The sequence below is a fragment of the Notamacropus eugenii genome, chromosome 4 (assembly GCF_028372415.1).
Source record: "Notamacropus eugenii isolate mMacEug1 chromosome 4, mMacEug1.pri_v2, whole genome shotgun sequence".
NCBI lineage: Eukaryota > Metazoa > Chordata > Mammalia > Diprotodontia > Macropodidae > Notamacropus > Notamacropus eugenii.
In genome coordinates, this window is record NC_092875.1 from 13,811,244 (window position 1) to 13,926,360 (window position 115,117).

Here is a 115,117-nt window from a genome sequence, read left to right on the forward strand (position 1 = left end):
TCCATTGGGGGATGGCTGAACAAGTTGTGCTATATGAATGTGATGGAATACTATCATTCTATAAGAATTAAGGAGCAGGCAAACTTCAGAGAAATCTGGAAAGACTTGTATGAACTGATGCAATGTGGAACACATAGAACCTGGAGATCATTGCACACAGTAACAATAATATTGTGTGATGATCAGCTGTGAATGACTTAGCTCTTCACAGCAGTGCATTGATCTAAGACAACTCTGAAGGACTTATGATGAAAATGCTCTCCATCGCCAGAGAAGGAACTGATGGAGTCCGAATACCGATGGAAGCATGTTTTTTTACTTTATTTTTCTTGACTTTCTTGATCTATATTTTCTTTTACAACATGACTACACGTGTATAACCCATATCAAATTGCCTGTCTTCTCAGTGAGGGGGGGAGGGAGAGAATGTGGAAATCAAAATTTAAAAACAAATGTTAAAAGTTGTTTTTACATGTAATTGGGGGAAAATAAAATATTAAATAAGTTTAAAAAGAAATTAAAAAAATAAATTATAAAGGATAAAAAAGACTTTTTAAACTCCGAGCCTAAATGTGTCTCTCCATTGCTCCTGGTTCGTCCCCCTGGACTCTGGTTGTACATTTAGAGCCCCTGCTCTCATCTAGGCAGCCTGGTGGCATGGTAGGTAGAGAACTGAATTGGGATTCAGGGTAGACCAAGATTCAAAGCCTGCCTCACCTACTAGCTGTGTGACCTTAGACAAGTCACTTTCCCCTTTCCACATTAACTTCCTCATCTGTGAAATGGGGATAATAACCGCACCTACCTCACAAGCTTGTTGTGAAAACCAAGGGGGATAATATATGTAAAGCACCATATAATGCCGGCTTTTATTTGGTTAAAACTCAAGGGATTCCCCCCCTTGTAAGGGAAGACATTCTGCTAATTATTCTGTCAATTAACATTAATTAAGGAGATCTAATAGAGTACTGGGTCCTGGACTAGACAATTTTGCTTAAACAACCATCACCCGCCTGTTCTCCACCTCCCAAATCCTGAATCTAATGAGAACTAGAGTCAAAATGATATTCTGCTAATCATTCTGTCAATTAATATTAATTAAGGAGCCCTAATAGAAAACAGGGCCCTGGACTAACTACCACCCCTGCTCCCACCCCAAGATCCTGGGTCTGTTGAGAGTTGGAGCCAAGTAAAAAATCATGTTGTCAACTCAATTTTCTGGAAGGGGAGAGACCTAGATCAGTTTTCCCAGAGGGCCCAGGGCTCAGGAATCTATTCTCCTTCCCTCTGTGTGAGCCCGTAGAGCAGAGGAGATTTGGGAGGCACGAGGTCTCTGTCCCCTTCCCAACAGGACTAGCATTTCTCTGGGTGACTTTGAGAGATCTCCCCATCCCTCAGAGCCCTCCTGTGTCCCAGGGAAAGACAGAAGCCCCAGCTGCCATCCCCATCTGGATGTCTGAGCTCCACTGAGCTCCATGCTCTTCCATATCATGGAAGGACAACTCTGGGCTGAGATCTAGACCCCTGGCTTCTCTGCCTCTTCATCAGTGCCAAGAGAGAGCTGGACCAAATGGCCCTTAAAGCCCCGTCCAGCTCTGTGAGGCCAATTCCTTGTTTTTCTTCTGTATATTGAAATGTTAGGGCTCACTGATGGCAGTCCAGTTTACAATAAAAAAAAGAACTCGTCATTTTTTAAAAGAAGGATTCAAAGGAATTGCAGAGCCCAGCCCAGAATTGGTAGGCAGAATGTTTCATAGGAAACAAAAAGGCAGCTCCTGTAATCCTCAGTGGCCAGGGAGTAGGGAGTCCTGAGGGAGACAGACAGCAAAGCCCCGCCTACAATGGAGAAGTCCAATGGGGACGTGGTCCTGGACCTGCGGGCCATACCAGCAGCTAGACGGGGCCAATGATCTGAGCAGCCCTCTTCCCGCACTGTTCACATTTGGGGGAGGAGTGGTAGAAATGGTCCTGGGCTTGGAATCTAGAGGACTGAGTCAGAATCTCATTTCTCACCCACTCTAGCTGCATGACCCGGAGCAAGTCACTTAAACTTTCTGGACCTCAGTTTCCTCCATTGTAAAATGAGGGAGATGATTCTTGCACCACAGGTCTGAGGTAATTATGAAAAGTGACCTGCAAACCGTGAAGCACTCTTAGCTATTATTATACATTATTAAATGGCAGCTCTTATTGATGTGACTGCAGTAAGTAGAGGGCTGGCTGAACCGAGAGGTATTGCAAGGTCAGTAATGGGATCTACAAAGAGTTAGAGAAGCCAATGGAGTGGGCGAAAGAACGCATAAAGCACAAGAAGAGATGGCCTGCCTCCCTAATCGATTTCCTCTCTCACTTGTCAGCTGCTGTTCCAAGCCTCTTCTCTCCTCCCTGGGATCTCCCTCCCCCACCCTCTTAGCCAATGCCCTCACCTCACTCCTACTCACTGAAGAAAACAATGGCTACCATTACCAAGACGTACCTGGTGCACATCACTCAGATGTCTTCCCCACTATTTCCTCCTTCACTCCAGTCTCATCTCTATCTGTTGGGCCACCAATGGGCCTTAACTAGGCAGTTTTTCTAATGACTGACACTGAACATGATCAAGTCCATTCTGGACAATTATGTAACTAAAGATAGCCTCTAAGGATCCAGGTTCAGTTCCAATTTAGTACAAAGCATTGACAGGTGCTTCAAGAATTATGAACATAATCATGTTCTTTGGCACCATAATCCCATTTTTGGAAGTATACCCTAAGGAAATATCAGCAAATACCAGCTGTCTGTCCAAAGACACTTAGAGCAATGTTAGTTGTAATTTCAAAAAGTCTAGAAGTCCCCTAGCTGCTTCTACTCCTACCCAGACATAATGGAACTCTGTAGGTGACAGAAAAAAATAGAAGATCTCTATGAAAATCTATTTTTTTAAAAGTATTACAGTCCTCCAGGCAAGTTCTTTGTAGTCCTTAAAACATCAAGAATATTACCATCATCACCATATTCATCATTAATATTAGCAAGAATAATGTGGAAATAAAGGCAGTCAGAAGGCCAGTAGAAACAATGAGTTGCACTACAGGTAAAGAAAGAGTGGGAGATGCATAGATGCAAGCATGAATGGAAGGGAGACATGGCCAAGGAGGAACTGATTAGAGAGGCCTGGAGATTGAAGGACTTTTCTCTTTTTTTAAAAACTATTTTTTCTCAATTACATGGGAAAAAATTAACATTCTTTTTGTTTGCTTTTTTTAAAGACTGTTTTTATTTTCTCAATTACATGTAAAACCAATTTTTAAAATTTTTATTACTAAAATTGAAATAGACACTAAGAAAAGAAAAAAACATATTATAAACTTAAATATTGATACTTAGGTGCAAAATAAGAAAAAAAGCATGTCATGTGCACAGTAAAATCCATTTTGAATATTAGTATTTATAATTTTTGAGTTCCAAGTTTCCTCCTGCCTGCCCCTTCTGTCTCATTGAGAAGGCAAGTTGTTTGATGTAGATTATACATGTGCAGTCATGCAAAACATCTTTCCATATTAATCATATTCTGAAAGAAAACACAAAAAAAACCCAAGAAAAAATAAAGTGAAAAAATATGCTTCACTCTGCATGTAGACTCCCTCAGTTCTTTCTCTGGAAGTGGAGAGCATTTTTCATCATGAGTCCCTTGGAATTGCCTTGGATCTTTGTATTGCTGAGAATGGCTGTATCGATCAGTTGATCACTGCACAGTATGGTTGTTACTGTGTACAATGTTCTCCCGGTTCTGCTCACTTCACTCTGCATCAGTTCACATAAGCCTTCCTGGATTTTTCTGAAACTATCTTGCTCTTCATGTCTTATAGCAAAATAGCATTCCATCACAACAATATACCACTCTTTGTTCAGTCATTTCCCAATTGATGGACATCCCCTCAATTTCTAATTCTTTACTACCACAAAAAGAGCTGCTATAAATAATTTTGTACAAATAGGTCCTCTTCCCTTTTCTTTAATCTCTTTGTGATATAGACCTAGTAGTGGTATTGCTGGGTCAAAGGATATATATAGTTTGGACATAGTTCCAAATTACTCTCCAGAATGGTTGGATCAGTTCACAACTCCATCAATGCTGTGTCATTGTCCCAATTTTTTCACATCCCCTCAATCATTTTTTTCCTTCTGTCATGTTTTCCTTTTCTGTCATATTAGTGAAACTGATAAGTATGAGGTGGTTTGAAGATCTTTTCTCAACATTGCAAATGCAAATACAACTGGTTTTGTCATTGTTTACCAGATATATCGGGCCTTTCTTGATCCCCTGAATTCTTATGTCCTTCTTGACCCTGGTGCAGTGGAAAGAGCTCTGAACTTGATCCATAGGCCCTGCAGCTGAATGTCAGCTCCTCCACTTAATGCCTGTATAACCTCGGGCATGCCACCTCTCTCTGGGCCTCAGTTTCCTCTGTAAAATGAGGGCCTCTGAACTCTCAGTTCTGAGTGTAGGATACTGTTTGACTTTGGGCAAATTACTTAATGTCTCTGGAGCTCTGTTTGCCTATCTATCAAAAGAGAGGCAATGGCCTCTGAGGTCCTTCTCAGGTCTAAATTTATGATCCTATGAGCCTATATTGTATTACCATATGTGTATCACATATGTGTGTATATACTTATACATATATATACACACACTGTATATGTGTGTGTATTTGTCTTGTATTATCTTGACCACACTTTGTATACTTACTCATGCCCTTGTTATAAAACATGAGCCTCTTGAGGGCAGTTACAGTTTCCTGCTTTTGCCTTTGTATCTCAAGTGCCGAGAAAAGTGCCTTGGACTTAATAGGCATTTCATACATATTTGTTGAATTGAACTGAAGGTTTATAATAACTTACCTGTAAAAATAAGAGAGGAGGGAGCCAACATTCTAACAATCAAAACGAGAATAATGCTAATATTTTGCCTTTCCGTAGACTCTTTATTTTGAAGACCATGTGTATCAGATGCCCATCATCAACACGTATCCATGTTATTTCCACAATGAGACAGTGAGCACTTGGGAAGCAGGGACTATTGTTTACCTTCCTTTGTAGCCTTAGCACAGTGTGTGGTGCATAGTAGGTTTTTTAATAAGAGTTTATTGACTAACTGATTGCCACAGAATAGCCCCTAAACCATACATTGTCATTCTCACTTGCTCATAAACTCTGGGCCAGGTTGTGTGGTTTGTCTATCATTCTTGAAGAGGACTATGACACCAGGAAGATGAGGCCATGACTTATAGGTGAATTGGATTTTAGTGAGGGAGGGCTGGGCAAGGTCACCAGGCTCACTTTCTCCAGAGCTATCTGGGTCCAGTGGTCAAATATAAATCAGAATGCCTGGAGGTGTTCCCGCCCTTGACCAGCTAACGAGGCAACAGAAAAATGCCTAACACACTGATACCTGGGCTCTGGGTCTCAATCCTCATAACCAAGGGGACAAGTACGGAGCCAAAGGCTCTGAGCCAGTTGTAGTCAAAGTCCTTTCAGGAATAGGAAGATACTCCTGAACACTGGATGAATCATCAAAGTGACAGAAGGTCAGGCTGGGCACAAAATCCTTGAGAGTAGGAAGGAAGACCTGCCCCTATGCCAGCCCCTGACTGGTGGCACTCAGGCAGAGTGTTTTCCTCTGACATCATGACAATCAGCTACTGCTGCTGGAAGCTTTTGAATGCTCATCTCTGATGGCTGATTTCTCGCAGAACCATTAATGATGACAAATATGGAAGGAAACTGTATGTGAAAATGGCCTCAGGATCTCTGAGGATCAGAGAAGGGTCATTAACTTTCCTTTCCCTGACTTGGGGTCTTGCCAAAGCATCTGAGTCCACTCTTGGTCCCTGCTCCCTGACATGGGCTGCTAATGCAGGGAGGGGGAGGCAACCAATTCCTTTATAGAGACCTCTTCCAGCCCCTATGATGCCATAGTCAGGAATTCTTTGAAGAATTGAATTTAAACAAATATGTTTTTCTGCATTTGGCTGGTAATAAACATTCCTCCCTCTCCGAATTTCTCCAAAGTCACCTCTGGTGAGGGCTTAGGTAGAGAAAGCTGGATGGAGAAAAGGAAATTTAAATGGGATTACAGAAGAGGAGAGGCCCTTTAGAGAAAGGAAAGTGATGGAAAAGGGTGGTGGTAGCCAGTGGACATTTGGGAATTCCCATAGCTGTCCTGCTATTTCCCACTCCTTGTCTCTAGGAAACAGCTCTCTGATTAAAAAGTAATTAACCTAGAATTGAATTACTCACATATTGTTCATATAAAGATCTGAAGGTCACCCAGCGGGCAATGGAAAGGTAAATGGTGGGCATGAATACGTAATATATTATAAATTCAAGGAAAAGCTAGGCAACTGAGTGGTGTACTGAGCCTAAAGTCAGGAAGATCTGAGTTCAGATCCAGCCTTAGATCCTAGCTGTGTGATCCTGGGCAAGACACTTAACTGCTTTTTGTCTCAGTTTCCTCATCTATACAATGGGGGTAATAGCATCTATCTCCCAGAAATGAGATAATAATTGGAAAGTGCTTAGCACAGTGCCTGAATTTTTTTTTTAATCCTTCCTCAGATACTAACTGAGTGACCTTGGGCAAGTCATTTAACTTCTGTGAAGCTCATCGGTAGAATGAGGAAGTAGAAGGGTTGCCTCTAAGGTCCCTTATAACTCTATATCTATAATCCTTTGAAGTGGCACAAAGAATTCCATCAGAGAGACTTATGACTGGACAAGATGTGAACAGGTCTTGTGGTAAGAGTGGATAATAATAATGCTTTAAGATTCACAAGGTGATTTATACATGTTATCTCATTTGATCTTCCCAACAATAAGGTGCTAATTATTATCCCCATTTTAGAGATGAGGAAACTGAGGCAAAAAGCAGTTAAGTGACTTGCCTAAGTCACTTAGATAGGTCACACAGATAGATAGTGTCTGAAGGAAGGATCATGTATGGGCAGCTCATGCATTCTGTTGGTATCCATGAAATGTCAGAGGATCTAGAGCAAGGGCCCCAGCCTGTTGGACATATTCTCTGCGGGACATTCCTGATGGGATGTAGACAAGAACTGTGTAAGATGAGAAGATACGGGTAGTTGTGATCTGCCTCACTGAAGGGAGCATCCACATCAATGAAAATGGAGAGCTATGGAAGCCTCACAGCATCTTGTCCATATTAAAAGTGTTAACTCCAAGGTTACACTTATTTTATTATTTTAAGGATTTTTATTTCATCAGTGTGGGCATTCCCTCTGCTAACTCAAATCCCATCCCCTCTATGTCTTAGTGAATGTTCTATGGGAGTTGCTGTGACCACAATAATTCCCGTCTTATGGCCAACTTTTTGCTAATGAACCTCTCTGGATTTAGCTAGACTGACTTTCAAATGGAAGCCAACCAAGTAATTATAATTATGTGCATAATGGAAATTAAAATTTATTTATTTAGGAACATGTGATTTCATTGGAAGAAGATATTCCAATGAGGAAACCCCCTCTGCCAGGCTGGATCAACACTAGCAACTTCTAGCCTTAAAAAATTACCTGGGGCTTATGGAGAATGGAGAAATTTGTGACCCAGCAAGAGAAAGAAAACATTATGAAGTGCAATATGGATAATTTTGACTACATTAAATTGAAAAGTCTTTGCACAAACAAACCCAATGTAACCAAGATTAGGAAGGAAGCAGAAAACTGGGTAAGAATTTTTGCAATCAGTTTCTGCGATGAAGACCTCATTTCTAAAAATAAATAGAGAACTGAGTCAAATGTGAAAGAATAGAAGTCATTCCCCAATTGATAAATGGTCAAAGGATATGAACAGGGACTTTTCAGAGAAAGAAATTAAGGCTATCTATAGTCATATGGAAAAATGCTCTAAATCACTTTTGATTAGAGAGATGCAAATCAAAATAATTCTGAGGTACCACATCACATCTATCAGATTGGCTAACATGACAAAACAGGAAGATGATAAATGTTGGAGAAGATGTGGGAGAGTTGGAACACTAATTCATTGTTGGTGGAGCTGTGAGCTGATCCAACCATTCTGGAGAGCAATTTGGAACTATGCCCAAAGGGCTACAGAAATGTGTATACCCTTTGACCCAGCAATACCACTTCTAGGACTCTATCCCAAAGAGATCATAGAAATGGGAAAGGGTCCCACATGTACAAAAATATTTATAGCAGCTCTCTTTGTGGTGGCCCAAAACTGGAAATCAAGGGGATGCCCATCAATTGAGAAAAGGCTGAACAAGTTGTGGTATGTGAATGTAATGGAATACTATTGTGCTATGAAAAATGATAAACAGGAAGACTTCAGAGAGGCCTGGAAAGACTTATATGAACTGATGCTGAATGAAAGGAGAAGAACCAGGAGAACTTTGTACACAACAACAACCACAGTATGTGAGAAATTTTTCTGATAGGCTCAGTACTTCATTGAAATGCATGGACTTAAAAAATTTCCAAAGGACTCTTGAGACAAAACGCCTTCCACATCCAGAAGAAGAACTATGGAATTGGACTGCAGATAGAAACAGATTATTTTCTTTTGTATTATGTTTTGTTTTGTTTTATGGTTTCTCCCATTCATTGTAATTCTTCTATGTAATATTATTAGGAATGTACTTGTAGAACCTATATAAGATTGTATACCATCTCAGGGAGGGAGTGGGAAGGGAGGGGGAAATGGAGGGAGGAGTAGAAAAAAATCTAAGATATGTGGAAGTGATTGTCGAACACTGAAAACAAAATAATTCAATTAAAAAAAATTACCCAGGGCACAGAGTGGGGGTTAAGTGGTTTTTCCAGGTTCTCACAGCTTATAAATGTATGAGGCTGGATTTGCACCCAGACCTTTCTGCCTTTGAGGCCAGTTCTGTGTTCATTATGCCACAATCTTTTTTATCAATTAAAATTTCTTTTTTATGTTTATTTATTTATTTTTAGTTTTCAATTTTCTCCCCATCTCTCCTCTCCCCCCACCCCATAATGCCTTGCATTCTGATTACCTCTTCCCTCAATATGCCCTCCCTTCTATCACACCCCTCCCTTCCCTTATCCCCATCTTTTTCTCTTTTCTTGTAGGGCAAGATAGGTTTCTATACCTCATTACCTGTATTTCTTATTTCCCAGTTGTATGCAAAAACAATTCTCAATATTCATTCCTATTACTTTGAATTCCAACTTCTCTCCTTTCCTCCCTCCCCTCCCATCCCCACTGGGAAGGCAAGCAATTCAATATAGGCTGTATATGTGTAGTCTAGCAAAAGATTTCCATAATAGTCATGTTGTGAAAGACTATATTTCCCTCCATCCTATCCTGCCCCCCCATTTATTCTGTTCTCTTTTTTGACCTTGTCCCTCCCCAAGGGTATTTACTTCTGATTACTCCCTTCTCCCATTTGCCCTCCCTTCTATCTTCCCCTTCACCCCACTTGTCCCCTTTTCCCCTACCCTTCTGTAGTACAAGATATACTTTCATACCAAACTGAGTGTGCAAATGTGAAGAGAGTAAGCTCTCTTTTTCCCTCTCATGTCCTCCCTTTTCTCTTCCACTGAAGAAACTTTTTCTTGCCTACTTGATGCATGATAATTTACCCCATTCTATTTCTCCCTTTCTCCTCCCAATATATTCCTCTCTCATCCCTCAATTTTATTTTATTTTTTTAAGTATTGTCCTTTCTTATTCAACTCACCCTGTGTTCTGTGTGTGTGTGTGTGTGTGTGTGTGTGTGTGTGTGTGTATAATCCCTCCAACTACCCAAGTACTGAAAAAAGTCTTGAGAGTTAAAAATATTATCTTTCCATGTAGGAATGTAAACATTCAGCTTTAGAAAGTCCTTTATGTTTTCTCTTTCCTGTTTACCTTTTCATGCTTCTCTTGATTCTTGTGTTTGAAAGTCAAATTTTCTATTCAATTCTGGTCTTTACATCATGAATGCTTAAAAGTCCTCTATATCATTGATGACCATTTTTTCCCCTGAAGTGTTATACTCAGTTTTGCTGGGTAGGTGATTCTTGGTTTTAATCCCAGTTCCTTTGACTTCTGAAATATCATATTCCAAGCCCTTTGATCCCTTAATATAGAAGCTGCCAGATCCTGTGTTATCCTGATTGTATTTCCACAATACCCAAACTTGTCTTTCTGGCTGCTTGCAATATTTTCTCCTTGACCTGGGAACTCTAGAATTTGGCTACAATATTCCTAGGAGTTTCTCTTTCAGATCTCTTTCAGGAGGTGATCTGTGGATTCTTTCAATACTTATTTTGCCCTCTGGTTCTAGAATATCAGGGCAGTTTTCCTTGATAATTTCATGAAAGATGATGTCTAGCCTCTTCTTTTGGTCATGACTTTCAGGTAGTCCTATAATTTTTAAATTGTCTCTCCTGAATCTATTTTCCAGGTCAGCTGTTTTTCCAATGACATATTTCACATTATCTTCTATTTTTTCATTCTTTTGGTTTTGTTTTGTAATTTATTGGTTTCTCATAAAGTCATTAGCTCCCATCTGTTCCATTCTAATTTTTAAAGAACTATTTTCTTCAGTGAACTTTTGAACCTCCTTTTCCATTTGGCTAATTATGCTTTTTAAAGCATTCTTCTCCTCATTGGCTTTTTGGATCTCTTTTGTCAATTGAGTTAGCCTATTTTTGAAGGTATTATTTTTTTCAGCATTTTTTGGGTCTCCTGTAGCAAGCTGTTGACTCGCTTTTCATGATTTTCTTGCATCACTCTCATTTCTCTTCCCAGTTTTTCCTCCACCTCTCTTACTTGATTTTCAAAATCCTTTTTGAGCTCTACCATGGCCTGAGACCATTGCATATTTATTTTGGAGTTTTTGGATGCAGAAACCTTGACTTCCTCTGATATTATGCTTTGTTCTTCCTCATCCAAAGGGATGGAAGAAAATACCTGTTCACCAAGAAAGTAACCTTCTATAGTCTCATTTTTTCTCCCTTTTTTGGGCATTTTCCCAGCCAGTTACTTGACTTTTGAGATGTTTGTCGAGAGGAGGGTATACTCTGGGGACCTGTAAGTTCTCAGTTCCTCCAAGGTGACACAATCAAGGGATAAGTGTTTACTCCTCTCCTGACCTGTGCACTGATCTGGGAGAAGTTCTAAACTTTTCTGCCCAGAATCTGCAATTGAATTCCCTCTCCTGAGCCTCCACCAGCTCCACCTCCAGTGTTCCTCCTCACTCCTGGGTGGAGCTCAGGGTTGAGATCTGATCAGTGGCTCAATTCCCCCAGGGGCTTTAGGTGGAGGGCTTCTAAAATGGCAGCTGCTGGAGCCCTCCCACTGACCTTTGAAGCTGTCTGTGGCGTTTGTGGGTTGAGGAATCTGGGAACTGCTGCCAGCGTCACCCTGAATCCTGTTCTGGGTTCTGTCCTGTCCCTGCTGCTCTGTGCTGGTCTGTGCTCCATGCTGGTCTGCTCTGCACTCCTTATCAATTAAAATTAATGAATTGATACAATTGTAACCCAACATGATATTCAGGCTTGACATTCTTGAAATCATAGCAGCTAACACTGATGTAGCACTTTAAGGTTAACAAAGATTTTCATAGCTCTAAAACAACCATTGAGAGATCAGGAAAGGTGACAGGTAAGAGGCCAACTCTATCCTATAAATACTTAAACAAAGATGGTAGAAGAGATGAAAAATTGAAGGAGAAACCTGATTGGGATTATTTTTCCAGCTTAAGTCAACATAGAGAGACTGGTAGAGGCTTGCATACCTTGGGGAAGTAGAAGGGCAAGGAGGCCACCCCTATGCAGAAGCTTCCAACCCAGGACTGGGGCTGGGGTGTGGAAAAAGGGTTTTGGCTTTGTACCAGAGCATAGAGTGGGCAGAGTATCTGGCACGGAGAACAGAAGGAACACAGAAGCCATCTGGTTCTAACTCCAGGATCAGAGTTGAGGATCTAGCTTGGATTGAGGTTTGCTGATGTCCTGGATCTCAGGGCAATAAGTAGCTCTTGGATCCAGGGATGGGGTCTAAGGTTCATAAAGGGCAGGGTATAGGAGCAAGTCATTCTGACCCCAGAGCTAGGCTTTTGATCTGGTGAGGGGGGACTGAGGGTGAGACCTATGGTTGTATAACAGGATAAGGAGCAGAGCCATGATCCAGGATGACAGAGGCCTAGGGCTGAGTCCTGGGCAAGAAGCAGTGGACAGAAGGGAGCCTGCACCTGTGTTGCTCTAAACTAGCATGTCCAAAACAAAACTACCCTACCTTCCCTATTACTATAGAGAGTAACACAACCTTCTCAGTCCCTCAGGTTCCCAACCTAGGAGTCATTCTGGATTCCTCATTATCTCTCACTACCACCACCCTCCCATATCCATTGTGGTGCCAAGGCCTGTCAATTTCACCTCTGGAGAATCTCTTGTCCATTTCACATCTCTTGTCCATTTCACCTGTGTTGCATCTCTCATCAATTTCACCTCTGGAGCATGTCTTGTCCATTTCACCTCTGTAGTATCGCTTGTCCATTTCACATCTCTGGTCCATTTCACATCTCTTGTTCATTTCGCCTCTGCATCATGTCTCATCAATTTTACCTCTGCTGTATCTCTCCAATACACCCCCTTCTTTGATACTGCCCCTACCCTGGTATAGACCCTCATCACCTTCTGCCTAGACTATTGCAAGAACTGCTGGGGGATCTGCTTGCCTCAGGTGCCCCCATGCCATTCCATCCACCACTCAGTTGCCACCTCCTACTCAATAGACCGCAGTGGCTCCATATTGCTTCTAGAGTCAATTATAAAATCCTCTGTTTGGCATTCAAGGAAGTTCATAATCTAGTACCTCCCCTCCCCCACCCCCAGTCTTCTTATATCCTACCACATATTCTGTTGTGATCCAATGACACTAGCCTCCTGGCCATTCCTTAAACAATACACCCTATCTTTGAACTCCAGGCATTTTCATTGGTTGTCCCCCATGGTGTGAATTCTCTCCCTTCTCATGTCTATCTCCTTGCTTTCCTGACTTCCTTCAAGTCCCTGCTTCTCAGCATGCCCTTCTAAATGTCCCTCTGCTTTCTTCTGCATATTTTTACAAGTTTCATTGATGTTCTTTCCTTTTCTTTTTCTAAAAAATTCATGGTTACTACTGTCCCCTCTCTATATCCATGGTCTACCTTGACCAAATCCCTCAGCTGTCCCCCCAGCCCCATTGGCCCTTTGCCAATGCCCCTAGACTCCAAAGCCAAATGGGTCTGGCAGACCTACGCCATCTGATTCCTCTTCCCTGTGCCCCAGTTCTGGAGGCTTGGTCTCGGTGCCTGACTGACTCAGTCATTCATTTTGCCATTGCTTCCTACTTCTGCCTGGTCTGAACTCCATGCATGGAGTGTAGTCTATACCTCACAACTTGCATGACCCCTTAGGGCATATGCCATAGGTGTTCTCCATAATTCCAAACACTGTACTTGGTGGTATGCTGGTAAATATTTAACAACCAGCTCTGCAGAGGGAAAAAATATACTTGAAGCTTAAACTGCATTGTTAACATTTTCTCCATCACTTTCTTAAGTCTAAATCAACCAGCCTTGATTTATAGCATTTCAAGATTTCTGAGGCATAAATACAGTGAAAATTTAACAATCAGCTCTTACAAGGCCAGTTTGAGCTGGCACACTCATTACTCAATCTAGAACTCAGTCTCCATGGAGCCTAGTGGCCTACTGCTATTCCCTTCTCCCTTACAGAAATGTGGTTGTTGTTTAGTCTTGCCCAACTCTTTGTGATCCCATTGGGGGTTTTCTTGGCAAAGATACTGGTGTAGTTTTCTTCTCTAGTTCATTTTACAAATGAGGAAATTGAGGCAAACAGGATTAAGTGACTTGCCCAGGGTCACACAGCTAGTAAGTGTACAAGGTCAAATTTTGAATTCATGAAGATGAATCTTCCTGATTCCAAGCCCTGTACCCTATCCACTGTGCCAGTGGTACAGCTGTAGCACCTGTCTCGGTCCAAGGTCCATGAATGACACATTTACATATACTATCTTATAATAATAATGAAGCTAGAGTGCTGAGCCTAGAGTCAGGAAGACCTGAATTCAAATCCCACCTTAGATTCCTACTAGCTTAAATACCTCCCATGGTCATTGTGTAGCTCAAATGAAGTAAAGCCCTTAGCACTGTGTTTGGCACACGGTAGATGCTTAATAAATGATTGTTTCCTTCCTTCCTCAGCTGTAAATGGGCACAATCATAGCACTGATCTCCCACAAAGTCAAATGAGATATTATTTGTAAAGCAAGTTGCAAACCTTAAAGCAGTCTAGAAAAGCTAGCCACTAATTATTGTTATAGCGCAGCTAGGTGGCACAGTGAATGAAGTGTGCTGCCTAGAGTTAGGAAGACTCTTCTTTCTGAGTTCGCATCTGGCCTCAGACACTTACTAGCTGTGTGACCCTGGGCAAATCACTTCACCCTGTTTGCCTCAGTTTCCTCATCTGTCAAATGAGTTGGAGAAGGAAATGACAAACCACCCCAGTGTCTCTGCCAAGAAAGCCCCAAATGGGACCGTGACTTAACAACAGTAATTCTTGAATACCTACCATTTACACAGTACTTTTAGGTTTGTAGAGCACTTTCCCTACATTATATCACAGAGTCCTCACAATTCCATCAGGCCAGTGCCACTAGATTATTGCTAGCATATTTTCAGTGATTTGGCCAGGTTCATGCAACAGCTCAGCATTGGAGGCTCCTTTCTGATTCCACATTTAGAGTTCCTCCTGTACAAGGAGTGGGGAACCTGCAACCTTGAGGCTACACATGGCCCTCTAGGTGCTCAAGTGTGACCTTTTGACTGAACCCAAACTTCATAAAACAAATTCCCTTCATAAATGGATTTGTTCTGTAAAACTTGGACCCAGTCAAAAGGATGCACCCAAGGGCCTGGAAGGCCACATACAGCTTCCGCACCCCTGTCCCATACCATTCTTCTTGCTCCTTCTCTCTAACTGCCTGCTCAGCATTATTTCCCCTGCCTTCACCTCAAAGTCAACATATCCAAAGTAAAATTTGCAGCATCCTAGGTTTGGAGCCAAAAGGGACCTCAAAGAACCTCTAGTCTCACCCTCTCATTTTACAGGGGCGGCAGGAGTTGGAAACTGAGGTTCAAAGAAGGGAAGGGACTAAGGGCCATAAACTTAGAACTCTCAGGGTCCTCAAAGGTCAAATGAGTCCCAAGGAGGGGAAGGGGCTTTGGATCCTGCTGAGGGAGCCAAGAGGCAGCTAGGCACCTCCTTGTTTTGCAGTGAAGCCCAGTGATTTCATTCCTCTCTCTGTCTCCCCCCAGTACACACCAGCTCCCTGCCTCCCCAGTCTCCCTCTCTATCCATCACATCATCATTCCAGTTACTCATCCCTGAATCATCTCCCTCTTTTATCTCTTATGTTCAATCTGTCACCAGATCTCGTCAGTATCTCCTTCCACAATGCATTCTTGAACATCCCTCCTCTCTTTTCACTGCTACCTGACACACAGCACCTCTCCTCAAATAGCAACCATCAATCACAGTTGTAGGGTGCTTTAAGGTTCACATAAGGAGTATTATTATCCCCACTTTGTAGATGAGGTCACTGAGGCTCAGAAGGCCCTAGGTGATTTCCCCCATCACCACAGATTCCCAGGAATATGGAACTTGGGGACATTCATGACCCGGAATGGGTGTTATCATGCAGGATTAGGCCAGCCTGGCCTTGGACATGGGCTCTCTATGTCAAATTTGAGTCTCTGAGGGCCTCTCTGCCCCCTATGCCTCACTCACTAGTAAACTCAGCTCCTTTTCCATTTTTTCCTCCAGGAGTCCCAAACAGGCTCACCTCTGCCCCTGGAGATCCTACTTTTGAACAAGCAGAGGTTTTGACTCAGACTTTGCATCCAAGGCCTGGCTAAGAACCAGGACTAGTCCTTTCTGGAATTTCTGGGGTTACTCAGTCATCTTCAGAATTGCCACATTCTGGCCCTGCACCTTTCTTCTTCCCATACTCAGCAAATACTTTGCTTTTCAATAACCAGTCTACTCCCTGTCCCTCCTGCTTTTGGCGATGGACTGGGGCTATTACCCTCTTCAAGAAAGGTCCCCTTATTCCCGTGGGTTCTGTGGTCTGGAGCATAAAGAAGTGCTATATATTTTGTCAAAAGCAGTTTCTGCATCTATTGACATAATCACCTTATTTTTCTTTGTAGTGAAGGTTGAATTGACGGCTAAAAGTGAGAATGAGCCCAGAGATAACCTGAAAACTTCTGTCGACTCCAGGGACGGCACAGCTCAGCATTTGGATGCCCTGGACATGAAGAACTCCCTGGTTGTTCCAACCATGTGGTGACCCAGTCCTGGAAGGACTTGTCCTCTCGGTATGTGTGGTAAAAGCCAAGTGATTCCTTGGGTCTCCCCTGGCCCGTGACTTCAGGTAGAGGGTGGGGTGTTGCAGCAGCTCAAAAAAGAGAGTTTCCAGCTTGATCACTTTACTTGGAATTGACCAAGTGGCCAGGACTATCTCTAGACTGCCCATGACAGGGGTGAGGGCAAATGGACTGTTCAAGGAGCATGGACTCAACTGGGCAACCTTGCCCGTGCACCCACTAATCTGGTTTTTCAGATAAATGTTTCCTTTCCTCAACAGGTGACCAAGACTCAGCCTCAAGGATGATATGTCTAGTCTTGGAGGTGATCTTGGAAGCACTGGAGGGCCTGGCCCATTGACTGAAGCTAACTCACAGAAAAAGAAATTTCTTCATCAAAAAAATTAACCACAACAAAAAGATTGGTCCAGACTTGGCTGTTTGACCAATAGCTAGGTGTTTCAATAGACGCAGGGCTAAGGTGAAATGTGAAATGCCTACTCAGCAATCCTGCAAATGACTTTGTGTTCTAATGAGGTTTAAGTATCAGCATCCCAGCAGATTGTAACAGTAGCGATTAGTTAATGGATCTTATTTCAACTTTGTTCTTGTCCAACATGGGCTTGTGATTGCTCTGTGTTTAGCATTCCTTCTCTGTGTAGAAAGTAAGTAACTGTCCCATACCTGATTCATATTTGTAACTCTCCCCTTTTGAAGAAACCCTAGACACAAAACTAAGCTTTAAATATATATCCCTTAGGTTCCTAGGGTGGGGGTATTAACAAGACAAGAAGGATGAGAAATGGGAAGTCAGGCTCCCCTAGGCCAGAGCTCGGGCCAAATCTTATGTCTGTTTTCAGAATAAAGGAGCCCTTTACTGGAAAAAAGAAGAGCTATAGTAGCACCCCCACCCTCCAATCCTGTGGGCCCAGCAGGGCTTCCTTAATGTTAGATGTGTTTTTGTAGTTAGTATGTGTATAATTTTCCTAGTATTGAATCAGCCCTTCATTCCTGGTATAAAACCAACCTAGTTATAGTCTATAATCTTTCAAATCTATAGCTTCTGCTAATATTTTATGCTATATTATTTTTGAGTAGATATTCATTAGAAATATTGATCTATGATTTTATTTCTCTGACATCTCTTCCTGTTCGAGGTATCAGAATCGTCTCTTAGAAGAAATTTGGTAAGATGCCATCTTTCTCTAATTTTTTCTCAAATATTTTATCACTTTTCAATTACATGTCGAACTGAGACTTGTTAAAGGCCTTAGTTTGAAAAGGTCAAGGTCCTCCACTGCACGCTGGGTCATCTCCAGTTGCTCTGAGCTATATCTTATTACTGGACCCAGATGGCTCTGGAGGAGAAAGCGAGGTTGGTGACTCTGCACAGCCCTGCCTCACTTAAATCAGCTTCACTTGCATGTCATGGTATCATTTCTGATGTGATGGTCTTCTTTGAGAACAAATCATAAACAGCAGCAAGTAAGCAGCATGTAAAAAGCTTTTAAAGTTTTGAGTTCTAAATTCTTCCTCCCCCCCTTTTTTTGCAAACAATTTCTGCAAAATTTGAGTGAATTATTATTTGAATATTTGATATAATTTACTTCTAAATACATCTGGCTTTAGGAGTTGATTTATAGCTTATTCAACTGTTCTTTTCTGAGTTTGTTTTTTTTAATCTCTATTTCTTGTTCTGATAATCTGAGTATTTTACATTTTTGTAAATATTCCTCTACTTGGTTTTGAATATTTTTCCTGGTCTATAATTCTATAATTCAGGAAAATAGTTTCTAATATTTTTCTTTATTTCCTCTTCATTTGTTATGAGTTCTTTTCTATCTTAGACACTGGCTGTTTCTCTCTCTCTCTCTCTCTCTCTCTTTCTCTCTCTCTCTCTCTCTCTCTCTCTCTCTCTCTCTCTCTCTCCTCTGTATCTCTCTCTCTGTTCCTCTTTCATCATATTAACTAGTGGTTTGTCTATTTTATTAATTTTTCCCAAAAAAGCACATAGTTTTATTTTGTCATTTAGCAGTTTTTGTACCTGTGTTTAATTTTACCTCCTCTTTGATTTTAAGTATTTCTAGTTTTGTATTTAGTTGGGATATTTGTGATTTGTTGCTTTTCTAGTTTATTTAGTTGCACGCACAATTCATTGATCTGATCTTTATCTCTTTTTTTAATGAAAGCATTTAGTAATATAAATTTTCCCTTAAGGACTGCTTTGGCTGCCTCCCAAAAGTGTTAGAATGATGTCTCTATGTTATCCTTTTATTTAATGAAATTAATCTATTGTTTCTATGTTTTGTTAGTTGATTCACCATTTCTTTAAGACTAAATAATTTACCCTTCATTTTCAGTTTTAATAGTTTCTTCAGAGGCCCTTTATTGATTGTAATTTTTAGTATATTCTGGCCAATAAAGGATGTGTTTACTATTTTGACTTTTCTGATTTTGTTTATTTGTTTTTATGTCTTTATTAACCATACTAATCATATGAAAAAATCATATTTTTTCAAGAGAACAAAGTTATTTATTGTTGCATAGCTTCATGTTGGTTAATAGTAGTGTATTTTACTGTACAGAGGAGTACATTTTTGATATACGAGAAGTTAACAAAAGTCCATGTCCAAGGTTTCTTACAGAGTATTGTGAGCATTACCCAATGATCATTCCTGGCTCAGTTTAAAATAGTTCCCTTTTACTTCTGAAGGATTGTAGCTAAAGACAATGCCAAATACCGATGAGCAACCACATGGTCAATTTTGAAAAGATTCTATATAAAACTGAGATATGTATATTCCCATCTAGGAATTACCAAAGATTTATCAAATCTAAATCTAAAAATTCTATTCAGACAATTACCTCTTCCTTATTCATCTTTTTTTATTAGAGTTGTCTAGGTCTAAAAGGAGAACTTTGAGGCCTCCAACTATTAGAGCTTTTCTGCTTATTTCTCCCTGTAATTCAATCCTAAAATGGGGCATCCTAAACAGAACACATTCCTCTGTCTGACTAGGTGAGAGTATAGTGTGATTATCACCTCCCAATTTCTATGCCTCTTGATGTAACCTAGAATCATATTAACTTTTTTGGTCATCATATGAATGAGCAAAAGAATGAAAAGCAGTTATTAAGTCCTTACTATGTGCCAAATGCAGCTAGGTGTCACTATAGTGGATAGAGCATCAGGCCTGGAGTCAGCGAGACCTGAGTTCTAATATGGCCTCAGACACTTACTAGCTGTGTGATCCTGGGCAAGTCATTTAGCTCTGTTTCCCTCAGTTTCCTCATCTGTAAAATGAACTGAAGAAGGAAATGGCAAACTGCCCCAGTACCTTAGCCAAGAAAGCCCCAAATGGGGTCCTGGAGAGTCTGACATGAATGAAAACAACTGAATGGTAACAAGTGTGCCCAATACTATGCTAAGTGCTGGGGATACAAGTTCAAAAGTCAGACAACTCCTACCCTTGAGGAGTTTATATTGTAGGGAGAAGGAAGGAAGGAAGGAAGGAAGGAAGGAAGGAAGGAAGGAAGGAAGGAAGGAAGGAAGGAAGGAAGGAAAGAGGGAGGGAGGGAGGGAAGGAGGGAAGGAAGAAAGGAAGGAAGGAAGGGAGGAAAGAGGGAGGGAGGGAGGGAAGGAGGGAAGGAAGGAAGGAAGGAAGGAAAGAGGGAGGGAGGGAGGGAGAGAAGGAAGGAAGGAAGGAAGGAAGGAAAGAGGGAGGGAGGGAGGGAGGGAAGGAGAGAAGAAGGAAGGGAGAAAAAGAGGGAGGAAAAGGGAGTGGGGAAAGGAAGGACACAAGGAAACACATATTTATTAAGTTCCTACCATGTGCCAGGCGCTGTGCTAAGGGCTTTACAAATAATATCTCATTTGATCCTCTTCACAGCCCTGGGAGGTAAGTGCTATTATTATCCTCATTTTATAGTTGAGGAAAGTGAGACTGAGAGAAATTAAGTGACTTGCTCAGAGTCACACAGCTCATAAATGTCTGAAGCCAGATTTGAACTCAGGTCTTCCTGGGTACAAACATAGCCCTCTGCGTCACTTAACTAGGGAGTAGTGGCCAGGGAAGGGTGTTTTGATTTGGTAAGTCATAGAGTAGTGAGTGAGTGGAACCCTAGGAGAGACAAGTGAATTATCTTTTCCGGAAGCAATGGTAGTGCTGAATTGATTACTAGGCGTATTAGGGAAGAATTGACATGTTGAGCTTGTGGTCCAACATAGCCCCAAGATCTTTTTCAGATGAACTGTTATATAAACACAGTTCCCCCATCTTTCCTTGTGAGTGAGTGAGTTTTTGAGCCCGAGTTGGTAAATTTCACCACGTTAGATTTGACCCGTTATTCTAACTTGCCATGCCATCCTTCCTACCTTGGTTTCCACTTATACATTTTAGAAGTGGGCTTTCAGTGCCTTTATTGAAGCCCTGTAAATATTAAACAGCACAGACACAAGCACTCTACTAGAAACCTCTGTCTCAGCAGACATGAAACCATTGACTCAGTGAGTCTGATCTGAGACCACCTTTGAACTCAGGTCTCCCTGATTCCAAGTCTGGCACTCTACTGTACTACCCAGTAGACTATAAGCTTCTTGAAGGCAGGGACAAAGACACTTTTGCCTTCATATCCCCAGGTCCTAGTTTAGGGTCTGGTACATAGTAGGTGCTTAAGAAATGGTTATGGAATGGAATGGCATTTTTGTGGTGGAGACAGAAGTGACGGAAGTCCCAGAAATTAAGGTTGGGGTGGGAATGGAGAAGACTGGGGGCAGAGGCTGAACGAGTTGGGAAGGAGAAAGATCTATGATGATCTACAGATGATGGTAATGAGGAGCTGGACATGACAAAGAAAATGCTCCTGGAGGAGAGAGGCGCTGGTTGATGCTGGCAGAGAAAGGGTGGAGACATCGAGTGTTTTGAGACAAGGAGTTCCTGACCATCTGGGAGAGGTCATGAGAGAAGGAGCAAGCAGCCTTGGAGAGAATGTTGAGAGATACTGATGTCAAAGAGCTAATTTTATATGATGGTTGTTGTTTTCAGTCATTTTTCAGTCATGTCTGACTCTCCGTGACCCCATTTGGGGTTTTCTTGGCAGAGATACTCAAGAAGCTTGCCATTTTCTTCTCCAGCTCATTTTATAGATGAAGAAACTGAGGCAAACAGGGTGAAGTAACTTGCCCACAGTCACACAGCTGGTAAGTGTCTGAGGGCAAATTTGAATTCTGGAAGATGCATCTTCCTGACTCTAGGCTGGAGATTATCCACTGTGACACCTAGCTGCCCAAACTTTGGGTGGAGGGAGGCACTAATAGCTGGAGGGCATGTGGGAATGGTTAATAAGGGCTTCATGTAGGAAGTGGCCCATGAACTCAACTTTGAAGGAGGCTAGAAATTCTAAGAGTTAGAGGTGAGAGGAGAGATCATTCCAGGCATGGGACAGGCTGTTCAAAGACCCAGAGAGGGGAAGTGGGATGTTGGTGAGGAACAGTGGCTAGCAGGACCTAGAAGTGGAGGGGAGGAATGCACAAAAAGTCTGGAAAGGAGCCAGAACATGACAGGTGTTCTATACCAAAGAGAGGAATTTGCCCTTAACCAAGGAAGAAATAAAGAACCATTGGAGCTTTTTGTTTCTGAATTTTCTCATAAATATAACTTGTTGATGTGATGCCCACTTGGGGAAAGCTGCAGGTGCTTTCTGAGCTGTGTTTGTTGAGTGCCAAGGGGTGACGAGACTGGAAGGATTCAGAGAAGGTAAAGGACCAGGCTAGGGCATCATGATGGGCCGACATGCTGTGGTGGACATTCTAAAAATGGGATGAGGGAGGCAAGAGAAAAACATGAGGTCTACTCTCATCACATTCCACTAAAGGAAAGAATATAATGCACACGCATTTTGATAGGAAAACCTATCTCATAATACAGGAGAGTGGGGGACAGGGGCACAAGCAGGGTGGGGGGGAAGATGGAGGGGAGGGCATGGGGAGGAGAATGCAATCCGAGGTCGACACTCATGGGGAGGGAAAGGACCATAAGAAAATAGAAGTAATGGGGAACAGGATAGGATGGAGGGAAATATAGTTAGTCCTATACAACACAACTAGTATGGAAATCATTTGCAAAACTAAACAGATTTGGCCTATATTGAATTGCTTGTCTTCCAAGGGGAAGGGTTGGGGAGGGAGGGAGCTAAAGAAGATGGAACTCAAAGTGTTAGGACCAAATGTAAGGTTCTTACCACTGGGTAACAAGAAATACAGGTTAAGGGGTCAAGAAAGCTATCTGGCCCTATAGGACAAAAGAGAAGACGGAGACATGGACAGGGAGAGAGGATAGAGGAGAGAGCAGATTGGTCACAGGGGCAATTAGAATGCTTGGGTTTGGGGGGGAGAGGGGATAAAAGGGGAGAAAATTTGTAACCCAAAATTTTGTGAAAATAAATGTTAAAAGTTAAATAAAAAAAATAAAATAAAATAAAAATGGGATGAGACCCATCGCTTTGTGTCTTTTTCTCCTGGTTGTTCTTAGATTTCAGTGGACAGTGTGAAACCTGCCATGAAGCTGTGGCCAATGAGATGTGGAAAAACCCAACAGAAAATACAACCTGGTCAATAGTATCACACCAGGAGTTTGTGGGAATACTAGGCTGGGGTGGGAGCAGCACAGAGAGGTGGTGGAGACACAAGAGAGAGCCTCTGATGATTGGGTTTTTCCTGGTGATTGACCAGGAAATGGTAATGGGTCTGGATGGAATGAACCAATGAGACAGTTCCTTTTCTCCTTTTAGTGATATCCATCTTCTGTAGACAGCCTCTGCATGAGTCCCTACCCTTGGTAGATGTAAAACTGAGAGCAGACGTCTTAAGGAGAGAGATTAGGACAGCTGGAGAGACCTGACTGCAGAAGTGGTGGGTTGTCAGCCCTTTAGAGCCTCAGTGGATGTGCTGTGTATTTGAATGTGAATTGGAGTCTTTCAGGCCATCCAAAGTTGGACAGGAGATAAGAATCTTCACAGGATGGGGGCTGAGCCATTTTCATAACCATGTAGTGTTTTTGATAAGTTTCAAACTTTCTGCTCTGGATTAAATGAGAGAAGACAGAAACTGGGCTGGTTTTTTTTTAAAGCATTATGTAGAAGGCCAGGTAAGCAGTCCACATCTGCACATGGACCAGAGGAATGGGATGGCACAGAGGAGCTTAAACTCAGAACTCAGCTCCCTGGTGGTTGATGTAGAGATGGAGCCTTAAGTCGCTCTAGTTATCCACCCACCTGCCCTCCCCTTTTCAGTGCTGTGAGGCTGTCTTGAAAGGGAAGAGAACTGTGTTCATCTTAGATCATTGTTATAATCCTTGGTGTGATAAATAATAGCAGAAATAATAAGGAAGGCTGTAGAGGATGGGCTTACCTCCCAGTATTCTTATTCAATTAAAAAAACCTCATTTTACCCACTCACTCAAGAGTCCAAAGAATGTTTACTCTGAGAAAGTAATAGAAGACGAATGACTTCTCCCAGGACCTTTTTGATAGAAACTTCATTGATGGGCAGCTAGCTGGTACAGTGCATAGATCCCAGGCCTAGAGTCAGGGAGACTCATCTTTGTGAGTTCAAATCCAGCCTCAGACACTTACTAGCTGTGTGACCCTGGGCAAGTCTCTTAACCCTGTTGGCCTCAGTTTCCTTCTCTGTAAAAAAAGAGTTGAAGAAGGAAATGGCAAACCACTCAAGTGTCTATGCCAAGAAACCCCCAAAATGAGGTCAGGAAGAGTTGGACACTGTTGAAAAAATTGCATGACAATAAATGTGCCAGGCACCATGCCAAATGTTTGGACACAAAAAGAGACAAAAGATTGCCCTACTCATCATCCCTGGATCTTCCCAGATCAAAATACCCCTCCTTGGCTGCCACTTCCCTTTATAATTTAAGTTCCTAGAGGAACTGCTTCATTTTTGCATTTGTAGCTCCAAGACTTATCACTGTGCCTAGAATATAATGGGTACTTAATAAATAGTTTTTCATTAGATTGTGATTTTCTTTAATTCTATAAACCAGAATATATACAATAATCTGCCATCCAGGTTATAATCAACCATACTCCAGAGATTGCCTTCTTGATTTATTTCTAGGGACCAGTCATACTGATTCCTTTAAAAAATATTTTAGGGTCACCATCTTTGCCCTCCCATGCCATAGAGAGGTGATTTGTCTCCCTTCATCACCTAAATGGTATTTGCCATTTTAGAGGTTCTAGGAAATAACTTAGTCACATGCAAAGTGCCATATAAGAGTATGGCCACTACTAATCTGGTCTTTAGTTACAACATGGGGCAGCTGGAAATTTACCCAACTTCCTCAAAGACAATGAATGGATCTTATGCCTCATTAGGGCATGCAGGTCCAGCACAATTGTAGCTGGGACTCCTCCGGCTCTCCTCTCCATCCAGATAGAAAGGATACACTCATACTCCCTGTGGGGAATTGAGGAGGGGACTCTTGAGGGACGCAATGTGCAAGTGACCCCACTCTGTATTTTCTGAGCCTCCTTTCCATGCTGTTGTGGAGTAACCTTCTCGTGTCAAATGTTATATGGTCTACAAAGTATCTCATTTCATTCCAGTCTTGATTCTGAACCACTGGGTCGGCCTGAATTGGGCCCAGCCCTAGACAAAATATGAATAATCACTGCCACAGTAGACTCTAAAAGTAATGTCTTTCTATATCCTCCATTGCCTATCTCCTCCACATGGTTCTTGGCTTCGTACTTTCTATTAAGCCAGGGGTTCATAACTTAGGGACCATGAACTTAAAAAAAAAGATTCTGATAGCTCTTTCAAAGTAATTGGTTTCCTTTGTAGTGCTATGTATTTTATTTTTTGCATTTAAAACATGATTCTGAGAAAGGGTGGATGGCATTCATCAAACATGATGGTGCCTGAGGGTATCCAAGACACAAAAATGGGGAATGGCCTCTGTCCTAACCTGAAATCTGCATGAGTGTGAACCTGCAAAGTTCATACTGTGCATATAACCTTCTTTTCAGAGTCATTCTCCCAGCAGCAAGTGCCCAGGAATGCTCTGAAAACTTTTCTTTTTTAAATATTTATTTAGTTATAAAGCATTCACTTTAAAAAATTTTGAGCCAACTGTAGAGAAAGTAAGTAATATGATACCCATTATACATATGAAGTCATGCAAAACATATTTCCATTATCTGTGTTGTAAAAAAAAAAAAAAGAAAGGCAAGAAAAATCAAATGAAAGAAAACATGCTTCGTTGAATACCCAGAGTTCATCAGTTCTCTCTCTGAATGTGAATAGCATGTTTTATCATGGGTCCTTTTTTGTTTTGGATCATTGTATTGATAAGCGTAGCTAAGTCTTTCACAACTGATCATCAATACTGCTATTACTGTATACAGTGTTGTCTTGGTTCAGCTCACTTCATTCTGCATCAGTTTATATAAGTCTTCCAGGTTTTTCTGAAATCTGCCTGCTCATCATTTCTTAAAGCACAACAGTAATCCTTCACAATCATATACCACAGCTTGTTCAGCCATTCCCCAGTAGATGAGCATCCCCCAAATTTCCAATTCTTTGCCACCACAGAAAGAGCTGCTAGAAATATTTTGTACAAATAGACTCTTTTTCTTTGTCTTTGATCTCTTTGAGATACAGACTTAGTAGTGGTATTGCTAGGTCAAAGGGTATGCACAGTTTGATTGACCTTTGAGAATAGTTCCAAATTTAACTCCAGAATGGTTGGATCAGTGCAAACTCCACCAACAATGCATCAGTGTCCTTATTTTTCTGTATCTTCTCTGGCATTAATCTGCACTAATCATACCTTCTGTATAGATTTCCCTCTCTTCTCACCTATACATATACATACATACATATATGTATGTTCTCTTACTTGTTAGCCCATCTGATAGGTGTGAGGTGGTAGCTCTGAGGACCTTTAAATGACTGGCTCATTTGTCTCCACCTCAGTGAAACTTAGGAATGGGGCTTCTTAATCATGGCTCCCCTTCTAACTTGCCTAGGGGTCTCCCAACTAGTAAGTGGTTGAGTCAGGTCTTCCTGCACCACCTAGATGCCTGACTCTAGAATGTTTTAAAGAAATGACTCATGAATATCCAGAACACATAAAACGAGGCTGGCTTCATTAAGAACAAATCATCCTTGTTTTCATTTCTATTTCCCACAGTTACCGGACTCATAGAACAGGTGATTCTGTGGACATAATTGTAGCACAATCTTTCAAAGAGTCTCTCATGCCTTTGTGTAGAAAAGAGAGGTGGGGGAACTAGGCAGGGGTATGGTTAAGTGGGCTGAGAACTGGTTGAGTGGCCAAACCCAAAGTTGTTAGTAATGGTCAACACAGCAGGAGATCTCCAGTGGAGTGCCTCAGAGATCTGTTGCTTACCATTTCCATTGGAAACTTGAATGAAGGCACACATGGCAATCTTCCTACGCCTGCTGAGCACGCAAGGCAGGGAAGGATATTAGTCCCACCAAGTCAGACCATTGGTTGTTGTGGTCCAGTCATTCTGTTGTGTCTGACTCTTCATGACCCCATTTGGGGTTTTCTTGGCAGAGATACTGCGGTGGTTTGCCATTTTCTTCTCCAGCTCATTTTACAAATGAGGAAACTGAGGCAAACAAGGTTAAGTGACTTGCCCAGCGTCACACAGCGGGTAAGTGTCGGAGGATGGATTTGAACTAAGGAAGATGAGTCTTTCTGACTCCAGGCCTGGTGCTCTATGCACTATGGCACCATATATGTGTGTATATGTATGTATGTATATGTATATATAAAGTGTGTGTGCATGTCTGTATATATGTGTGTATATATGTATGTGTGTAGGTGTGTGTGTGTGTATACATATATTATGTATCTATATATATATTAGGGTTAGAGCTAGAATAAAATAAATTAAATAGGAATAAATGTGAAGCCTAAAAGCAGCAATGCCCCAATTCAAGATGGGCAGGTGCAGCTAGACAGCAGGTCTTCTGAAAAAAAAATCTGGGAGGTTTAATGGACAGTAAATTCAGGAGAACTGAACCAGGGGTGTGGCAGTCAGAGCACTAACAGGAGCTGGGAGTCATGGAGAGAGGTCCAGCCTTGGCCTGGAAAAGGGGGTAGTCCCCTTGGATGCCACCCTCACACATCAGTTGTCCAGCTTCCAGCTGGCACAGGATATTCACTTGTAAGCCCCGCAGTGAGGAAAGTCATTGAGAAGCTGAAAGGTCCTCACCACCATGACTTGAAGGACTGGTTGGCAGAAGCAGGGGTGTTCTGCCTGGAGAAAAGACTAGGGGTACAGGACAGCTGGCCTCCAGTGACTGCAGACTGTCACCTGCTCCTTCTGCTTGGTCCTGGAGGGCAGAACCTAGGGCAAGACAAGAGCTGAGGAGGAACATAGATACACTTAGGACGTTTGACTCATGGATAATGGGGCAAAGGGAGTTGACCTATTTTAATGAAAGCCACCTGACCATGGGCTGAAGGTATTGTATTCCTTTAATCTGAAGAATAATGTTACCTTGGTTATAGAGGAAAGATCATAGACTACAGAGATGACTAAGCAGAAAAAAATTGCCTTCCAGACTCTTACCAATTTCCAAGAAAGCCTTTTCTTGATGAGATTAACAGCTTCTAACCTGGTTTTGCTGTAGGCTTCCAAGCAGAGCTGGAGATTGGTGATGGGGAGAATTGGGTAGATGACAATAATCTCTTTCATTTGCCAAGCATCTCCCCAATGCACTTTGCATAAGTGCTTATGTTACTGCCATTTTACAGATAAGGAAACTGAGGCTCAGCGAGGTTAAGTGATTTGTTCATGGCTACATCCATGATAACTATCGAAGGCAATATTCACTCTATCCACTCAACAGACACAATCAGTCAGTCAACAAACCACTTCACCTTTTATGTGCCAGGCCGGTGCTAAGCTCTGGGGATACAAAGGTGGGTAGAAAATGGTCCTCGGTGCTCTCAAGGAGCTCCCACTCTGATGGGGGAGTCAACATTCAAACAGCCTCGTACAGACAAGATAAGCACTCCATTCCTGACTGCCCTAGAGATCTTCTAACTTTGCTCTCCACTGCTGACAGAATAAAAGCAATTTTTTTTTTAACCTGGCATTCCAAGGCCTGAACAAAAAAAACATTTATTTACCTTTTCAGCTTTCTCTTTCATTCCTCCCTACTGTATGCTCCAGTCACGTTAAATTGCTTGCAATTATCCAAACTCGCCCCGTTTCTTTTTTTGGTGAGGCAATTGGGGTTAAGTGACTTGCTCAGGGTCACATGGCTAGTAAGTGGCAAGTGTCTGAAGTCATATTTGAACTCAGATCCTCCATTTTTCAGGGCCAGTGCTCTATCAAGCGGGCCATCTCTCTACCCCTCACTCCCTGTTTCTGTTGTAGGGGATCAGGAGAGTGAGCTGAAATTCAATCCCTGTCCTTACCTGGACAGGATAAATCGTCCCCTGACTTCCAGGACAGCCCAGGGGCTACCTCCTACAGAAAGCCTTCTCTGGTCCTGCTGTAATCCAGCTTCCAACCAATGGGCACTTTGCATGCTGTGAGTGCACCTTCCGATTGGTGGATGGGATGAATGCAGTGCTAGGGGTCCTTGCATAAGGGATGGAGTGAGTTGTTAACAGACAAAGGCAGGTGCACAGAGGCCCCTCCAGGGAGGGGAAGGAGAAAGACTTGGAAATAGCCATACATGCCCCATCGTGTCTCTACACTCCTTCAACGTTCCAGAGCAGGGATTCTTAACTTGAAGTCCACAGGTGCCTCCCCCTTCCACCAAGAGCTCCACAGGGAAATTTAAGGGGGATCCATGCATTTGGATGGGAAAAAATTACCTTTTTGTTTTTGTGAACCTTGGTTCCTTTGCATTGTGTTTCATTTTGTGCATTTAAAAACATGATTCTAAGAAGGGGTCCCTAGGCTGCCCCAGGCTGACCGCGGGGTCCAGAACACCACTTTCACAAAAGTGAAGAAGCCGCCTCCAGAGACTGCTGGAACCGTCCTCCTCCCATGAGAGCCTCTGTTTTCTCCTGGTTGGAGACGAGATCTCATCTGGCCCCCAGCTAAAGAGCTCGATCGATAGCTCTTGTGGTTTGGTGGGAAGGATCCAAGCTTGGACCCCTCCACCCTTCTGAAGAGCAGCCAGGCAAGTGGCTTCTCTTTCCAATTGATACTTGAGGGGGCAACCTGGTACCCCTCTGGGAGACCGAAGACTTGTCACCTCGGGGTCCCACTCCCCCGTCTTCACCCCAAGCTGCCGACTAATGCGCCAATGGTTCAAGTCACTGGCCTTTTGCCTCTGCAGAGGCAGGTAAGATCTCCGATCATATCGGTCTACATCATCGGAGAGCCACAGAATCTGACATGTGGGTGCACATACCTGACACTCCCAGCTGGAGGCTCGGAGGAATCTTAGCCCTGTCTTATCTCCCCTTCTCACAATCACACTTCTTGAGGGCAGAGAGAGTATATGACTTTTGTATTGTATATTTGGTCTTCATAACCTTGGTACCTTACCCAAAAGGATACTGGGTTGTGTTGGGGATGGAGTGCTGGACCTGAAATCAGGAAGACCTGAGTTCGAATCCTTTCTCATGTACTTATTAGCTGTGTGCCCTGATCTCTTATCTAAGCCTCAGTTTCCTCATCTGTAAAAATGGGAATAATGAATAATGGGATCTATCACCCAGGGTTGTTGCAAGGATCAAAATGAGATTGCAAACCTTAAAGTACTATAGAAATATAGCTATCATTAATCATTAGTAGCCCAGTGTCTTGGACATAACCAATAATTGATTTTAAAATGTTTACCGATGCTGAATCAGGGCTTAGCAAGGGCATCTGGTCAGGTCACACAATGGCCATAGGCGCCAGCACTGGATTAGAGGGTGTGGGGTCAGAAAATAATATCTAACCCTAACCCTAACACTTTCTCAGTCTCTGAAGGCAGAGAGATGTTCCCATACAGCAGAGGGAGTACGTTCTGGTAGACAGAGGGTGAGCTGGCCTCAGAATCAGGATCTGGGATCAAGTCTGCCACATCCAGGCTGAGTCTCCCTGGTCAAGTCACTTAACAGCAGTAAATATATCTCTTAAAGGTGCTGATTTGCATTAATAGAGGGAGTAACTCACCTGAGAGTTTCCTATATTGATGAAATCACAAGTCCAGTCAACAGTCAGTCAACAAGTATTTATTAAAGGGGACTGTGTGTCAGGCACAGTGCTGAGAGATAAGGCACAGTAAGTTTTCATTAGCAAGTGAAAGATTCCTGAATATTCCTTTTGGCTTGTATGGAATGCTCCAATTATTCTTGAGGATTCCTACAGGATCTATACCAAAGATTCAGAAGCAATCAGTGGCCATACGACCAGCATCTTGTTGGGACGATCGTGGAAAAGATATGGTTGCTATTTCAAATAGAAACACCAAATATGCCTTCTTAAATGGCCTCCAGACAAAACCACTCATCTCATAATTTCAAAGCTGGAATGTTTAACAATCAGCTCTTAATTGGGAGGTAGGCATGGGAATGTATGCTTGATAGATTTACATTTACTTGGCATTTTTAATATTTCTCCATCCCTTTCTCGAGCCTAGATAATCAGCAAAACAGTAAATCAAGCCCTGCTTGTTTGCCATTTTCTGAGTTGTAAACACTCATGTGGAAAATTTAACAACCAGCTCTCACAGCCTCTCTGCAATGGTTCCAGCATACTCCTGAATGGAAGGGACCTTTGAGATCATGTAGTTTAATGAAAAAATAGAGGTCAGGAAGATTAAGCAACTTGTCCAAAGTCATAGGAGAGTCCTAAGTGACCATTCAGGTCTCCCAGCTCCATATCAAAGGTCTTCTCTCTTGTGATAACTATCATCTCCCTGATGTTGGGCTACGCCATCAATAGGGTCCTTTCTGCTCTCTAGTTCTATGATTAGAGGTCCTACAAGGTTCTATGATTTTTTTGTAGTGAGTGCAAACTTATTTCAAGGTATTTGGGTTGCTATTTGCATCATCTTTAGTCTGGTATAGATTGGGTCTTGTGGGAACTGCTGGATCAATATTCTTTTTCATTCCTCTTAAATTACAGCATGCCAAATGGAAGCTGTGTGGCCCAGGGATGGGAGGAGGGATTCCCTGTTCTGTTTTAGCATGAGTCACCAGGTAGTTTGGGGTCAATCACTCATCTCTGTCTCAGGAGAGACAGCTTAGCAGCTTGAATGACTGCTGGCCAGCCTGGAGCCAAACCAGAAACAAAAGTTCGACCCCCAAATGTCAAAGTGAGGGACAGATGTCAATCCCTGGAATCCTAGCGTCTGGGAGACTGGGAGGATTCCACAGGCAGGGATAGATCCCTGGAATTCCAGTGTCCAGGAAGGCTGGGGGGATGCCAAAGACTGGGACAGATCCCTTGAATCCCAGTGTGTGTGGGGAACGTTGAGGGAACTCAGAAGAACTGCGCTTCCCTTCCTTCCTTCACATGAATTCAAGGCTTCCAGGAAAAGGTTTTAGCATACACAGCATACAGGGGCAGTTGCCAGTGTATTTCCTATGCATGAGGAGCCCTTTTTAATCTGTGCTCCAATTAGAGCCATCACTAGGACCCTGAGGTTAGATCCGATTGAGTGGGATGATCACTGTTTTTAGGAAAAGCGTATCCATACGAACTGAAATGGCCCTGCAGTCAGCAAACATTTATTAAGCCCCTACTATGTGCCAGGCACTGTACTAAATGCTGGGGATACAAAGAAACACAAAACCCAGTCCCTGCTCCCCGTCAGCGTGGGAGACTACGCCAACAGCTCTGCACAGACAAGGACGGGACCCGTCGGGAGCAGTCTGGGAGGGAAGGCACTCGGGATGAAGGAGGGCTGGGACAAGTTTCCTGCCTGAATCAGGTTGGTAGTTTCCTGTTGGACAGGGAAGCTCTCCATCCCCTGACCCCTTCTCACCTTCCCGGTTTTCTTCTCCCAGACTCCCCTCCTGGCAGTCTCAGGTGGAACAGGACACGAAGCCTTTGCCCTGGCCGTACCCCATGTTTGGAATAGTCTGCCTCCGGGTTTCCCTGGCTTGCTTCAAGGCTCAGCTCACATTCCGCCAACTGCCGAAGGCCTTTGCCGCTCCCTCAGCTGCTGGCGCCTTCTCCCTTCACATCACCCCTCACTGACTATGAATCCATCTTATAAACGTCATTATTTTCACGTTGTTTCGTCCATGAGCCCCGAGAGCAGGGCATCTTTTCGTATCCCCAGAGCTTAGCACGGGGTACACAGTAAGGGCTCCATAAATGCCTGTTGACTGTCTTTCTCTCTCGAGATGGCAGGAGCTAATATGGATTTCTTATCCATCTTCTGTCCATCCCATCCCCATCGCCAGTCCAAGGACTGAACGCAATTGGCAGTTAACAAATGCCTATTGTTGTAGAATCAGTCCCTGAGTGCCCGCGGTGTGTGTGTGGGGGGCCCAGGCTCCTTGGAGTTGGGGCTCCAGTTGGCACTGCCCCTCAAGCCCATTATTCTCTCACTTTAGCTGCGGAAGGTCCGGAGGAAGCACCCTGAATGGGGCCGGCTGAGGCTGGACTGGAGCGCGTCTCTGGGGAGGTGGAGGATGTTAGAGGAGGGACGCAGGGCTGGCACCTGTGGGCTGCCTTGAGCCCCAGGCGGGGCGAGCTGGAGAAGCTTGCGCGTCTTAGGACCCAGAAGCTCCCCGGCTGCTGCTGCTGCTGCAAACGCCCTCCCCTCCCCGGCTTGGGGGGAGGCTGTTTACCAGGAGAGAGCAGCCCAGGCTAGCCTCGGACCGACCCGCAGCCAGTCCACCGGCGGGCCAGCCGGGGAGCCGGGCAGCCAGCGGCCAAACGCTTGGCCGAGGCAGCCTCAGGACCAGCGGCCGGGGCGCCCAGCCCGTCGGAGGATGCGCTCCGGCTCAGCCCGGCGCCCCGGGATGCAGCTGCCCCTGCCCTGGGGGCCCGCGCTGCTCTTGGGCACTGCACTCCTGGGCGCAGCCTCGAGCTCCCGGGGAGGTGAGCCCCCGGCCGTCCCAGCAACTTAACGGGGAGTTAGGGGGAGGGCAAAAGGCGGGGGGGGGGGGGCGCTGGAGTGGCGAAAGCACTGCGCTCTGCCTCTGTCCAGCCGTGGGCACGCTGTCCACAGCGAGCGAGGGCAGCTCCGGCTTGGGGCAGCGGGGTTAGGGGGCTTGGAGGCCCACCCTGGGCATCGGGACAAAGGCGGCGGGGGAGCAGCCTCAGGGGCGCTGCCTGAATCTCGAGCTGGGGTCGTGCCCCGCGGCTGCGAGCATCCTCGCCTTTGCGCTCCCTGGCCTCCCCAGGCACAGCTTGGAGATGCTGCCGTTGGGCCGGGCGCGGGGCAGGCTGACCCGCGCCTCCCGCTGTCAGCCCAGCAGCCGCGGCTTGGAGCCCTGGGCCGGTCGAGTTCTCCTTCAACACGTTTTCTTTCTCATTTCTTGCTGCGTTTAAAGTGTATATGTGTGGGGGGTTGGGGGTGGGGGGTGGGGGGTAGGGGGTTCCAAGCTGAAGACTTTAGATGGGAGGGTGGTGGATTTGAGTCATGCCTAGTTTACATAACAGCAACAACTCTGGCCCAGGCACTAGGGGCAGGGCTGGGGCGGGGGGAGGGGGTGGCTGGGAGCTGGATGCCCACCCGCTGACCAATATTCTCTCGGCTGCATAGACTGCTGAGAGATAGTCCACAGGTACACAGTAGGCTTCGGGCAGCCAGGGCCCATAGTACATTTTACAGATGCGGAAATTGAGGCCCAGAGCGGCGCAGAACTGGACTAGCCGTAGTCGGGGCTTCTGACTCCTAGGTTAAGTGCCCCTTTGCTCTGCTGCCTCCATCCCTGCCCCGGGCACCAGGGGGGTACATCAGCTGCCGGCTTATGCCTTCTGTAGATGCCAAGGCCCTTCTTCTTCGCAGGCTGCTTCCGGGACCAGGGGCAGCTGTACCAGGCTGACCAGAGCTTCTCTGCAGAGGGACTGCCCTGCCTCAACTGGCAGGAAGTGCAAAGACAGGGGACAGACACTGTCAACACTGGTGAGTAGGAGAGGGATGAGGAGTGAGGGTCAGTGGGTGAGGGATGAGTGGGGGGAGGGAATGGGAAGCCAGGGGACAGGTTGGTGGCTGAAGGAGGTGAAAGGAGCAGGTGGAGATCAGGGAGGGCCTGGATTGGTGAATGGGAAGTGGTTAGAGGGGCTACGGGGGTGGGGATGAATGGGAGGCTGGGGGGGGTTAGAGTATGAAGGAGGGAGATGAGCAGGTGAGTTGGGAGAGTCAGGGAAAGGAGTCAGGGGTGAAGAGAATCAATGGGGAGGTGAGAGATGAGTTCTGAGAATATAAGAAAATGGGGTGAATGGAGAGAGAGGAGTTGGAGCGGGGGAGGAGGGATGGGAGGGAGGGAGGAGGGGAGGGCAGCCCTCTGGGGGAGGGGCGCACACTGCACAGGTGGAGGTCGGGCTCACTGCCCCTTCCCCCCTTGCCCCCTTCCCCAGGGGCGGCCCCAGGCCGGACAACCAGCGGGGAGAACCACAGCTTCTGCCGGAACCCTGACTCGGATTCAGCCGGGCCCTGGTGCTACGTGAGCGGCTCCTCGGGAGCCCCGGAGAAACAGCGCTGCGAACCCGTCCCGTGCGCAGGTACTGCCACCGCCCAGGGGGCCTCCTCGGCCCCGCCCCGCATCCCGCCATTGGCCAGAGCATCTTGCCACGCCCCCTGAGCCCGCCTTCAGGGAACGGCCACGCCCCCTCAGCTTCGCCTTTGGCTCAGGCTCTGGTCCCGCCCTTCATCTGGCCCCGCCTCGGGATCCTCCCCCTCCGCATCGCCATTGGCCACGGCTGTCTCCGGCCTCGGCGCTGGCTTCCCATTGGCTCCCGGGGCCACACCCCATGAGCTCATCCTCAGCTAGCGCTGGTAAACAAGTGTTTTCAACGAACCTGATCTGGCTTGGGACCCGGTGGGGAAACTGAGGTGGGGAGGGGCAAGGAAGGTCCCAGCCAGGAGGGCACCCGGAGTATGGGATCCCAGATCTAGAGATGGAGGAGCCCACAGACCCTCGAGACCCTCCCGTTATAGATGGGGAAACTGAGGCACAGAAAGGGAAAAGGACTTGGGCAAAATGGCACAGCCAGGATGAGAATCAAGGGGTCAGGCTTTTACTCCTGGGCTGCTATCGGAGCAGGGAGGAGCCCGAGCCCAGGGGAGGTCAGGGCTGGGGGAGGGGCCTGAGAGTGATACCCAGTTTACATATGGAGAAACTGAGGCTCAGAGAGGGGCAGAAACTTTCCCCGAAACGATGGAGTTTGTGCTAGCCTACTCCCAAACCATCCCCTCTGTGACCTCTAAGATGGTCCAGCCCGTGGGGAAGCAGGCTGGGGGTCTGGTACTCCGGCTCCCAACAAGGGAGCCCCCACCCCCTTAGGCAGACAGCCTGGTGCCTTCTGAGAAGTCTGGTAGCAGGGGACAAGCCTTAGACATAGAGGGTGATGCCCTAACTAAATTAGGGGAGCCTGGAAACCCGACCTGTCCGATCTGAGGACGAGGGAAAGTGCAGGATCAGACGAGAGACAGAGGATCATGGGAGGCAAAATGGAAAATTTTTACGTGCAATTAAATTTTAACACATTTTAAATGTGCAATTCTTTTTGCACCAAGAAAAAGCCTGGTGTAGCTGGAGGAGCTGGTGAATGTGAACCAGGGGCCCTGGTTTTGGGTCCCACCTTGCCCTCCTTGACCTGGCTCAAACCCTGCGCTAACCCTTAAGGAGCTGCATGGGGCCACAGAGGTCGTCACATGGAGGAAGCTTCACCCTGCGTGGGGGCACGCCAATGTCGTGTGGTCATCGATTCACAGGCCCTTGAGTTCAACCCACTCATTTTATAGTTGAAAAAATAGAGGCCCAGGAAGGGTGCCCTGGCCCAGGGGCACACAGCTACTAAGTGGCAAAACCACTTCTGTAACCTTCTGCACCCATACTGCTCATGAAGGCAATGAGTCAGAGAATGAGTTGGTAGCATTTCCTACACACCTACTATGTGCCAAGCACAGGACCATGTGCTGGGGAACCAAAGAAAGGCAAAAACATGATATCTGATAACTTGTGATCCCAAAACAAGGAGGAGACACTTGGCAAAGTGGTGCTTGGGAATGACTGGCTTTCCACTTAGCTAGGAAGTGGGAGGAGGGGAATTAGCAGTGATAATAATAGCTACCATTTATATAGCCTGCTTAGATTTGCAAAACACTTTACAGACATGATCCCACTGGATCCCTGGGTGGCAGGTGCTGGTCATACCCTCATTTTATGGATAGAAAACTGAGGCTTGCCCAGGGTCACATAGCTAGTAGGTGTCTAATGGGAAAAGCATGAGATGTAATTTCAAAGCCCAGCTGACAGTTGCATGGGGCTGGGTAGAACACAGTCCTCTGGAAATCTCCTTTCTTTTAGACCAGGAACACTGACCAGTCCACTACCCAGGGGCATTCGTGTGTGTGTGTGTGTGTGTGTGTGTGTGTGTGTGTGTGTGTGTGTGAGAGAGAGAGAGAGCAGACACTCAAGGTCTAAGAGATGGGGAATACCCATGCAGCCATACCTGTTCCATGTTTGGTGCCCTTTTGGAGGGGTACCTCCCATGCCCCTCTGTCCCTCCCCTTCACTCATCTGCTCTGTTCCCCTCTGTGGGAGGGCTCCTGAGGCACCCCCATCACTTGGGACATTCTCCTGACACCCAGAATTTTCTTCTCCCACTCCAGGGACCCCCACTCAGGAAACATTGCCCCTCACCACAGATGCAGGGGCATCTCAGGAAAGCCAAGGGGCTGATGGGGAAGTCTTCGAAGTTGCAGACTCCCTGCCCCCTAACAGTGAGTCGGCAGCGGTGCAGCCTGCGATTGGAGTCAGCCAGAGAGTGAGGATGATGTCAGAGAAGAAAGATCTGGGGATGATAGGTAGGCCCTGCCCCTCTTCTCTCCACACTCCCAGGATTCCCACCTCACCCCTTTCTTGCTGAGGATTCCACCAGGAGACTGCCTGTCTTAATGCGATGGAGGCGCTCATGAATGTTGCCCTCTTCCTTGGCAGGTTACGTGCTGGGAATCACCATGATGGTCATCATCATCTCCACTGGTGCTGGCATCGTCCTGGGTTATGTCTATAAGAGGTCAGTAATTTATTGCTTGCCCCTCCTTTCATGTTTCTCTTTAGACAGACTTGCTGTGTTGTACACAGAGTGGCTAATGACCATGGATCAGGGGGCCTGGGTTCAAATCCCAAGCCTGCTGCTTAATCCCTGCATGGCCTTGGGGGAGTCCCTTTTCCTCTCTGGGCCTAAGTTTCCTCCTTTATAAAATAAAGATGTTGCATTCCATTTGGACTAGGTGTCTCTAAGGTCTCTTGCTAGAGGATTAAAGGAGATATATCTCTAATATACAGGACAGCCATGTGTCCTCATGGCTGCTGGTCTGGGCACTCTGAAGTTTCCCTGAGGTAGCTAGAGAAGGTAGCCTCACCAGGCTGCCTAAGGAGGTGGGAACCAGCCCAGGTCAAAGACGAGTAGGTTAGAGCTCTTGGCCAATCAGCAGTGGGGTTGGGTACATCAGGGGATGCTGACTTTCCAGGTTGGGTGATATGAGAGGCCTAGTCTTAAAGCAAAGTGGAAGAACATAATATGAGTTTCCTGAGGGCAGGACTATTTTTAAATTTGCTTTAGGCCTCACGTATTTATTTACAGAGAACCTGGCATATATAGTAAAGGCCTCATTAGTGCTCGTCGACTTTAGAAAAAAAATGGCAGATAGTTCCATTCTCTCTCTTTATATATATAATATTCAGTATTATTGTATAATATTATATAAATATATATATATATATTTCTATCTATATCTATACCTATTGTGTAGCCGTCTGGCCAGAGAGTCCATCCCAGGCACAGACAACTCCTTGCCTGCTTTTGGCATTTGAGGTTTGAATTTCTTCAGGGATAAGCCTGTGTTGGGCAGGGCCATCTGTAGTGTACAGTGTGTTCAGATGATCTGATGAAAATAATCATAAGGGTGGCCTGGAAAGGGGAGAAGTCACATAAGGGTGTTTGGAAGGAAGCTCCTGCCCCATGTGCCTTAGTAACCAGCTCCGTGTAGGAGAGCCTTCTCTGCCTGGAAGCCAGGGTCCCCTGGGGTCACTGCTCCCTGTTACACCACAGGGCACTGGAGGAGGATGGTCATTGTGTGAGGAGAGTAGACAGTATTAAGAGACCTGACAGGAAGGTCCAGCCTGTGTTCTTCTCTGTGGTCCTATCTGATGCATAATTGTGACAATGGAGCCTGCATTGCCCTATACTCCCTCCCCTGATGCCCTCTTGTCCCATCACAGCTTTTGCTGACCTCGGGAGCAGGATGCACAAAGGGTGAGGGGGCCGTCTCAGTTCACCCAGGCCTTGAACAGGGCCTGGCCCATAGTAGAGATTAATAAATGCTAGTGGAGTGTTTGAGTCAAGAAGCTACCCTCCCCCACCCTTGACCCCTCTTCTTCCTGGGGATGAGATCTCCAGTGCCCTGGGGAAGGTAGTTGGCACTGTCTCTGGGCTCGGTGCCTACCTCCATTTTGTGCCTGCCACACCTTCATCCCCAGAAAGCTCTTTGTGTAGCCTTTGAGAGCCGTGGAACAGGAAATGAATTCAGAATTCAGACAGAAGCTCCTTCTGGGAAACCAGGCCAGCAAGCTCGCAGAGGTCCCAAGCTCTAAGACCATGGGTTCTCTGCACATTCAGGGTCTGCAGAGCTGTCAGGGGAAGAGGGATTTGGTTTCTGCAGGGCCCCAGAGGGCAAGAGAGGAGGCATCCCAAGGACAAGAGCTGTCCAAAAATGGAGCAACTGGCTTGGAAGGCTGGGGGCTCTTCCACTTTGAGGGGCTTTCAGGAAGGAACAGGAAGGCCATTTGAGTAGGATTTCTGTTCAGGGACCTCATCTCATGAGACAGCCTCAGGGTCTCCTTCCACCCCCAACTGTCTGCAAAAAGTGCTTTTTGTTCAATAGAAGTGAAGGGTTACTGGAGACCAGAAATGATGTTTTGGTTACTCTGTCCAGGTCACTGAACCTGTCGGTTTGTTCTGCTAAATTTTCGGTCTTTCTGATTGGCTGTGCTCATTTGGGATTGATGTTTCAGAACGGCATGGCCATCTGGTCCAACTGCCTGGTTTTACCAATGAGGACACACTTCGGGAGGGGCCACACACCGCTGGTCAGTGGCAGGCTCTCTGACCCTCTGGGCTCAGTTTATCTAGCTTGGCTGACTGTTGTGAGTGACCCGTTGTTGGGAAGAAGCCAGGGGATTGACCTAATGAGGTTCTTCTGTACCCTTTTGGGTCCAGGAAGAGGAAGCAAGGGTTGAGATCAGCAGGTTAGCTCCCTTGGCGTCCGTCTCTCCCTGCCCTGTTTGCTTCCTGGCTTCTGTTTCTAGCCCTTTCTTTAGCAAGACAAGAATCAGGTTACAGTGGCTCTGTGGGATGGAGGGTGTGGGCAGGTGGAGGAACCGTCCCTCTAGAAGCAGGGTGGCGGGTGGGGTTGGGGACTGGAGACTCCCCCTGCCCCTTAGTCCCAGGGTGGGCAGGGGGCAGGGTACCTGGAAGGGGCTGTGGGATTCAGCGGTTGGTCTGAGGGTTTCAGTGCCTTCCCCACCCCACAGCAGTGGCCCAGCTGGGCAGAACTCCAGCATACTCTTGTTCACTGATAAGGCACAAGGAAAAAGTGTAAGCTTACACTGCTCCACCCCCTGAGGAAAGGAGGGGAGTCAGTAAATACAATTTTTGTTTCTTTTTGGCCACAAGGGACTTTTGTTGCCCTCTGAGCCAATCTGTGAAAAAGGTTAGAGGAAGGGGACAGGAAAGGCAGGGTCCTGTTATTTTTCTCATCAGGAGCTGAGGCAAATTACTGCCTCAGTTTCTCCATTTGAAACAGAGTTGGCTGTACTGGGGAGCCTCTGAATGCAGGCCTGGTCACTGTGAGGAGGCCCAGCACCTGCAGAGCCTGTCCATGTCCCCTTGGGGCTCCCCCGTTTCTCCTGAGCGAGGTCTCATGCTTTGGGAGTGGGGCAGGGCCTGCCTCAGGCCATCCCTTTCAGAGGACAGGCAGGGGCAGAGATTGCTGGCCAGCATTTGTTGTATATTTTCGGATTATTCCTATTGGAGCCGCCATACTCCAAGAGCCAGGCAGAGGCTGTTCCAAAGGGCCAGGCGTGGGCCAGTTGCTGTATGTGAGGGAGATAGCCTGGTATAGGGAAGAAAACTAGATGGAGACAGAAGACTGGTGTGGACCTCACCTCTGCATTTTACCTGGTGGGCAACCCCTTCTCTGGGCCTCAGTTTCTACTTCTCCCCTGTGTGATGATTCCTAAGGCCCTTTTATGTCCTATGACTGACAACCGTAGCCTAGGTCTTCATGGTAGCGGTTCATGTAGATAGGAGTGACTGTGCCTTCCCTAACCAAATCCCAAAGCCAGCCTTGCCATTGTAGCCAAGATCACTGAATCCTAGGTCTGGAGGGGAACTTGGAGACCCTTTGAATCTAGCCCCTTCCTTCTGCAGATGGGAAAACTGAGACCCAGAGAGCTGAAGAGACTTGCCCAAGGTCATACGGCTAGGAATGACTGGCACAGGAGCCAAATCTCGGTCCTCAGAGCCCCAATCCAGAGCCACAGCCCGCTGGCTGCTTCAAGTAGCTCTTGGGAGGGGTTACCATGGCTCCAGAGTTTGGCTTACCATTGAATGCTTAGGAACCCAGTTTTAACAGTCAGTTCCATAGGAGGTTGTCAGACTTGGGGGAGCTAATCCATAAAAGCCAGATTTATACAAGTCTGAGCAGTTACTGATATTAGTAAAGAGATGTGCTATCCAACAGTAAAGAAGATGGGCCTGTCCATGGCAAGCGGGAGGGAGAAGCCATAGACAGCCTTCCTGCCTCAGCCAGTGGGTGGGCAAATTGAAAGAAGGTCGTAGGCCAGAGTATATGACTAGAAGAGAGGTCACAGATCCTTTGGGAGTTATTGGAGTAGATTAGACACTGACCTTCCATGAGGGAGGATAGGGAGGCTGAGGCTGGCACATTCTCTTCCTGGGAGGTCAGCCTGCTTGGTAAACCAGACCAAAATGGGGGAGGAACCTTAGAGATCCCTTAGTTCTAAGGATCCGAGCTCTGAGTCTGGAAGGGACCTCAGAGTCCTCATTTTATAGATGAAGAAACTGAGGCACAGAGGGACTGAGTGACTTGCTCAGGATCACACACAATTTGTATAAACTTCAGAAGCTAGATTTGACTCTGGCACCTATGTGCTAAGCACTGTGTTAAGTGCTGAGGATGCAAAGGCAAAAGCAGGATCCCTGCCCCCAAGAGCCCCCAGCCTAATGAGGGAGCCAACGCATACAATAATTCAGCACATAGGAGAGACGGAGAAATGATGAAGGAAATCTGAAAGCTAGGAGGACTGGGAAAAGCAGACTTTGATCTGAGAGCGAGAGAGACAGAGACAGAGAGACAGAGACAAAGACAGAGGCGGGGGGGAGAGGGAGAGGGACAGATGGGGAGAGAGATGGTCAGACCTAGACTTTTGGAAAAATCACCTTGGCAACTGAGAAGAGAAGCTGATTGCAATATATAATAGATGATTTTCAATCCATATATTCTGCCTTGAGCTGCCACTGAGTCACAGCTCCACAGTCATCTCCAAAGAACTCCCACAGGCTTCTCAGACTCATTATCTTTCCTCCATTCCAGACATCTGTGTGACTGTCCAGGGCACCGCCAACCCCCCAACAGAAGGTGATTGCAGTTATTGATAGAGGTGTTGAGGGCCTGAATGAGCATTATGGCTATGCAGTGAAGAGAAGGGAATGTAAATGAATGAAATGTTGGGAAGGCAGAAACCATAATATTGGCTGTATAGGGGAATGAGAGGGAGGGACGGAAGAGGAAAGACACTGCGATTGTGAGGCGGGTGACTGGAGGAGAGACGGACAATGAGAGAGAGACGGGATGATGGAGAGGACCTCAGAGGTCAGGAGTTAGCTATGGTCAAGGGCCAGGGCAAACTGAAGGACCCTCTGCATCTGAGACCAGAATGGAGGAGAGAGTGGAGTGGTGGAGACATCTGCATGATGAAGCAAGAGATCTATAGCTGCTGTGGAGATAGGAGAGAAAGCCCATATATTGAAGGACTGTGGGAAAGATCTTGAGAGACGGTTGGGCTGAATCTGATAAGATGAAATTGAATTATGATCAATGTAAAGTCTTTGAATCTGAGTATATTCCGAAGAGTTGGTTTCCCAAGCACCAGACCAGGGAGAGCTGGGATTTCTAGTGGACTGGAAACTCAGAATGAGCCCACTGTTTATAGCGGCATGAAAACTTACGTGCTGGGAGGCTAATGTCCAGGACTAGAGATCCCAGGGCCTGCTCTGGTTGCATGGCACTCAGGGAGCCACATTTAATTCTGGCTGGGGCACCTTAAGGACACTGATAGCTGGAGAGAATCTAGAGGAAGGCAGTCAGGACATCGGAAGGCCTGGAGATTATGGCTTATTAAGAGTTGAAGAATAATGGGTCAGGTGGGCTATTTCCTGGAAGAAATAAAAAAGGGAAGATTCGTAATGTCTGGAAGTTGCAGTGGGTCACAGCTGGGCTTGATGGAAGGAAAATTCCCAAGAATTCGGGCTCTCCAACTGCCTCAAGAGATGGTGGGTTTTCAAGTGAGGCCTGGAATGGGTGTGGAACATAGCCCAGAGCATCAGACTTCCTTCTGTCCTTTCTCTTCCTTATTATAAGGATGGCTTCCCTTCCAGGCTGGGCCTTATGGTTCTGTTTGCTTTCTGTTTTGAGGCAGTGAGGCTTTCTTTACCGTCACTCCTCACAGTGTAGGAAAATGTACAGGGAGAGACCGTGAGATGTAGAGGTGACTCAGGGAACAGTGATTTGAGTTCGAGAAAGGAGACTCATTATAAGGCCTCCACACCTGATTCTGTTTGTTGAGCTGACTGGATTGGATGGCACGCCCATCAAAGCCAGGTGCCAGCCTGCATGATACTTGAGGTAAGAAGTGAAAGAAGGAATGCTGGCAGGAACTGTGACTTGATAGTGTTTTTCGTTTTCATTCTTTCCATCAGGGGAAAGGACTTCAAAGAGCATCGTGAACAGAAAACCTATGAGCGAGAGATGCAGCGCATCACCTTACCCTTGTCAGCCTTCACGAACCCTGCTTGTGAGATTGTGGATGAGAAAACCATTGTGATTCACACCCACCGGACTCCGGGGGAGGACACAAAGGATGGCAGTGCCCCCCTCATGGGCCAGGCTGGCACACCTGGGGCCTGAGCTGGTGGCCAGTGGGTAGGAGTCCACACAGACATTGAGTTCCCTGGACAGCCCCGCATTCCCTGAGCAGGGAATGGCCCTTGTCTTCTGTTATGATGTTTTTGGGGTGAATTCCAGAGACAGTGGACTAGAGGGGTTCCTGCTTCTCTGCTGGGCCATCCTTTGGGGTGGGACTTTGCCCATGGAAATGACTGTGGCAACAGCTGTAGGGGTGCTGTCTGCTGGGACTTCCCACAGAACTCAAAAGGGGGTGTTTGCCTCCATCCCCCATTCCCTTTGTGCTCTAGAATTCCACACAGCCTTGGCTTCCTTCCTGTCCCCACCTCTAGAGGTGTGAATGGCACATGTAGACTGTTACCTTTGTATTTCAGGGAAAATGGGAGCTTCATTCACCTCAGGATCAGTTGGTGAGCTGGGGGCTCTCAGTTGTGTTTGTGGCCCCTCAAGGTCAAGAGCTCATGAGTTTATGCACTTAGAGACACGGGGCAAGAGCACTAGAGATGGAGGGAGGGTCAGGCCTGTTCTAGGGTAACTGTAGCACAGGGCCAACCCTCTTCCAGGCCCAAGTGTAAGGGAAGAGGAGAAAATTTACACAACATTCCATGTAGACTGAGGCCCAGCCAGGTGCCTTAGGCCAACACAGGGAGTCGGGGCTAGAAGCTCGGGATTGAGAGATAATAGGAAGCGATGACAGTAGTTCAGGGTTCATAATTGTCCAAGGAACCAGAAATGTTGTCAGTCAACAATTCCATTGCTGGATCATTTAAATGTTCCCAAGGAGCGTACTGCAGAAGCTTGAGCGTCAGAGAAAAAGGAGATGCAGATGGGGGCTTACACAGCAGGGCTCCTTGGGGCTTGCCCAACTGTGCCCCTCCCCCCCAGCCTCTGCAAGTCCACACCTGCACAGGATGGTGGGGGGCAGACAGGCTTGCTCCCACATGGCCAGGGGCTCCAGTCCTTCCTCCCAGTCTTTCACTGCTCCTCATAAGGCCTTAGGAGGAAGGGAGGGACCTCACCACACCTGCACCTGCTCTCCACCCCCTGAAATCCAAGTGGCTGTAGAGGTGAGTGTGTGAACGTGTGTACTTGTGTGAATGTACCAGCCCTGGAGTGGTGGGTGGCTCCAGTGGAAGGGACAACCTTGGCACCCATAGGCCTGGCTTGCATGTGCGCTGCACACCAGGGACACCGCCATGTTAGTGGTTCTGACTTTTTTTTAACCATTTCTGTGTTTTATATACCTCATTCTAACACCTGCACATGTGGGCAGGAAGCCACTCTGGATTCAACTTGGTAAAAACCCATTAAATAGGTCAAACCTCCCTTGTGAGCGCTGTGAGCCTTGGGGTGGAACGCCTGCCCCGCTGGTGAGCTCATCCTTGGGGGGGTAGCTCTCAGGTGACCTTGGGCGGTGGCCCAGAGTTGGATGCTGTGGAGGAGCAGGGTGGTGCCTGAGCTCTGGTCACACCAACACTGAGGGTGTTGGCATAGGGGTGTGGCATTAACAGTGATGGAATGTGGTTCTTTTCCTTGCTACGGGACCTTGGGCCCTTTGAGCCCCAGCTAGTGATCCCCTAGGACCCAGGGAGGGAGGAGCAGTGGCTGCTAGAGGCAAAGCTTCCAAGGATGGAGGGTGTGGGGAACTATGGGCCCTCCTAGGGAAGCAAAGGTTCCGCCTCCCCTTTCCTCAAGTCTGGGGCAATGGCCCATGTGGGTACCTGGGAAGGAACTTTCCAAGGATCAGGTCCTGAGTTCTGAGCTGAGCCTGGCTCCCTGCATGGAAGAAAGGGGCAGCCTAAGAGCTTAGAGACCTACCATTCCTCCAAGGAGACCCCTCAATGAGCCAATGCTGTGTGGAGGGCATGTTCCTTCACATTTGTGGACTGGGGCAGAAAGGGAACAAGCATCTGCTGAGTGCCTACTAGGTATCGGCCATGGCGTGAAGTGCTTTGCAAATATCTTTGTGTTTGATGGTTCCCAGCACCGAGTAAAATACATGGATGTATTTTATGTGTGACTCAGGTCACAAGGTAGAGCCCATCCAAGACCAAGACAGAATATGGTTTTATGGAAATGGAGAACGTTTCCTTCTAGGTGGGGCTGGATGAGACCTGCATTCATTCCATTCCATAAAACTGAGTGGCCACCACAGAATGTCAAAATTGAAAGGGGCCTTAGAACGGGATGTCAGGGCTAATCTGTAGATCCATAACCCAAACTTGTCCTCCCTTTAGAGATGAGGGGAAGCCTGGTCCAAGGCCACGTTCTGGTGGGTAGCTAGTGGCAAAGGGATCTTTGTGGACACCAGGGCCATCTCCAAAACCATTTCTTGGTCCCTAACTGCCTAACCAAAGCCTTTTCCAACAAGGAAAGCGCAAAAGCGCACCCATCCTTCCGATCCACAGCCCAAATATTTTTTAATGTTGGTTCCATCGGCTACATTTATTGCCTCTTTTCCTGAAGGCGACCGAGGTGCCTGGCTTGGCCATGAAGAACACTGGTTCTTGCTCTCTTAGGGGAAGGAGACAGTTCAGACCAGTTTCCTCTCTTACCTGGCTGACTTTCCTGGTCCCCTCCTCCCCATTGGGCCCACCACATCCTGCCCCCAAGGAGTCCCTAGAGGCCTACAGCCAATTTACACAGCTCATTAGAAAAGTAAACTTTAGTCAAGAGATGACAACCAGTTCCACAATTCATCAGGCTGATAACCACTATTTCACATATTTCTGTCAACAGAGCTAACACAAAAATATTAACAGCATCCCCTTGCCCGCCCCCCCCACAGTAACCCCTGCACAGGTTCCCTGACTGTTAAATATGGTGTCTGCCTGGAGGTACATCAGAGAAGGCAAACCCAGGCTGTTCCTTCTGATTTACTTCTGGGAAAACCAGCCTTGGTCAGCATTCACCACTGTGTGCTAGGGTGTGCCCTCCAGGCTGGCCAGGGAAAGGGCACTGTGAATTTGAGACGGGGAGTGGGCCTTGCTTGGGGGCTCATTTCCCTCACTAAGTTTCAGTTGGGGAATTCTCCTCCCCCCAGATCATGACTCCTTCCCTCAGCAGAGAAATTTCTAGGTGTACCAACCCAGAGGACAGAGGAATATGTTAACAGCATCCATCATGCCCAGTAACAGGAATGTCTACCCTGGAAAGAGATTGTGTCTCCCAGTCTTAAGGCCATATCTGCTTGCAGCTGGCACTGACACTTGCTACTATCATAAAGGACTTTCTAAGTTCCCTACTGCAGGCCTGCCTTGGGGGAAGTTTGCAGGGGGAGACCTGGGCTTCTCTCCAATGCCTGAGACTCCCCCCAAGACAATGGAGGCCTTGGAGACTCCCGGGTCCTGCAGAAGACTTGCCCACAGGGTGGTAAAGTAATAAGAGATGAACCCTTGCTACAGTCTGAGCAGTTCCCTGGAGAGCAGGGGCAGATGGGGCAGGGCCATAGCTAGCCACGCTTGCTCCCACACATCCTGATGGTGGTATCGGCACAAGGGGAGGCACCACGGAAGCAGCTGGTTCAGGCCCCGAGAGGAGGTGGCAGGCTTCTGGTGCCAGGAGCAGGGACGTTTCTTCACAGCTTGCAGTTGAGGGTTGAGTTTGGAGATGGTGAAGGGGCAGTCCATGTGCCCCAGAGGTCTATCTCCTGAGCAGTAGTGTTGGGCACGTTTTCCTCCTGAGGAGGTAGCAGAAAATGGCTTCTTCCCCTCTCAAAGAGATCCACAGGAGACCTCAGTGTAGCCAGACTGGGACTGTGTCACTGCCCCAGAGACAGGCAGTGCTGTGCCTTGGAATGCCCTGCTGGTGGCTGGGGTGCCATGTTTCTCTTGCCACACAGTCAGTGGCCGGGGGGAGCTTAGGAAAGGGAGTCTCGGCTCAGCCCGTACTGCACACTCACATCATGGTCCAGCTCCTCCAGTTCTGAGGGTAGGGGGATCCCCAGCTCTCCCAGGTAGAGGGAAAGTGCTTCGAAGGAATCTTCCAGTTTTGAGAATGGGGGTCTGGAAAAGAAAATAGGCAGCACCTGAGGGCCAGGGATCCTCCATAGTCTCCACAGAAGACCTGGATGACCAGAGTGTGACCCTTTGGAGCCATCCAGGGGAGTCACGGAGCTCTTAAGTCTCTTCCCATCTACCTGGGAAAGGCCTGAGCTCCCTTGGATCCATCCGACTAGCCCATGATCTGATGGCCAAGCACATTTCTCAGAACAAATCTATGAGGCTGTCCCTATCGTACAGGTGAGAGAGCTAAGCAGTGTCCAGCTGGACCATGGACTCCAAGAGCAGGGTATGCCTGCTCTTTCCCATTGCCTCAGAGAATCCACCTCAAGAGCCCAAGAGGGCCTTCCAGATGAATGGGCCCTTTCTGGCGGTGAGCGCACTGAGGGCCCCTTGCTGTCACACTCACCTGCTTTCAGGCTCCAGTTTGCAGCAGATGGCAGCCAGAGGAAAGAAAGCTGGGGGACAGTCTGTGGGCACAAACTTCTCCCAGAAAAGCTTCACGTTGAGGCCAAAGTCCAGTGTCCGGGGGAGACAGTCAGGGTCAGCGTACACTTGCCCGATGATCTGTAGGGGAAGATTAAAGGGCAGGCTCTGAGGCGGGAGTGCCAGATGGGAAGATGAGGGGACAAGCAGAGCCCCAGGACGTCTCTGTCCTCCTCTGCCCTGTGTGCCATGCTGCTCCTCCCTGACACGGCCCTGCATTTACTCCTCGTGTGACAGACACACCGTGGCTCTCAATTGTAGTGAGAATCTCAAGGCTGGACCAACCTTTAGGCCTAACTAACTCTCTGATGTGACGGGTGCTGTGCTAGATGCTGGATAAAAATACATCACTGTCCTCCAGAAGCTGACCTTCTGCTGTGCCAAATACAATGCAAAGGCTGTACCAAGAAATAGCAAGGACTAAGTGGAAGGGAAGAGATGCTGGGGAGGAGGCAAGGAGTGAATTCCAGGTGTGGGGGACCAGCTGAGCAACACTGTGGAGCCCCCAAATGGGGGACTAGAGAGTATGTGAGGGGCACACCTGTGGGCACCAAGATTGGAACTGCTGGTAGGTGGGGGCAAGATGGTGGAAGGCTGAGGAGTCTGTACTGGATCCTCGGAGGCAATGGGGAGTCAGTGAAGCTTTCTTTAGAGGTTATGGAAGACAAGTAGAGGAACAATGGAGAGGAGGTTTACAGACTCGAAGGTCAAGAACTGAAAGGAATCTGAGAGGCCACTGAGTCCAATCACAGCTTAGAGCTGGGAGGTACCTCAGAGGCTACTCAATTCAGGCGAGATAATGACTGATGTTGCCCAGGTAGTAAGCGGCACAGACGGATTGGAAGCCAGGTCCTCTGACTTCAGGCCCAGAGTTCTTCCACGTATCACACTGACTTCCAGAAGACTAGAGAGACTGCCCCATCGAGAAGTGATGGGAGCAGAGATGGACTGGCCATGGAGATGAGTCAAGGATGACCAATACCAAGGTGGCACACCTGGCTGACTAGAAGGAGGGCAGTGCTCTGGACAGAAATGGGGACATTTGGAGGCAGCCAATCAGCTCTTGGAGAGAATCATGATGAGTTCCATTTTAGACATCTTCAGCTCAAGATACCTCCAGGACACAGAGGTGGAAAAGTGCAGGAAGCAGCTGATAATATGGGACTGGAGATCAGGAGAGATTTGGAAATGACCTAGATCACCAAGAAGGAAGAGAACAGGGCCTGAAGCTAAGCCTTGGTGAACATCCAAGGTAACTCCAAAGGAGACTGAACAGGAGATATCAGACTGGAAGCAGTAGGCGCCTGCACCGAAGCTCCTGAAGGTCTGGAGGACGAATGAGAACAGGCTATGGGGTCGGGCAGTTCAGAGATCATGGGTAACATCGGAGAAAATGATTTCAGTTGAGTGACTGATTCTGAAGTTCGATTTCTAGGGACTGAGAAGTGAATGATATAGGTGAGAAAGGGAGAGGCAATGAAGGCAGAGATGGAAAGGAGATACTGCATCATGATTTGAGGGAGATATAAAGAGTAAGGTCAAGAAACGTTTTTTAAAAGGATGCTTGTAGGTATCAGGGAAGGAGCTAGTGGATGAGGAGAGACTAAATATGAGAAACAACTCCCAGGGAGGGCTTTAACTCTAGAAAGCTTAGCCCACTTTTTTTTTTATCAGACTCAAGTCAAGGAGGGAATGTAGAGAGGATGCAGAGAGGTTTAGAGGGATGGTGGAGAGGGAGGGAGGAGGATGTCTGGTGCAACTGCAATGGAGACTGTCACCCAGGGGAGAACAGAGAGGCTGCCCTGGGGCAGTGGGAGCAGATCCTGAGAAGGTGGTTGGGGGGAAGAAGCTTGGCCAGGTGTGCTCGGCCACAGGACAATAAGGCCTGGATTCTGGCAGTTGATAGTGCTGAACTGGTGGACAATGAGGGAGCATGGGAAGCCAGGACTCCCTTCTTCCAAGATATTCTTCCAAGACTAGTATCTACTGAGACGTCCTCATTGTCTTGCATACTCTTCACCTCGGCCTCCCCAGCACTTAGTACAGACCTTTCTTGTAATAAGAAATGTGGGCTGCAATCTGCACTGGCAAGGAGAATGGCCACATCAATGAACATGTAATTGGCTACTGCTTCCAGTATGCACATCTTGTCTGTCTCAGCGGGCTCTAACCTTGAGGGTAAGGAAGCTGTCTCATTCAGTTGCCCAAGGAAGGTGCCCAAGCCAGAGTTTGCCCCTCATTGCATTGTGCTGAGCTGGGGTCTGAACTCACCTCACAGAGAACTATTCCAAAGGAGAAGACATCCACAGTCTCATCATAGCTCTTTCCTAGAGGAACATGAAAGGGGAGGGGTGAGCACTTCTTTCCTGTCTCCTGCAGCTAGGGCTGGGCCAGGGAGGTGGTGATGGCTGAGCGGTGGGGGCAAGGATGTCAGGGCAGGTACCAAGTGACAGTGGTCCTGACCTTCAGGACTAGGCTGAGGGGTACTCACAGGGGCAATGGAAGTCCTGCACAACTTTTTGTAGCAAAATGGTCACTGGCAAGGGCTTCTTAGAAGAGAGGGAAATGACTATTTCTACAGCCTTGCCCTTCAGAGCAGTCCAGGCTTATATAACCCCAGATCTTTTAACCCCAAGAGAATATTCTATGGAGACCAGGACTGGCTATTTAGGATGGTATGCAAATAAAAGCTATCCTAGAGGGGTCCCAGCCAGAGAGAAGCTCGAGGGTCTGGGCCTGAGCTGAAAGTTGAAAGAAGATTTGGCTCAGAAAGTGTCAGCCCTGGCTCTGCTGCCACTGAGGGGTTTCCCTAGCAGGACAAGGGGTCTGCGAATGTTGGCCCTTTCTCCTCTCAGAGGGTTGAGACTGCTCAGAAGTCTGCTGAATCACAGCTTGCCTCCGTGGGACAGGCAGGCAGGCAGACAGACAGACAGGGAGGTAGACAGACAAGGAGGCAGACAGAAAGACAGACATACAGGCAGACAGACACAGGCAGACAGACAGAGAGGCAGGCAGACATACAGGGAGGCACACAGACAGACAGGCAGGCAAACAGACAGACAGGCAGGCAGGCAGGCAGATGGAAAGGTGCTTGCTCAACCAGGCACAGGCAACACATAGTGGAAAATAAGCAGGGAAAGACTAAAGGCTGGAGGATGGTAGTGGCTCGCCTGTCCATTTGGCTTCTGGAAGCTGGTCCATGAGGGGGAGCCACATTCCAGTTTGTAAGGAGGTGGGAAGGAATGCCAAGGATGCTGCGGGTACAAAGCCCACATGGGCAGGCCTTAGTCTGCCCTGCCGCCCACCTCTAGGCCCTCCCTCGGAGCTTGCCTGGTAGCCCATCTCACCATTGAGCATCTCAGGGGCCATCCAGTAGGGGTTCCCCACCACCGTGTAGCGCTTTTTGCGGTCACTCTTGCGCAGGGTACGCTTCTTGGTGGAAGCCTTCTCTGAGGAGGGCTTCTTCCTCTCCTCCACAATGAGCCTCGAGAGGCCAAAATCAGCCACTACGACAGTCTTGTCCTGGCCAAAGACATGAAACAAGTCTGTGACCCACCTCTCAAGCTGGCAGGTTTCCCAACCAGAACATCTCAGATGCAGAGCACTGATGGCATTTACAAAGGCCTCTTGGGGAGGTGGGCAGTGCCCATATTACACAGGAAGCTTGGAAGGCCGAGAGGGTGAGGTCACCCAGATCTAAATGCTAGAGTCTGGTCTTCTTCCCACCCTGTGTCACTGGCTGTCAGGTAACTCTCCAAAGCAATGTGAAGGCATTCTGCAGGTGGCTATGGGTCACATAGAGAGGGTCCAGGATGATGTCGCATCTGATGGGGGCTGGTGAAGGAGACCCAGGGTTGGAAATGGAGATGGGGGCAGAATCTGGGGAAAAGGTAGTGGTTCATGGAGGGGAACTCGAGTAAGCCTGAGAGAGAAAGGAGGAGAATGCAAGGCTGATGGGCATCTTAGTAGGGCCAGAAAGCAGGATAGACACTAAAGGACAGCAGAGGAGGGAGCCCAGCAGGCCTGGCACAGAGCCAGGAGTCACAGAGCTTGGCCTCTAGCTGAGAAGAGAAAGTGCTGCATTTCCTCATGGGTAAAAGGGTCCTTGCACTATCTCTGGAGCTGCTGCTGCCCCCAGTCCCCCAGCATGAGGTGGATGCCCACCAGACAGGATGGCTCAACCCCAGGGCACTCACCAGTTTGATGAGACAGTTGTGGGAGTTCAGATCTCGGTGAATGATGCACATGGAGTGCAGATAGGCCTAGAATGGGAAGGAGAAGTGAGGAGTGTCAGGGAAGACCAGGCCCTTCTGGTCAGAGCTTGTCATAGGCTGGCTCTCAAAGGCACACTGGCCTTGTCTCCTGATCGCCTGAAATCTGCCTCTGATCCCCAGTCCTGCTCCCCCACAGCTACTGGACTCCAGCCTCCTGCTTCCAGCCAGTGTGATGCAGGCCCTCATACCCTCCTACTTCGTCAGCTGTATCTTGGGGATATGCTACCTTCAGGGCCTTGGTTCCTCTGGGGGTGCCCTACTCCTGTTCTGGGGGTGCGTGGCTGGACCTTGTTGAACAGTCACCCACTGAGCTGAGTGGGGCTTGGGCCCAGCCTGGTCCTCTCTCTGGGCAGACCTCATTAGCTACTTGGCTGAGAAGATCCACAGGCGCTCTCTCAGTTTGCTCGCTTCTCAGGATAAAAGGGAGGGCGTCTTTTTGCAGAATATGCTCCATCTCTTCTTAATATTTTAAATACTTTTTAAAATTCTCAGCTTAAATGCCAAAAAAGAACATACCATACACACAGAACTAAAGGAAATGAAAGCTCCATTTCACCTCACTTGCTTTAAAAAAAAAGAAAAGGAAAAGTGCATTATGAAAAGCTACATGTCCCTTTCAAAGCTGTCCTGCCTGTCAGGACTTCTTTGGTTTTCTGTGGTGAACTTTAAAAAATGTTCTCATGGGGCCTCACTAGCAATAGTTTCCCCTGTCCCCACTCTCCTCCAACACCCCTCTAGAACAGCAGGACTTAACTTGGGGGCCCCAGAGCGATTGTGAAGGGCACAGGAATTTGGTATTCTTAAAAGTATTTCAGCATCTTTCTTTAGGTGATACATTTAAAGCCTTTCTTCTGAAAGGGGTTCACAGACTTCCTCAGATGTCCCCCAAAAAGGTACATCCTGAACCTCTCCCTCTCCCCTGGCTCCTCTCCTGCCTACACACAGGCTTCAGTGTCCCTATGTCCTGCCCCCACCTCCCCCACCTCCAGTCAAACCACTGGAACAGGCTCCCGACTTGTTAGACTGCCCCCTATGAGCTCCAAGCCACCCTCTACAGAGCTGCCCAAACAACGCTCCTAAAAGCACAGGTCTGGCCATGTCAATGCCATTCCTTGGCTCCAGGCTCACTAAATGCTCCCTTCAGCCTGGCACCAGAGGCCCAGCCTCACTGGGCCTACCTTCCTTCATCACCCTCTCAGCCTGTTCTCTGTTCGGCCCCCGCTCCAGGACTGAAAGGCCCCATTTCTAGCTCTCTGATGGCCACAGGCCTGTCTCCTCCTCCGGCCCAGATGTGGCCTGTCCCGTGAAGGCTTGCTAGATTCCCTGGCACAAAGTGCCAGCTCTCATGTCTGGCTTCTCTCATCCTTGCTAGCCAGAAACTGTCCCCTTCCTGCGAATTCCCTGAGGGCAGATCCGGCTGCCTCTCCTCTCTGTATATCTTAGCAATGTGGTGGGCCTGGGAGTGGGGTGCTCCTCCCTCACGATGCCCCTCATGTCTCTTCTTCCTTTTGCTACTAAGTTTAAAACCATCTGCACTGCTGTCTTCCTCATCTCTCCCCTCCCCGAGGGCTGGCTCTTACTCAGGCCTCCCTAGTCCCTCAACACTCACCGCCCCCCTCCCCAAGACTGAAATCTGCTCTCATGCTCTTTAAGTCATCTCTGAGCAGACCTTAGTGGCCTGCCTGTCGCCAAGGCCGGTGGGGCTGTCTGTCTGTCTGCCATGCTCCAGTCCTGCCACACAGTTCTCACAGGCACCTCAAAGTCAGCATATTCAAAACCAATCACCACCAGCCTCCCCACAGCTGCCCCAGGTCTGCTTCTAGGTCACCAGGAGTGAAATGAACCATCTTGGCTTCCTGTTCTCTGTGCTCCTTATCAGTGATTAGACCCTGGGAATTCCATGCCCTGCCCAGCCCCCGTTATTCTCTTCTGCCCTTTGTTTGCTGTTCCCACAATCAGCACCCTCTGTCAGAGCTCCAACCCAGGCCATGAGTCTCTCTGTCCCAACCAGACTCATCTACATCTATATCAGCCTTCCTAGAAATAAAGCACCTGTTCCAATCAGGTCACTCCCCTGCTCAACAACCTTCAATGGCTCGTCTGGACAAGCCACTCAGCCCAGCACTCAGTCTTTCTTGCCATGGCCTCCATCTTCTAGTCTAACTGGTTCTCCCTGTTCCCTAGACAAGTCTGGCTATTCTCTACCCTCACACTGCTGGCCCCTTCAGTTCTTTTACATGGACTGTCCCAGTCTATCATGCCCACAGGGTGTCAAAACCCCATCTCACAGTTCAGTCCATTTACTGCTTCCTCCAGAAAACCTTTTCAGCTTGAACTCCTGGAGCAATCAGCTTCCTCATGGAACTTTGGTCAGAGTTCTGTGTGGACACACTTCATCTCCCTCCTTTCCCATAACTGTAAAATACTAAGTGGTAGAGTTGGGACTGGAACCCAGATCTCCTGATTTTGAGTCATTCTGTGAAGAAGAAAGGAAAGAAGGGAGGGAGGAAGGAAAAAAAGAAGGAAAGGAGGGAGGGGGGAAGGAAGGAAGGGAAGGAGGGAGGGAGGGAGGAAAGAAGGAGAGGGAGGAAGGAAGGAAGGAAGGGGGAAAGAAGGCTACACTGGATGTTGGGGGTCAAACCTCAAGACCCTGTCCTTGCCCTCTGGGCGATTCCTGAAATCAATTCTAAGGCAGTGAAGTGAGGGAGGCCCAGAGGAGGGCAGAAAGTGAAGAAGAACTGGCCAAGCCACATTTTCTATGGGTTTGGTCCCAACTCTTATGTCTCTCATCAATAGCTTGTCTAAAAGGGAACGTAAAGGTGGCTCTGCACACACTCACCATCCCAGAGGCGATTCCTTTGGCGAAGCTGACCTTCTGTTGCCAGGGAAATGGGTCCTACAGGACAAGAAGGATGGTCAGTGCTGAGGGTGGCCCTTGGCGCCACACTAGGGGTGTGGACTTGGGAATCAGTCTTTCTACCACCCAAGTGCTTCTGGCTGGAGGGAAGGGAAGCTGCTCAGTGACCATCTAGCCCAACCGTTATTTTTGTAGGTGAGAGAGCTGAAGACCACGGGCAGGAAAGGGCTTAAGATTCTCAGATCAGGCCATCTCAACCCTCCTCATTTGACAGATGAGGAAACTAAGGCCCCAAGTGGGCAAGGAACACCATCATGATTATCTAGCCTCAGTGACAGAGAGGGACCTCGTACCCACAAGGCTCTCTCTACTACACTGGTACTTAGTTATAAACTGACTAGTTTTCCATCAGTGTTAATGAGCCTGGAATTGAACCTCTGACTGCAAACCCAGTGTTCTGTCCACCACACATGCTCTGGGCACCCAATGCCTGTGAGGACCCACCCCAAAGACAGGGCCATGCTCCTTGCTGATGATGCGAGCTAACATAAGGAGCCTGTTGGAAGGCCACCCATTGGGAGCCCACCCATTGGGACCCCGTCCCTCCACACTGACCACACTGCGCAGGAAGTCCTTCAGGGTGCCCCCCTCGATGTATTCTGTCAGCAGGTTCAGCTTCCTGTCCTTGTAGAGGACCCCAATAAACTTCAGCACATTGGGATGGTCCAGGCTCCTCATGACTTTCACCTGGGAGGCAAGAGAGCATTACTGCTGTGAGGCCTTGTCAGGCACAGAGCAGAGAACAGGCACCCTTCCGCCTCTAGGGCATTAGACACTGAGCAGCTTGACAGACAAAAAAAAACCAAGGCAGAGTGTCAGAGTAAGCTCATTCTGTCCAAGGGACTCACGAGTTGGCATCTGTATAATCATCCTGTCTATTGTTCGAGAAGTTCTAGGTTCTTTGCCCTTGAGGAGGGACAGACAGCTCTCCACAAACATTTCTCTAGAGCCCCAAGACTGAGACTTCGGAGGTCAGGCAGGCAGTCATCAACAACATTTAATCAAGTGCTTGTTACGTACCAGGCACTGGGCTAAACAGTGGGGAATTAAAGGAAAGCAGAAGCCAGCCCATGCTCAGAAGGAAGCTGAGTCTACCAGGAGACAGCATGTGAACACTGAGAGGCTGGACAGATAGGAGGGGCCTGGAGACGGGTGGTTGTAAAAGCCACACTGGAAGTGACGGGGAGTCACTGGCATTGACTGAACGAAAGTGAGGGTGGGGAGGAGGGGCACACATGGTCAGACTGGCCTTCTAGGAGTGGAGGAGAGAACTGAGGCAGGGAGACCCTCCCCCCCTGGGGGCTACTGTAATAATCCAGGGGTGAGGGCCTACACTTCGGTGCTGGTAGTGTCCCAGGAAGAGAGGAAGGAAAGGAAGGAAGGAGGCTGAGGAAGCATCTATTAAGTCCCTACAGGCACTGTGCTAAGCACGTTACAGTGATTCATGGGTAGGTAGGAGCTGTTAGAGTCAGGCCAGATTTGAGCTCTAATCTCCCTGATTCCAGGCCTGTAGCTCTACCCACTGCTCCAGCTCCTCCATGACACGTGACAAAGGTAGAATGGACAGGCTCTGGGTGAGAGACAGCGAGGACTGGAGGAGGCCTCCTGGGCCAGCGCCTGAGCCTCTGGGGGGTGGGCAGGGGACATGCTAAGAAGCTCCTTTTGGACACACTGGATTTAAGATGTCTACCGGACATTTCTATACTATAACAATCATCTCTATATTGGTGATTAGCAGAGGTATCTGCCCAGTCTGGGCCTCCTGATTGACCTCTAGTGTAGTCGTACCTCCACCATCGCCACTTGAACATTTCCAACTAGATCTGAAATTCAACATGTCCCAAACGAATTCTTCCTTTCCCCCAAACTCTCCCCAAAACTTTTCTGTTACAGTCAAGGGCACCATCATGATCCCAGGCACCTGCTGGCCACCTATGGGTCATCTGGACACCCCTGTCACCCGCTCTATCTAATCAGCTGCCAAGTCTGGCCATTTCTGCCTCCATAACATCTCTCTGCTGCAGCCCCTTCTCTCCTTTTGGTGCTGAGGTGCAGGCCCTCACCTCCTCACACCTGGATCTCAAATCCACCCCTGCTCAGCTGCCAAAGTCATCTTTCTGAAGTGAGGGTTCTTATTCAGTCAGCTCCCTCTCACCTCTAGGATCAAATAGGAAACATTTGGTTTGGCCTGTGAAGCCCTTTTCCCACTTTATGTCATCACGGCTGGTGTGCTGGGGTCCCTTGACACTAGCACTCCTGCTGGTCCTAGAGCCAGACCCCTCCTCCCTCAGCCCCAGGTCTCTGCTCCAGGAGGTTCCCCCAGCTGTCTTCAAGCCTGGGGGTGCTCCCTCCTTTCTGTCTCAGTGAAGGTCCTGCCTTTCCTATCCCCCTCCTGCTGGCACCTTCTTGCCTGTAGCTGTCCTGCTGGACTAGAGTCCGCTGAGGGGAGGGCCAGCCTTCTGCCTTTGTGGCACACATCAGATTGTTGGTAACTGGTCTGCTGCCCCGTCTCCATAGCACTACATCTGGGCCCTCTCTGTACTCACCACCACCTCCTTCAGCCTCCTAATTTGGCTTCTGCTTATTTCCTTCAATCCATCTTTCAATCAACAAGCATTTATTTAGCAACTACTGTATGCAAGGTGTTAAGCTAGCTGTTGGGGGTCACAAATCAAAATGAAACAGTCCCTGCCCTGCAGGTGCTCCAGGTTTACTTGGGAAGACAACATCTGCACAGAGAGGTACCCACAAACACAAGTCGAGGGCACCAGCAGCTGGGGATGGGGCAGGAAAGGCCTCCTACAAGAGGCCCCACTCGCACCTAGGAAACAAGGGTCTGAGGGAGAAGGGAGCAGGTTCCAGGCCTGGCAAAGTGCCTGGACAATGGCCTGGAGAAGGAACTGGAAGGCCTCTGGACCCCACAGTGAGTCAGGCAGGACAGCAGAGAGCAGGCACTGGCCCTGGGGGTAGGCTGGTTATCAGGGCTCTCTCCCTCTTTCAATCTGTTTGCGTTTGTCACAGCATCATAGGCCTGGGGCTGAAAGGGGGCCTGTCCATGAGCTATAGCCCTCAGGGTAAGGGCTATTTCTTTAGTACCTCAGCCTTGCACACAGTTGGCACTTAAATACTACCCTAAAGAGGGTCATTTCTGTCCTGCTCTTAGAATAGTTGGTTTTTAGAAGAGGAGCAAAGGTGGACTGTTGTTAGGGGCTCCATACCTCCGTTAGGAAAGTTTTCTGGGTCTCCTCATCACACCGGATTAACTCCTTCATGACCATGACCTTGCCCGTAGCCTTGTGTGTCACCTGTTGGAAGATGGAGGGGATCACCAGAGGAGTAGGCACAGACAACCCCGGGGAGCTCCCTAAGTGGGGCTTCTTGAGCTGGCTGGGCAGAAACACTGTGGCCAAGGGCCTTGGGGCTCTAAGCCAAGGCCTCCCAGGCTCTGAGTGAGAGGAGAACAAGTGAGTGTGCACACATATCCAGAGCCAGCACGCAGGGAAGTCTGGGGGCTCATCAGGGAATATACATTTCTTCCTGAAGAACTGGTTTCACATAGAACACCAGGAACCAGAAAAGGGAAATGGGAAGCAAGACAGGGCAGAGCGAGAAAATCCATGAAGTGCCAAGACAAAGAGGGGTGCCAGTCACTGGAGACTCAGAAGTATTTGGGGCAGGGTCTGCAGGATAGTCAGGAACTGAGAGCCAAGGGGTTGAGGAGACGCCATGCTTGCCTCTCCCTCCCTTCTCTGGGGACAAGATGCACGGAAGAGACGGGGAATGCTTACCTGGCCCCACCTCCCATCTATGTGCAGAAAGGGAGGAGGAGAGAAAAAAGCGTTAGTTACCTAGGCTGCCAGCTGTTCCAGGGCAGGACCCATGTCTCACCTCCCATGGCCCCTCCAGAACAAGTGTTTAAAAAGTAATTGCTGATTTAATAGAGAGGCGATCAGTGAGACCCAGACTCTAAAGCTGCCCTTGGGCTTCCCTGGGCACTAGAGCCAGATGGGATGTGGGCACTCCCATTTCTAAGTGCTCCATGAGCCTAAGTGGGGATTCACTAGCTGGACACATAAGGTTGAGAGAAATAAGAAAACCTTGTGTGAGGACAAGTATTTGGATGAGAATGAAGAGTTAGAAGCTCCAGCCCTACCCCACCATGTCACCTCCCAGCAGCCTTTCCTTTCTCCCTCCTCCAACCTGCTCTTCATAGCCCTGGGGGGTCACAGATCTGCTCGAGTTACTTCTTCATGGCTGCACTTGGCATGGAAGGTGCCACACTCTGCCTCCCAAGCCTGCGGGCACACTGCTCCTCTCTCGTTGCAGCTGCACACACAGCATTGGTTGATTACTGGGCTCACTGCACGTTGGCTTAACTGAACTGAACACAGTCCACTGACCTAATGCGCGTCCTCACCTTGATGGCCTGTCCAAAGAAGCCCTTCCCCAGGACCTCTCCGTGGGTCAGGTCACAGGGCCGGAAGATCTGCTGAGAATAACTGCTAGAGCAGCGCAGGGATTCGGAGCGGCTGATGTCTCGGCTGAGCAGCAGAGGCTCCTTGGGGGAGCAGGGGCCCGGGGACTTGGAAATACTGTTACTGCGCCTGGGGAAGGATGACCAGTGGGACAAGGTTAGGGCCTTGGCAGGCAGGGCATGTGCTAGGAAAACCACTGGAAAGACCCTGGGGCCACAGGTCAGCAGACCAGGACTCTGGACTGCCCACCAATAGTCCTGATGTCAATCAGAGCAGCACGCTGTTCTGGGGGGGATGGGGGTGGCTGGGAGGGAGGTGGGGCTGGGGTGGAGATTCTCCTTCTGGAGATCTCCAAGCAGGGGTGGATGAAGTACAGATGGTAAAGCAGGGACTGAGCCCCAGGGGGTCTCTGCCAAAGTGGTAAAGGGCTCCCCGTGGGTCCCTGACCCCTTCCCAACATCCAGTACATCCACTCTTGCTACCAATCACTTCTTTCCCTGCTGTTCTCAAACACACTCAAGTCTGTCCCACCCTTAAAGAGCCTCTGCCAGACCCAGCATCCCCTGCAGCCTTTGTCAGAGCCCTCTCCTCAGCCAAGTTCCTGGGCCCAGCTGTCTACATCGTCTGGCCTCACAATCTGGCTTCTAACCTCCACACTTACCTGAATCTGCCCAGTCTGCCAGCCTCTTCTCCATCCTCAGTCCTATCAGATTATCAGACACAGAAGACCATCCTCTCTCTCCTCTGGGCTTTCACAACACCCTTCTCTCCTGGTTCTCCCCTAACTCAAGGGCTCCCTTCAGCTGTATCCTCTTCTTGGCTCTCATGGGTTTAACAATCATCTTTATACACATTCCTCACACGTCTGTCTCTCCCTTTTCCCTCCTGACCTTCAGTCCTGAATCACTAATTGCCCCTAAGACACCTCAAACTCAGCAGGTCTAAAACAGAATTCTTCTTTCTGGTCAAACCCTTCCCTTGTCCACATTTCCTCCTTTCTACCAATGGCCCTGCCATGATTCCAGCCTCCAGGGCCTGTTAGTTTGGCATCTCTGGTAACTCATCTTCTCCATCCCCCATATCCAGTCAAAACCCAACTCTTTCAGTTTCTAACTTCCCAGCACTTTCTAGCATGCTATCCCTTCTCTCTCCCTACCTAGCTCCCCCTTCTTTCAGGCCTCCATTGCCTTTCACTGAAATTGTTCCAGCAGGGAGAGCAATTTGGAACTATGCCCAAAGGGCTACAAAAATGTACATACCCTTGGCTCAGTAATACCACTTCTAGGGCTGTACCCAAAGAGATCATAAAAATGGGAGAGGGTCACACATGTACAAAAATATTTGTAGCAGCTCTCTGTGGTGGCCTAGAACTGGAAATTGAGGGGATGCCCATCCACTGGGGAATGGCTGAACAAACTGTGGCTTATGAATGTAATGGAATACTATTGTGCTGTAAGAAATGATGAGCAGGTGGACTTTGGGAAAATCTGGAAAGACTGATATGAACTGATTCTGAGTGAAGTGAGCAGAACCAGGACAACATTGTACACAGTAACAGCCACAGCGCAGTGTACAGGGGCTGATTTGGATAGACACAGCCCTTCACAGCAATGCAAGGACCTAAAACATTTCCAAATGTCTTAAACATCCAGAGAAAGAAGTATGGAGTCGGACTGCAGAATGAAGCAGATTCTTTTCTCCTTTGTTATGTTTCATTTTTCTCATAGTTTCTCCTATTCGCTATAATTCTTCTATGTGACTTATGTGAAAATTTTTAATAGGAATGTATGTGTAGAGCCCAGATCAGATTGCATGCCATCTTGGGGAGAGAGGGGAAGAACAATTTAAAACTTATGGAAGTGAATGTTGAAAACAGAAAATAAAGAAATTATTTGTATTTTAAAAAATTATTCTAGCAGCTTCCTCCTGCTTGATCTCCCTCCTGTCCACCCACCACACTACTACCAAAGGCATTTCCACAAGCTCAGATCTCATTCAAGCGGTTCCCTCTGGCCTCTGAGATGAAATGCCTTTTGTTACCTTTCAGAGCCTTTCCTCATAGTCTCATGGGTCACTGTTCTCCCCCACCCCCCTGCCCTCTGGGATCCAGCCAAACTGGCCCCCTCTGCTCCTCATCTCTGTAATGGCCATGCTTCCTGTCCTCACCTTTATACCCAAGGGTCCCTCTCTTTTCTTCCAAGTTGTAGATCAAGCATCATCTTGGTGAAGCCTGGTTTCTCCCTCCGTCCTAAATGACTTTGTATTTAGCTATTTTGTATGTACTTGTGCTTATTCACTTTTTAGGTGCATCCTGTTGTCACCCCCAGTAGCCTTCGTCAGCTCTGTGCAAGAAGGGATTGTTTCCTTCCTGGGCTTGTATCCTGGCACAGTGCCGGGAATAATCAGTAATACTTACTAATTGTTTGTCAATTAAAGAGTCTGACCAGACGGCCAACGAGGCTCCTTCACTATCTTTCCAACTCTCTCAGTCTGTGCATGTCCTGTCTAGAAGGCTCCTCACACCCAGACTCTGCCTAGTCAAGCCTGACCGCTACTCAGGGAGCCCCGCTAAGCAGGCCATTACCATGCTTCTAGAAGCAAGACTGGAGAAAGGCCTTGCACAGTGCAGAGGCAGGGGAGACGCAGGGCCACACCTGAGAGATCGCCTTCGCAGTGTCCCATCCAGGTTCTCCTTAACGTCCAGAGTGCTCCTGGCATGAGGGACCCCAACAGGCTTCATGTGGGGGGAGAGCCGGGAGTCTAACTGGAGGTGATCCAGCCGCTGGAAGACGGGGTCATGCTCAATCAACAGTTGAAGGGTCTGGCTTGTCTTCCCAATCATGTCCTCCACCTGAAGGTGAAAGCAGAATGAGCCACGGGCTTCCAGAGAGGATCCCCTCTCCTCACCTTCTCCCATCCTCTTCCTCTTCCTCTTCCGTAGCTGAGCAGGCTACAAGGAGGCAACCCTCTGACTGATGACTGTGGTTCTCTTGTGGATGGTTTCCATTCTCAGAGCGGGCTTTTTGCTTGGTCTCATAGCAGCTAACCCTGCACTATCTAAACAGGCTTCCTAATGGCCTCTTCTCTCCTTTACCTTGCTTAGTCAAGTGGAAGCAGGAAATCATCAGTGTCTCAAGAGGAGAATCATAGGACATTAGAACTGGGAGAGACTCTAGAGATCATCTAGGTCTCTATTTTACAAGTAAGGAAACTAAGGCCCACAGAGAGAAAGTGCATGCCCAGGGTCACAAGTGTCCAAACCCCTGTGTTCAGGGTCTACAAGCCACCATGCTGCCTCACTCTGCTCCCCCCATCTCATTACCAAGTCCAGAAAGGCTGGGGGGGGGTGGTGGTGGTGGTAAGGAGAAGGAGGATGGACCAGGGAAAGACAGGCAAGCTTGGAAGATTTGGACCCACTCCTTCTCCTTAAGTCAGCCAATTATTTTCTAGACACAGGGGAAGGCACCAGACTCATACCTCTTCTACCCGCAGGGTTCGAACAGGGGTCCCATTGATTTCCAGAATCCGATCCCCTGGGTGGATGGCATTTCGGATGTCAGGGCTGATGTGCATTCGGCTGACCCTAAACAGACAGAAATGCAATGGGAGAAGAGGTCAGGGCAAAGTGGTCCTTGGACCAATTCATGTAGATGCTGATTCAAGAGGGGCTTCCTTTGTGCAGACTCACAGATGCCTGGACATTTCTTTCCCCCTCTCTCGGGACAGCACAACCTGCCTACCTGTAGGATGACTGATCCAACAATTTGGGCCTCTGGCCCCATTTCACCTTTCCCAAGTCTAAGGCCTAGGGCTAGTGGACACACAGAAGGGGAAGGCAAGGAGGGTAGCTATAGGGAAGGATTCCATATCAGGCAGGTGCTGGGGACGGCCTGGGGCTCTGAAAGGCTCCAGGCCCACCTCAGTACAGTCTTGGCTACTCACTCATTCACTTGTACAGTAGTGGCATAGTCAGAGCAGCCACTCTCAATGGACACAGAGAAGCCTCTCTTGCCATCAGTGGTGGCTGGCATGGAGATGAGAGTGACGGAATACGGTAGCTGGTCATGGGCAGAGTCCGTGGACAGCCTCTCAAACATGGGCGTAAGTACCTCCTCATTGTAGCACTTGCCACTACACAGACAAGACAACCTATAAGCTGACTTCTTACTCCCTCCAAACCAGCCCTGCCAATCCCCATCCCCATCACTCCTTTTCAGTGACCTAGACCCTAAATGATGCTGAAAGGTCCCACACAACACTCAGGTGCTCTGCCACCTCTGGATCCAGGCCTCTTGGCAGAGGTGGGCTGGAGGGTAATAGTGTTAGTACAACCAAGTCATTTCATGTCGATGTTCTCAATTTATTCTTAAAACAATTCCTTGAGGTAGGCAGGTCATTTTAGAGATGAGTAAGTGGGTTGGGGCTTGTGAAAATGCCATCTCCCCCAACCCAGATTCTTTGTGGGGTACAAGGACAAGGAGCATCATCTGCCATCACTTTACCAGTAGAGAGTGGAATGCTGAACCAGGGCATACGCATCTCCATCTTCAATGATCACCTTGCAGCTCATGCAGGCAAAGCATTCTGGGTGATACTTGTATTCTCCAGCTACCTATGTGGGAAGGAAGGGAGATGTGAGAGGTCTCCTTCTATCCAGGACACCTGATGGTTCCCAATGTCTTAGTGCTAAGAAGAGCCTCACTATAATCTGAATGCTTGGCACACTGACTTTTGGGGAGTGGGCCCAGCAGCAGAGCAGGGCAGGACATGCCTCATTATAGCACACGGATGCTGAACGACATTCCTGCCCACTCACCAAAGGGGTTCTGGATCAAACAGGGGAAATATCTACATCCTTCTATTGAGTCCCCCAGTCTCAGCAGGCAGGGGCCTCAGAGGCATTGGGCAAGAAGTCAGCCTCTGGTCTCTGATAGGAACTGCCCACCAAGGAAGTCCTTCAGGATCAAATGCAGGGTGTCCCAAAAGTCTCAGTGCAGTTAAAAGCAACTAAAGCTTAAAGCCCCATCCAAACATCTCTGGCTTCTGGGGCACACTGCTCGGCTGTCACCCCCATCACCTCACCTCCATCCCAACCACGCCATCTCACTGCCTTTGCATTGGCTGTCCCTCATGCTTGGCAGGCCTTCCCCCTCTTCACCCCTGCCTCAGGAAGCACCTCAGGCACCTTCTTCTGCCTAGAGTCTTTCCTGTTCTCTGATACTCACCCAACTACTGCTCTTTCTCTCCCTGCCCCCTCCCCCAGCTACCTGGCCTTTTCCTGTTTTGAAGTGTGTGTGTGTGTGTGTGTGTGTGTGTGTGTGTGTGTGTGTGTGTGTGTGTGTGTGTGTGTGTGTGTGTATCCTTGCTTTCTTCCCTGTGAGCTTCCTAGGAGGGGGTCTGTTTCTTTCTTATTGCCCCATCACTCCCAGGGTCTAAAAGGTCAAGGTCCCCCACTGCATCCTGGGCCATCTCCAGTCATCCCAATCCATATCAGGCCACAGGACCCAGAGGGCTCCAGAGGAGAGTGAGGTTGGTGACTCTGCACAGTCTTGCCTCACTTGCCTGTCACAGCATCACCTCCCTTACGTCATGGTCCTCTTTGAGAGTGAAGGACAAGCTACAACCACAACCCAGAGTCTAGCACAGTCCCTGGCACATGGTAGGGGCTTAATAAAGGCAGAAATTCTTTTCTACATCTTTCCATTTCCCCCAGGGCTCTTCCCACAGTCTTTACTTGAGGGTGAGCCATCAGACCCAGTCCACCCAGCCCCCACCATCTGGGCTAGCAAACCTACACCCAGAGGGGTGGCACAAAGGGCAGCCGCTTCCTTTTCCCCTCTGTACCCTGAAGCTGTCTCCACATTGCAAATGATCATCCTGACCCAATGGAGAAGACAAGAGCCCAGCAGAGAGAGCCCTGGCATCAGGGAAGCAAAGGACTTCAGTGTGGGGAGGGAGGCCCCTATGGCCTGGGAGCAGCAGAGTCCTTACTCAGGCCTTCTGGCTCTCCTGTTTCCCCACTCATCACCCTGGACTTGTGGAAGCCTGGGCAGAGGCCAAATGACCCTCTTGGGTCTCCACTTTCTCATTTGTAAAATGAAAGGACTGGACTAGATCAGTGGCTCTTCTAACCTTCTTGGTGTTATGGACCCTTCTCAGAAATCATATTTTTAAATATACAAAATAAACATCAAAGAATTGCAAAACCAATCAATTCTACTAAAACACAACTGTCAAAATATTAAAAGAAACAAGTTCCCGGGGTTAGGCGAAATCCTGGACCCTGGCTGCTTTAAAGTTTCCAAAATATTTTCTAAATATCACCTCATTACAACACTGTGAGGTAGGGAATATAGGTATCTATTTCCATTTTACAGAAGAGGAAACTGAGGCTTAGAGGTAAAAGTCACATACTGATTCCAAATCCAACACTCTCTCTATCCACTCTGTTACCTCTAGACCCACAACCCTAAGACTTAGCAGCTGGGACTTCCCTCACGGTGTGTGACACCCAGATCCTCTTCCCTTCCTGAGGTCATTAGCAAAGAATCCCAGAAACTCCAGAGCCCAGACCCTAGAGGAAGGCCAAGGGTCAGGAGCTGGGAATCTCCCTCGCAAAGGAAGCTGTATTCCCTTGTTGCACAGAATCTATTCTATGCCCTCTGAGCCCCACCAAGGCCCTGGCACTGCCAGGGGGCACTTCCCCAGAGTGGGGCAGTGAAGGGGGTAAGGCCTACAAACTGGCCAGCCAGTATACTGCACCAGAGCTGTAGCTACATGCTATGGTGCTAGCACTGGGGTGCCTGAACCCAGCTGGCTATCCTGGCCAGGCCCTACAGAGTGACTTCTCCCTTCCAGTCCCTGGCTTTGCAGGAAAGTCTGTTTCACCTTCCTAAACCAGGAGTTCCCGCCCAGGCAGTGACTGTGGCCTGGCAAGAAGGTAGTCCTGTGCCATCTGGTGACACCTGAAATCATGGAAAGCTCCTAGCAATGGGAGTCCCAAGAGGTCCCTCTCTGAGGAAATTCCCTTGAGCAGTGCCCACCTGCCTCACTGAGAGGGGAAATGCCTTTCTACTTTGTTCTCTTAGGAGGCCTCTGCCTGGTCCCCTCCAGGGATGGCCCAGCCTGTCCTCTACTAGCATGGTTCATCTGTGGAGGCTCCCCCAAGACCAGCACTGAATTCTGCCCTTGTCTTGGCCAGCTCAAAGCCTCTCCTTCCTCCCAGGCCCAGCTCAGCTATCCCTGATCTTCCCAGCTGAAGGTGACCTTGCCTTTCTCACTTAACTCCCATGGCTCCCTCCGTTGCCCCATCATGTTGATGTCTGTCCATGTCTTATCCTCCCTCAGAGTCCAAGCTCCTTGAGGTCAGAACTGTCATCATGACATTCAGGGATGGGGCTGTGCAGCTCCTTCTGAAAGCTTGCTCTGATTCCTCTCACCTTTTCACTTTCCACTTCTCTCTAAGCCCACTCTCTGTGACAGACGTGGCCCCTTTATGCCACTAGGCCTTGGGTCTTGGGGCTCCCCTTCGCTCTCAGGCCTTTTGGGGGTACCCCATAAGGCCCAGGCCCGTTTTTCCTTGGGGTACTTCCCTTGAGTGGGAGAAGCCCTAGGTGGCAGAAGGCTTGGGAAGGTGAGGAACATGTAAGCAATTGGAGAGAACTGTTCAACGTCCTACAGTCCAGGAGAGGACTAACGGAAGAAGTGAGTCCTTACCATGGCAGGTCCAGTCATGAGCAGCGAGCAGCCATGGCAGAATTCCCCAAACTTTCCCCAGTAATCCTTGTGGCAATAAAGCTTCCCATCCTTTTCATAGTACCAGTTGGTAAGAGGATCCTGACACTCCGAACACCTGAAAGAGAAGATCGAATACTGGGGACTCTGTGGAGGCCCCCACCCATGGGGGACTGCTCCTGGTTCAGGGATTGGTCATCATTACCCATATTTTCTCACCACACCCTGTGACAGGGCCAGCACTTGGATTCTTTCCATTTTCCAGCAGAGGAAACCGACCTTTGTCATGGCTACATGGGTAACACTAGCAGTGCCTGGCACACAGCAGGTCTTTGTTAAACGCCTGCTGATTGACTGACCAACTGAAATCCATCTTGGGTTTTCTGTCTCCATGTCCAGCATCTTTGGTGGAAAGACTGATTCCGTTCTCTCCAAGTCAAAGCTGAGAGAGAGAAAGGGTTGTGTCTAACGATTCCTCCTCAAAGGAGCCAGTGATGAGCCCTACATGGCCAGGCCACAGCTTCGGCTGTTCCCACCCATTCCAGCATGAGCCTTCATGCTGATCTCAGTTCACATTCAGCTTGTGGTCTATTCTAGTCCTTCAAGGGGCCAGCCCTCTCAGACCCTCTGTTCCCTTTACTCTCACACTTAGTGGTCTTGCACACAGTAGGCTCTTCATGAATGCATCCAGCCACCCAGTGAGTCCACATGGACCCGTCAGTAATCCAGCGTTGTGGCAAGTCCCAGGGGTAAGCACGGACTCTACTCTGTTCTACTCTTTATTCTCTGGCCCCCAGGAAGGAGGTCTCTCTAGACCTTAGGCTGATCCTTGGACCACACAAGTCTGAGACCGACTCAAGATCTTTCTAGCTTGCTAGAGACATGTGGTTTCCTGGCAGAGACTCCACAAAGCCTAGATCATCCTCATGCCAACAAAGAGGCATTGGATTAAAACTCTAGTGAAGAATTTTAGATAGCACAGAGGGAAAGAGAGCTAGAGAGGTCTACAGATATTCTTTGGGGGAGCCACAGACTCTTTGGGTAATCTGAGGAAACCTACAGATCCCTTCTCATAACATCTTAAATGCAAAAAATAATACATAAGATTATAAAGGAGACCAATTATATTAAAATGTAGTCATCGAGAGACTAAAAACTAAATCCAGGCCTTCCCTGGGTCATCTTCTGTCCCCCTTTCTGAAATTGCCCATTATCCTCTCCTCACATAGCAGCCTTTGGACGCCTATGCCATCTCCTGCACACAGGATCCTCATACTCCTTGATCCCTTCAAAGATCAGCTCCAAGGTTGGCTCCCAGAAGTGGCTCCTCCTGATCCCTCAGTCTGGTCTTTCCCTCCTCCCCACCCCTCAAAATAGGCTGTATCTCTTAGAATTTTATATTTACTTTTGTGGGCATACACTGTTTACCCCAAGAAGAACAGACTCTCCTCAAGGTGAGAGACAATTATTGTTTTGGGTTTGGCTCTCCAAAGCCAAACATGGTTTCTGGAACACAGTAGGTGTTTAATGAATGCTTTCTGAACTGAATTGACTTCATTTCTGTCACCATCAGGACCCATCCTTAGCATCTTCCACTGTGGCTGGGCTGTCATGAAAGCTCAGAACTGAGTCTGCTCTTCCCCTAGCTGGCACCTCCGTGGCACTTTCGGGTTTGCAGAGCTCTATAAATATGATCTCATTTGATCCTGAGATGAGGAAACTGAGGCAGACAGCAATGAACTGTCCTGGCCAGGGTCACACAGCTAGGAAGCATCTGGGGTGGGATTTGAACTCGGGTCTTCATGACTCTAGGCCTTGTATCCACTTTACCACCTGCCCCTTCTGCCCCTCAAACAGTCATCCAAACTGGAGAGACAGAGAGATATCTCACTGTGAGGGAAAACTCACAAAAGACAGCCCTCAGCAGAGAAAGTCCCCTCACATTGCCTTATATTTCCTTACTTCAGTGTGTGTGTCCATCCTTTGTTGCTGAAGAAGACTATGCCATCAGAGAAATGATGACATGACTCGCACTTGACTTTGTTTTGAGTGAGGGATAGCTGGCAGGTTACCAGTCTCACTTCTCCTCCAGAGCCATCTGAGTCCAGTGACCAGATACTCATCAGGATGACTGGAGATGACCCAGGATGAGGCAACTGGGGTTAAGTGACTTGCCCAAGGTCACACAACTAGTCTGAGGTGAGATTTGAACTCAGGTCCTCCTGACTCCTGCATTAGTGCTCTAGCCACTGCAGCACCTAGCTGCTGGATTTTACTACTGATGGCCCTAGCACAAGAAGTGTTTTAAGAGAAAGCATCAACAAAATGTAAGCGAGTCATACAGGGAGAGTCAAGGAAAATAGATGGACAACCCAACAGTCACACTGGTACCAGGAAAGTATCCAGTTAGAAAAAGGCCTCCTAAGGCAACTCTTAGGGTTAATAAAGATAAAAAGAGAACAGCCGCAATGAGTGCTAAGGGACTTAGTGCATACTGATGGAGCCCCTTTGAGCTGCTTCTCTGTGGGCAGCTTCAAGGACAGGCTGGTGGAACACCAGTCAGGAATATTACAGGAGAAATCCCTGTTCAGCTCCGGGCTGGTCTTGAAGGGATGTCCATGGTATACTATGCAAAGTGCTCTGAGTGGCCAGAACTCAAGGCTTGTGGTTCATGTGCTGTGGGATCTGATGGTCTAGCTGGGGAGAGAAAATATCCCTGAACCAGTTAAGTCCTAGTGAAAGACAGCCAAAGCCAAAGCTGAGTGATGCCTAACCTTCTAGCCTTATGTCCCATGATGCCCCTCCTAATCTCCTGATACCATTTCCCACTGGAATAAACCTCCTCTTCACCTATCCAAAATACTGCCTGCTGTTCAAGGCTCAAACCCAACTCCTTCACTGCTCCACCTCCCAGCCTTGGTTCTTACTGATCATTGTATATTGGAGTTGGAGGACCTGGCTTCAAAACTCAGATGTTACTGTTTGGATGACACAGGCAAATTACCTGGCCACAGCTTACTCTTCTGTAAAATGGCTTCTAAGATCCCTTTCCAACTTTCAGTCTCATGTAACCCTCTTATTTTCAGGAGAGAGAGGGGTCCACGTGACATGCTCATTAGAGGAGCCAGGCCAGAGGCCTGGGACCTGTCCCACCCTCCCAGTGGTATGTGTACAGGAGAGCCAGAGGGCAAGAGGAGAATGAGAACATGTCCTCCCCTCCACTGCCAATATCCTGCTTATGTTTGTGGTAAACTTCCCTGGTTGGGTGAGCCCAAGGCAGGGAGGGGTATCAGGGAGAGACGAGTACAGACAAGTAGAAGACGAGTCAGCTCATTCTGAAGAATGCCTGGTTAAGAGAGTGGCACATGGCGTCTGTATCGAATACTTGGAGGTGGCTCTACAAGATGGATGCCCTTAAAGTCCAGATAAATGGCCAAAGCTCTGACAGGCCAAGGAAGACTATGGGAGACAATTAGACAAGGGCCTACTAGCTCCCTCCTGTCCCAGAAGGCCTAGATAACTCGAAAGAAGGCCAGAAGAGTCTAAAGGGGAGTGTTATTCTACTTAAGTCTTATATGATGCCTGTCCAGACCCTGGCTATGTTCGCTCATTCAAACTAGCTAAGTCTTAGCAAGCCAGAAACATAGGAATCCTGGAAACGGATCATTGTTTCAATGGCTCCTCACCAGAAGGCTGGCTGGTCAACTGATAATGTAGCAAGGAAAACCTAACACCAAGAAGCAGATGCTACAGGGTTTAAATAAAGTGCATTAATAAAACAAGCAGGAAGGGAAAAGGGAAAGACAGAAAACCAAAGAAAAAGTTTCAAAAGGTTCAAGATCCGGCAGACAAAAATGCATGAGTCTTCTAAAATTGTGCAAGTCCCTCCTGGGGAGATGATACAATCCCATCTGTGGGCCTAGTATCAGAAGGAGAACCGCTCTCAGAGGAGGGGCGCCTGACCTTGCTGGGCCCCTTGTTTGCATACTGCATGTTTGTAAATGCACAAAATAAAACAGAAGAGGACTGTAAAAGAAGTCAGTTATATTGAAGTAGTTACCCAAAAAAGAAGCCTAAGTTGAAAGTCCCCAGTGAAGAAGGTTCACCCCAGAGGGCCGCTCACTGTGGACCCAGCCTCGGCAGGGCTAACAGGGCTCCTCCTGGCCAGTTGGCCTGGGTCAGAGTCTAGGCCTTGGCTGGGGCAACACAGTACCAATCAGTGTATTTCAAGCTGGCAAAGTGCTCAGCGTACATCATTTCACCTGACGCTCACCACAACCCCATGTGGTCCGTGCAGCCATCCTCCTCCTCCTCTCTGTACAGATGTTTGTGAAACACATTGAGAGAAGTGAGGAGGCTTGTCCAGAGTCACCCAGACTCGCACTGAGGCCACTGACTCTAAGGCCACTATCCACACCACCCCCTGAGCGGGGCAGGAGATTATCCCAAAAGAACTGCCTTCCCTCTGGCAACAACTATCCTGCATCTACCATGAGTGCCCAGGACTGGGCTCTAGAGCAGCACAAGACAGGGGCACGATCCTTAGAACATTCCTAAAGGCCTGACGTTCTTCTCAATGCCAGACCTCAAGGTCCTAGAAAAATCAGAATTCAGCAGGAATGGAAGTGAAGAATGTCCCAGTACAAATCCACTGGGGGGGGAAGGGGAATTCCTGGGACTTCATTCCCCAGAGCAAAACAGGCAGGAGTTTTTTCCCTTTGGGTTCTAAGAGAATGAAAGATGGACCTCAGAAGTTAAGATTTCCCTAATACTAAACAGCTTTCCTTAGAAGAATCTAGTGAAGTGGGTCACATAAAAGTGTTATTATTGACCTCTTGGAGATGAGGAAGCTGAGAAGTCATGTGACTTGCTCAAGGTCACACAAATCTTAGTTTGCTAGCTCTGGACTGAAGGTTCAACTCTCTCATTTCCAGATGCAGGAAACTGAGCTCAGAAAGCTGGAACAAGCTGCCTCTGGCTGGCCTTGCAGAGCCAGATGGGCTGCTTCCTCAGCCATCTTCCCTCCCAATTGCTGCTGAACAAGGGAACACCAACCAGATCCTGGGCTCAGCTTGTGGGGGATCCCTGGGGTGAATTCCAGTGGTCAGGTGACAAATCCTGCTTTGTGAATAATGGTCTAATTTGGGTTTTGTTCTTCAACCAAGGCACAGTTCGTAATTACACCAACAGCCCAGTGCAAATGGTTTTATGGGGGGGATGGGGTGAGACATCCAGCTATCTGGAGTAGAGACCAGAGTTAGCCAAACAGGGTAATTACATTCCTTAGGATGGAAGTACCGCCCCATCCCAGTCTGGCCCCCGGAATCTGGGTGCATCATTCCAGGGGCTATCCCAGCACTGAGGCTCCAGTATAGGCCCTGGGACTTACTGGCAACAGCTCCAGGGGAAGGGGGCCCATGCACCCCAGCTTAGATAGCCTTCGATGGAGCAGAGGGTCACTCTCCTCAACTCCCACCCCCTGAGGCCTGAGGAATTCAACAAAGTTCTGGTCTAGGGCTTTAGGGTGGGGGAGTGGATAGGCCAGGCCTAACTATCTTGGGCTTCCCAGCTGGACAAACAGAAAGCCTGGGAACACAAGGACAGCCAGATGCCATTGAGGGTCATCACACTGAACCCAAATGTTCCGGTTTTGAGCTCTCTGGCCCAGGGAGCTAAGCTTCAAATTCACTTTGGTCTGAGGAAGGGCCAACCTTGAGAGAGCCACAGATCCCATGGGACACCACATTCCTGAGCTCTAAGAAGAAACACATGAAAACTTCTAGTGAATGAGCAATTCCCCCATCCCATTCTCCAAAATGAAGATACACGTGAATGATCATTACATCACAAGATCTAATACTATTTTATGACTTGCAAAACATTTCCTAATATCTATCTGCTTCAAGCTACTGTAAAACAGGGACAAAAATGGCCCCCATACCTCCCAGGCCAACTGTGAGGATTAAATGAAGAAACGTTTGTGAAGCACTTTACAACTTGTTAGTGCTTGGGGAACACTCCCCATCATTTTGATAACCCTGTGAGGCAAGGGGAAGGGAGACTAGGAAGCCACCTATGACTACAGCCAGGAAGGGACTGCCCTGGGAGAGGATCAAGGGCATTCTTGGAAGTCATTTAGCCCAATCCCCTCATTTTACAGAAAGGAAACTGAGGCCTGGGGAGGAAATGTGCTTGGAAGAACTACAGAGTCAGAATCGGCAGCTTTCCTAATTAAAGGCTGTTTCATTGGGGACAAGCAAGAGATTTTGAAATCAGAGACCCCTAAACCTAAGCTACCAACTCCTTAACATCCAGCTCCTTTCGGTCCCTGGGACAAAACCTGTCCTCACAAGCTACTTACAAACATTTCTTCTAGGAACTTCCTCTCCAGAGAGTATCCTGCCTGGATCAACAGACACAGACACATTCAGTCTATCAGTCACTTAGAGGTACTATCAGCAAGGCCAAACCTCCATCGGCTACCCCTGATCAAACAAGGACCAGGGAGAAAAATGGCAACCCTTTCCCTCCATGTCGAAAGGAGGCAAGGAAGAAAATAAGCATTTACTAAGCACCTACTGTGTGCTAAATGTATTATAATGTATTATATTATATGTATTGTATTATCAATGTATTATAAATTTTGTCTCATTTGATCCTCAAAACAACGCCGGGAGGTTCAGGTATTTTACAGATCAGGAAACTGAGGCAGACAGAAGTTAAGCGACTTGTCAGGGGTCACACAGCCAGCCAATGTCCAATGCTAGACTGGGGCTCAGGTCTTCCTGACCCCAGGCCCAGCTGCCTAGGCCAGAGAAGAAACAAGGGTGGGGGTGCGGGAACAAATGTCTAGGAATGGAGGCAGCCTGGAGAAACTGACAAAAGATCTGGATTTGGGATTTTGGAGCTGAATCTGCCCCTACTAACAGCATCTTCATCTGAGATCCCAGGATTCCCAAACCACAGAATTCCAAGAGAACCTGACTGGACATAGTTGCTGTTTTTGATTCAGAGTTTAACAAATGTTAAACATGTTGCCCTTTTCCTGAGGGCTCTCTCAGGCCCCAGGGTTGCCCCTCTTCACCTAGGATCTGAAGCTCCTACTAGTGCAGCTGGGAGAAGGTGACTTGGCCACCTGCAAGGAAGAGGCGTCCCCAACCTTCCCCAGAGTCTAAGGAAAACAAACCACACCCCAGCCAGGAACGGCTCCATTCAGAAGGCCCTAAGGGCCTGAAACCCCCTTCAGCAGCCTCAATTCAGAGATGGGTGGGGTGAGGTAAGGTGTAAACCAGAGAGGGAGGAAACAAGTCATACCTCATCCACTGCAAAACAGATCTGAACCCCTCCCTACCCAGAGCTCCAAACGAGGAGTCGCTCCCAATCTTTGGGGTCACTTCCCCATAAAACACCTAAGAAAGTGTGGGACTCCCTGCTGAGAACAATGGTGGGGGGGATGGGTAGGGGTATTACCTAAACCTTTCAGATATTCTAGAAATTGGCATCTAGAGTGTGAATGTGGAAATGTTGGTCTTAAATCCTGCTGGTCAAGGATCACGGCCTTGCCAAGGATTCTAATAGGCCACGAAGAGGGCCTGGCTTGGAAACCTCTAAGGAATGGGAATTCAGCCCTTTCCCCTCTGCCGACAAGTTTTCCCTCAGCCATGCCCACAGATAAGAGCTGGGCTCCGTGGTCGTGGAGGACAGCACCGGACTCGAGGCTGGGCTCTGCTACTACTTATCTGGGAGTCCTAGGGTAAGTGATGAACCCCTGCACATGGAAATCTAGGGCGCATTTCCTCCTCTAATCAGATTACCTCCGAGGTTCCAGGACCGGCTAGGAAGTGCTTGGGGCCTTGATGTGACCAAGGGCCAGCTCTGGAGGCTCCCGGCCAGACCAGCCGCAGGCCTGGCCACCCACATGCCCAAGCCAGGTAAAGGGCTCGGGCCTAGCAGGAGAGGCATCGGAGAGGCAGCTGGGCGGCCACCTGGGCGGCAGGCATGGGGGTGACCTGGGCCCACCAAGCCGGCCCCCGAGGGCCTGTGCCCCTTCCCCGGCCCAGTTCCCAGTCTGCCCACCCCTGCCCACAGGCTGGAGAAAGGCACCGGCGGCCACTCACCGAAAAGGATCTCTGGAAGTGAAGTAAGCCGGCACGGACCAGTAAGCGCCCATCTCCAACACTGGCTCAGCAGGCTCGGGCTGGGCCAACCTGTCCTGGGCAGCTACATGGCACGTCCCGGCCCTCCCTCACCTCTGCCTCCGGGGCTCCGGGCCGCCCGGCGGGGGGCTCATGACCCCAAGCTGCCGCGCTGAGGGCCCCCCTCGCCCCCTCGGGAGGCGGAGGGCATTCTCTTCTGGGCAGAGGCTGGCTGTCAAGGGAGCGTTCTCCTCGGGCACCGCCCCCGAATCGGGGAGGGGGGCGGGCGGAGGAAGGGGCGGGGCCGCTCCCCAGGGAGGGGTGGGGGAGGCAGGGTCCGGGGCTGTGCAGAGACGCTGGGGCAGCCCCAGGGGGGAGGCGGGGCGGGGAGAGACAGCAGAGACAGACGGACGGAGCCGGAGCCGAGCCGGAGCCGAGCCGGGCCGGGAGCTGGAGTGAGTGTGGCGTGGCCAGGCCAGCCCAGCCCAGCCCAGCCCGGCCCAGCCCGGCCCAGCCCGGCCCAGCCCGGCGCAGCTGGCATGGGAATCCCGAGGCTCGCAAGACTTTTAGGAAAGCACCTACTATGTGCAAGGCACTGGGACGGCTGCAAAGGATCCAGAGAAAATGGGAAACGAGGGAGGAAAATACTGCGCTGTTTACCCCGGGCCCATTTCCCCCTCCCCCAGTTCGGTAGATTCTGAAGTCAAAGCCGCAGGAAGGTGTGGGAGTCAGGGGGTCACCATCACCGGCTGCACATTCTGTTCTCTGCCTTGAGCCTCAGTTTCCTCATTTGTAAAATGACTCATTTACAACTTGGATTGTACCTAAAGCTCCTGGAAACCTTGGACACCTCCGTAGGTGACAAGACTAACTCAGGTATCTCTAGTACTTTTAAATCTGCCAAACATCTCCCACTCCAAAAACAGCTGTGAAACTCCCAACGTACCCGTGAAGAGACCAGGGCTCCTGCAGGTAGGACGGTCAGGTCGAAACACGTCGCTCCAGCTCTCGGAGCTTAAACCCGAACCCCAAGACTCCTTGGGGAAATCTCCCTGCCTCAGTGACTCTGCGTTCCCATCAGCTCCGCACTTACCTGAGTTAGAGCAGAACACGAGTCCTCCTGCCCTTACTCACATGGCCCCTTCACCTTTAACTCCTAGCTTTACTTTCAAAATCCTGCCCGTTCCTCAAGGTTCTTCTCTTCCAGAAGCCTTCCCTCATCTTACCTAGGTGGCACAGTGGATTTAACTGACTGGCAGGTCTAGAGTCATGAAGACCTGAGTTCAAATTCAGTCTCAAAAAATGACTAGCTGTGTGGCCCTAGGCAAGTCACTGTAAAATGAAGGTAATAGCAGCACCTACCTCCCAGGGTTGTGGTGAGGATCAGACAAGATAATGTTTGTCAGCTTGTTTGTCCTTCCTTCTTGAAGAGGACCGGTGATATCACAAGGGCCATATTTTGACTTGCTCCTGAACTGGATTCAAGTGGTGGACCTCCCTCTCTCCTCCAGTCACTGAAGTCCAATAGGTGACGGTAACCTTGGCCTTCTAAATGAAGGTCTTTCCCAGGCCTCAGTTTGTCTGAGGCAACACCCACTCAGTGACTAAGGGTGGGGGAAAACTGAGAGAAAACACGGCTTAATTTACCTTCCACTGGGGAATGGCTAAACCAGTGGTGGAATGGGCATGTCCTAAAATAGGACTCTGCTGGATGAAACAAGGGGAGACAGTGACAGCCATTTATTAAGCACCTGCTATGTGCCACACACTCAGCTAAGCATTTTACAAATTATCACTTCATGAAATATGATGACTACGGAGAAGCCTGGGCAGATTTATATAAACCAACTGATGCAAAGTTGCAGAGTCAGCTCTGGGAATGGCAAGAACTGCCCTCACAAAACAGGACACATTTTACAGATGTTTTCTGTAGCTTGAGTCTGCCTGCCTTTTCTCTTTGCATTGACATCCTCACTAGTTCTGGTCAATGAGAATGGCCCCAGTACTCTGGGGTAGAAATGCCAAAGAGTATGTTTGCAGAGTGGGTGCCAACCAACCCCACCAGAGACCATCAGTGAGAATGAGTGGAGATGAACAGGCTGGTCTTAGCCAAAGTCACTCCACAAGCCTTGTCTTCCAGGTTTCTCTCCTATAATATCTGGGCCATTCACAATGATCTGTAAAGTGCACAAAGCAAGGCACATAATGTGGGGACTTAATGAAGTTAGTCCTTTACCTCCCTTCCCTCATCCCTGGACTCATTAAAATTAATCTTTCCCAAATTCTTTGTTTTAAGGGATTCCTTTCTGGGAAAAGGGAAGGGGAAGGGACACAGTAGGAAATTTGAGCATATAACAACAAAAGCTATTAATAAAATTTTTAAAAAATCTTTCCAGGCCTCCAGGGTGGAGTCCCTTTTGGCTCTAATATTTTATGCCTCTGTACCCCTTTTTTTGAGTGGACACATGGTATAAATAAAAGGATCCTTGGTTCCTGCAGACCCAGTACTGGTGACATTCGTATGAGGGTTACAAAGCATGTCACATATATGATCTCATGTGATCTGTACTTAGGTACTAGCCCCAGTGATTTTTTTAGCTCAATGACCATGTGAAAGTGATGCACTTCTCAAAATCTCAATTTACCGAGTCTTCTGTAAAATGGGAGTCGTAATAGATCCTAGCCTTTTATCAGCTATTAAGAAAGAACCTTACAATGCTAAAGTACACTCTTGTCACTATGCTGTCCTCATGGGGCAGTGGAGAGAGCCCTGCATTTTGGAGTCCAGGGCTCTGGGTTCAAATACCAGCTCCACAACCCTGGGCCTCTTTAGGCCAGTGTCCCTAGTGCTATGTTCTTAGGGCTCTTACCTCTGCACACAGATCTTCCACATTTCAATAGTTATCGGTGCCCATCTACTTCCCCTATGGATGGCAAGTTCCTTCAGAGTGGGGATTATGCCCCTTTCTCTTTGCACCCCCTCCTGTGTAGATGGATCAGTGCCTTGCACAGAGCAGGCAATCAGTAAATGTTTGATACATGGAGTAGCAGAAACGATATCTGACTGGAAATCAGGAGACCTGGTGAATCAAACTCTCAGGCCTCCATTGATCTGTTCCAAATAATTATGTTATGACAATAATTATGTTATTATCATCATCACTGAATAACAATCCCCCAACACAAAGCTGCTCCCATCTTTCTAAATACCAACATTCTCGCAGAGATGCTACATGGATGGGAATTATGGGACTCCACAATCTCTGAGAATACAAATGTTAGGCAACCCAAAGGGCAAAGGGGAGCTGTCTGGTGGACATGAGCAGACATATAATGCATCGATATTTTATTGCTGATGGCCCTAGCACAGGAAGGGCTTTAAGAGAGAACATCAAGGAAATGTAAGCAACTCATACTGGGAGAGTCAAGGAAAACAGATGGACAACCCAAGGGTCACGCTGGTACCAAGAAAGCATCCAGTTAGAAAAAGGCCTCTGGTGTGCTAAGGGCCTTTTAAAAAATGAGGAGGGGGGCAGGGAAAGGTTAGGGCACTGAAGAATCCCCCTACTGTCATCTGCACTGGTAGAGAAGACATCCCCAGATCATGAACATACAGACCCATTAAAGTGGACATTTTTATAATGCTTAAAGGGTATTCTGACTGTTGTCATCACTCGGTTGTGTCTGACCTGGTGACTCCATTGGGGGTCTATCTTAGCAAAGATACTAGAGTGGTTTGCCATTTCCTTTTCCAGTTCATTATTACAGATGAGGAAACTGAGGCAAATGGTGAAATGATTTGCCCAGGGCCACACAGCTAATAAGTGTCTAAGGCTGGATTTGAACTCAGATCTTCTTGACTCCTGGTCTAGCACTCTATCCACTAGCATCCTGATAACTTGCCACTAATTTGTCCATGTGCCCTGAGTGAAGCCTTACGATTGTCTGGGCCTCAGTTTCCTCATTGGTAAAATGAAGTGGTTGGGCTGGATAACCTTCAGCTCTAATACCCAGTGTTGATCAAACACAATGACCCAAGAGATCTCCCATACTCAGGGTTCTGGGAGAACTGAGGGGCACCCTTCACTGGAGATAACAGTAGGAGGTAGCCCAAGCTGGGCAGCAGCTAGTTTCCAGCTGAGAGGCAACAACTGTTCAATAAAGTATTTGCTCAACCCCCCTGTAATTTGATCCAAGGAAAGGGGTCCCCACTTTAGGTCTGGCATTAGTCAATTCCCTTTGCTGGTTCCATCAGAGCTATGGCCTCAGGCTCTCCGGGAGATCACCAAACAGCCCTTGCACTGAGTCTGTGAGTATAATGTCTCCTGACATCTCACACAGCTCCACTCCACCAGCCAGGCAGTGAGCTGGTGTCTAGGAATGCCTTCTTCCACAATTCCAGCTGTGTCTGAGGAGAAAGTCTGCAGGCTGCCTCAGGCTCTGGGACAAATCTCCAGCACAACCCAGACAGGAGAGAGACACAATGCCCAGGCAGAGAGGGAGAGAGGGCCCCTCTCCCCAACACCAGTGGAAACTCCCTCCCTCTCAAAGAGGACATCTTCCTTTGTAGCTCCTCTCGGACTGGATGGAATCCCTGTGACCTCAGGAAATCCAGACTTTGGGAGAAACCTTTGAAGATTTGATCAACAGATGTGATAAGCATCTTACAACTCAGGCTGAAGTGGGCCTAAGCTATCCTCCCAGGACACTTTCATGAAGCAGAACCACCCAAGGAGCAGAAAAAGAGGTTCACCTGGAGGATTCCTGGATGCTGACCAGCAGGGCCAAATCTTCCCTTTCCCCTGGAAGGTGGTTCTGGGGTCACAGGGTAGGGAGGCTCAAGGCAAGCCACTTGAAAATGACTGCAGGGATCCAGAGATAATTATAGCTCTGATCTACTGTTGTCATTTTTTTAAAGGCTAATCTATTATGTATTTCATAAGTTTGAAACCTGGCAGAGTGTCAAGTAAGCTGAAACCTGTTCCTAAGTCAGGTGTCTACAGGAGGCTGGCAAGAGGGTCCAGCTACCCATTATGAATCCGTCACAAGGCTTTATGAAGTACCTACTGTGTGCCAGGCACTGTGCAGGTAATAGGAATAGAAATACAAAAATGAAATAATTCCTGCCTTTGCTCCCATGTCTGGAGTGCCCTCAGAACCCCTCTTCCTTTAAGATGTGGCTCAAGCACCCCATCTTCTCCATCTCCACCCACCTCCCTCCCAAACTACCTTGCACTTAATGACTTTTTCATGGGTTCTACTGTCTGTCCCATCAGAAGGCAAACTCCTTGGGAACTCCTTCTTCATACTTGTGTCCCCAGTCCTCAACACACAGTACGTGCTTAATAAATTCTTAATAGCTCCCAATGAATGGCCTGAAGTATGGAAAGCCTGGGGTGTGCCTTGCTGACAGGAGGGTGGCTGCGATGGGGGAGGGCTGGCAGGATGGAGTAATGGAAAGACAAAGGCATGGAGGCTTTGGGAGCCCTTCTGACTCCAGCCCCAATGACCTGGGGGCCCCAAACCTCTACTCAAGGACTCCCCTCTACTAAACAATAAACACTTGATGACTGCCTCTCAGGTCCTGTCACTGAGGAAGCCTGTGATCTGTTGGAGAGAAGACTTGTACACATGGACAATTAGCCTGAGGCTGGATGGGCAGTAAATTCTGGAGGAAACCCCACCTGCCCCCTGCCAGGAACCCTCCCCCCAGGCTCCTCAGCATGGGGGATTCTGCCAAGGCTGGGCGGAAGCCTGACCAGAAATGCCCAGTAACAGTTATAGAGGTTTACTGCTTTGGGAGCAAGGGAGAGAAACCTGTGGGCTGGGGTGAGCAGGGGGTCAGTGGGAAATGAAAGCAGGGAGAGCAGCACAATCCCTGCAGCTAAGAGGTCATTTTTACATGGAATGTTAAGACTGCAAAGCCTCTATCTCATATGATTCTCCCTGCCAGCCTGGGAGGTAGATGCTACTATCACCACCATCTTACAGCTGAGGAAGCCAGAGCAACCCATACACTGGCAACGCCTTCTCCATCTTCATGTGTTCACAGACATTCTTCAAGGCTCAGCTTACTGCTTCTTTCTCCATAAAGCTTCCCATGATTCTCTGCGCCACCCCTCCCCCCAATTTCTGGTGGATTTCTTCCTCTTTGAAGTTCACAAAACTTTCCTGATATCTTTAAAGTCTCCTCAATTCTTTCATAGTCTCATTAGTATTGTAATTCTTTGAATACATGTGGCCTCTGTGAAAGCAAAGATCTTTCTTCTATCTCAGTCTCCTTCCCAGCCTTGCTTAGCATGGCTTCTGCTCTGCTCTGCTCTCATGAAACTGTCACGCTGGGCTTGAGATCCTTCAGGGTGGGAAATACATGTCCAGTTTCTTCTGTAATCTTCAGGGTCTCTCAGTACATAACCCATTGGATAAAGGATACTGACTGATTAGAAATCTGATAACTAATTTCAGAGGGCTATGGGTGAGGGAGAAGATAGCAACTCTTCCCAGTGGGAGCCACAGTAGAGGGCTTATGAGGGAGTTGTGAGCAGGGGAGTGGCAGGGTCAGAACAGTGTGAGGAATATTTATCTGGCAGCCAGGTGGATGACAGATTGGAAGCCGGGGAGACCGTCAGAAAGCTACCTCGCCTGTCCAGGTGATGGAGGAAGAGCGTTTGAACTATGGCAGTCTTTGTGAGTGGAGATAAGGGGAAGCAGGAAGGAGACAGTGTAACATCAGTTACCTGCATCTGCAAACCAAGCTAGCACACTGTTCTTCTAAAATGATGCTTTATGTACAGTTCTTTTCTAGGCTCCTTTTGTTGCCATTTTGGGCCTTTAGAATGTGACATTACTCCACCTCCAGTAAGGAATTCCACCACCTCCCTGGGTACCTGTAGCTTCTGCTAAACTGCAGCTAACTTCTTAAAGGAAAGAAAAACCAAATTTCTAAAGCCTTTTGTAAAATGCTTTCCTTATAATACGACTGTGAGATAAGAAATATTATTATATTTTATTATCAATATTATTAATAATATTATTAATTAATAATTAATATTATTAAGAAATATTATTATTTTTTGATTCTATAGACCAGGGATTAACAGCGCTCCTTCCTTCCTAAAATTGCCAGTCACCTTTTTATAGGGTGTCTCTTCCCCCAAAGCCCTAGGCAGAGCCCTTATCCTGGTGAGGAAATGATGTGCTAGGGGTGGGAGCTCTGGCAAATTCTGCATGCTTGAAAGGGCTCTGTGGATGGGCGCAGAGCCAGAATTTTCAGGGGTGAAAGGGACCCAATAAATCTGCCCAACTGTATTATCTAGTCATCCTGCCTCTGCTCGAAGAACTCAAGTGAGGGGAAGCCCATAAGCCCCCAGGCAGCCTGACCCACTTTCAAACAGCCCTAACTCTTCAGAAGTCTTCCCTTATCTCAAGCCTAGATTTGCCCAGTGGCAGCTTCTACCCAGAGAGCTGCCATGGTGATCAAACAGAAGAGTCTGATCCCTCTTCCACAAGACAGCTGGTCAAATATTTGAAGATGCCATTGTACACGCCTTAATTCTCTCTCTTCAGTTTAAACATGCCTACTTCTTCAGTCCATCCTCTCTTGGCATAGATTCAAGGCCCTTCTCGAAGCTGGTTTTCCTCCCCCCAACACTCCCCAACTTATCAAAGTTCTTCTTCAGTTATTGTACCCCAAATGGGATCTGATATTCCATCTGTGCTCTTTAGATTTCCCTATCTATGAACAGGAAGGCCAGCTCTCTCAGGGCGGTTCAAGGCCACTCGGGATCTTTTGGACACCCCATCACCATCCTGAATTCTTCACATTCACAGTTTCTTACACTGCCAGACCATAATTCATTTAGAAGAGGGGCATCTCCTTTGTTTCCAGTTCTCTGCTGCTCCAAAAAATGTTACAATTAATATTTCAGTGACCATGGAGCATTTCTTTCTGTCTTTACCATCTTTGGGGTATATATGCCTAACAGTGGGAATGTAGAGTCCAAAGGCAGAAGACCTTTCTGTCCTTCTTCAGCAATGAGCAGGATGGCTTTCCAAAGCTAATCAGAGCTTTCTGCTTGTCCTTGGCTTTTTGTGTGAGTCACATCCAATCTGCTCTCATTAGCCTACAGAGTCCAGACATCTGTCCCTACACTCCAAATCACCATGTGGTCCTTGTCTCCAGTTATTAACCCTTCTTGTCACCTCTTTACAACTAACGCTCAGAGTTCTTGATTCTAGATCTAGAGCAGTCTAGTTCAACTCTCTTAGTCTAGAGATGAGAAAACAGGCCCAGAGAGAAGGTGTGATTTGTCCAAGGTTTCTTCTCTTCCATCTTTCTCTTAATTGCTAGGGCACCTTAAAAGGCCACATCACCCACTTTCTCACCAATCACTCATTAATGCTGGCAGCATATACTCAGCAATTTCAGATTTACAAAGTGTTTTCCTCACAGAAACCTGAGAGGTGAATAGTACAAGCACTGTTCCCATTTTCCAGATGATGAAACCAGGGTTAGCCCAGGATCATCAAGCTTATCAAATATCTGGACATCAGTTCTGCCTCCTCATCTAGACTGGAAGTTTCTTGCAGACACAGATCACCCCTTTTCCTAAATCAACACCAAGCTTGGCTTGGCAATAAGATGAGATTGTTCTAGGATCTGGGTAATGAACATTCAGTCTTTTCAGGGACTAAGGTATCCCAATGGAGCACGTAGTATGCTAAGAAACATTGTGGAGTAATGGAAAGTGCATGGAATTTGGAGATGGAAGGCCTGGTTTCTGATTATGGCCTCGACACTTAACATTTTGGACAAACTGACATCTCCGGGTCTCAATCTCCTCATCTTATCTCTTTAATTCATGTACCCGGCCATTCAACAAATGCTTATTAGGTGCTCCCAAGGTGCCAGGAGCCTAATGGGGACACAGAAACCAAAGTGAATGAAGGGAAGGCAGTCAGGATAAAGAAGGGCCCTGAATTCAAAGCACAGGGACATCATTAAGGTCTGGTCAGCCCAGAGAAAAGAAGGCTCAGGGGGATACGATAGGAAGGCTGTCCTGCTGAGGAGGGATTAGACTTGTTTGGTTTGGCTTCAAAGGGCAGAACCAGGAGCCATGAAGAGAAGCTGCAAAGAGGCAGATTTAGGCTTAAAGTCAGGAAAACTTTCCTCCTCATTAGAGTAGTAGGGGTAGAACTCCCGAGGGGCAGTGAGCATCTCTCCCTGGAGGTATCCAAGCAGAAGGTGGAGGACCACTGGGCGCAGGGAAGCAGTATGGTGATGACTGAACCAGGTGGCCAGGGAGGTCCCTTTCAACTTTCACATTCTGGGAAGCGGGCCCTGCCCTCAAGGGTTTATAATTCAAGGGGGTGTACACACTTGTAAATGCTCATACTGGTGGAGTCTGAGGAGGTTCATAAGTTGACTTTGCAAAGAAACTTTTGCTTTCAACAAGGTCTTGATCCTCCAGGCACCATTTTGGTATTTCATTCTCCCACCCCCACCTTTCTCACCAGTTACCAGGTCTCCCAGTCCAGTAACTAAGCCCTGCAGGGTTTAACCCTTTCATGCCCTTCCCAGCCTCAGTTTCCCAGATAGTACACTATCTAGGTCCAGGCTTCACTTCAGCTCTGGATTCTCACCAGACCACATGCAGTCCTCAGATTCCCTTTTTAGTTCTGAAACTATAATCAGATCAATGTTGCTTCTGGATGGCAGGGTAAGCCTATTTTCCTGTGGCTCTACTTGTCTTGTTGGTAACTCACTTATATGGGTTGTCTCCCTCTCAGATGGAAGCTTCCTGAAGGCTGGGCTTGACTTGCTGTTTGCATCCCAAGAGCACGGTGCAGAGCTCTGAACAGGGGAAGCACTAATAGAGTGATTTTTAAAAATTTATTTATTTTATTTTTGTATTCAGCACTCAGTATAGCATACTGGCCATGATAAGCATTTCCTAGTAGGCCTCTCAGCCTCAAGTCTACACTTGAGTCTACAAGTCTACACTCCACTCATTATCTTCCCCAAAAGCCCAATCTGACCATGTCACTGCCCTGAGTCAATCAACTCTGGTAGCCTCCTCTTCCCTCCAGGATCAGATATCAAATCCTCTGCTTGGCTTTTAAAGGTCTTTATAACATGGTCCCTTTCCACCTTTCTGGTCTTCTCATCCCTCCCTCTCCTCCTCGGGTTCCATGAGACAAAGACATGAGACCCTCTTCACCCCCCAGCACCAGGGTGGCTCCCATCCTCCACCTCACCCCTGCCCCCAAACCTCTACCTCTGTATCTCACCTCCTGGCTGCAAGTCTCAGCTAAAGTCTCACCTTCTGCAAGAAGCCTCCCTCATCCTCCTTTTCTCTCTCAGCTCATCTTCAGTTTATTCCATAGACATCTTGTTGTCTTCCCCCTTAGCCTGGGAACTCCTGGAGGGTGGGGGCTAGGCTTTTAATTTCCCCTTTCTTTGTATCCTTAGTACACAGCACAGTGCCTAGCACATAGTAGGTGCTTAATAAGTGCTTGAAGTAAGCATGTTCTGTGCACACTAAAACAACATATGCAAAGCCATAGAAAGCAAAGGTCATGTGAGAGAGGGGATGATTGGCTGGCTAGTATGGCTGAATCAGACAGGCTGGACGTGGCCTAGTCTGGAAAACGAATTGGAAGGAAGCATAAAGACCAATCGGGCTATTGCAACAGTCCAAGGCAGAGGCAATAAGGGCCCGGACCAGGGTGATGGCTGTGTGAGAAGAGAGAAGGGAATGGATCTGAAGGATGGTGGGGAGATAGAAGGGTAAGAAGGTCAGGGGGACACCCAGGCTGCACTCCTGAGTGATGGAAAAGAAGTCATGTCCTTGACAGCATTGGGGAAGCTTGGCAGAGGGGAAGGCTAGGGGAAAGGATCACGAGTTCTGCTTTGTGGCTACTGAATTTGAGATGCTGACAGGATGGCGGCTGATGAGATCGGACTGGTACTGGGCTGGGAATAGGGAGCTGGGAGATGAGAGCTGGACCCTTGGAAACTGCTGAGATTATCAGGTGAGAAAATGGAAAGAGAAAAGGGGGCCCAAAGCAGAGCCCTGAGGGGGACACCCATGGTCAGTGAGTAGGGCAGAGATGATGGTCCAGCAAAGGAGGCAGGGAAGGAGTCGTCAGAGAGTTCAGAGGAGAGAATGGTGAAAATGTCAGATGTTGCAAACGTCAAGAAGATAAAGACTGAGAAAAGGTCGTTTGATTTGGCAATTTAGTGGCATAATGAAGTCAGAAACCATACTACCGATAGTGTGGAAGAGAGATGTGTCAAAAATGAGACTGAGGAGCTTTTTCAACAGGTTTGACCAAGAAAGAAAAGAAACAGAACAGTAGCTGAAGAGACAGTAAGATCTAGTAAGGGTTTTTTAAAGGTAGAAGAGATCTGGGAAAGCTTATAGGCAGCACATAAGCCAGCCCGTAGGCAGAGAAGGAAAAAGTCCTAATTATGTTTATTGACTAGAAGAAATGATGTCATCTGATGAAAACCTGACATGCCAGCGACACAGGACTCTCCCAGGCCCACTAGTGACTTCCCCTCCTCCTCCTGATGTGGCCTGATTGACATCACATCTAGCAACAATTTTTGCCTCTTTCTTCTGATACCAGATGTCTTGCTAGGCCTTAAAAATCTTCCTTTGTGTGAGACTTAGAACAAGTTGTAATAAAGGACTATTGCTTTAGTTAAGGAATTCAAGAGCTTACAGGGATCTTAGCGAGATTCTTCCTCTTGCCTGAAGGGCTCCAATGAAAGCGAAGATGTCATTCTACTTTTCGATATCTATAGTTGTTGGGAAACCTTTGCTATCACAGAAACCTCAATTTGACTCTTGGCCCCATCCATCCCTGGGTCCCCCAGTCTAGTTCCCCTTCACATGATCATTCTGCAAACACCAGGTAGCTATCATGCTCACAGCCTCCCCCAGTGCCCTCTTCTCCAGGCTAACCAGGCCCGGTTCTTTCCTCCTAGGACAGGGGACTCCTACCAGGCCTTTTACCATTCCCAGCTCCCGTGCTCTGGCCACTCTCCAGCTAATCAATGTCCTTCTTAACCTGTGGGCCCCAGAACTGATCACAAGGGCTGCATGCAATGGGATCTCACCTCTCAATTCTGGGAAGCTCCACTTCTCTTACTGAAAACCAAGATCACATTAGCTTTTTTTGATTGTTACTGCTGACTCCTACTGACCCCCCCAAATGCTATTTAACTTCACCATACCCATCTTGTACTTGCAGAATTGACTTTTTGAACCCAAGTGTAAGGTTTTACATTTATTCCTACTGATTTTTATCCTGTTAGATTCAATCCCATGTTAGTCTCTCAAAATCTCTTTGGAACCTGAATCCAAACTCAGTCAAAGGGCTACATGTGGCATGTAACCTGTTCTAAGGGAATGAATGCTAGGAGGTGGCTTTCTTGATTCAGTAAAGGGGAGGTGACCCCATTCTGGAGTCACCTGGGATGGGAGGTGCAGCTTTCCTTTATGCTTACTAGCCATGAGACCTTGGGCAAACCCCTTAAGGAGTTTTAGCCTTGGTTTCCTTACCTGTAAAATGGAGGTAGTAATTCTTATATTACTTCCCTAACAGATGTGTTACAAGGAAATCCGTGATCTAAAACTCTGAGCTCTTCTAGGTGGTAGGATGGTTTAATAACTCACATTTCTATAGTACTTTTCCAAGTATTTTTCCCTCTCCATAACCTTGTGAGACATTATTCTCATTTTGTCTATGAGAAAACAGAGGCACATTTTTTGATAGGGTTCCTCAAGTCTGGGGGATGCCACAGACAATGGGAGACCAAAATACAAATGATAAGCTGTAAACTCACAGAATCTTGGAGTCAGAAAGGATTAATTAACAGGAGATAGATGGTTAGCCTGACTTAGGCAGGCCGTGATAGGTGTCCAGTAGCACCTGAAGGATGCTCATGTGCAAGAGGTATTAGATTGGTTTTTCAGAGGGTAGAATTAGGAAGAACACACAGAAGTGGCAAAGAAGCGCATTATGGCTTTAAAAAGGGAAGACCTCCCTAAAAGCTTCCCCAAAGAGGACAGTACAACCATGACGGACAGCGAGCTCTCCATCACTGGTGGTCTTCAAGCAGAGAGAACAAACCTGGTAAGTACATGTTTAACATACACTTGTTCATTATTTGACTGAAAGAATCATAGGAAGGAACCTCAGAAATGATCAGCCCCACAATATATTCCTGGTTCATTTAAAATATGATTCAATTTACAACAACTTTCGGGATACACAATTATTGAATAAAACAAGAAAGAAGTCTTAAGTTCAAATGTCTAACTCCCCCCCCAAAAAAACTGGCATTTGTCTGTTTACTTTTTAGAACTATTCAGAATAAAAGATGTGTGATTTTAAACAAAATGTATTCATAAAAAAAAAAAAAAGGTGAGAGAGAGGATCCGAGAGGGGACTCGACCAAGGTCACACAGCTAGAAAGTCCTGGAGCTGGAATTGAAATATAGGTCTCCTAACTCCCACATCCACACTTATCCATCCTAATGTTTCTCCTCATTTTCACCTGACATTGCATCTCTAAGAGGTCTCCAGTTTTACCCCATCTGAGAGCTCTCAGCTCCCACAGCTAGTAAAGACAAGCAGCAGTTATATGCCCATGGGCATATCGATCGGAGGGACTGACCATGACAAGGTCAATTCCATAAACAAGCATTTTGTGTCAGTAATGGCTGTATGGCAATGAACAAGGCACAGAGAGGTGAACAGGGATGTGGAGATAAGGTAAATACACCAAGAAGAAATGGCAGAGAAAAGGGCCAATCCAAACGTCCTTGGTATCCTTCACAGGTTCAGGCCCACCCTGGTCTAGCCCAGTTCTACTCTCCCCACCCATTCTGGTTTGTGCTCCTCATTGTTCTTCACCCAAGAAGATGCTAAACTCTGTGTCCACTGCATCTGGATCTCAGGCCCTGGACAAGAGGAAATAAAGCCATTTCAGTTGAAACTTTCTTTCTTCCTTACTGTTTCTAATTTTTAAAAGTTCACACATCCTCATAATTTCAGGATGATGTCTCAGGATTCCACTTTTTGCCTCACTGCACCTTGGAGGCAATGCCCACGAAACACAAGGCTCAGACGGGTCCGCCAACTTATAAAGGCTTTAAGCACAGACCTAATACCTGGCTGTGTGCCTAACATTTGAGGAGCCACTTGGAAAAGGGGCAGAAGCTCCCCAAAGGGCTGGCTAGCAGGTACTGAATTTTCTTTGGTCTTATCAACTCAGGAAGTTGTGGAGGAGGCACATTTGCATCAGGCACAGGGAGGAGGGGTTGCCCTGATGAAATCAAGTATTTGGTTACAAAGTAGACCATCCTCTCACTTTCCTACGACTCCAGTGAAGAAAATGGAAAAGTTTTGGTAACTGAAATCAGGGTTTAAGATGAGCCCAGAAGAAAAGAGCCTTCAGGTCATTCTGAGATGACTATAACAAGGTCATTCAGCTGGAAAGAAACAAGAGACAGATCTAAGCAGAAGGCCATTACCCAGTTGGTTTGTTTTTCCCTTTGGCAGGCTCTTTAGGAGATGTTACAGAGTGAGCAATGAACTTATCAGGAAGGGGCTGCCTAGGAGCCTCCTCAAATCTAGGTAATGCAGAAAGAGACAAATGACTGCAGCAAATTCTCCTATTCTGGGGCAGTATAAGCAAGGGGTATTTAGCATTCTGAACTTAGAGATGGAAAGATCTCCAGACTTGGCCTCTGTCTGCCTCAATTTGCTGATCTGGGGCCCTGATCTCTTTACTGTTCCTCACACAGGGCTCTCCATCTCCCAACTGGGGCATTCTCCTCGGCTGTCTATTCCCCAGGCCTTCAACTCACCTCCTGGCTTCCCAGGCTACCCTCCGTACCAAGTCTTCCCCAATTCTGAATGTTCATGCCTTCCCTCTGGAATCATCCCCAGTTCATTCTGCATCCCAGCTCATAGGTTCCTGGTGGTTTTATGTGATCTCCCCCATTAGACTAGAAGCTCCCTGAGGGCAGGGACTGTTTTTTGTCTCTCTTTGCACCCCCAGTGCTTAGCACAGTGCATGGTACACCGTTGGCCCTTAATAAACACTTGCTGACTTGACCTGACTAGGGGAAGGTCCCTTTCAAATCTCAATCTATGATCCTAATTTACACTCCTAGCCCATTTGTGTGCGTTCATCCTTCGTTGCCAAAGAAGACCATGCCATCAGAGAAATGATGACATGACTTGCACTTGACTTTGTTTTTTGAGTGAGGGAGGGCTGTGCAGGTCACTAGTCTCACTTCTCCTCCAGAACCATCTGAATCCAGTGACCAGATATTCATCAGGATGACTAGAAATGACCCAGGATGAGGCAGTTGGGGTTAAGTGACTTGCCCAAGGTCACACAGCTAGTGAGTGTCAAGTGTCTGAGGTGAGATTTAAACTCAGGTGCTCCTGACTCCTGCACTGGTCCTCTATCCACTGCACCACCCAGCTGACCAACCTAGTCCATTTATTACTATCAGAAAGCCCTGCTAATGGATCACTCCTCCATGGAAATGGACATCATTCTGATGACCTTTTATTCCATCTGGACAAGGCCATAGATAATGGTAGGGACATAACTCTTTTGGCTGGCTGTGCTTAGCAATACAGAAGGTCAAGAAGACAGCTAGGTGGCATGGTGGATAAATGACTAGACTGGGAGTCAGGAAGATCTGAGTTCTAATCTTGCCTCAGATACTTCCCAGCTGTGTGGCTCTGGACAAGTCATTTCATTTCTGTGTGCCTCAGATTCCTCACCTGTAAAACAGGGATAATAATTGCACCTACCTCCCAGGGTTGTACTAAGGATCACACTAGATGATAATTTTAAAGCATATAGCAAAATGACCAGCACAGAATAGGTACTATTTTTAATTTTATTTTTTCTCTCTTATGTTGCCAATAGCAACAGACTTAATAACAGCTTGTGAAGGGTGCTGGTCATGGGGGTGAGGTGGGACCACGTGTGAGCATCTGTATATTCTAGAGCAATCAGCGGATGGTGAACAAGACTATGTCCCCATGGTTCTCAGGTCAGTCTGCTCTGGTGATGTGCTGACTGCCTGTCTTCTGAGAGATCCGGTGACATCAACAGGAAGACACACGGAGTGACACATGGAGCCACACCTTCATGTCGATGAGAACAGCACTGCAGCAGCAGGGGGCAGAGCTGTTTCACTGAGTCCTGAAAAGCATTGCTTTGACCAGGGCTCAGACTGTCAGCCTGAAGGTATTAAGCTTAGGGAGAGAAGGGGAAGGCCCAGGAGTAGGCTGCAGCTACCAGAACCCTAAGAGCCTTAGGAAATACTGGGAATCTTCGAACAGAAGCTAGAGGACACGGTGCTCTAAAAGAAATTCAGACTCTATTTGGAGGAGGTTCTCCTCTCGAGGTCCAGACTTGTGGGGTTTGCCTGGAAAATGCCCTTATTTTCACTAAGCCTTCTCTCACATGGCATTTTCTTCAATGACTCAAAACTGTGATTCTAAACTGGGATGCCCTGCCTTTTCGCCTTGGCCTGCCAGGACACGAGCAAGGTCACCGGGATCCTTCAGCTCTCATTCTGGGTCTGTGCTCCTTACAAAATGCAGAAAGTGGGAAGAGGTCTCAGAAACCACCTCCTCCAATCCCTCATTATAGAGGAGGGGATGAGGGCCCAGGTAGACAGGACTTGGGCCCTCTCCACTGTACCCTGGAGCTTCCTCAAAGCCAGGGATGGCATGTTCAGGATGCAGAAGAATGTCTCCCAAAGTAACATCCCAGCAAAGGGATTCTCACAAGAAAACGTCCAACCAGTCTGGGACTGTTCTCTAGGAAAATGAGACCCAGTGAAGTGAGCAGTTTCTAAGACCTTTAAAGTAGTGGATTTTCCTTCTGAGTCTTCAAGTCAGAGTAAAAGAAGGTGTGTAGGGCTCTGAGACAAAGCAGAGGTTGCCATCCCTTCCTCCCCTGCCATGTAGAAAAGGCTGACATGATGCAAGCTGGTGGGATCCTCATCGAGGATGGTGCCAAAGACACTAGAGGTTAAGATGGAAGTGCACAGTTATCGATCAGGTCATCCCACCGGCAGACCCAGATCCTGGGCTGACCCAGAAAGAGTCTCAAGCCCAGAGGCTTCCTGGCCCCGCCCATAGAGAGGGTGACCCCTGTCTAGGGAAGCTTCAAAGGAAAGGGAGGATGGCCAATCAGGGCAACAGGCTGCCCAAGGGTGGCCTACAGGCTGATGACATTGTGCATAGGCCACCACCAGACCTGGAGGAGGCACCAAACTGCCTTGGAGCAATGAAGGGAAGGGGCTTAAATGCCTGCTCACAATCAAGAGGGATGCTGGTAACACTCTCCTAAGGAGGGCAGCCACAAACTGCTCCCCATTGACCAGAACTGCTGAGAATTTGGCAGCATTTTCTACGAGGCAGGACTGTAGACGTGTCTGTAGACAGAGCAGGGGAGGAGTTTTATCGGATTAAAAACTCAGCAGTTTTCAGCCCCACCCTACAAGTAGGACAACAAAGGGGCGTGGGGGTGGGGTAGGGTAACTGCAGGCCCCAGCTGGCTAAGCATCGGCTGCCCGATGGGGCACAGCGCAGGGGCTCCCCACACGGGCTGCCTGGCCTCCAGCAAATCTAGCTGGGGTCTCTCTGCTCTGAACAGATCCTAGATCACAGCCCAACACACACACTCTCATCCCAGGTTGTCTTGGGCGCGGACGTCTACCGTACTTGCCTCCAATCTGTCTAAGGCCTTATGGATGACTGGAGTTTGGGGGTTGGGAACAAGGGGGCGGGTGCATCACAAAGGCAAATTACAAATTCGTACTTGGACTTGTGATCGAATCAGTCTAAAGGTGACAGAAGACAGACTTAAAGGCAGAGAGGTTCGACCCCTTAGTCAGCATTCAGCAGTGTCCCTGTAAACGCTGCTGTAGTTCAGAAACCAGGATTTTCAAATGTCTCATGCCTTGGGTCCCAAGGTCAGGCTCATGACCCTAGAAAACAGGCCTCATTTTACAACCTGCCCCTACCTCCCCACCTACAAGGCTGTTCTACAACTGGCTAATGTGCTTGTGGTTTACTCCGTATTACAATGCTCTGAACTGGTGTCTTACCCTCTCAACCAGCTTGTAAGTTCAGTAGAAATAATTCCCTTTTTAAAACTTTGTATGTTCCCCAGCACAAATGGGGGAGGACAGCAAACCTTTAAATAAGTAACTATTCAAGAAGTCTGAGAACTCTGGGCACCTTGTCACTTCTGCAAAGCTGAATGAGATTGATGGAGCTGGGGTGTGTGGCTGGGTGAAGTGTGTCTGAGTTAAGAGAGCACCCTTTCTTGTCCGGACCCTGAAGCTCCATGACCGTGGCCCCATCTCAAGTCCTTAATTTCATCATCTGAGAGAGGCCGAAATGAGGCCTAAGGAGGACAGAGAGATTTCTACACCCTCCAAGTCCACTCCCCCCAAATCAGTAAGAAAATGACAGAAGTTCCCAGAGATGTCCAACTGAATCAGAGAGCATGACAACCTCCTGCCCTCAAGTCTCTCTGCAGTTCTAGGAAACAAGAATCTCTGGCCTTGAAGAAGTAACTCTGTATCCTTCCTGCGATTCCTTAGCAATGTATCCTGTGCCCTTGGGTACCAGAGGAAGAGCTGGGGGGTAGGGGGAAGAGGGTTATTCTTTTCTAGGAGAGGGAGCACGTGCCCTAGGCAAAGCCCAGTGCTGGACCCCAAGCAAGGTCATGCTATGAGGCACTGTCTCTGTCCTCATGGACAGGACAGGAACAATTATAATAACCCTCTGACCTGATCCTCTGTCCTACCCGTTCCTCCCCCAATACTGTCACTGAGCAGTTAGGAGGGACCTGCAGAGAAGGCCCCCAGGGCAGCTTCCCTTGGAGATGTGCTGTCCTCACTTTTCAGAGCACTCTACAGCCCTAGGAGGGAGCTGCAACACGTCCTACTCATTACCTCCATTGAAAGTTGGGGACCAGGCTTGAGAAGGGAACCTATGGCCTAGAGCTAGCTGGTGTTGGAGGAGGGAGACATTCCAGTAATGCTCAGTGTCTGTCCTGATGTCAAGGCAAGTACTCTTTCCACGATTCCAAACTGTAACAAAGTCCTAGTAGTCTGTGTTACAGCCATAGTCACGAGAATTTTCATGGACAGTGTAGCATTTTACCAGGCCATTAATAGGATGAGTGGGCATTCCAGGCCCAGGGAACAGCATGAGCAAAGCCTCGGAGGTAGGAGAGCATATGCCATGTTTAAGCTCCAGAGAACAGATCAGGAGACATCATTCTGAACCCTCCCTGTCTTGGAAATCTTAGGCAGAAGGTGCAGTAGAGCTCACTGTTATGAGATGATGTGGCCATACCTCTCAATGTGCTGAACACCTCCCTTTTCCACTGGTTCTGGCAAGAACAGGAAATGCCAAGACGTGTTTTAAAATAAGGTCAATTCTGTCTGGGTTTCTGGATGTCAGTTTTAATTTTTCTACCAGCATAATTAATAGGTCTAAATAAATACCTCCGTGACTCCATTTGTGTGCCTGAGTCACTAGGACAAAAAGGCTGTATATTACTCAATCCAGGACTTACCTTTGGGTATTTTGCCCAAATTCTTCTCACTTACATCCACTCCAGAGGTGGGAACACATTCTATTCTAGAACAGTAGATAAGCGGCACCTCTAATGGACTGATTTATACTGAAGTTATTTATGTGTGTGTGAATTTACTCTGCCGTGAGACAGGGTGATTGATACTAGGGTGACTGATCAACAAGCCTACTGAAAGTCAGCCTCTGGGTCAGAGTGAAATGATCCCCACTCCCAGGGAACTCACATTCTAATGGAGGAGACAAGGAAATATATAAGCAGACAGCAGAAAAAAGTGAATAAATGCAAACGTGTATATTTATGTCTAAGCATTTATGTATATACATATGTACATATATGTATATATGGAGAGAGAAAGATGGACAGAGGAAGACAGATACAGCAGGAGAGACAGAGAGGGGGGAAGGGAAGGAGAGAAAGACAGAAGGAAAGAGAAAAAAGGGAGAGGAAGGAAAAAAAGGAGGGAGAAAGGGCAAGAGGGAAGGACAGCAATAGGGGGAGAGAGACAAGAGACAGAGAGAAAAGAGGAGGGAGAGAAGGAGAGAGATAGAGAAGGACGGAGAGAAGGGAGAGTAGTTAAATACGAGACAATTTGGTGGGGACAGCCATAGCAGTTGAGGAAATCAGAAGTTTTACATAGAAGATAATGGTTGAGCTAAGTCTCTACCAGGTGGAGGTAAGAAAGAAGGCAGTGAGGGCACTGGGACAGATGGGAGATGAAGTGCCATGGGTAAGGAATAGAAAAAAACAGCAGCTTGGCCAGGTCCCTGAGGATGAGCAGGGGAGTGAGTAGTAGTCAATGAGGCTGAAAAGATAGATGGGGCCCATGTTGTGAAGGAGTCTCCATGGCTCTTACTTGCAAGGGGAAGCCACTGGTGTTGATGCAGTAGAGGAGTCACATAGTCAGACTTGTCCTAAGGAAAATACTCTGGGAACATTGTGGTAGACAGACTGGACCAGAGACACCAACTTTGGTGCTTGTCCTTTGTTCTTGAAGAGGACCAAAATGACATCACTACGCTGGAGTCAAGGTACAGTGTGTCCAACTGTGGCCAGTCAGCTCTACCACAGGTCAGGCACAAATAGTTCACATAAACATTTGGAGTGGCTCTGCTCATAGAACACAGCATGCCCAAAGGCAACCAAACTTTGCATACCCTTTGATCCAGCAATACCACTACTAGGTCTGTATCCCAAAGAGATCAAAGAAAAGGGAAAAGGACCTATTTGTACAAAAATATTTATAGTAGCTCTTTTTGTGGTAACAAAGAATTGGAAATGGAGGGGATGCCCATCACAAGTTGTGGTATACGAATGTAATGGAATACTATTGTGCTGTAAGAAATGAGCTTGAAGTTGCCTGAAGTCATTGGCCTCACTCTCTCTTCCAAAGTCATCACAGTACAATGTCATGACAGAATCAAGATGACTGGTGATGGCTTAAGATGCAGGGGATGACCTTGGCATCTTCAATATCTAACCAAGCAGGTGGATTTCAGAAAAACCTGGAAAGTCTTGCATGAACTAATACTAAGTGAAGTAAGCAGAACCAAGAAAACACTGTATACAGTAACAGCAACACTGTGTGATGACCAGCTATGACTGACTCTCCTCAGCAATACACTGATCCAAAACAATCCCAAAAGACTCAGGATGCAGGACACCCTCCGCACCCTGCAGTCTGGATGCAGGCTGAAGCAGACTTTTTTCACTTCCTTTGGTTTTTTTGGTGTGATATTTTCCCTTTTGTTCTGTTTCTTCTTTCACAACATGACTAATGTGTAAACATGTTTTACATGACTGCACACGTATAACCTATATCAGACTGCCTTCTGCCTTGGGGAGGGGGGAGGGGAGAGAGGAAAGGGGAAAAATTTGGAACTCAAAATCTTATAAAAAAAAATGAATGTTAAAAACTATCTTTACATGTAATTGGAAAAAATGAAATACTGTTTACATTTAAAAAAAAAAAGCCTTCTCAGATTCCCAGGAGGCTGCGAAATCCCACTGCAGCTTCAGTCCAGTGAGAAGATGACCCTATGGCCTGGGCTGCCTGTGTGCAGGGTTGTGACTCTGGCTCTCAGTGGATTCACAGCTGATGTTTTACAGCTGCTTGTTGCCACAGGACACTGAGGTAGGTAAAAGTGGTAAAATGGCATAGGTGTTGTCTTTTGATTCACACATAAATTGGATTTAAATGAAGCAGAGTTGCCTGAAGTCCATCACAGTACAATGGCAGGCCAGAATCAAGATGACTGGTGATGGCTCAAGATGCAGGGGATGACCTTGGCATCTTCAATATCTAACCAAGCTCTAAGCACTCCACACTGCCTGCTTCAGCTGCCTTCATGGCTATTGGAACAAATTATTCTCATTCACCCATTCCACTAGGGGAAGTCTTCACATGCTTGGATTTGACCCCACTCAGTTTCCCTCAACCTGGTTTAGTCCATTTGCCAAAACAGTTTACCCAAGCCAGGCCGTTGTGCATGTTACAGTTTCTTGGAGCCACAGGTGAGAGTAAGGTGATAGGTAAATACCAAAAGTAGAAATCATCCCTGAAAAGGGCTTGGCAGCCCTTATACCAGTCTTCCCTGAACGTACCCTACATACCAGCGAGACCAGCTAGGAGGCTGTTGCAATAATCTAGGCACGAGGTCATGAGGAGTTGAACTAAAGGATGGCCTATGAGTGGACAGAAGGTCAGACAGGAAGATGTTATGGAGGCAGAAACCATGAATTCTGGCAGCTGATCGGCTCCATAGGATGGAGGGAAGAGTCGATGATGATGGCAAAGTTATAAATCTGGACTATAGCTGGGAGGGGAGGGAAATCAAGAAAAGGAGAGGGTTTGGGAGGACAGAAAATAAGGGCAGTTTTGGATATGTGGAGTTAAAAATGTCTCTGGAACATCTCATTTGAGAGGTAGTTTGAAAGGTCCAATAGGCAATGGGTAATTAGGGACTGATGTTGGGGAGGGTGGTAAGAGAAGAAATAAGCATTTTTGTAGTCCCTACTATGTGCCAGCTACTGTGACAAGTCCTCATAAATATCATCTCTTTGATCTTTACAACAACCCTGAAAAGAAGGAGGGAAGGGAGGGAGGAAGGGAAGAAGGAAGGAAGGAAGGAAGGAAGGAAGGAAGGAAGGAAGGAAGGAAGGAAGGAAGGAAGGAAGGAAAGAAGGAAGGAAGAAAGGAAGGAAGGGAGGAAGGAAGAGAGGAAGGGAAGAAGAAAGGAAGGAAAGGAGGGTTATAAGTATTTCCATTTTACAGATCAATAACCTGAGGCCTACAAGGGTTAAGTGACTTGCCCAGGGAAACCCAGCTTGTAAGCCTGAGGCTTACAAGTCTCCCTGACTCCGTTGGGCACTCTATCCACTATGGCACCCCCTAGCTGCCTAAAAAAAAGGAAGGCGATGGACACAGAAATCTGTAGACTGCTGAGGTCACCCTCTCATTCTGTCTTCCCAATCTGCCCGAGAGTTGAAGGCACTCATAAACATCCATTGAAGTGTGCGGATTGTGGATCAGGGCTACTCCTGAAGGCACCAGGGAGAGCCACCTCATCAGGCCAGCACATCCATCAGACAGACTGTGCTCCATGTCTCTGCCAGGGTCGAGCACAACAGTCTCAGAAGCTGGAGTGAGATGGACCGACCCACTTCTCCTTCTCCAAATGCATACTTTCAGGACTTAAAGAAAGGGATTGGGTTTGATGACCTTCTAGTTCTACATTCTCTGACAGGTGACAGGTCATTTTTCTGTGCCATCTAACTTACCCAGAGCAAAGTGGAAGTACTGGGAAGTGGGAAAGCAGCAAGCAACAGCAGAAAAATACAAAAGACAAAAAACCAGCCCGAGTGGCACTAATGTGGTCAAACAGCCAGAATGCCAGGAAATGAAGCAAAAGGACGGTACTGGCCCAGTGGTGGGAAGGCTTTGCCTGGGAGCGCTGAGGAAGCCTGGCTCCTTTCCCACTCTCCTCCTTCCAGAGGCCCCTGTGGCCCCGGCAGAGGCAAGCCCTCACAAAGGCATGTACTGAGCAGGGCTGCTGCAAGCTGTCTACCTCAGCCAGGCTGGCAGGCTCCACCCCGTGCTCAGAAATTCATGCTTGCTGGGAAAGGGGCCTTACCCGGCACAACCCTCCCAAGCACCTATGAGGGGTGCCTTCGTGGCCTCCAACACATTAGTTTGAAATTCTCAGTGGTGGCTTAAAAAAACAGATCCCAAGCTTAAACATAACTCACTCAATCCTCAAGGCAAAACTGGGGGTGTGTGAGGGGTGGGGGCAGCCCCTGTCTCTTTCCTATGTAGTAATCAAGCTGCAGAGTACTCTTTGGGGACTTTTCATCCCTTAAAATGGCCCTTGATGGTCATATTAACCTGACCTCACCTAGGGGTGCAGTGGATACAGTGCTGGGTCAGAGTCAGGAAGACCCGAGTTCAAATCCTGCCTTAGACCCTTACTAGCTGTGTGATCCTGGGCAATTCACTTAGCCTGTAAGATAGGGATGATTACAAAAGCTGCCTCCTAGGGTGGTTGTGGGTACCATGGGGCTTTTTGCTTGGGAGGGGAATACAGCCCCGTATAATGGGAAAGAGCACCCCTATCCTTTCATCAATATCTGTGCAGCAGAATACTCCCAGCCCCTGGGAAGCCCTGGCAAGGCATCTGCCAGGCAGCCGATAAGTCACTTACCGAAAACAAGAAGTGTGCCAGACTTCACTCACTGTCCTATACAGTCTCTGGGCAGGGGGGACATAGTCGCCACATCCTCGACATTTCCAGGTGTCTTCCTCTGCAACAGAGAAAGCCAACTCTTTTAGTTAAGAGGCAGGATGGTGACCCAGGAAGAGCACCAAGCTGGAGGTCAGAGGATGCAGGTTCAAGGGTTGGCTTTGACTGTGACATCAAGCAAGGTACTTTATCTTTTTAAACCTCAGTTTCCCCATCTGTAAATTAGGAATAAGATGAGTTTGTCTCCCTCACAGGGCTGCTGTGAGCCAAGTACTCTGTGAGCTATAAAGTGCTTGAGCAAAGGTTTAGACTCTGTGGGCAGCACCCTGCTTCACCAGAACAGGGCATCTGTTTGCCAACTGAGAGCCTTCCTTGTGAACTGTGTCTGGGAGAAAGAGCTTTGTTTGGGGTCCAGACTGAAAGCCAGGGCCATATTGGCAGGGATAGCTCCTGAATGTTGTTAGGCCAGCAGGGTGGATGAATAGACAATGAACAGCCCAGCATTTCAGGGATGCTTTAGAGCGACTGGAGGCAGCAGCTCCCAGTATCCCTCGTGGCTCCCAGACAAGAGAGGACAAAGAAGCTGGAGGAGGACTCTGAAATACCAGCTCAGCTCCCTGGACAGCAGTGAGCTCAGTACATGCTGCCCCTGGATGGCTCTTCAGCTCCCCTTAAAGTGATACATACTTATAGTGAAGGGAAAAACTTGAACTCTATGAGGGAGCACGTTTGCAAAAGGCCAGCTCAAGCTAGCTCACCTCTGCCCCTTCAACTCTACATGCATGAAGAGACTGATGTGCAGAATTTCTATACCAAATGAAAATCACAAAAGCCTTGGGAACTTGTGTGTCTATTCCAGGGGTGGGGAACTTGCAGCCTCGAAGGGCCCATATGGCCCTTGGACTGAATCCAAACTTCACAGAACAAATCTTCTTAATAAAAGGATTTGTTCTGTAAAACTTGGACTCAGTCAAAGGGCTGCACTTGAGGACCTAGAGGGCCACATGTGGCTCAAGGCTGGTTCCCCACCTCTGGTCCATTACATCAGTGCTGAAATCCAACCTTTCTTATTTGTCTTAGGGAATTGTGACTCCAGAGCTGAGGAGCCCAGTACAAAGGTACAAATATTAGGCCTTGCTTCTGACCTAAATCAATCATATCAATCTTGATCACCGGCCTTGCTCACCAAACTCTGTTCTGAATAACTTCCAGCAGCCCTGCAGAGCCCCTCTGTCATCAGAGCCGCCTTCCTTGCCACCCTGCCCCTCCTATGCATGGTCCCAGCAAGCACCACGCTGTCACTCTTCCCCACTCAGTCCCTGCAGAATCCTCACCTACCCTTTCAAATGCAATGCAAACCCAGAATCTAATAGTAGGCCTTCTCAGATTTCCTAGCTCTCAATACAAACCTTCCTAGACCTTCCTCCAGTGCAGACTTAACCTAATTGATTGCTTCTACTTCTCCTACACTTGTCTAATCAACAAACCTTCATTGATGAACCACCACAGTGCTAAGCACAGCTCAGTTCAAGGTGCTGGGAGATAGTTTAGGTGAGACATGGCTCTGATGTTTCTGGAGTTTACAAACTAGGATGAGGCTAAGACCAAAGCTCAGGTAACCAAAATGTGCAGCATCATATGATTAGGACATTATGAAGGAGAAAACCAAATGTTACCTGGGGGCCACTGGTTGAAGGACCCGGGCATGTGCAGCTCGGGGAAGAGAAGGTTTAGGGGGCCACTAGGGAGGGGAGAAGTTTCATGTGCCGCATTCCAGGAGAAGTGGGCAAACTGTTACCTCCTGTACATTCATATTAGGGTACCTTTCCTTGTGGCCTTCTAGATCCTTAAGTGTGACCTTTTGACTGAATCCAAATTTTACAGAACCAATCTTAATTTAAAGATCTAGAAGGCCACATGTGGCCTCAAAACCATAGCTTCTCTATGCCTGCTGACCTGGGCTATTTCCTAGTCCTGAAATGACTTCTTTTCCCCATCTTTACCTGATGAACTCCTAGTTATCTCCTCCAGTAAGTCCCTCTGGTCCAGCCTCCTTTCTACTAGCGTGCAACCAAGTAACAAAACTCCTCTCCTCCCAAGGACACTTCAGACCCAGGAACTTCAAGGACCTCTGGTTCTGTCAGAATAAACACACTCACACCTGACCCAGATCAGACTTCTCTAACCTTTAGCACACCGTCTTTGAGAGTCAGTCGGGTTGAAAAAAATCATTACCACAAACAATAGAAGAGTCACAATACTTTATAGTCAGTCATGCTTGCCACTGGCATCTGTAAAAGACTAATGGTAGGCAGGAAAGGGAGAAAGAGGGAAGGAGTGTTGTCTGGTAGAGTAGTTTTAAAATTAGGCTTTTAGTATCTATCTCCCCATTATTACCAACACAAAAGGGAAAAAAGTTGGTTTCTAAACTAGGCTTTTCTGGGCATGCCCACTTCTCCTAACATGGCGCCTACACCAGTTTTGTACCATGTGAGTGGAGGCAGCTTCCAGTGATTGGCTGCCTGTGTCTTTTGATGTGGGCTGTCTCTGCTTTTCTCTCTTCAGTTGTATGCAAGAGATGAAGATCCCAGATCGCCCATAGTGAAGAACCCCTTGGGACAGTGGAAGGAAAATCCTTCTCTCATCCCACTCTTTTATCCCAGGATGAGAAAGGGGCCTGAAGGATACTTGTTTTTGGTCTGTGTTGTCTATTCTCAGTTTCTGGAGCCAGAGGTGATTCCCCCTGATCACGATCCATGGGGACTTTGGAGCCAGGATGGGAGGCAGGGTGGTACAAACAGCCAGTCTGAGAAGTCAGGGTACTTGAGACTTGAATAGGCAACCAATATTTGTCTTCGTATATCTGCCCCAGCATTTCAAAAGTATTTGATAAACTTTTGGTGAACAAAAGAATGCCATCTGAATTGTCTATTGGTTTGGTGATCCAGCATTGGTTAAAGATGACCCCAAGGTTTGGAGCCTTAGTGACTCTGGGGAGATGGTGCTATGGACAGAAAAGCTTGGAAGCCAAAATGGCTGATAGATGGTCAGTAGCAAAGCAGACCAGGTAACCAAACAGATTCCACAGCAAACAATTCTTAGAGATTAGGAATGAACTAAAAGCTGGATGGCCTAGAGAGGTAATGAGTTCCTCATCTTTGGAGGCACTGGAGGAGAGGCTGGACCACCATTTCATGCCCAACCTGCCAGGTACTGGGTACCTTAGCAGTCAGCCTCATTGGCTGCTGAGGACTTTTCCAACATCTGACTTCTAAAATTTCTATGACACTAGCCTGTAACTTGAGTGAGAAAGAGGTCTGAAGTAGAGATTGGGGAGACACTGGGCTAGACAAAGCAGGTGAAGACATAAAAATGGCTTCATTTTTACAATCCTTTTCCACTAAATTAAAAAAGGTTAAAGCAAGAGAACATGAATTGTCCTCAGCCCTCTTCCACATGTGTAGCCAGTTCCTACAACCACCCGTTATTCTTGCAAATTTACAAGTATTCTGAATCTTTAGAGTCAGAAGGGACCTCCAAAGTCTCACCCTGAAGCATGACGCCCCTCCACAGCCTTCCCAAGACCCTGCCTCTGCCAACAAACCTCCAGGAAACTCAGAGGCACTTTGTCCCCAATTCCAGCCTTTTCCCAAGCTTTCCCCTCATTTCCCCTTTTTTTTTCTTTTATTCATTCTGAATTTAAATACAAAATGAAAAAAAAGCATTTCCACGTACACAACACAATGCAAAAGGAGGATTCAGGAATGCCACCATGGATCTCCATTTCACACTGTTTATTCTTTTTGAAAAACTCCATATCATTTTCCAAAACTGCTCTGCTTTTCTGGGCCTCCTTCTGAGTTTTCTTTGGTTCTCTGCCATACATTTCTTATTTTAATTTTTCCTCTTCCCTTCCTTTCCACCCCGCATCATTAGAGAAAGCTCCCCTCTCTCTCTCTCTCTCTCTCTCTCTCACACACACACACACACAGACACACAGACACACACACACACACACACACACACACTAAACAAACTTCCATTTTTCAGTTCTTTCTCTGGAGGTGGATAGCATCTTCCTTCATAGGTCCTTTGGAGTTGATTTGAATATTTATAATACTCAAAATGACTAGTCATGCACAGTTGCTCTTAGAACAGTACTGTCGTTACTGTATACGACATTCTCTTGGCTCAGTTCATTTTGCTCTTCATTCTTTCATGGAAGCCTTTTCATGTTTTTCTTATAGCACAGTAATATTCCATCATAATAATCATTCACCACGCCACGTTCAGCCGTTTCCCAGTGGGTGGGCATCGCCTCCATTTCTGCCCCATCTCTCTTGATAGCAGCCTTGAAGTCATCCTTGACTCTTCCTTTTCCTCTGATTCTCACATTTAATCAGTTACCTAGTCCTGGTTCTACCTCCACAGCATCTCTTCTCTCCACTCACACAGCATTGGGCCAACTTTAGGCCCTCAACAATTCCTGCCACTGGTCTCTTCCTTCTCTAATCTATTTGCTACCAATCAGCTCCTAAAATACAGATCTGACTGTGTCATTCCCTTACTCAGCACCCTCCAATGCCTCCCTCTTGCTTCTAGGATAAAATTCAAAATCCCCTGATCTTTAAATCCCCCTACAATCTGGCTCCCACTTCCCTTTTCAGAATTCTTTACACATTCTCCATTCCTATCAAACTACACTTCCAACTGTTTCACAGACAAGACATTTTCTCTCCTGCTTCCATGTGGTTCCTCATGATTAGAACAAGCACTCTTCCATTACTGCTAGCTCCCAGGATCCCTAAGGCTCATTAGAAGTGCTGGATCCTTTCCTGGGACACCCCATTAGCATTAACTCTCTCCAGATGTGTTCTGAATTTGCTCACCTGTGACTCCACTAGAATGTAAACTCCTCCAGTGCAAGGGCCATTTCATTCTTGTTTGCACCTAGCATCATAGCTGGTGCATCATGGGTATTTGATACATGCTTGCTGATGTCAAGTTTATAGGGCAGCAAATGGGCTGGCTGGTTGGCTACAAAAGTGTGCCTGAGCGGGCTAGATGTGAAATGGGGCTTCACTGGGGAGGGCTTGAAAAGTCAGGGTGAGTCCTTTGTAGCTTAACCTTGATGCAGGGGGAGCCACTGGGGATTTCTGAGCAAGAGAGAGCTGTACACCATAAAGCCTGTGCTTTGAGAAAAGCATCTGGGTAGTGACATGAAGCTTGGATTGGAGAGGGAAAAGAAGTAGAAAGAACAAGCTACCACCACGGCCCAGGGAAGGGGCTATAAGGGCCTGAGCTTGGGGACAGTCAAGGGGAGGAGAGAGAAGGGTGTGGACTGAAGAGATGTGAAGGCAGCAGAAAGAAGGCTTGTCACCTGACCGAAGACTGACAGTAAGAGAGAGGGAAGATCACAGACAGCTTAGAGGGCATGAGACTGGAGTGCTAGAATCAGGGCTGTGCCTGCTGGGACTGGGACACATAGAAGTCTGCCCTGCTTTTGTCCTTGATGAATGGCAGAGATGTCCAGCACGCAGTTGGTTGGTCGCTGTCCTTCGTTCTCGAAGAGGACCAAAATGATATCACTGTGCTAGAGTCAAGTTTCAATGTGTCCAAATGTGGCTGACAGACCAATATGAGCTCGGAATGCTCTACACAGGTCCAGGCAATTAAGGCTGGACCAGAGGCAGCCTGATGAAGGGGAAAGAGACCTAGATGTAGAGGCATGGGCTTGGGTTCAAATCCTGACTATGTGACCTCAGTAACTTTGACCAATAGGTCATGCAGTCTCTCTGGTCCTCAGTTTCCTCCCCTAAAAGAGATCAGGCTGGATAGTCCTTTCCAGCTCTAGCTCTGTGGTCCTCAGTACAGAAGTGGGAGTCTGTGAGATCATCAAGAGAGGAGGCAGAGGAAGAGAAAGGAAGAAGCCCCTGGACAGTTTTGGGGGACACCCATGTGAAGGGGGAAGCAGAAGGTGGGTGATCCAGCACAGGAGATGGAGGAACTGTGGTCAGAGAAGGAAGAGAAGAGCCAGAAGAGAGAGCCAGGCCACGAAGGCAGAGGAGAGGCCAGGGTAGCCAACCAGGTCAAAAGTTGCTAGAAGGTCAAGGAAGAGGATTGATCTTATTTTTTAAAAGAGATTCTCACTTATATCATTCTGAGGTTTCAGGAGAAATGGGACCAATGTGATTATTTTTCCCTTTCCTGTTTAAGAGTTAGGCTCATTAACTAGGTTATCGACAGCTTGCTCTCCTCAGCCCACAGCCTGGAGTTGGACAGAAAATCTCAGACCCTGAGGGGCCAAAATCCTGTGCAACCCGGTCGAGATGGATGAGCAGTGATCCTTCTCATTGATCTGAGAGAGATTGCTGATGTGTCTCAGGTTCCATTAGACAATGAGAGCTGGGGACAAACACTGAACTCAGTTCAGTTCCTGAACAACAAGCCCAGTAACTGCTGGGCCACCTGGGAGCTGGGGAGTCAGGTGTGGCTCCAGCTCTGGGACAAAGCAGGAAATGGAGGGGGAAGGGCATAGAGATAGAGGAGGGAGAGGAGAGCACCAGCAAATTAACAGGTGGTCCCCATCCCTCCTCCTCTAGCCTGAAGCTGCTTCCCAAGGCTTGCTAGATATCCCCAAAGGCTTTCCCTCACTGACTGAAGACAGAGAGGTTTCACTCCAGCTGCTGCTCTGCTTGCTCATCTTTCCCTATTTGAAATTTTTTTAAGTAATAAGTTTTATGGATGCCTATTGTGTGTTTGCATCTCATTCATTCCAAATTCTGAATTTCATTAAGAGAAGTCTGCAATGATTAAGAGGGATGGATATTCCTAAACCTGCGCTGGGATGGCAGAGTGGTGGAGTAGGAAAGAACAATAGGAAGCCATGAGACCGGGGACTGAGCGCTGGCTCTGCCACTGCCTGGCCCTGACACCTTAGGCAAATGAGTATGCCTTTATGAGACTCAGTTTTCTCCTCTGTAAAATGAATATGGTTGGACTAAATGATATTTGGGGTTCTTCCCAGCTCTGCCATTCCCTGTTCCAAGGGCTTTCCCAGCCCTGAAGTGTTGTTTTATATGCAGGGAACTGGAATGATGTCTCTCTAAAGCCCAAAGAGGGCAGACTAAGTTCTATAAACAAACATAATGCAGGGAAAAAAAGCCAAACTCTTGCTCTGGATTTCTTAAGCTACTCCAGGTTCTGATTTTCAACCCTGCAAGGCAGGCTGGAACGATGGAAAGAATCAGGAGAGACCTGAGTTTGCCTCTAACATTTGCTAACTGTGTGACCCTAGATTTATTAATGAACCTCCCTGAACCTGCTTCCTTCTCAGTGAAAGGAGTATAGAAACAGCAGTGACCTGACAGGGCTCTTGGGAGGCCCAAATGAAGTCATGTACCTTAAAGTGCTTTGGAAACCTTAGAGTCTTCTGAAATGTCAGGTATTATTCTGACTGTCTCCTCACTCATGGCTATGGTTCACATGATCTTCTGTGGGAGATGGACCCAAAGGTATCCATTTCTCATCAGCTTTGATGCACAGCCTCAAAGAAGAGAACTCTGTAAGCTCAAAATGAACAATGTTTCAGAGTGAAGACTTTCTTCTGTGAAAGGATGCTTCCGGGCTGAGAGACTTAGCAAGTCGGAATCCTTCCAGGAGATATAAAAATATCCCCGAGAGACCAACACACTCCAGCTGTTGTGCTCCCTATCCCTCACTAACTGAAAACCCAAAAGATAAGGAACATTTTTCTACAGCATAACAGTGCATCATGGAGGGAGAGGAAAGGCCTAAGAACGGGGTTGAACAACAACGACTATTTGGGGGCGAGGGCTAGGAGCTTGATGTGATGCTTTCTTCAGAGTGGGTTCCCTTCCTTCCACATCTGCAAAGCGCACAATCCTCCTTGAACGGAAGGAAGGAAACCAACACTAGACTAGACAAACAGGAGCTAAGCAGGAAAGAATCCTCATGATCAGTGATGCGGGGAGAATGGACCCCGAATGGGAAGGGGACCAGGTATAGACCTAGGCAAACCTGATGGTAGGTCATCTTAGATCCAAATACCTGAATGTTCTTGGAGTGCATAGCCCCTCATCTCCTGCCACTGCAAATCAGGGGCCAAAGTGCCAGTATGGCTGGCTCCACTGCCATCCCACCATCACCACCACAGTCCATGCCCTCATTAGGTCTCTCCTGTGGTTGTCCAGTCCTATTTGACTCCTCGGGACCCCAGATGGGGTTTTTTTGGCAAAGACTCTGGGCTGGTTTGCCATCTTCTCCAGTGGATTAAGACAAACAGGGTGAAGTCACACAGCTAGTGAGAGTCCGACCACAGTGCTCTAGCCACTGGGCCACCCCGAACCTACTAGAATAGTTTCTCAAATAGTCTTCCTAGCTTCAAGGAGTCCAGATGCTTTCACACTGGCCTGCTGACCCCCGCCAGGGTCATCTTCCTAAAACCCAGCACTCCTCTCCTCAAAAACTTTGGCTGGCTCTCCTCCAAACCCCCGCCTTCCAAAGAGAAGAAGTCAGTCTGGCAGAGGCACAACCGAAGCCCTGGGACGTGACTGTGCTCCCTTATCCCCACTGAAGAGCCCTTAGCTCCTGCCCAAGCCCATCCTGGGGCCCCCGGCCATGTCCCCCCTTCTACACCTCCTCAGGGACGTGACCTGTTCTAGCTCCGAATTCCTCCGGTCCCAGAAGGGGCAGCGGGTGGACCCCCAAAGCCCTCCGGTCCCACATTCACCGGCCGCCTTCCACACTGTCTGGGCACCTCGGGACACAGCGCCCACCGGGAGCTGGTCGTGTGCATCCGCTCAGCTCCACCTGCGTGCCAGGCGGCCGGCTGACCGAGACGGCGCCGAGACAACGGGCGCCTCCCCGGACCTGACCTTCCGCCGGCCGGAGACGCACGGGCAGGAGGGCAGCAGCCCGCCGCCCCCATGTCTGGGGACCCCTTCCCGGCCAGCCTGGCCCGGACCCACAGGCCGGGGGGACAGGGGAAGAGGGGCGAGGAGCCAGGAGGTCCCGGCCCGGCCGGACAAACGGGTTCTGCCACTGCCCCGCTGGGCGGCCTGGGTCCGGCCCCCGTGGGAACCGGGAGAGGGGGCTGCCCTGGAGGAAGGACACCTCCCTCTGGGGGGCGGCCCCCGCCTGACCCCCCCGCCGCTCCGGTGCTGACCCCTCCCTCCTGTGCTGACCCCCCCCACCCGGTGCTGACCCCTCCCTCCTGTGCTGCCCCCCCTGAAATCCCCCAGACCCGGTGCTGACCCCTCCCTCCTGTGCTGACCTCCCCGCCGCCCCGGTGCTGCCCCCCCTGAAATCCCCCAGACCCGGTGCTGACCCCTCCCTCCTGTGCTGACCCCCCCCTCCTGTGCTGACCCCCCTGAAATCCCCCAGACCCGGTGCTGACCCCTCCCTCCTGTGCTGACCCCTCCCACCCGGTGCTGACCCCCCCCTCCTGTGCTGACCCCCCCCCCCGCCCCGGTGCTGACCCCTCCCTCCTGTGCTGACCCCCCCCCCCCCGCCCCGGTGCTGCCCCCCCCAGACCCGGAGCTGACCCCTCCCTCCGGTGCTCACCGCCCCGCCGCCCTGGTGCTGACCCCTCCCTCCTGTGCTGACCCCCCTGAAATCCCCCAGACCCGGTGCTGACCCCTCCCTCCTGTGCTGACCCCCCCCACCCGGTGCTGACCCCTCCCTCCTGTGCTGCCCCCCCTGAAATCCCCCAGACCCGGAGCTGACCCCCCCCGCCCCAGTGTTGACCCCCCCCCCAGACCCGGAGCTGACCTCTCCCTCCTGTGCTGACCCCTCCCTCCTGTGCTGACCCCCCCCACCCGGTGCTGACCCCTCCCTCCTGTGCTGCCCCCCCTGAAATCCCCCAGACCCGGAGTTGACCCCCCCCGCCCCGGTGTTGACCCCCCCCCCAGACCCGGAGCTGACCTCTCCCTCCTGTGCTGACCCCTCCCTCCTGTGCTGACCCCCCCCACCCGGTGCTGAACCCTCCCTCCTGTGCTGACCCCCCCCTCCTGTGCTGACCCCCCTGAAATCCCCCAGACCCGGTGCTGACCCCTCCCTCCTGTGCTGACCCCTCCCTCCTGTGCTGACCCCCCCCCCCGCCCCGGTGCTGCCCCCCCCCCCCAGACCCGGTGCTGACCCCTCCCTCCTGTGCTGACCCCCCCCCCCCGCCCCGGTGCTGACCCCCCCCCCCACCCGGTGCTGACCCCTCCCTCCTGTGCTGACCCCCCCCCCCGCCCCGGTGCTGCCCCCCCCCCAGACCCGGTGCTGACCCCTCCCTCCTGTGCTGACCCCCCCCACCCGGTGCTGACCCCTCCCTCCGGTGCTCACCCCCCCCCCCCCCCCCGCCCCGGTGCTGACCCCCCCCCCCCGCCCCGGTGCTGCCCCCCCCCAGACCCGGAGCTGACCCCCCTCCTGTGCTCACCCCCCCGCCCAGGACGCCCGAGTCCTGGTCACCCCCACCCCGGCGGACCCTAAGCCCTCTCACCCCCTCTTCAGAGGGGAGGGGCCCGTGGCCTCTGCGGGGGGGTGCTCCCCCAAGCCTGCGCCTCCCCGGCAGCCCCTCCCTTCAGCGCGGGGCAGGACGCACGGATTAGGCGCCTCCTGAGTTCCGGGCGCCCTCGGGGCCCCGGAGGACGGCGGAGGCAGCGGACTCACCGGACACCCCGTCCATGGCTCCCGCCGCCCGGTCTCCCCGCCACTTGCCTCAGGCGACAACTGAGCGCGCGGAGGGCGCGACCGTCTGGGCTACGGCGCCCTGGGAGGGCCAAACCGCACCTGGCTCCGGGCGCCGCCCGGGGCTGCGCGAGGCCCCGCCCCCGACGGCCGAGGCCCCGCCCCGCGCAGCGAGAGCCCCGCCTCCCAGAGGCGCTCGGGACGCCGGCGCTGTGGCCCAGCGCCCCCTAGCGCCCGCGCCCGGCGGCGGCCTCGTCGGGGCCTGGCCCGTGCCGCGCGCCTCTCCCCTTCTCCAGGGGCCCAAGCCCCTGCCTGCCTCCGGCCCAGGCATCGAGGACCCAGCCCTGCACGGCTAAGCACCTACTGTGTGCCCGCCGCGGCCGTGCCGCTGGGCCGCCCGCTGCCGCCAGACACAGGTCTGCTGCCCCGGGCCTGGCACCGTGCTAAATGGGGGCGCAGCTGTGGGCAAGCAGGCCCCCCGAAAGCCGTCCTGGAGAGGCCGGGGCGACCGCGGGCACGTGGAGGTGCCACCCCGAGTCTGGAAGAAGTCCTGGCGCACGGGCCGTGCTGTGGAGGCAGCCAGGGGTTTCGGGGGGCAGCCGGGGGGCCGTGGATGGGGGGCCGCCTGGCGTACAGAGCGGAGTTCAAACCGCCTCAGGTGGTTCCTGGCCGTGTGAGCCTCCATCCCTCCTCGCCTCAGCTCCTCACCCATACGGCCCGGCAGAGAAGGTGGCAGACCCCTCCAGCATCTGCCCAGAGAACCCCCTGGACTTGGCCCCGCGGCAGCAGATAGGCCTGAATGACAAGAAGAAGGGATCTGAGGAGGCAGAGATGAGGAAGGAGGCCGCTGGTACAAAGGCACGGAGGTGGGAGATGACACACAGCCAAGGCTAACAGAGGGAAGGCCAGCTCGGCTGGGTCCTGGAGCCCCAGAGATGGAGCCGGGCCAGAAGCTCAGCCCAAGAGTTGATCCTTCCTCCCAGCGGCCATAGGAAGCAGAGCCAGATGCGCTTTCGGAAATCTGTTATGGCAGCTTGGCACTGGAGTTGGGAAAGACTTGGGGCAGGGAATCCAGTTGGGAGGGTGTTAGGATATCCTGGAAGGCCCGAACCCAGATGGCAGCTGTGTGATTGGAGAGGAAGAATCTGACTCAAGCTCAGTTCTCCTGGCTCCCCATCCTTCCAGCGACTGGGCATCCCTGCTCACACACTCCATGGATAGTAGAGGGGTTACTCTAAAGGAGAGGGCTTGTTTCTTGGATTGACCTCTCTCAGGCCTCAGTTGAGAAGAATCCCGGGATTTTTTCCTGAAAGACCAGATTCGGATTCGTCACTCTGGGTATAAGTTCAATCTGATGAGTTGCAGTAGGAAATGTTATTCCAGGTATAAGCAAAATACATTGCTTCCCTGCCTACATTTTCCATTCTGGGATTCCCTAGACATGATGTTCCATCTCCTTCCTTCACATCTTTGTCCAAGTGGTCCCTTCTGCCTGGAATGCCCTCCTTCCTCACCTCCACCTTCTAAATTCCCCAGCTTTCTTTCAAGCACCTCCTCCCATACCATGCCTTTCTTGACCCCGACTCCACCCCCACCCAGTTATTAACAGTCTCTCTCTTGAAATCGCGTCGTATTATTTCATTTCTAGTGCATTTACTTCCTTCCTTCCAGTCAGGCCCCAGGACTGAGGCAGGCTGAGCCAAGGACAATTCTGTTTCCTTCCCACTCTGACCTTCTCATCAGAGCCAGATGGAAAGGAGTCAGCTGTGGCTACGGCATCTGATTCCTGATGTCATCCTCACCCGTTACATACATCTGAACTCCCAATAATTCCCAGCAAGAATCTCTGCCCAGCAGCTCTGTGATCTTGGAGGATGTCTCTGATTTTGCTCAGACACATGACCATGCTGAATGGGCACACGGTGGGGCTAGCATCATGACCTTCCACTCCACTGTGAGTTCATCTGAAAACCCCCCCATCCCAGGCAACACCTCCACAGGGATAGGAACTTCCCTTCTTTCAAAACAAAAATGGACTTCAGGCCCCATCTCCTACACAGTCTTTTCTCATCCCCCCAAGTATTAGCTCAGTCTCCCTAAAATTACTTTGGATTATTTTGGATACCTGTTGTTTCATTGACTTTCCTGGGGAAATGCTCTATCACTCTTAGAACATAAATCAGGGACTGTCTGTCTACAAGGGTGGGAAACTTGCAGGTTTTGAGGGCACATGTAGCCCTCTAGGTCTTCAAGTGTGGCAAAGGGCTGCACTTGAAGACCTGGAATGCCACATGTGGTCTTGAGGCTGAAGGTTCCCCATGCCCTTCTTAAAACCTTCAGTGTCTATACTTTCAAAATTCAGCCCAGAGGCCACATCCAAATGGGAAGTCTTTCCTGGTTTTCCCAGTAAATAGTGCTATTTTCTGCCCCAACTTATCTGGTGTTTTCTTATCTGTGTAACTGTGGTCCTCCATTGCCTTCCCCCTGCCCCTTCCTCCCCAAATACATGGTATTTAATTATCTGGTACATATTTCTAGTGGACAAAGCTCTTGTGCCTTCCCAGTCACCAGTGGAGTGAAACAGGGCTGTGTGCTTGCTCCCATGCTTTTTAGCATGATGTTTTCAGCCATGTTGTTAAATGATTTCAATGAGGATGAACATGGCAAGTTCTTCAGTTTGAAAAGGCTACAAGCCAAGACCAAAGTAGAGGGAGTGTTGGCGCATGATTTTCTGTTTGCAGATGATTGTGCACTCAGTGCACCCTCTGAAGCTGAGATGCAACAAAGCATGGATCAATTCTCTCCTCCCTGTGCTAATTTTGGCCTAATAATTAACACCAAGAAAGCACAGGTGCTCCATCAGCCACCACCACACCATCCATATGTGGAACCATTGGTTACAACAAATGGAGAAGTTTTGAATGCTGTGGCTAAGTTCACTTACCTTGGTAGTGTACTTTCCAGGGATGTACACATTTACAATGAGGTTGATGCACACATTGCCAAAGTTAGCTTAGCGTTTGGGAGACTCCAAAGAAAAGTTTGGGAGAGAAGAGGTATTAGACTGACTACCAAACTGAAGGTCTACAGAGCCGTTGGGCTGACCTCATTGTTGTATGCCTGTGAAACAGGGGCAGTCCAGTAGCACCATGCTAGGAAACTGAATTGCTTCCATTTGAACTGTCTTAGGAAGATTCTGAGGATCACCCGGCAGGACAAGGTACCAGACACTGAAGTCCTTGCTCAAGCTGCATTCAAACTATGCTTCAGTGAGTGCAACTCCGATGGGCTGGCCACGATGTTTGAATGCAAAATATTTGCTTGCCAAAAAGACTATTTTATGGAGAACTTGCCCATTCTATCACATGGTGGTCAGAAGAAACGATAACAAGGATACTCTCAAGGTCTCTCTCAAGAACTTTAGATTTGATTGTGGGACATGGGAGACACTGGCACAGGATCACTCAACATGGCATGCCCACCTCAGAAAGGGTACTGTGCTCTATGAGCAAAGTAGGACAACAACCATATACAAACACGTATCTACTTCTACATCTGTCTATAGCCTCGTTATCTCTCTCATTAAGAGTGCAGGTCTTTGTACTTGGATCCCCAGCACCCAGTGCACAGTAGGTTCAACAGGAATTTGGTTCAATTCAGCAAACATTTCCCCTGCCTTGTCTCCCAGCGGGCCTGTGACAATGAACCAAAACCATGGCTGTGTTTGAATGAATATATTTTGGAAAGAACTAAATGAATACAAAGTCTGGTTACAGTTTGTAAGCCACAGGGCTGGGAGGGCCCTTGGAGACCGCCTGGTCTGATACTGATACTGAGGTCCACAATGGGGAAGTGACTTACCCAGGGTCATTTAGGTAATTATGATTATATTTGGCTTTGAGACAAGCTATGATGATTACAAAGCACTTTGTATACATGATCTCATTTGGTTCCCCAAATGAGGAGACCTTTCTGTGACACTTATCTGTGTCAAGGAAGTAAGGAGCCTCTGCTCTTTACCTCCCACATTTGCCTGATTTTAAATATCCAACTTCCTACTAGTTATTGGCATTATATATATCTTATTCTCTCTCTCTCTTCCTCTCTCTCTCTCCTTTTCTCTCCCTCCCCTCCCCCTGCCTCCTCTCCCTTCCTCTTTCTGTTATAGATCTATAGATCTTACTTTC

General features: G+C 48.5%; 2 protein-coding genes across 5 annotated transcripts; one reads left to right on the top strand and one right to left on the bottom strand.

Annotated features, from left to right (window-relative positions):
• The first annotated feature begins 33,197 nt into the window (after nt 1-33,197).
• On the top strand, nt 33,198-45,133 carry PIK3IP1 (phosphoinositide-3-kinase interacting protein 1). Its single transcript, XM_072599893.1, has 6 exons — nt 33,198-33,466; nt 34,380-34,496; nt 34,952-35,095; nt 37,209-37,403; nt 37,537-37,615; nt 43,604-45,133. Exons 1-6 carry the CDS (start codon nt 33,358-33,360, stop codon nt 43,809-43,811), a joined length of 852 nt encoding a protein of 283 aa, XP_072455994.1. The 5' UTR covers nt 33,198-33,357; the 3' UTR covers nt 43,812-45,133.
• Nucleotides 45,134-46,458: 1,325 nt separating this feature from the next.
• LIMK2 (LIM domain kinase 2) lies at nt 46,459-111,051 on the bottom strand. Of its 4 annotated transcripts, XM_072599889.1 has the most exons (16): nt 110,913-111,051; nt 100,197-100,296; nt 67,678-67,813; nt 64,464-64,573; nt 63,904-64,092; nt 63,439-63,544; nt 62,616-62,812; nt 59,904-60,090; nt 58,705-58,791; nt 56,042-56,173; nt 55,409-55,465; nt 52,492-52,557; nt 51,643-51,817; nt 50,567-50,622; nt 48,219-48,376; nt 46,459-47,812 (listed from the first exon to the last, which is right to left on the bottom strand). In XM_072599889.1, exons 1-16 carry the CDS (start codon nt 110,926-110,928, stop codon nt 47,668-47,670), a joined length of 1,917 nt encoding a protein of 638 aa, XP_072455990.1. In that variant the 5' UTR covers nt 110,929-111,051; the 3' UTR covers nt 46,459-47,667. The 4 variants fall into 4 exon arrangements, 3 of the variants coding, with proteins under 3 accessions (XP_072455990.1, XP_072455993.1, XP_072455991.1); XR_011965239.1 differs by lacking the exon at nt 50,567-50,622 and having other exon boundaries at nt 110,913-111,032; XM_072599892.1 differs by lacking the exon at nt 63,904-64,092 and having other exon boundaries at nt 110,913-111,031.
• Between the last annotated feature and the right edge of the window lie 4,066 nt (nt 111,052-115,117).

Excerpts from the sequence above, each read along its gene's own strand:
- PIK3IP1 (XM_072599893.1), top strand. The coding sequence starts at position 33,358 with ATGCGCTCCGGCTCAGCCCGGCGCCCCGGGATGCAGCTGCCCCTGCCC. Across the intron at positions 33,467-34,379 it reads AGCCTCGAGCTCCCGGGGAG|GCTGCTTCCGGGACCAGGGG; the intron begins GTGAGCCCCCGG and ends TCTTCTTCGCAG. Across the intron at positions 37,404-37,536 it reads GAAAGATCTGGGGATGATAG|GTTACGTGCTGGGAATCACC; the intron begins GTAGGCCCTGCC and ends CTTCCTTGGCAG.
- LIMK2 (XM_072599889.1), bottom strand. Across the intron at positions 58,792-59,903 it reads TCTTTGGACAGGCCATCAAG|GTGACACACAAGGCTACGGG; the intron begins GTGAGGACGCGC and ends ATCTTCCAACAG. Across the intron at positions 47,813-48,218 it reads AAACTGGAGCCTGAAAGCAG|ACCCCCATTCTCAAAACTGG; the intron begins GTGAGTGTGACA and ends TTTCTTTTCCAG.